This window comes from Anabrus simplex, chromosome 1 (genome assembly GCF_040414725.1).
Source record: "Anabrus simplex isolate iqAnaSimp1 chromosome 1, ASM4041472v1, whole genome shotgun sequence".
NCBI classification, from domain to species: domain Eukaryota; kingdom Metazoa; phylum Arthropoda; class Insecta; order Orthoptera; family Tettigoniidae; genus Anabrus; species Anabrus simplex.
Window position 1 is genome coordinate 947,858,006 of NC_090265.1, and position 144,179 is coordinate 948,002,184.

Consider the following 144,179-nt stretch of genomic DNA (forward strand, 5'->3'; position numbering starts at 1 on the left):
TCTACAGAGGGAGCTAGTGTGTTAGTTTTACGTCTCACTAACTACTTTGCTGGGCTGAGTGGCTCAGACGGTTGAGGCGCTGGCCTTCTGACCCCAACTTGGCAGGTTCGATCCTGGCTCAGTCCGGTAAAATTTGAAGGTGCTCAAATACGTCAGCCCCGTGTCGGTAGATTTACTAGCACGTAAAAGAACTTCTGTGGGGCTAAATTCCGGCACTTCGGCGTCTCCGAAAACCGTAAAAGAGTAGTTAGTGAGACGTAAAGCAAATATTATTATTATTATTATTATTATTATTATTATTATTATTATTATTATTATACTAACTACTTTTGCAGTTTTCGGAGACACCAAGATACCGGATTCTTTCCCCGCAGGATTTCATCTACTACGTGTAAATCTACTGACAATGAACGGGCGTATTTGTGTAAGATACCTCCAAATATCACCAGGTTTAGCCGGGATCGAAGCCACCACCTTGGGCTCGGAAAGTCAGCGTTCTACCATTTGAGCCACTCAAGTCAGATCGATGACCGGTGAGGTCTGGCGATAACCATGTTATCTACAGTACATGTTCATGAGGAGTGGTTGATCTTTTTTCCAGGCACAAACTGTGCCGCTGCATGGGAACAAAAGTTGGGTGGAATCAGGATATCCTTTTTCACAAGCTGGACGTAACAGACAAGAACGGAGAGAGTATGACTCTTGATGCAAACAGGTGGGGACAATGGCAGGAGGGTCCTCAAAATGAGGCGAAAAAGGCCATGTTTTAACTCGATCATGACGCAGTGTATATAGACCGTATTCGGCGGTGGGATCATGTGCGACGAGTTGAAGAGGATAGATTACCTAGGAGAATCAAGGACTCGGCGTTGCAGGGTAAAAGAACAAAAGACAGATCAAGGTGACGGTGGTTATATTCTGATTTTAATAACTTATAGGTGGAATGCGTGGAAATAAAAAGTGTTCCTTCTTTAATTACAAATAGAGAATTTTGGAGCCATTTAGTTAATTCAGGTTGAACTAGACTAAGAACTGTTCAGCTTTAGCAACCGTGCAGAAATAAGAGTAGAGGTGTTTCATTGTGGTCTTGTTCGCACCTGCCTGGTCTTACAATACAAGGCGTGCAAATAGTAACGAAGTGACACATGTCTCCTCAGAATATCCTCACTGACAGCTGAGATACAAACCGTCTCCAATGCGATGCGACGCAGACACTGTTTCCGTACCTCCGTCTGTCATAGAGAAACAGCAAGCGACACCTTAACAATTGAACGTACACCGTCACTAATCACAGATCTGCGCCATAGATATGGCGATCCTTCAACAATGCATCTGAACAGTGCGGCGTATATTATTATTATCATTATATTATTTATAACCAGCTATAAAATTTCCTTTTCGTCGCCGGACTCAAGGCTGTACAGCAGCATCTATTTGAGTAAAGGTTAGCGGTTTGATTCCGGTCGAGTCCGGTGGAATTTGAAGGTACTTACATACTCCAGCCTCGTGTCGGTAGATTTACCAGCACGTTAAAGAACTCCTGCGAGACAAAAATCCAACACCTCGACGTTTCCGGAAGCCAAAATAAGTAGTTAAATGGGACGTAAAATTAAAAAAAATATTATTTTCATTGTCTGGTTAGAAATATTACGTAGTCCTGGGTGTCAAGGAATCTCTAAGCAAGCATGTTCAGCTGAAGTTTACCTTTGGTACTCATTTTCTCCTTGCGAGTGCCTCACCAGCCAATGTTTCTAACTTTTGTCCCCACAATCATTCTCACCGCTTTCATGTCTGTTACTTCCATTTATGGACAAAATAACCGAGCGAGCTGGCACGCGGTTTGGGTCACATATCTGTGAGCTTGCATTCGGAAGATGGTGCGTTCGAACCCCACAATCGGCAGGCCTGAATACGGTTTTCGTGGTTTCATAATTTCACAGCCGGTAGCTTACTTAAGACCTGTTTTGGTGCGACATAAAGCAAATTGCAAAAAGAAAAATGAACAAGATATCCGGAGACCACCTACTTTTCGCTCCTGTACAACAGAGTCGGTCTGAAAGCAGATTGATGTAAGTATATTCAACCGAGAACTCACTTCATTTTTTTTAAAGAATGCTGCTGATCAACTGCAAGCTCACTGCATTAGCTTTGATATGCCTCGATTCACTTTTAATTATTCTACCGTCCTGGGATAATGCACGTGCTAAGTACTTGATGTGATCAACCTGCACCATTTTCACATTCCGTATCTGAAAGAATCTTTAACTAGCTCAAAGTTTTACAGTCCACTTCACACGATCACTCTTTACGTAATGCCAATAATATATATTAGCGAAGTAAGCTCCTAAGTCACGGAAACAGATACCAATGTTGGCACAAGGGATACGACGGGCACATCAAGGTTTGTGTAGGAATAGCACATCCATCATTCATGGCCTACTGACCCTTGCAACTACACACGTAACCAAATAAACGTGTGTATGTGTCCATCTCCCTCCCTCTCTCCTGTACAACAGACGTACACGATGTTTCTAACTAGCAACGTGTTAAATTCTGAGAGTAAAGAGACAGATACTGGTGTTAGCATATTTATTGAATATGTCTCACAATATAAGATCAAACTCCATGTCACTGGCTTCCAGTACATTAAAGAACTCCTTTGAGTGGAAATTCTGACAACCCGGCGTCTGTTAAAATCTACATCAATTAAATCAACTTGAAGGACAAGTACTGTAATGAAAGGATCACAACTATTGTAACATTTTAAATCCCCCACCTCAGTTACTGTATTGTCCGCTAAGACCGGAGAAACTTATTCACATCATGAACATCGATTGTTCGATTTCCCTGGTATTTGTCGAGAGTCTGAGAGGGGCTATCTAGTCGGCGTCAACTCAAATCCTAAGCTGTTCCTTTGATGTTATACCGGTAGTTAGCTGAAGAACTGAGGAAAATATCCTTCCGCGTATAAATACCTCTCCTTTTTCCCCTTCACCATCTCGGTCCTCGTGCTGAACCTGGCGGATAATGTAAGCGGTTTCCATAACATATATTAACATCAAAGAGACCGCTTAGGACTTGAGGTGACTCAGAGTACAGTCGAGGTGGTACAGCCCGTGCTCGGTTGACCCAGAAGGACGTAGATTCAATTCTGCGTCAAGAAGACGAAAAATTTAGAAATTAGATTTCCACTTCTGAAGGTTCACTCAGCATACACCAGAAATGAATACCAGGTTGATTCCTGGGGGCAAAGATGGCCGGGCATAGAGCTAACTACTCTGTCCAAGTAAGTGCCGTGGTTGTGGAACGAGGAAAAACCTTTACCTTCGACTTCAAGTGTCTTCATGGTAACTTCAGGATTTTTCCAGGGTTTAAACACGGTACAGTTCACATGAACACTTTAAGGTAGTTCTGACGATGGTAAACTATCGTAAGAGCCAATACGATAAAGAGTGCGGCGGATGGCATAAGCTTGAACTGTTGTATGACCATTTACCATTGTTTATCGCTGGTTTCTCCTTGCACATACGATAGTATCACATATCTTATGTTCATTCCTGAGAAACATACAACAGTGTACCCGTAAGAAGCCACGACCAAAACAAGTCACGTACGATGAAAACCTCAAAAAAGGCGTTTTTTGCATTTACTTCTTAAGTCCTAAGAGGATGGTTGCCCAGTTGTACTTCCTCTTAAAACAATAATCGCCATCACCACCACCACCACCACCACCACCACCACCACCATCTGAAGTCCTGATATATTCCTTCGACTTGCCTGGGACCGAGACTTTTAAAATGATTTTCCTTTCTTTCTTTCTTTCTTTCTTTCTTTCTTCTCTATTTCATGTAGTTCCCCGATTGTGACCACGTTCAGGCACTCCGCTGCATATAGGCACTATAGTTTTATCAGTGGCGGCTGGTGATCATTCTATTGGAGGTGCCAGCAAATTCAAAATTTGTACATAAATCTTGCAAAGTTGCAAGCATGGTATAAGTTACACGAAAACATATTATTTAACTGTTATCGAACGAAGTATCAATTGAAAAGAATTCATCAATTGAGAAACCAATAGAAATATTACTTTAATCCACATGCATTTTTTTCTTAAAATTCCAGTTTAAAGAAATTTATTGAATAAACTAACGATCTCTCTAGGAAAAAAATGAAGAAAAACATATGTAGGGCCTACTCACCAAAAGGGGTTGTTCCAAAACCTCGAACGACACCTTCAAATAACTTATAAGAACAGTACTGAATGAACAGTAATGAATCTATGCCTCACATAGACATTGCCAACATACGCGGGCGCACAAGCACTTGATCACAATGTCAGTAGGAGCTAAACTGAAATTTACAAAATGCCTTACCTTCATCTTCAAAGCTACTTTACACTCATATATACATTTGGAAGGCATAGCCGCTGCACCATATATGATTACTAGGGCCCGGATTTATATGCACTAAAAACCTGAAAATATGCATGCAAATATGCACTAAAAAGTTACAATATATGCACGGAAAATAAGGAAATATGCTCTTAAAAACATGCAATTTTATTCACTTACCTATTTACAGGTATCATTTAATGCAAAAAGAAGCATCACAATAGGTAACTAGTAGTCTTTCAATGTTTTCTGGAGACAAACTATGTCTGTTGTCCGTCAAAATGAGTTTATAGGCTGAAAATGATCGTTCTACATCAACTGACGTAATTGGACAGTACTTATACATGGGCACCAACGTTTCGGAGCATACATCTGGCAAGGATACCCTAGTTCCACTAAAGTATTGACTAATTAACTTAATCTTCTTCAGTCCTAGATTCGAATTCAACACCTTTTCTAACTTGCATTTAATCTTCTCTCCAATTTCGCCTGGAGCGTAATTCAACGAAGATGCAGCTTTTTCAACGAGATCAAGTGATTCATGGAGGGGAGTACCAGAAGATTCTAAGCTCTCAATGGCTTTTGGAAGTTTAGAAAAATGTGCATGAATGAAATTCACATCTTGATGAACAGTAGCGGTTTCAAACACACCTTTTGCATCACGGACACACGCAATATGTTCATCTTCAAGTTTTTTTAACCACTTCTTTCACTTAATTAAAATGTTCCTGATAAAATGATACTGCAGATAACCATGTCCCCCACCTAGTCAGGACAGGTTCAGGTGGCAAAAGAATTTCAGGTAGACAATCTTTGTAGAGGTGGACACGAGCTGGTGCTTTCAGAAACAGTTTCTTCCCACATCCAATTAAACTGTTAACAGCTGGAAACTGTGCGCGTATTTCTTCTGCAATGCGGTGTAATCCGTGCGCTAAACAGGTTACGTGTATGAGTTTTGGATAAAATACTTGGAGGGCCTTTGCTGCTTTCAACATATACGAAGCTGCATCTGTGAGCAGTACAAGCACTTTACAACAATTAGTCTCAATTTCAGATGGCCACAATAGTCGCAGAGAATCATTTACAAATCTTGCTATTGTGCTATGGTTGGTTTTCTCTAGTACTTTACAAGCAAGAAGATGTGGCTTACCGGGTTCGTCTGGATGTAATCTACCAACCACGAAATTTGCTACGTAACGGCCACACGAATCCGTTGTCTCATCCACCGATATCCAGACACAGTTCCTTCCGATATCAGAACGGATCAATTCCAGGGTAGATTCATATAGCGGAGGTAGGTAATTTTTCCTAAGAGTTGATTCATCTGGTATTTTTTGATTTACGCAATATTTCTCGAGAAATGATCGCAGAACTGGATTGTTTAATTTATTCCATGGAATGTTGCTGCATACGAAAGCCCTACAAAGATCATTTGAAAATGTATTAAGACTACAGGACTTGGGCTTTACCTGTGTAAGAAGTAGTTGTTGTGGTGTGCTGTTCTTCTCCTCCTTTGCTTTAATATGTGCAGTTGTTTTTGAATGTTGTTCAAGCTGAAATTTCTTTTCACATTTCACTTCCTTTGAGCAAACTTGACAGTACACGATGACACCATCTGTTGAATAGTCCCTATTACCCGACACCCACTGATTTAGTAAATCTCTTCTGCTGCTCTTTTCCTGAGGCATTTTTGAAAAACTAACACTTTTAGAAATGAGATGCAGGGCATTAAAATGGAACGTAACTAGTGAACTGAAGATACTTCTGTCCTGACCAAGGAATTCAGGGAAGTCCAGCCTGCCTACCCACACCTAAGCTATCCGTTGCCATTGTCAGTTGTGAAAGTAAAGTGCCGTTACACAGACAGTCGAAAATACCAACTAGCGAGGGATGCACATAAAATAGGCAACTAGCTAGTGATGTACAAAACAGATTTATTTTAGTAGTTCTTGTAATTATCCTTAAATTCAGACATTATATACCGGAATATGCTGTTACGTCTAGAATATGCACTAACCCTCAAAATATGTCAAAATACGCAATTGCATATGCGCATATGCATTTTTAAAAAATCCGGGCCCTAATGATTACATACAAAATTAATTTAACGCAACTATTCATTAACACCAGAAATGTTAGCAATTTTTTTATTTTGTGGTTACGTTGTGGTAGGTAAAGGTAACTGTGTCGCTAAATTATATTAATGAAACGGAGCTGAATTCATTGCAAAAAGAAAAAACAACAGAGTATTACATTATCAATTGAGAAAGATGTACTTCTGTCGCTAAAACGAGTTTAAAAAGTTGCTAGGTGTCTATTTTAAAACGAGAGAACGAAGAACATCGTGTTAAAAATATATCGTCGCTCCTATGCCAAAACCACAAATGTGACAATGATCTTCATATCCATTAATTCCCTTAAGACTGGTCACGCCTTCCAGCCACACCTTGATATGCAGCCCATCAGAACAATAATTTTCGTTGAGTTCATTTCCCTGCACTAACCTGCAAAGGAAAATGAACCTTACTGTACCGTACTGTTGGAATGTGTTTGCATGACATATTTACCCACTCCTAGATTATGATGTATTTAAGGTCCAATTTCCTTTACATGAAATGAACTCATGTTTTGATGGACTGTAAATCAATATTTGGCTGGGAGGCGTGACCACTCTTACGGGAAATAATGAATAGGAAGAGCGTTGTCACATTCGTGGTTTTGGCGTAGGAGGGACGATAATACTCGTCAGACACAGTGACAAAATCGCTATTTTGGTAAGGCTTGGCATATGCTGTACTGTGGTGTTTCTAGTGACTGAAATATACAACAATTTTGACAAGTCAAATGAAGACAGAATAAGATATGTATTCGTGTTATTGAAATTTAAATGTAATATAAACTGTTCCTGGGACGAATATAATCTCATATTCTATTGTTTGTGCCACTGCACGCCGGCACTACCTCACGAGCCGTACCTGAGTTTAATTATTGTGCCGTAATATCCAATATATTAATAATAATAATAATAATAATAATAATAATAATAATAATAATAATCATCATCATCATCATCATCATCATCATCATGTGGTCACCTTCTGTGCAGAAGGTTGCAGAATCAATTTCCAATAAAGTGCTTAAATAAGAGAACATTTCGACGTCTCTCAACTTACAAATAAAGAAGTCTTCATGGAAGTCATCATTAATCATTTTTATAAAAATACGTAAATATTTCCTTTCTTTTAGAAACGTCTTCCACTTTAAGCAGCAGCAGGCGTGTACGTCTAGTTAATTCTATCAGAGCGAACGGTGGAGCGATGCTGGTTTGAGAATCCAGGCGTCAAGTGCCATTGAAGGGAATACGCCAAGTGATCCCAGTGGCTGCCAGCGAGACGGATGTTCATTTATGCAAGTAACAGAGCGACATTGCGACAGTGCAAGACGACGGCGACCTACATTCTTTCTTGAAATGAATCTAAGGCACCGCTGCCACCAAAGACAAGTGACGATGTGTCTTCCAATTCTTGGCGGGTATTCTTGTTTACACGAGACAAGTTGCTATCCTACATAGACAAGGAAATGAAATAAAAATCGAAATATCTTAATAACGACCAAGTCGACACAATTTCAATAAGAATCATCCGCCGACAAGCCACAATAATGAGGAGGGGATAAGTGTAGTCATATCCTAGTTCATGAACCACTGGCAACGGTTGAGTGACCTAGTAAGTGGTCCTAAGAGTCAGGATACCAGCAGCTGTGGAATGGGAGTGGGCAACTCGGACATATTCTGAACCACGGCCCTCCTTCCGCTCAGGCGGCTAGAACAATACAACCCTCCGGTGGTTCCTAACCCGTAAGAGGAGAAATCCTCACTGTGAGTATGTGTAAGCAGGGTAGCATCTTGCTCAGAACATTTTTAGCAAGTCTCGGATCTATGGGAGTAACGGCGTCCCACTCCCGTTGACAGGGGAGGGAGTCTATGTAAACAACTTGACTAAAGAAATTGAATTCGATGTGAAGCAATCAGTATCAACGGGGCTTATGGAAGAAATAAAGTACAAATGGCTAAGTCTGGATGTGTTACGAGTTCATTATATGCCGATAAGGGGTGATAACGAGGAAGGGCAGAGTGGAGGGTAGGACTGTTCATCAGGAATACTGTTTTTTTTACAAGTTGTTTACGCCGCACCGACACAGATAGGTCTTATGGCGACGATGGGACAGGAAAGGGCTAGGAGTGTGAAGGAAGCGGCCGTGGCCTTAATTAAGGTACAGCCCCAGCATTTGCCTGGTGTGAAATTGGGAAACCACGGAAAACCATCTTCAGGGCTGCCGACAGTGGGGTTCGAACCCGCTAACTATCTCCCGGATGCAAGCTCATAGCTGCGCGCCCCTAACCCCATAGTTAACTCGCCCGGTATAACAGCGAAGTTCTGGCAACGTCGTTTCACAATAAGACACGAAAAGGATCCGGGTGATAATTAACGAAGTGTGTGTATTTGTTGACCGGCTTCCCACGCGGAAGACTGAGGTGCGAATCCCGGTCGATTCTGGATTGAGATTTTGATCTTAAATATCACGTGGTGTCAGGAAGGGTATTCGTCCTTAAACCCCGGCTAGAACCAAAATGAGCCTCATTGGCTCCAGCGACCCCAGAAATAACTGGGGTAAGCTGAAGTTAGTTGTTGTATTGTTGACATCAGAACACACAACGAAATACAGACAGGTACTCCGCCGCTACGTGACGGTCGCTTCACGTTATAGTTTGAGGATCGTGATCCAACCTGGTCATCCCTGCGCTAGAATGAGGCATGTCGAAGAACTCTAAACAGCCGATGAGCGAACGTCATTGCGCTCTTCATTTGTTTACCCCCCACCCCATCCTCCACTTTCTCCCTTTCGCCCCCTGCTCACTCCAGAGTGTACGTATACCTCTCGCTAACCCACGAAGAGATAAAAAGAAACAAGAAATGTGTTTTGTTCCGGAATTTTCACACGGCCCTTACGGCTGTATGACCCGCACCATGTACTTAAATCTCTCAGAAATGTTCATGTAACGTCATATTACAAATGTATATCGACGTGAAGGATAATCAAACGCAATTTAAATAAGTGGTACTAACTCTGAGGAAATACTTTTTCCACCTCTGTCTAGATTATGACTACTGGTGGTTGAACTGAGGGATATTTCAGTCTGTTATGTCAACAGGATTTCCTTCTGGCATGGTTTACTGTACTCACTGAGAGTTATTAAGGACTGTCAGTTATACTCGTCTGTTGAACTGATTGGTTGGCTTATCGACAGAAGGGGTGAAAACACTTCAAAAGCCACTGAATATATATTTCGTGTGCTTGTAATATGTTTGATTGATTGTCACGCGCCCTTTGAGTTCCACGTGACAATCATATCCTGCCCATCGGGGATTGAATACGACACCGCAGCCGCGACGCGAATGCCCTGCAATTCCATTAGAAACAGCCGGATGCGATGGACGGACCGGGGGAAATTGGATCGCTGTCGTCAAAGTCGACATGGTTGCTACACATAAGCTCTGTCAACTCCCACAATAAGTTTAAAACATTGGACGATTCAGTTCCGTATGACTAGCAAATCGTAACGAACGCTCTGTTATGAAGCTTCGTTTGGGACGCAGCTGTAAGAATGCGGGGATCGCCATAAAAGAGAAAACTGATTTTTTCAAGTTGAATTACGCACTTTCTTCATCTGAAGTAATTCTCTCTCAGAACAACAACCTTGCTTCTCTTTCTTGATACCGAGCTCGATAGCTGCAGTCGCTTAAGTGCGGCCAGTATTCAGTATTCGGGAGATAGTAGGTTCGAACTCCACTGTTGGCAGCCCTGATAATGGTTTTCCGTGGTTTCCAATTTTCATACCAGGCAAATGCCGCGCCGCTTCCTTGTCCCATCGTCGCCGTAAGACCTGTGTCGGTGCGACGTAAAGCAACTAGCAAAAAGAAAAGAAACTTTCTTGATAAGTTATTCTTGGACAACCGTTCCTATTCTAACGACTGAACTCCACTAGATATTTATTGAATTTCTGGAATCTAGAAAGTGTGCGTAGTTTTACTTTTATATTTTAATTTATACTCATAATTACGTTTTTTCTTTCATGTGCATGAGGAAGAACTAACTTCACCTCATTATGCTCAGAGTGTTTTAACACACTAAACAGATGCCGAAGTTTCTACATTCATATACAGATTTTCTTTAAAGAGTTGCAGTTGTTTCATACAAGAGGTATAAGTATTTGACACATATAAAGCGTTCAAAACCTGTAAAACGGTGGTGTGTACACTAGTAATAAATGACAGGTAGAGCTATGAAAAATGTGGTTAAGAGGTATGAAAATGTCTGCAATAATTATACTAAAGTGCTCATTATTCGTGTCCTCTCCTGGTCACATGTAATATTTCATGAAGTAATAATACGTTATATTGTTGAAAATTACATTTGTAATCTTTAAGTGTGTTTTGAACGAAATATTTCTGAATTTAAAGTAATTTTGGAAGAGCATGAGACATTGCTCTGACATACATGTTGACTGAACTGTGCAATCACCTGTTGTTAGAAGTAATGCTGACTGTGGGTTGGAGAAAATCTTTAAAATTGTTCTGTAATGTGTTAGTACTACACGAGTTTTTGTATTTAAGTATTTTTAAATTCCAACTGAATGCTCAGCAGGCGAGTGCCCACCAAGTTCGTTAATAAGACGGTCGCAAAATATTTTAGCTGAAATTAAATAATATCCTGGTTCCTTTCCCAGAAAAAGCAAAATATACATCTATTTGATTAGTGTTTCTTTAATAACACTTGTTTTATGGATGATCACGGAATGAACTCGTTATTTTATTCAGAATAACCTCAGTACATTACTGCAGCCTGAAATAATTTTCATCAAAACGGATGAGCTAAACATGGTAAGGTAACAGCCAGAGTAACGTGAGCAAACAAACCATCCGCTGAAGAAATAGAAGCCAAGAAGAATAAATTCACCTGAAGCATAAGTAGAACGCAAGTAGCTGTATGTTAATTGCAGCTCCGCTCATTAAGTCCAAGGTGAGACAAGCACATCTGCTTCCGAAATGTTTAGGTTAGCAAAGTTCAGTTTAACTCTTAATCATTACACGAGAATGAGAAGTTCCTAAAACTCAACTTTCTAACAAAAATAAACAAACATTAACCAGTAACTACGAAAACAGATGCAGAATCAAAATAGAAATCATTAATGGAGCAGATAACTGTTCTAATGGAGGAGTAGTAGTTCAGCTAGCACACAGTGGACCTATCAATAAAACGAAATATTGTATCCACAATTCACTGACGATTCCCATATTCGTTGAGTGTTTGATATTAATTAGTTTTCAAATTATGATTTATTTATTTAATGAATTATTTGGGTAGTAACGACGCGTACTCAATTTACAACCAGTTAACAAGGTATGCAATTTCATTTTCTAGGTGTAAATCCAAGCGAACAGATGCGTATATCGGTGTAACAAATAATACCACGTATTTACATATAAATGATTTCTAGATTAGAGCAGTGAAACACAATTCTGTTCCAAGTTTATGTATGTCCTATTCAGATTGGCGACTCAGTATTTTCAGCAATCAGTGTAGGATATTTGTTCACCAAAAGGGAGTTTCCAGTTGCGATCTAGGTATTCTGCAAGTATGAAATTCTCGCCACATAGTCCAGTATTTGACCGACTCAGCTTTGTTAGAGAGACGTCCGGTTGGAGTTAGGGTTTAGAATAGGCTCGTCTGACAGATGAGGTCTTCAAGATGAGAAGTCAATACAAACAGGAGTGATATTTTGGTGGTGAGCGATGCTTCAAGGAACAAGCCACCCCGAATATCTGCCCCTTGTAATGTCAAACGTAAAATGAACAAGAAGTGTTCTAATTCATAAAGGTACTGGGTTAAAAACAGAAAGAGGCGTCATAAAATGCAGGAACATGGGAGTCTCCCCAGGTCTTGCAAAACTTGTAAGATAAGACAATGTGTAAGTGTTGTTTCTGTTTATTTAACTATACGCCAAATTGCACTTCACAAATCTGAACACTTATGTGTCTATCTTAGAACCATATGAAGGGAAGGAAGGTTTATCAAAATTGTTTGCTGAAATCCGATACTCTCTTAAGATCTGTTACAGTGTCTTGACGAAGGTCAGTTCATTCCCGTTAAATGAAGTTCTTAATAACACAAGTTAGTTTAGTAGGAGAGAAAGAAAGAGAAGCGATCTGTTAGCGGCTGATATTAATTATTATTCTGAAGATGAGTATATTTTGGCGGAGGAATATCAAGCATAATTAATAAAAAATATGACGGTTCCGGAAGTTGATATGTTTCGAAATCAGGTTCTAAATGAAGTTTTCAAATTTACTCTAGTAAGTAAACATATTTGGTTTGCTGGTACATTCGCAGCAATTCAGCAAGTATTTTGCAGCTAGATCCTGAAGTTAAGGTGCCATGTCTCGTGCTTAATATATTATCTTTAGGCATGTCGACTTTCTTCCTTTGATCATAGACAATTCGGGTGGTACAATAGGAGTCAATGAGTAAGAATCTTGGGGCTGTAAAACGAGAGGCAGACGTGCCATAGAACCGCCATCATTCGATAAGCTGTGGAAAATGATTTATTTAGAAAATAGTAAATCCAAACAAACTATAAAAGACAACTTACAACAACAAAAAAAGGATCACCTTCTTCATATATATCAAAGCAAAAATATTTGTCCACAGTCCCTCAAACATCTTACAAACAAGGAGAATCTAGATACTCACTCAAGCAGAACAGAAAACGAGAGAATATTCCAACTGCATCTCTCTCGTCAAATGAAGGTACAAGGAAAAGGGAGGCCAATAGTAAGGGAATAAATTCCAAGACATGAATGAGCTGACAGCAATGGAAAGAAACATACACGTAAGTCGGGGCGCAAAGATCAAAATTGTTTCTATGCAGCAGACACAGACTTGCACCGAAAATGTCTTCGAAGAAATGGGCATAACTCCTTCAGTTTCAAAAGTTACTGCGGGAAACAGAATTCCACTAAATAATCTTACCTTTTGGGTCATTAAATTGGAAGTGCGCCATATAACAAAGATATGAGCATTAAGAACTTTAATCTAAAGTAATAAAATTTATCTCTACCGAAAAAATACATACCATATATTATCACTGAAAATTCATGAGGGAAAGTGAGGTTTCCTGCCCTAATGGCTGTATTCAACGAGAGAAATTTGCAACCATCGTTATCATCACAAATACATTCCGAATCGTAAAGAATGTCTAAAATCTCCCATGCCAGATGCAGTTTATAATTGGGGAATGTAGCATCAGTTAAAGAACAATATATTTTTTTGCTAGGGGCTTTACGTCGCACCGACACAGATAGGTCTTATGGCGACGAAAAGAACAATATTTTATTCCACTGAAAGATGTGTACTACGATGGTCTTTTGATTTTCACACATTCACTGTATCGGCGCCTTATTTCAAATACTAGGGTAGTTATTCAACTTGTTAATTAGTTCCATATATACCACACAGACCACATAACATTTCGAGCATTTTAAGTGTTCTGAGATCATAAATAACAACATCAAAGAAAAACTGATAACTCTAAAGAAGTAAAGTCTGAACCGAGGCTATCCGTTACGAATTCAAATATACAACGAAATGGTGGAAGCCCCAGCGAACGATACATCAGGAATGTCACTACCAACCAATCGCTACTCTTTTCTATGCAATGATGGGGCAGTACAATGTTAGTAGGTGAAAGTCCCGTGATTATCATGTAATAACGCATGATTTTAAAAAACATGGCATGAAATGATCAGCGGGATTTGAGAAAGTACTAACCCATAATTTTAGGACTACGAAAGTAGTGGGTGAAATATAAAGTACAGAATTGAGTGAGAAGTGTGGTGATTCTTGTTTTGTCTACGGAGTAATGGTGTTCGCGTACGGCTGAATTTCAACAAGAAAAACAACAACGCACTGTCATATCGCACAACGAAGTCTTTATGTTGATTTTTATTAGGGGGTTAGCAAATAAACCAGAAGTTTTGTCTCGTGAAGAACATGTTTCTTTCTTGTCCAATATTTGTTTGAGATATAGGCCTATCTGGTACTCAGGGAATGCAGCGAAGGGAAGGTGTGTGTGTGTGTGTGTGTGTGTGTGTGTGTGTGTGTGTGTCTGTGTGTGTGTGTGAGCGCGCAATTGATACTACTGAATATACAGACAGGCACTGTCATTAGAACCTCAAATCACCCAACCGCCCAAATTTTCACTCCAACTTGAACTTGCTCTCACTGAAATTATTATCATTATTATTATTATTATTATTATTATTATTATTATTATTATTATTATTACGTCCACGTAACTATTTATTCAGTGGGTTCTCGTACTGCTCGTCGCCTCGGGGAGAACAAGATGAGCTAGCTCGGGCTGACTGCAGTAAACCAAGTAACACGTTCGGTGCACGCAACTAATTTAGATAACCTACCACGTCTCTAGAGATGTGGGCAAGATAGACAACCACTAAAAATACAACTCGCAATGAATGATATGAGCTCCATGTACCTGGAGAGAAGCAAGGCCGTAGTAAAGCGCCATGTCGAAAACCGCAACCCGCAGTACAAGAGAACAGAATATCTAATTTAGAAAACTTTATCTACACGGAGAATGCATAAAATTAATACTAAACATATAGAACTCAGAATGGAAATTGCAGTATTAGGAAGAGATTGGATACGATTATGCAGTGATTATGTTTAAAAGGTCATGCCAGGCTGAGTGACTCAGACTGTTGAAGTGCTGGCCTCCTGAGCCCAAGTTGGCGGGTTCGATATTGATTCAGTCCGGTGGTATTTGAAGGTGGTCGAATGGAGCCATGTGTCGGCAGACTTACTGGCACGAAAAAGAACTCATGTGGGACAAAATTCTGGCAGCTTGTAGTCTCCGAAAAACATAAAAAATAGTTCGTTGGGATTATTATTATTATTATTATTATTATTATTATTATTATTATTATTACTATTATACACACACTATAACAAAAAACGACGCACCGGGAAAGCGTTGTCCGATTGTAAGGAAATTACGTATGCAAAGACATTCGGACCGAACATGCAAATTATTAAAGTTTCGTGTCCAATGAATGAATAGCTGGAGCTCCCGCGCATCCGAACTGCGCATGCATCAGGTGTATATAAGGCGCGATTCTGAAGCGTATGCTCAAAGTAGCTCTTGCCTTCGACTGCGCTATCTTAACGTCGGCTGTAAGAATGCCACGCCGAAGGATTCGTATTCATTACGAGCAGATGTCAGAGTTTGAAAGAGATCGCGCGATCGGATTAAATGAAGCTGGTTGGTCGAATCGAGCTGTCGCTGGACATTTGGGTCGAAGTGATGCGGCGATCAGACGATGCTAGCAAGCGTGGGTCAGCACCGGCAGGCATCAGCGACAGGACGGCAGTGGTCGACCGAGGGCCACAACAGCACGGGCAGACAGAGCGATTGTCAGAACAGCTGTCACAGCACCAGAGTCGTCGTTATCAACGATCCAGCGTGTGACCCGCTCACATGTGTCCACTATGACCATCAACAGACGCCTGAGCGAGAGGAATTTGCGCTCGCGCCGCCCGTTACGCCGCTTACCACTCACGGCTGTCCACCGTCAAACCAGATTACTTTGGTGCCGCGCTCGAGCAACGTGGAACTGCGCTGACTGGGGACGTATAGTCTTTAGTGACGAGTCCCGTTTCCAACGATGCCCTGACGACAACCAAAGACGTGTTTGGAGACGTCCAGGCCAGCGTGGGGATCCTGCCTTGATTATCGCAAGCCACACAGCCCCACAACAGAGGGCGATGGTCTGGAGTGCCATCTCCTTTGATAGCCGGACCCCTCTGGTAGTCATTCCTGGCACACTGACAGCACAGCGGTATGTTGATGACATTCTACGGCGGTTGTGTTACCGTTCCTTCAGCGACATCCATGCCTTACTTTCCAACAAGATAATGCCCGGCCACACACGGCACGTGTTGCTACGAACTGTCTTCAAGCTTGACCTATCCTTCCTTGGCCAGCTCGGTCGCCTGATCTCTCTCCCATAGAACACATTTGGGACGTCATGGGAAGGCGATTGCGATCATCCCGGAATGTCGCCGATTTAGCCCAACTGTTGGAGACCATTTGGCACGAAATTCCGCAGGACACCATCCGGGACCTTTATCGGTCTATGCCACGTCGAGTGACAGCTTGCATGCAGACCAGGGGTGGACTAACACCCTTATTGACGTCCTCACTTTGTAACGCTCTAACTCTGTAATAAATAATTCGATTGTTCTGAACTTTTGATCGCTTGTTTTTCTATGTCTGTTCCTCACATTCACCGATTTTTATCGCCATCGGACAATTCCTTCCTGGTGCGTCGGTTTTTTGTTATACAGTGTAATTATTATTCTTATTACAGTAAAACCCATTTTCGACGAAATCGCAAGAAAAGGGAAAAGTTTTCGCTAAATACAGTTTCCGATTAATGAAGGTGTATTAAAAACAGAGTATATTCTCCATTTATTAGCACTAGACACTTGAAAACACGTCAGGCAATATCAGAATATATTATATTGATCAGTACTCTGATCATTTTTCTTACCGGTAGAGTACACACTCGAATACAAGTCAAACAATATCAGAATATATCAAATTGGTAACCGGTGCAGTACTATGCATTCCCCAACAGTCAAATAGCGTTTTCTCAATTTAAGTGGTCTTATTACACCGTCTGACTTTCCGCTGCTCTTTCGAACTTCTGACGACACCTTGACAAATGATCAATCTGTACTTAATCGTTTCTCATTTTCTTCTTTTTCCTGTAGTGAGAAGTAATGAACCAAAGGTGGTGAATTCTATAGATGATAGCAGTGGCGGCTGGTGCAGAAAATCAGTTGTGTGCTGTAACCCATCCTCACTCCAAAAAATAATAATATTTAGAAACATACCGGTATGTGGTTTTCTAGAGGCTCTCCACTGAGTTTTGCACACTGAACAAACACGCAAACAACCCAACACATATACACATTCCTCATAAAGAAACTATAAAACTATATCATTAAACACACAATAACACTGCAATGGCAAAATATTCACGAACTCAAACACTTGGTGTGAGCGCGCAAAAAACAGAACTCCCCAATGTTACCAACATCATTGAAATAAAACCAGCAACGTCGTACTGAAAAATTACATGTTATGTTTTTATGGTGACATTATAAACTAGACATTTTTTATTAAAGAAAATCACAATATCATGTCCTTATTTTGACAGCATAAAAAGTACAATTTTTATAGTTCATCGATTTACAAATGTGGCTATGGAATAGGCAAGTTGGTAGTATTCTATCGTCTTTGGTGTTAAAAGACCTGGCGGGAACAGCTGTACAGTATTTTGTTTTCCCGTTTGCTTTCAGCGATCCCCTCTTAAATACTACCGCTGAGTCAAGAGTGTGCCAGCTGCCACGTTCTCATATCGGTCGTAATGCAAGTGTGACTAGTGCTAGTGCTGCCTCTCTGTGGTCGAACGAAGAATTGCTGTGAAGTGATGACTTGGCTGTTATTTCTACAGCCTATCGGAACACATTCTCTTTGTATCGGAAAAGTTCGGCACGCATGCGAAAAAGGCAGAGTTCCTGGTTTCTGGCTAAAAGCTTAGAAAGTCTCGCTGAGCTGTGATCGCACAGCACCCGGCGTGCAGCGCACGAGTAGTTACCTGGTTGTGAGGGGAGTTGAATAATTTCCTATTCTTTGGCTGACGTCTTTTTCAATGCACTGTATTTAATTGTAGATAATATTTAAAAAAAAACATATTTTTCGAATAGGCAATGTGCTGCAGCACTTCAGCACATAAGGTACGGCCGCCCCTGGATGATAGCTATTTGTAGAGTGCCGTACGGAAACAGCATAGTCCAAACCAAAGAGACTGGGAAAGAAGGAATGTACTGTACCTTATACAGTTCCTTTCTTTGCATCAGTTCATTCCGTTTAATGGTAGCCTATATTTTGTCTTCCATTTCTACGTTTGACAGTCTCTTCTTAATCCAAAGTTATTTGCATTATATTTTAGGCCCAAATCAAGGAACTGAAGGGATTTTCCGCAAAAGAAAGTTTTCGCTTAGTGGAGGGTCTGTTGAAAACAGGTTTTATTATTATTATTATTATTATTATTATTATTATTATTATTATTATTATTATTATTATTATTATTGTTATGCGTGTGTACCACTTCTCTCCCAAGACCACTCTTCACAGCCCCATTCCCTTCCTAACGAATCATCATGTTCAGAACCGTAGGAAACTCTTCTTTCGACATTCTTGTACACATTTTGAAATGCTCTTCATATTAAAATACCAAATGTAACAACAACAACAACCCACTTCCCACCATTCGAATTTTATTTAGAAACTTGAACAACTCAGTTCCCTCCAATAATGAAGCCCAGCTATCTCCCGTCACGACTTGCGCATTTTATTTGTGCAGGCCTACATTTGAAGTCAACATTGGGAGGCTGCCTCCCGTCACCGGCTTACACAATTCATTCTTGTGCGTATGAAATGAACATTGGGAGGTTAGTCATTCATCACATGAGACCAGTTTGTGCTATGTTTAACCTTGTTAAGGTTGTACGTGAGAAAAGAAATGATTTAATACCGTTATAAATTCATTTTTCAAAATATATTCTAGTCCCTAGCGCAGTTTCATTGAAAGGAAGTCGGAGATGAAGTGAGATGAATTCATATGACATGATTTTACGGCCGGATGCCTGTGCTGATATCAACCTCAGTTGAACTAATGAAGGTGAAGGAATCAGCTGTGACCTATGAATAGGAACTGTTCCGGCATTTTCCTGGCAGTGAAAATCGGAAACCATAAAAAAACGAGTCTCCCGAGTGAAGAGCTTGGCTCAACAGACGATGAAAAATGGTATTAAAATATGAAAATGTACCGGACAAACTTGCAAGTGTTTCATTAAAACTGAGAAGTGCTGAAATAATGGAAGAGAGAAATGTTGATCATAATCATATCTGCGCGATCTCTGTTTTAAATCGAGATATAATTCGAAACTCTGATAAACGCAAAGCCATTGAGGATATTTCAAAGCACCCATGGAAAATTATGCATAGTGAGTTAAGTCGTCCTAAAATATCATCAGTCATCACTGACAACTGATGTCAACTGCATTAGCAAAGGGATTTATGGAGCTCATAGGTCAATTCGGCCGCCCGTTCCAAAGAACATTCACGAAGCACACGGTGTTAAAACTGCAAATGAAGATCAGTGTTTGCTAGTCAATGAAGCTCAACAGAACATTGCGATTTTTAATTGTTCAAAAAATCGGATCGTATCGGATGCTCTTACCATTGTACCAGACCTGAAGTTCAGATCCTTTCCAACAGAACAAATATGGCCTAGGCACTATAGATCAATGGCAAGAGCATTCGACGCGAAATCGGAAAATTATGGGTTCGTATCCCACTGGTATCTGGTTGGTCATTTTTGTTCTGTACTGCCAGGCTCCATGGCTAAAAATTTAGCGTGTCGTGTTCGATTCCTGGCAGGGTCGGACATTTAACCATCATTCGTTAATTACGCTGGCACGGGGGCTGGGTGTATGTGCTGTCTTCATCATTTCAACCTCATCACGATGCTTAGGTCGCCTACGGGTGTCAAATCAAAAGACCTTCACCTGACAAGCCAAACATGTCCTCGGACACTCCCTGCACTAAAATCCATACGCCATTTTTGTTTGTTCTGTACTTAACATTTCTTCGATATGTAGATCTTCTGTACTATATACACTACCTAATAAGTTAAAAGTTTATTTCGAGAATGCAGTCGATTATTATTATTATTATTATTATTATTATTATTATTATTATTATTATAAAATAATAATCATCGTATGGCCTCAGCTACCGTGTGCAAACATTTCAATTTGACGCCATCTGGCTGTCTGCTCGTCAATTTCGACGTTCCGTTTTACTCTAGGCCCACTAGATGGCAGACCGCGTAAACCGAAACTCTCTTGGGCGTCTATGGCTGAGATTTAATTAATTTTGTTGGGTAAACACCAAATGTGTCACCAGAGATCTTTTACATGCCGACATCGTACGACATGGAGTGTCGAATGGACTTTTTTCAGCCCTTCAAAAATCCTACTACCTCTGCCGGGTTTGAACCCGCAATCTTGGGATCCGGAGGCCGACACTCTACCACTGATCCACAGAGGCAGCTTATTCTTCTTCTTCTTATTATTATTATTATTAGAAATAAGATAACCTAAGATTATTGTTGCTCTCTCGACATAGGCCAGGACAAGATAACGGTCATTCGTATAAATAAAGTAGTCTGTATCACTACTTGCAATCTCAGTTTCTTTACACCCTTTTGACCTGATGAAGGGGAACAATATAGGCTTGTTCTCTCTCACCATCAGACAAGTAACACAAAAGAAATGTGATCAAAATTCAATTTAGCCTCAAGTAGGTCTCTAATGAAGTATACAAAACATTTCGTCCGTAAAGACAGCCCAACGGATACTTCCATATGGGCGTTGGCAAGCCAATTAGTGCCACCAGTTAAATCAGGAAAACGCTGAAGAGTTGCCTAAAAGTTCATTTTCCGGGCGAGTTGGCCGTGCGGTTAGGGGCACGCGGCTGTGAGCTTGCATCCGGGAGATAGTGGGTTCAAATCCCACTGTCGGCAGCCCTGAATATGGTTTTCCATGGTTTTCCATTTTCACACCAGGCAAATGCTAGGGCTGTACCTTAATTAAGGCCACGGCCGATTCCTTCCAAATCCTAGGCCTTTCCTATCCCATCGTCGCCATAAGACCTGTCTGTGTCGGTGCGACGTAATGCCACTAGCAAAAAAAAATTATTTTAATATTTTTTTTCAATTTTCAAAATATCTCTCCACTTGGAGGCTGCCTAAGACAAAGAATACACTACAACTATTTCATTGAAAAATTAAAAGTAATTTATAAGTCTCAGTCTGGCGAATACAAGTGGTGTCTGAGTATCAAAAGAGTCGCGTCTTTTCTGCTCCTATATAAATCAAGACCATTTAAACACGCTATTGTAACAAACAGAACAGATACAACTCTATTCCTCCCGTAATATGTTTGAAATGAACTAATGCAGGAAAACAAGTGGTTTAAATCTAATTTAACGTTTTTATTTGACAGTGTTCGACACTTCTTTTCAAATTTCGTTGGTCAACTAAATAGCCATGTCAAGTGAACAAGCACGACATCCACCACCTTCACTTTCATAGCCTGCGTGGGTTCAGTTCTATATTATTACAGAGGATGGTTGCTTATTTGTACTTACTGTACTCTTAAAACAATAACCACCACCACGCAAATTAGTACGATCTTTCTAAAACTATATTTCACTAATAGCTCTTTATGCAATGAACAGTGGGTCAGAGACATAGAAGAACAGTACTTCTCCGTGCTAGCATGTAACTGTACATTATGTACACGTTTACATCATTCATTTCTATTACATTTGGCGCTTTACCATCCTCACTGAACAATACATCGCCCACAGCTGCTCCAGCTCAACATTTCATTTACGCCTGCTGACCTTCACAGCAACAGAGCTACTCTACAGGTACAGCGATCACAGTTTCACGGGAAAACGCAATTACATCTTTACTGTTCAGAAATATTATTATAAATAATCCTTATTAACACGAGAAATAATCTGAAGAGTACCAGAAAAATGATTTACTTTGCATTTATAACAATTTAAATAGAGACCAAGTCCCAGAAGGGAAAACGTTCTGCTAACTGATCTAAACCAAGTAGGGACCCGTATTCTCATTCCTTGAACAGATATAAACATACCCTGAGATATGAATAAAAACAGCTCATACACTGATGAGCAACTGAATTAGAAATAGCTAACGGTTTGGCAAAATGGCGCTGTGGTCGGCCCGGTAAATTTAATAATATAAGGCGTAGCACGTGTCTGCGCTTACGCCAGACCTCGTACTAGCCGTGTGAGTAACAGGTGATCACAGGATGGGCAAGACACGAGATCTTTGCGCATTTGATTGCGGCAAGATTATCGGTGCCAGACATTCGGGCCATTTTACCTCTGAAGTCGTGCAGTTCAATTAGAGCAACTTCAACCAGGTCGCAGGAAAATCGCCGGTTACCCTGAATGGTAGGGTTGTACAATGACACACAAACGATTACGACGCGAAAACTTATTAGTCATTTCAGTGCCTTTATAGACAGCCTTAAAAGCCGAAAGTACTTAAATTAGGAGTGTACGAGGAGTGACAGAGGGTCGAAGAAAGACTTTTTAATCGACCACGTGACGATGAAAATAACTCTGCTTTTCCCAGCACTTTCACATTCAATGGTTTCAATACTAGGTTCTCCTCCAGCAGGAAAGGGCATCGGAACGTCAAGGCACAACGTAAGGAAATACAACCCCTCTTATATTAGTACATTTCACGTATAATGGCAAAGTAACTGTTCCCATTCTCCTGAGTATTGTTTGCACTAGAAATCTCAAATAGGATGCCATGAAAAGTATCTTCATTATAGGACATTTGAAACTAAGCTAGGAATTAAAGAATCAGCGTGAACTAATTTTTCGAAGTATCGGGGTTATGTTTAAACTTATAATAATAATAATAATAATAATAATAATAATAATAATAATAATAATAATAATAATAATAATAATAATAATAATAATAATGCTATTTGCTTTACGTCCCACTAACTACTTTTACGGTTTTTAGAGACGCTCAGGTGCCGGAAATAAGTCCCGCAGGAGTTCTTTTAAGAGCCAGTAAATCTACTGACATGAGGCTGACGCCACAGGACTGAGCCAGGATTGAACCGCCAAGTTGGGGTCAAAAGGCCAGCGCCTCAACCCTCTGAGCCACTCAGCCCGGCGTGTTCAAACTTGAGGCAAATAAATATCTTCATCCTTAGGATTTAATGCGAAGACGTAAAAGGTATTGCAAAAAAAAAAAAAAAAGGCGACAAGCACTATGTCTATATTGCGATCAGTAGGTTACCAGCCTTTGAAAAAGAGGCAGACATACTAACCCCAAACCAAGGAGACATGGCGAATTCTGTTTTGGAAGAAAAAGCCGCTAAACAATGTTAATCAGCAGAAGTAGAGCAATATGGGTTCTAAAACAATGGGTGCTGAATCAGCATTTTCCCCAGAGGTCATTGACCCCTAGTAGTGTACCTATGCGGGTTGTGACCCTAGGTCACTGACCCCGAGTATAGCAGTAGTGCAATGTTGATTCGCGGATTTTGCATAAGATAGTAAGCCTAACCTCACAGTCGACATCTTGGACGGGCCTAACCGCACTTTCATAGCTAGATGCCCTTCCCGACGCCATCTTGGGTAGTAGGGCGATGGGGATTCTCACGACGCCATCTTGAGTAGCAGGGCAATGTGGATTCGCGTAAGAAAGCAAGCCTAACCTCATTGAGGGGCCTAACCTCACTTTACGGCCACATGCCGTTTCCGGCGCCATCTTGAGTAGTTGGGCAATGTGGATTCGCGTGAGAGAGCAAGCCTAACCTCATGGAGGAGCCTAACTTCACTTTACCGGCTAGATGTCCTTCCCGACACCATCTTGTATAGTAGGGCAATTGGGACTCGCGGATTTTGCCGACGCCATCTTGAGTAGTAGGGCAAATGGCGATTCTCATAAGAGAGTACACCTAATCTCATGGAGGAGCCTAACTACAATGGGCATAGATTTAAGATCAGACGCCATTTTGGAGGGTCCTAACTACACAGGGCACAGTTTTACGGTCAGATGATCTTCCCGTCGCCATTTTGATCAACCCACCAGAGGGGCACATATGGCCTAACCTAGTTTTATGGCCAGATGCTCTTCCCGACGTCATCTTAGAGGGGCCTAACTACACAGTCGCTATCTTGGGCCCAGTCTTACGGACAGATGCCCCTCCCAACGCCATCTTGGATGGGCCTAACCACACAGGGATTAGGGGCTCAGTTTTACGGTTATATATCCTTCTCAGCCCACCATTTTCGGAGGAGCCTAACTACACAATCGCCATTTTGCGCCCAGATTTACGGTCAGATGCCTCTCCCGTTCCGATTTTGGAGGGGTCGAACTACACAGTCGCCATCTGTGATTTTAGAAGAGGTCAGGTTAAGGCTTGATGTCTCCATCCGACAGGCTGCTTAGTTGTGCACCTGTGTTATCAAGTAGTCTGCTTAATGTGTCGTTAATATGTCTGAAGCCAATCACCTAAATTTTCGCATTTAAAGGCACGGGAACTTCTACAATAGTATTATACGACCTTCATATTTGTTGTTCCTGACTTATATTGGTTGAATAATAGGTTATGTCACTGTCTGTCACTGACGAAGCCATTTACGTGTCAGTCTAGAATATATTCAACGGACTACCTGGTTAAAAACGTCTATATTCTGTAGTTTGCAGTGTGTGTACAATTCGATGTCAGGAAACAAAAATCAAAGAGAACATAGGAGACGCCTCTGTAACGAAATGAAACACAAGGTACAGAACGAAATAGCGGTAGAGTTGGCTTCACTGAATTGAATATTCGAAGTGAGAATACAACTCAAATAAATAACAGATCATACTGTACAATGAATATGAAGTTCATTTTGTAACGGTGGCCGTCATTATTTTGATATGATTCAAGTTTTTGTTGTTTTTGCACCTCCAGACATAGCTCTACTTGTTGCTGTCGGAAAGATATCATCCAGGTATTTGAAATGGTATAGTTATATTGACCGACCGACCGACCGACCAACCAACCAACCAACCAACCAGAACTTATTCTGAAGGCATTAGCCTCTCACTCATACCTTTTCAAAACTGCAGATGACTGTTCTGTCAGCTGAGTGCTGGTTGTCTGGACTTTTTAAGAGCAGATGGCATACAGTAACAACTGGTTGGTTCTTTTCCATTTCAGCCACGTTTCACTAATTTTTGAAATGTTCAAAGAGGATAATGTCACAAGTTAACTTACATCACTTCCACCCAATTTTCACACACATTTCGAGCGGCACTGCTGAAGCGTCAAGTTGTTCAATCCACAAATCGACTAGCTTAATCACGAGAAAATGATCCTAAGTACACTGACTGACAGACAGAGCAAATGCAACACCAAGAAGGAGTGGTCAGAACTTTATGCCAATTGCAGGGTAGACTGACGTCACTGAGGTATGCTCATGATGTGAAATGCGCCGCTGTGCTGCGCACGTAGCGAACGATAAATGGGGCACGGCGTTGGCGAATGGCCCACTTCGTACCGTGATTTCTCAGCTGACAGTCATTGTAGAACGTGTTGTCGTGTGCCACAGGACACGTGTATAGCTAAGAATGCCAGGCCGCCGTCAACGGAGGCATTTCCAGCAGACAGACGACTTTACGAGGGGTATGGTGATCGGGCTGAGAAGGGCAGGTTAGTCGCTTCGTCAAATCGCAGCCGATACCCATAGGGATGTGTCCACGGTGCAGCGCCTGTGGCGAAGATGGTTGGCGCAGGGACATGTGGCACGTGCGAGGGGTCCAGGCGCAGCCCGAGTGACGTCAGCACGCGAGGATCGGCGCATCCGCCGCCAAGCGGTGGCAGCCCCGCACGCCACGTCAACCGCCATTCTTCAGCATGTGCAAGACACCCTGGCTGTTCCAATATCGACCAGAACAATTTCCCGTCGATTGGTTGAAGGAGGCCTGCACTCCCGGCGTCCGCTCAGAAGACTACCATTGACTCCACAGCATAGACGTGCACGCCTGGCATGGTGCCGGGCTAGAGCGACTTGGATGAGGGAATGGCGGAACGTCGTGTTCTCCGATGAGTCACGTTTCTGTTCTGTCAGTGATAGTCACCGCAGACGAGTGTGGCGTCGGCGTGGAGAAAGGTCAAATCCGGCAGTAACTGTGGAGCGCCCTACCGCTAGACAACGCGGCATCATGGTTTGGGGCGCTATTGCGTATGATTCCACGTCACCTCTAGTGCGTATGCAAGGCACGTTAAATGCCCACCGCTACGTGCAGCATGTGCTGCGGCCGGTGGCACTCCCGTACCTTCAGGGGCTGCCCAATGCTCTGTTTCAGCAGGATAATGCCCGCCCACACACTGCTCGCATCTCCCAACAGGCTCTACGAGGTGTACAGATGCTTCCGTGGCCAGCGTACTCTCCGGATCTCTCACCAATCGAACACGTGTGGGATCTCATTGGACGCCGTTTGCAAACTCTGCCCCAGCCTCGTACGGACGACCAACTGTGGCAAATGGTTGACAGAGAATGGAGAACCATCCCTCAGACATCATCCGCACTCTTATTGACTCTGTACCTCGACGTGTTTCTGCGTGCATCGCCGCTCGCGGTGGTCCTACATCCTACTGAGTCGATGCCGTGCGCATTGTGTAACCTGCATATCGGTTTGAAATAAACATCAATTATTCGTCCATGCCGTCTCTGTTTTTTCCCCAACTTTCATCCCTTTCGAACCACTCCTTCTTGGTGTTGCATTTGCTCTGTCAGTCAGTGTATATGAGAGATTTTGAGAGACTGCAAGAATATGTAACAAACGAGAAGAGTCAGAACAGTCAGTGACGGCTAGTGTCACATGTGGCTTAGAAGTAAACTTAATGAAAAACCCTTTATTATACTGTAATATCCCCTCAGTTTGCTTGGTTAGATAAACAGCAATTTAGCAAACAATTACCGACTTCATCGACATTCTTATTCTTATTATTATTAAATCCTCATACATTTATATTTGAAATATTTGTGTCAAAAATATCATTTTGAAATATTTGATTAAAACATACAAACGGTTAATGAATCAACACAAATTCTTGTCAAAATATTTCAAGCATTTCATATTTTAAACATGATGAAAGAAGTGTAAGAGGGTTATTTTGTGAACCTCTTTTCGAATATTACTGTTTTCCTAAAGTTTATTTCAAATCACTAATAACCTTAAGAAGATTCATATGCAAATAAAATAAGTATATAAAATAGAGCGAGTAGCGACAAAGTTTGAGTTGTGGTTTAATTTTCTGATTCTTCTCATCATTGTAATTTTGTCTCTATTTTAAGTACCGAAAAGGATGGGAAAGGTGCATAGAACAGAAGATTGCCATGAGATAGCACAACTTTTATTATTATTATTATTATTATTATTATTATTATTATTATTATTATTATTATTATTATTATTATTATTATTATTATTTAAAGAATGCACTGTGGTTAATAGAATACATAAATGATTCAGAGTGTAAGTTCTGACATTCAGTACGTACAACATCCGCAGGGCTGGGAGAGAGATGGAGCTCGAGATGAGAGACAGTTTCAACAATCTCTACTATTAACGTGGTAGACTTGACAAATCATATAAAATTCATTTCCTTGTTATGTCTTTCCAATAATTTTCTACTTTTCTTGCGACCCGTTTCTGCACCTGCCAGGCTGTTCGCTATCACAAAGAAAGAGGAGACGTCCGTAATGTCATTACGTCTAGCCTGTATTTACGAAGGACGGCGGTGTTAATGCAGCCGAGTTATTAATAACCACGCCAACAGAATGTAATCCCATTTAATTCATAACTGGGACTAAATCTGTTTCCTTGAAATATTAAGGACGTATTCTGTAATTTACTTAAAAGTGGCGAGGAGCCATTGTAAACAACCAGGGAAGACGCTCTTTCTTAAATAGCATTTTACATTAACAGAATTAAAAAGATTTCTGCTTGCTTCTTATGAAGTATCCCAATATTAAACCGTAAAAATCAACACAAATACTAGCATTAGTTTTGGATGTCGTCGTATTTTAAGATAATAAAAGTAAAAGTGCCGGAAATAATTTGGATAAATGTCGGTGTCACAGCGGGTATTGGAAAAACTCTTGAAAACGGCCAGTTCACTATGAAGTTAGATAATGGACGAAGGCCTAGTCGATACTGAAGTAGCAAGAACTGATGTCTGAAGAACAAGGATTGCTTTCTTCCCAGAGCCATACAAATTGACTTGGAAAAGCGTTCTGTGTAAGCACTATCTCGTGTTCCTCAGAGGGAAAGCGCTCATCTTCCAAACATCGGAGGATCGGAAAAAAGAGTCGTTCTGAGAAGGTATCTTCTTTCTTGTGCAGGACTTACATTCTCGACATAAGACCTAAACAATTATAATTGCGCGACTTACAAACGACACATTAGAGGGGTTACACGCACACTAAAGGCCTTGAAACGTTATTACAGAAGATGAATATCGTAAAAGTGAGATATTGAGCTTTTTCTAGTACTACTTTTAATGTAATGAAATTTATGTCTGATCACTCTTCGGACACTTTTAGCTCCACGCAGCCCAGAAGCATTCAGTTTGTCCCAAAACTATTGTTGGAGGTACAAAGAGGATTCGCAACACACGAGCTTCCGTAAGTTTAAATTGTTAATCCTCTCGAGGTACATTAAGTTCGTTTGTTCGGCTATGAAGGTAGGTAATTTACCAGAGCTAACAACACTGGATCGAAGCCCAAACTTGGGTTCAGAAGATCAAGGCTTCTACCGTCTGAGACACTCAGACCGGCTTTTAGCATCTATTTTTTTGCTAGTGGCTTTACGTCGCAGAGCCACAGATAGGTCTTATGGCGACGATGGAATAGGAAAGGCCTAGGAGTTGGAAGGAAGCGGTCTTGGCAAGTTATAACGCTCATAGACAACAACAACACATAATGTCGTAACAAACTATTACAACCTCAGAAAACAAAACACACAAAACAAACCAAAAGCAAACAACTTTGTAATTTTATGCGACTGCTTATACTGAGGTCGTAGACTAAGGCAATCCGGTTTTATGTGGAATTCGCAACACAACGTTGTAATTTTTCATTTAAAGAAAGACCACATGTACCGTTCAGGATTCGAACCACGGCTACTTTGAAGGGAAGCCAATCAAGTTGCCACTCGCCTATCACACTCAATACACAAAACCCTTCGTACACATAGCCTCTGATAAGTAAAATTTACATTAAATACTCATTTATAGGAAGAGGAATGAGGGATTGGAATAATGTACCTGGGGAGAAGTTCAATAAATTTCCAACTTCTCTGAAATAATGTAAGAAAAACTTGGGTAAACAAATGACACGGAATCTGATACCTGAGCGACTTCCCTAAATGCAAATCAGTTGTAACTGATCGATCGACTGATTGATTGATTGATTGATTGATCGATTGTGTTAACACTGTATATGATTTATTAAGAGTAAAAACAAAGCCACCTTCGCACAGTCCACGAAGGTCTATGGAGAAGTGCAAGGTCAACTCTTTCACTACACGTAACGTCGATCCGAAGTGGTAGAGAGAAGTGCAGCCTTTGCCCTCAGGGATTAACCTAGAACTCACTTCTGTTGCAGGGTTATTAAGCCCCAGAGCCATGCACATCTCCAGAAGAGGTCTCGTCTAAATGTTTCCGTACTTCATAACAGGATACCAAACCTACGGCGTTCCAGGCCTTTACCGCCTCGGTTAGGCAACCTCGCATCAAGTTTCTTAAATTATTGAGCTTAATTTGTTTCACATACGTCTGAGAGGCTAGAGTCTTTGTAAGTCTAACTCTACTTAAGTCACACAGAATATTTTCAAACCTGTAACTACAGTGAATAAAGAGAAATAAAATGCTTAGTTCTAGATTTTAAAAGGGAAAGAACCGATAGCTTTTCATTGTGGATGAAATAGTCTGTATACACCCGAATCACATCAGCAATGAGTAATAAGGGGAATGCAACACACTACAGATCTCGTGTAAGTCCAGAAAATTCTTGAATCTGAGAGTACGAGTTATATAGTTGTAAGACTGCTTTCGGGAGATGGTGAGTTTGAACCCCCACCATCAGCACTCCAGAAGGTGGTTTTCTATGGCTTCTTACTTTCACAACAGGATGTATGGTACTTTAATTAAAATATTACCTGTGATCGTGCGACGTTACGCAAAGATAAGTTCCTTAAATTCCACCTAGCTACTCTCGGTCGATTACTGACCAATGTTTACTACTGTGAAAATTAATGGTAAATATACCTCGATGGGACTGTTTAGAACTTAGCCAACGTGATTGTGAATCCTGGAAATGGCATGGATATTACGGAAATCGACAATAAGATGGGTTGGATGGGGAAATGAAAAACAGGTAGTCACTGCGTATTAGACATGTGTCATATAAGTACTATTCAGACGGTGAAATGGAAAACTACAGATGGCTGACAACCGCACTGGTCCCCGAATCCGTGCTTGTTGATCTCACTGCCCATATCCAAACTAAACCCAGGAGTAAATAGTAGCACTGCTGTCAACAAAGTATGATCGGTATTTAAATTTCTGTTTCCAATAATGAGGATGATACTCTATGATATGGAAATAGCGTGGTTTACAGAAGTGTAAGAAGGTGCTAGGGTGAATGGGCGGACAAGCAATTGACCAGAACATAAGTTAATGCACTACATTTTGAAATGTTATTTCTTTCCTTTTTTAACTTTAAAATTTGACAAATAGAAGATCTGAATAAACAATAAAATACAATAATGAGCTCGTCAGCTCCAATAATAATGACAAAGTCCAACAATCAGGTACAAAACTAGAGAGAATTATCAAGATGATAATATACGAAGGTATGAGCACTATAGCACTGAAATCGGTACCCTAGTATATTTGCTCCATTTACTTACATAGCCTAGGAGTCTGAGCTCCAAAATGAATACAGTCCAGCCTTTCAGAAGCATAAATTTCTTATAGCCCTCACAGTTATACCGGACAATATTCAAATGAGATATTTACAGTCACTTAGCACTGTTTTGGGCTTATCTTCTGCTCAACAGTTTTTCACTTTCTTTTACAGTAACATAAAAAGGGTTAATACGTACCCATACTAAACGGACTTAATGTAAAAGAAAAAGGTTGAACATGATTGGCCATGAACAAAAGGGTAGGAGGGAATACACCTGCACTCCTTCTAGAAGTTTTTAAAATCCTAAGTGGGCTTATGGCCCAATGACACAGAGCTAAGCCTATTCTACGCCGGGCTGACTAAATGAAAGAAATGAAGAGTGTTAAGAGTTTTAGAGGATTAGAAACATTAGTTACCCCACACCAAGTTGAAGGTAATCATTCTTTGTTCTCTTACATCACATGTTTCTCAGCAGGTGTTTGAATAGTCCTTAGAGTTGCCGAAAATCTACATTTAAACCATGAAATTAGAACTTTACATGAATAAAAGAAGTTAGAAACCTTCCCCTCAAGCTATCTGCCGGAGCTATCACATGTTAAGAAAATTCTGCCATTACCTTGAATTCTGGGCCTTCCGAACGCCAACATGTGGTCCCTGTCTGTTTAGTACACGCTGCACACAATCAACTGGAGCGATGAAGATGACGATACAGCCCTAAAGCGCCCAGCTTTTATGGTATTTCGAGGGGAAGTTTCCAGAACTCTTTGCAGATAGGCTGGATGACTGTACACACCCACCAATTTTAATTGGCTGGAGAAAATATTCACAAAATTTCTGATTGGCAGATTGATACAAGAGTTGGAGGGGGGCAGTAGTGTTGACAACCTTGACACAAGAACAAAGCAATCTTCAAAAACTAAAGTTATCCAACAGTAAAAATCAACTTTCTCTTCAGAATGAATTGTCCTTAATCCCGCCAGAGGGGGCACTTAGGACAATGGTAGAGACATCTAACAGTTGCAAACCCAAGTATCTTGCATTATATTAGTTCAAGTTCAATAACATACATGGCCTTATAGAAGGCGCGCAGTTTAAACAGAGGGAGATGATGTACCTGCGGTACACTCTACACAACTCACTCCATAATTCAAATCAGGTTAAGTTGGTTTTTGTTTGTATAATTTGCTTTACGTCGCACCAACACAGGCCATATGGAAACGATGGGGCAGGAAAGGGTTAGGAGTAGCAAGGAATCGACTGTGGCCTTGATTGAGGTGTAAAAGGTGCTGGTGTAAAAGTGGGAAAAAACGGAAAAAAATCTTCAGGGCTGCAGATAGTGGATTCGAACCCACTATCTCCCGACTGCAAGCTGACAGCTATGTGACCCAAACCGTGCAGCCACTCGCTCGGTAATCAGATTAAATGCTAAGAAGACCACGGAGTTTAGGGATTAAAATTTGTGACATTAAAAGCAATCAAAGTATTCACTTGACACCTATGAAAAAAGTGCCATATCACATAGAAAGTATGTAAAATTGATAAACACTAAACCAAAAATACTATCAAGAAATGGATTTTCAAATGATGTTAAAGCTTTGTTTGGCACTGCAATTGAAAACATGAAATAATTTAACAGTTAGTGTACTCACCATCATCAAGCACAGGATAGAAATACATTTGTACTCACCTGGAAAGAGAAAGAAATAAATCATTAATGAACTACCACGAAAAACAAATCTGAAGAGAAAAACAATACAACAATATGCTGCACGGAAATCCTCAGCGGGGATTAAGCTTGTAAAGCAGCACTTTGTTTCAGATCAACTGAACTACCATCTATGATATGTTACAGGATAGCATTAGTTGGGAATGCTTCTAGGATATTCCGATCATGTCCTACACGGTTTGGTGGTCGAATCCCACTATCGGCAGCCTTGAAAGAGGGTTTCCGTTGCTTTCTATTTTCACACTAGGCAAATACTGCGCAGTATCATCCTAACAGGTACGGTCGCTCTCTTCCCATTCCTAGCCCTTTTCTTACCCTATTGTCAACAAAAAGTCAGAGTTGATGCGATGTTCAAAATGCAATATTAAGATCTTAAAAACGTTTGATATGAGATAAGAGCATTGGTACACTGTGATTCAGAAAATGTTTTGAGTAAACACTGACATCGATCTCGGAATGTAAACAAACTGGAATTCAAGATCGGGTAACGCTGATACCCTCTCGAAACTCGGGTGCAGCCCTTTTCCCCACCCAAGTTGGCTCTTCGATTTCCACGCAGACTCCTCCGACAATTTTCAGCGTATATCAATGGTAGAACCATTACTTTCTCGTTCAGTCTCAACTCTCTTTCAGTTGATGACTTTGGAGCCCCAATGCTAATGAAAAACACAATGTCCTTTATTGTCCTTTACATGTATCGGACACCAGGAACGCTTCAGTTCTTCCTTTTAACGTAATAAATTCATTAACTAGCAAACGCAAAACTGTTCAGTTTACACGAGGTAGCAGGTTTACCAAAGAGGTGCTCCGACTATTATTCCACTTCTTCCTTTAACGCTCGACAGTACCAATGCGTATTAGAGTGCAATCAATCGCATTTTGTGGATGCTGCCAACAGCAAAGGCTGCCATTTAATTACATTTGGCTATCACACTCCTGTCTGTCGGGAAAACAGACACCTGACTGGCCGCTGACCCCAAATGTTATTAAAGTAATAATGATATCCACATGCGCCCCACGGGTACTCGGGATATTGTAACGTACTGTAATGAAGGAAAATTGCCAGATTTAATTGAAATGTGGAAGTTTTCACAAAATAAACAACTCCCTTTATTCCCTAGAGCATTGTCAACTATGATTTTTTTAAATGCTGTAATTATAATAAAAATAAATTTACATAATATAAAAGAGGAACTTATCATACTTGCCTGACGGGGAAGTCAGCCAATAGGGCATTCAAAATAGGCTGGGATGAAGTAACTCTGAAATGGAAATCAAGGTTCTAGTAACATGGGTAGGTAGAATATCTTTCTGCCCCCCCCCCCACCCCCACCCGACCGCTGCTCAGCCCGAAGGCCTGCAGATTACGAGGTGTCGTGTGGTCAGCACGACGAATCCTCTCGGCCGTTATTCTTATTCCACCAAGATGTTAGCTTTTTCCCATCTTTACAACAAATCTTCCTTGGCATTCCCTTCCTGTTTCCACTACAGCATCCTTGTATGCCACTCATTCTCTTTCTATATCTTGAACCTGCTTACTGTCCACTGTTCGGAACTTCTCAGTAATCATATCCATGTACTTCAGTCTAATTTCCTCGCCCTGGAGATTTTCTGCCCTTATTCGTTTGCAGACAGATTTCACTTTCTCTATCCTAGGTCTAAAGATAGTTTAATACGGATCAGATAGTGGCATGTATCATCGAAAAGTCCCCGAAAAACCCCTACATTCGTAAGTCCCCGAAAAACCCTACATTCCTAACAGATTTCCTGAAGCCTATTATGAAGCCTATTATAGCGGTGAATAGCCTTATGCTTAAAGAATGTATTCGTAACTGCGAAACCCATACTAACACAGAAGTCCAGCAAACGCTTCCCATTCCTATTAGCTTCCATATCTTCCCCACATTTACCAATCACCCTTTTGTATTCTTCAGTTCTATTTCCAACTCTCGCATTGAAATCGCCCATTAGCACTATCCTATCCTTTCTGTTCATCCTGTCTACGATGTCACTCAATGCTTCATAAAAATTGTCAACTTCATTCTCATCTGCACCCTCACAAGGTGAATACACACGAGACAGTTCTGGTCCTAATTCTTCCAACTGCCAAATCTACTCACATCATTCGTCAGTTACGTGCCTAACAGAAACTATGTTGCGTGCAATAGTATTCCTGATGAACAGTCCTACCTCATACTCTGCCCTTCCCTTTTTAACACTCAAGTATACTCATATCTCTTCCTCGTTATCTCCCCTTACCCGAATATCACTTACTCCTAGCACATCCATATGCATCCTCTTTGCCGACTCAGCCAGTTATACTTTCTTCCATAAGCCCCATTAATATTGATAGCTCCCCATCGAGTTCCATTTCGTACGCCAAGTTGTTTCCAATGAGTCCCTCACCTGGCAAATGAGAGTGGGACTCCGTTACTGCCGAGGCTTGCTTAAAATTTTCTGAGCTCGGTAAATGCGTGAAGCAGGATGCTACCCTACTTACACATAGTCCAAGTAAGGATCTCTCCTCTAACGGGTTTGGGACCACCGGTGGATTGTATATTCCTAGCCGCCTGAGCACAAGGAGGGCCATGACTCAGAATATGTTCGAGATGCCCACTCCCATTCCGTATCAACTGGTATCCTGACTCTCAGGGCCACTTACTAGGCCACTCAGCCGTTGCCCATAATTCACGAACTAGGACGTGACTATAATAACCCACACCATGAACCATTAATAATAATAATAATAATAATAATAATAATAATAATAATAATAATAATAATAATATCACTAAGAATAACACCAGAGATTTCTTCCAAATCTTTAAGGAAGAGCTCAAAGGATACCACCTTCCAAGTACAAACTAAAAAAAAAACGAACAAGGAAAAATTGCACTGAACAATCAAGGAAATTACAATATACTAGACAGATACTTTGAGAAACTCCTGAATTTTCCACCGACAACAAAGAAACTAGAACTTCTGGCTCCTCCTATGAACCGAGAAGATGATATGCCACTAACAAAAGAAAAAATAAAAGAAGCCCTAAAATGTCTCAAGAACAACAAAGCCAGTGGAGTAGACTCAATATCAGCAGAAATGTTGAAATGGGCTGAACCGGAAATCGTGGACGATCTGCAACATATTTTCCAGCAAATATGGGAGAGAAAAAACCTACGAGACGAATGGAAAACAGCGCTGATCCACCCACTCCAGCCACTTACAAAATCCTCTCCAAGATATTTCTGAACAGAATTGAAGGAATCCTAGATAAGCAACTTCGAGAATACCAGAATGGGTTCCGGAAAGGCCGCTCCAGTGCTGAGAAAATCCTTAATTTGAAATCAGTAAGTCGCCACAGAGTGATGAACGGCCAAAATATAGTGGTTACTTTAATTGACTTAAAAAAAAAAAAAACCTTTGACTCGGTGGACAGAGACACCCTAGATAAGATCATCAGATAATTTGGGGTCAAAACCAAACTGGCAAACATTATCAAAGAAAACTGCTTGTTGTTTAAATGGGCCTATCATCTAAGGTCATTGGCCCTGTCAAAGGAAACTTAACAGGCACAACTTTCAAGGTGAAATTCATGGGAGAATTGTCTCAGTCATTTGAAATTAAGACAGGTGATGGATTCTCAGCACTATTATTCAAGTGTGTCCTGGAGAAGATTGTGAGAATTTGGAAATCCGAAGTTGAAAATCAAGGGATAACCACGATCTGAAAGGATTCAAAGTCAACTGCTTGGCTTTCGCTGATGATTTTGCGATACTTTCCAAAAACCGAGAGGAAGTGACCATACAGGTTAACCTCCTAGAAAAGATCGCTAGCAAGACGGGACTTAGGATCTCAAAAGAGAAGACCAAGTTCACGATGAACGACAAACATGGACCACAATTCCTTGAAAGAGATACTGGACGGATTCAGAGAGTTAAAAAGTTCAAGTAGCTTGGTGAAATCATACAAGAGAACTGACTAGAGAAGGCTGCTGTAGACGATCGTATCTCAAAAATGGAGAGAGCTTATACATTGACTAATAATCTACAACAAGAAATGCATCTCATAGAATAACGAAAAAAGGTATTTGAATACTATAGTAACAGCAGAAATGTCTGTATACCAGCGAATGCCTCTCGATGAATTACAAACTGGAGAAGCAGGAGATCCTAGAAAGAAGAATACTACAGAAAATCTTGGGCCCAATCCATACTCTCATAGGCTGAAAACTTCGGAACAACAACGAAGTTTGCAAAAATGGATGCAGAAGAAAGAGCATAGATGGAGTACTGGAGTAAGAGGACATTTCAGACAAAGAAAAAATGAAATTGTAGCGTAATCCTCAGGAAAATGATTTCCCAGAACGGTATTCCGGTCTAACTAAACCGCTGTTCCGGTACCTGGTTCTATATATGGCACATGAAACAACTTTACATCGCACCGACACATATAGGACTTAAGGCGACGATGGGATAGGCCTAGGAGTGGGAAGGAAGCGGCCGTGGCCTAAAGGTACAGCTGGTGTGACAATGAGAAACGACGGAAAACCATCTTCAGGGCTGGGGTTGGAACCTACTATCTCCCGGATGCAAGCTCACAGCTACGCGACCTACCCGCATGGCCAATTCGCCCGGTAATTATATAATATATAATATACAAGAAGACTTGAGCTTTTCGTTCGGTTTCAAATAGGCATTACATACTCCTGTCAAGCGTCCATAGTATTTACGCTGTAATATAAAGGCGCTTCAAACAATAAGATAACAAGAGCTTGCACGAAGGATATCGGCGTATATAAGGATGCACAGTAGCAGGGTACTAACAAGGAAAAGAACAACAGTTGACCAAGGGAGGCCGGATAGGAAACACAAAAACGAGAAGCCTGACACAGGTGGAAGCAATGCCACACTCAGTTCTGGGACCCGTGATCGCCAACCCACGCTCCCCTTTTAGTCGCCTTTTACGAGAGAAAGTGGATACCGTGGGTGTATTCTACCGCCCCCACCCATAAGGGGCCATGACCTAAGAGAAGCGTCCTGTTGCGTAAGTTTAGTTAAAATTAATTAAACAATTGTGTCCGGTAAACATAGACTGTTCGTCAGAGATACCGACATGACCTGGAGTGGTAAATGGACTGCTTCAGCAGGCACCTTACGCATTTCCAGACACCTACCAAGAAGCAAGTGAGATCTTGACGACTTTTTTTTTTTTTTTTTTTTGCTATTAACATATCAGCGCAGTCACCTTCAATTTCAGTTGAATGCTATGAACTGGTAACGTATTATTTTCAGTGACGAATGACGTTGTTCAACTCTGGAAGCAAGTGACCAAAGTGCTAAAGTCTGAAGAATCGCAGGTGAGTGCTACAAGCTCTGGCTCACCTTACACCAGCGTACGTTCCATACCACTGACTTGATGGCCTGTGAATTTACCACATATGGTCGTCGTTTGTCACTAGCGGCAATGCGAGGATAGTACGACGAAAAAATCCTGGGGCATCAAGTGCTGCCTTTTCTGGCTGCATGTCCACGAGTAACACTTGTCCACGCACAGGTCGGTTAGGTCAATTTTCAGCATTGCTTTTGCTCCCTTCGACACCCGATCTGTCACCCACGTAACATCCGTATGAGTAATGGGATATAAGCTACCACCATGTCGATAATTCGGTGCATAGTTTATATACTAAAGTCCGAAATAAAAATGTATAACCCTACATAGTTTTCCATCACATGGAACTAAATGTTTAAATATACATGTATTTACAAAGTGTCATATGAAACGTTAAAACAATATATGAACCAAATTTTTTAAAAACTTTCAAAATTTCTTCTACTTCACTTTTATTAATGCAAATTATTTCAAGAAGCACTATAAAAAGTTATATAATATTGTATCATTACACAAGTCCATGTGGACTACTATGAATTACTGCAATGTACGAGTTTCTCAAAAACTACAATACATTACACGTGGTATTTCACTAACAGTTTAATCCTTATAGTTAATAATTATGTGCTTCTCAAGCAGTCCCTTGAGAAGTGACAAATAAAAATCCACAGCCTGTTTCCAGTAATTTGACCGGGTCAGGAATGGAATGAATGAGGGTCCCATTTAGCGGCAAGGGTAGGAATTGTGCCGGCTGCCGAAGCCTGTCGCACTCGTCTGGGGCAATGATTAATGATTGACAGATGAAATGAAATTATTTTGAAGAGAGTTGCTGGAATGAAAGATAAAATGGAAAACCGGAGTATCCGGAGAAAACCCTGTCCCGCCTCCGCTTTGTCTAGCACAAATCTCACATAGAGTGACCAGGATTGGAACCACGGAACCCAGCGGGGAGAGGCCGGCGCGCTGCCGCCTGAGCCACTGAGTCTCACCCTTGAGAAGTATTCAAGTGAATTTCTCTCATTTTCTAGTCTGTAACTGGAAAACACGAAATATGGAATAATTAGCATCATAAGTTCCGTTCGAGCTTAAGAATTCAGATGTAAACAAGCCACAGTGAACAGCCAAAACCCATTTTCTAAAATAAAAAACGTTAAAGCATGCCTTTATCAGCGAGAGTTTCATTAAGCAAATTGTTTTCGGTCCCACTCCTCGGTGATAAATCACCTTTCCTCCAATAAATAGAGGGGAAAAATTACCTTTCCTTGCCTTATATTGAGGCAGTCATGCTTCATCAACTCCTCTAAGCAACTGAATCAGTCTTTCACCGAGAAGAATGAGGGAAAAACGTAGAAAATTTCACAGACCTTACAGGATTATATTTTGAACGAGAAAATGAATTATATCTGCGTTCTATTTTCACTTCTAAACTGTTTAAAAATGGTGAAAATGTGTCATATTAATAAGTAACAGTAATTAATAATTGCAATCGCCTCCGTGGCTCAGACGGCAGCGCGTCGGCCTCTCACCACTGGATACCGTGGTTCAAATCCCGGTCACTCCATGTGAAATTTGTGCTGGACAAAGCGGAGCTGGGTACTCCGGTTTTCCCTGTCATCTTTCATTCCAGCAACACTCCCCATTCTCATTTCATAGCATCTATCAGTCATTAAATCACTTTGTGAGTGGCGACCCCATCGTACTAATAGCCTATATATGATTCATTCGTTACATCCCTGACCTGGTCAGTGACTGGCAAACAGGTTGTACGTTTTCATTTTTTATTTTCAATAATTGCAATAGGATTAAAATAATCATCTATGAATAAAATACAATATTTAATCGCCTCAAGCTTGGGAGTAAATTGTAATCTGATTCAAAATATATGAATAAATACTGGATAAATTACTAAAATGAATTAAATTAATAAAAATAATTAATCAAAATGTCCATAGTATGGGCGCCAAAGTTCGCCAGAATGGATCCCTCGAATTTTGATAGAGCATGATAATTCTTTCTCTCCCAGGGCGTGTATATATAGCTGCGTACTGGTACATCTGCTTCAGACCTTACCTAAGCTTCTGAAACAGACTAAATAGGTAGGAACTGCACGTAGGTTCATCAATAACTCCACGTATTCTCAAAAAAGACAATATTCTGAATAACAACCGTGCATGAGTACCTCGTCAACACACCAAAATATACATAAAACACACTCACAAAATATCGCTGTAAGACTCCATATTTACAACAACAACAACTACAGAAACAGTGGGAAAACAACAGCGAAGACCAAGCTACCATTTGCAGTTAGTCCGTTGAACAATGCACATATATGTTGTAACTTATTTGATGATAATAATAAATAAAATCATGAATAAAAATATATAAATAAAATTACTCAAAAACTTAATAAAATTAATAAGCATAATTAACCGAAATGTCCGTAGTATGGGCGCCAGAGTTCACCAGAATGGATCCCTCGAATTTAGATAAGAGCATGATAAACTGTATATCCCAGGGCGTGTACATAATGCTGCGTACTGGTACATCTGCTGCAGGCCTTACCTAACCTCCTGAAAACGACTAATTAGGTAGGAACTGCACCTAGGTTCATCAATAACACTGATTCTAAAATAGCTAACTATATTCTTAACAAATTCCGTGTATGAGCACCTCATCAACATACAACATTATACATATAATACACACATCAAATATTGCTGGAAGACTCCATATTTACAACAACAATAATAATGAAAATCGTGGGAAAACGAAAGCGAGAACTAAGTTACCATTTGTAGATAGTCCGATGAACAATGTACATGTATGAAGATAAATACCCTTCACTGTCTCTATATTAATTCGACTTACCGATTCTCATAATCGGCAGTTATCACATCACACAGATACTGTACCTTGTACTACTGTGTTCACATATTTTAACACTTGTTGTAAAGATATATACACACGCCTGTCGATCCTCAACATATAAATTTATGGAAAGTCTGAGATAGCTTTCACCAACATATAATGCTAGGCCGCCACAAGTGCTACCGTACTTAATGCGCAAGCACTCTCCACAATCAGCCACTTTCCACGAACATAACAAGACTACGCTCCACGAACGTTTGAAGTCCCGTCCATTGCTGCCGTGTCACTCCAGTACCGTGTATCAGCACTACTTCCTTCCCGTACAGTGCGTCAGTTGTAGTTCTCTTAGGCAGTGTCTCTGGTTGTCTTTATCTTCCTTCTCGTTCCTTTACAATCACCTCTACAATCACCCTTACAATGTCTCTTTACAATGTCCCTGGTTGCCGCCGTATCATCAACCTTTATAGACATCAACATCCCCCTCCTCTCAGATGATATGTCTGGATTGGTGCTTGCCAGCCAATCATGGGTGGTCCTCTTCTCAAGCCCAAGCCCTGAACTACTTCTTCCTCCCAAGACAATAACAAACTCTGGGGTATATTCCATGAATCACCAAACTTTCCTAATACAACAAAAAGCTCATCTCATCAGGCTGGGTTATATACATGACTCATGAATTTCCCGACACAAGTACATCACAACAAACACTGGGGCAGCCATATGACTCATTCATATTACCAGAGTTATTAAAGCAATGTTTTCCCACTCATGCAAAACAAATTACTCATACCTACATATGTGGATATCTTCCAGCTTATAAATATAAATGACAAAACATACAAATGAAATACCGATAATAATAATAATAATAATAATAAATCGAATACTGACAATAATATCTCTACCTTCTACATATAATTCTGGGGTGTGACATATGTACTATCACATAACGCCCCCTTGGTGAATCGATATCACATATTATGATTCACCATAAAACAGAACTTCATACATAACCTTATAATGACATAACTGAACACATAATTTACTGTAATAATGATATATACATTGCGTCTACTGCATTGTATTCGCACACACGAAATACAATTTGTCCAAACAATAATAATAATAATAATAATAATAATAATAATAATAATAATAATAATAATCTGGCTATATACACACAACTCTGATTGTTTCATATAGCATTGATCACAATCCCTTCTTGCTACTGTACACATACATTAAAATTGATAATATATACATCCAAGGTGCAGATCCTATCTCTTATATCTGCGAAGGCTATAGATATGAAATGTCCCAAGAACCTTATTTTCAGCGGCTAGGAGCCTATAAGCACACTTGCCTATTCTACTGTCCACATTATACGGACCCTGATATTAATGAAAAAAATATACATAAACTTAACATTGGCATCGATAAGCGAGGAATGCGTACCGTAATAAAACTAACTACTTCTAGAATACACTCTATCTCACACACAAAGATTCGTACCATCCAGTCACACAAGAATCATACAAACTTTCATTCGGAACATAGAAATCCCAATTTCTGAAATGCGCGGGAATCTCACTACGTTTACTCTTCCATAAAACCATAATTAATGCAAGCAAACAAATCACATACTTTTTCACACATTCCACATCGATATCACACAGCACGTCATTCAAATCATTCACACAAGTCTCAGACTTAAATAAAACATTACGCACTCGCTTGTCAAACATACGCACTTCATTCTCACTCACGCTCACTCGATTACTGAAATTCTTACCATAATACACCTTGAAATTGCTGTCATTACTACTTAATGACCCAACAATTAATCCATCTTCACCACATTCCATATCAGCTCCCACTTGCACCACTTTCATGCCAACAACACTGCTACTTTCGACTCTCTTATCAGAAGTTTCATTAATCTTAAAGTCACAATTTTCACACATAATGGACCTAACTTTACTCTCCTCACGTACACTTAAATCAACAAAAACATCCTCATGATGTATACTCCGTAAACACTCTTCACTCACAAAACAACCTTCATCAACTTTACAAAAAATTTCATTTTCAATTTCAGAAACTTCTGTAAGATTATCGATCGCAACATCGCTATTACCATCACCACTAGTACAAAGTAAGTCATCCGACACATCTTTCTTACCTTCATCACGCCCCCTATTCACAAAATCTTCCTGATCACAAAACACATGGTCATACAATAATTCCTCTTTCACGTCTACCTCGTAACTTACCTGTTTCATCGTGAGAATCGGAATCTCGGTATCGGACTGCCTATCTGACCCAACTAAGAAGTCCGATTCCGGTTTAAATCACTTGACGTGGACTGTTCACTGTTATCATGTCTCTGCACTTGATCTGGAGGTCTTTGATCCGTGCGCCCCCTACTTTCTGATTCCCCTTGATTAGGTCTTCTGCCAAAATATTCCCGGTGATTAACTCCCTGATTAGAGTGTCTGTTTCCCCTTCCGGAATTACCACCCTGATTCCCTTGCCTAGAATGACTGAAATTCTGATTATTCCTATCTACCCCTAGCTGATTACCTTGTCTCCCATTATCCCCGTAAGTCCTACCTTCACTTTGCCTAGTCCTCCCCTGCCCTTCCGAAGCATCAAACCTCTCTAACAGCTGCTCTAATTCCTTGATCGTAACAATATTCTGCATACATGCAGCTAATCCGACCTTCTCTGGAAAATGCCTCAACATCTGGCGGACTGTATCTCTCTCCGATGCTAGACCTTCAATATTCTGGCTGATCAGAACATGCGCCAAGAAATATTCCGTCATAGACACACCTTCCTGAGGTCTATATTTGCCAAATAGCACGCGATCTCTTTCCCTTCCCTGAATAGCATCACTCCAAAATTTAGAACTAAATTTCTCCCTAAATTCCTCCAAACTCGAAATACCCTGTCTATAAACTTGAAACCAGGATCTCGCTTCTCCAACAAATGCAATATCCAACATCTCATCAACCATACTCCATTCGATCAAACCATCGTCAAGATTCTTGGAAAACCGTTTTTCCACCGTTTTCAAGAATTCCATCGGATTAAACTGCCGACCATTAAACTTGGGTAATTCAGAGTCCTTCGTACAAGATACGTACCTATTACATATGCTGCTACCTACTTGGATTTGACTGATCTCCTGCCTTAACTTTACATGACATGCTTTAATTCCTTCTTCAACTACCATTCTGGCATTTCCTTCTACTGACTTGAGGTCATCTTTTACCGACTTAAGGTCTTTCTCCAATTTCTCATCCTTCTCATCTATACGCTTCGCTAAAACGTTCTGATTGGATTTAATTCTATCTATTTCTTCGACTTTATCTTCCACTATTTTTATTCTCTTATCACATTCCTTGCTGTTTTCAACAAATTCTTTCCTAACTACATTAAATCGGCATTCAATTTTCTCAGTCAATTCCAAGCATTGAGCTTCTACCTTATTATTGACTTCCTGAATTTCCCTGCTTTGATGGTCAAACTTCTGGTTCAATTCATCTATTCTACCATTCACAGCACTACTTAAACTATCAATTTTACTAGACAATTCAACACTCACTAAATTTAACTCCTTACTTTGATTCTTAATCTTACTGGACAATTCCGTACTAACTGAAGTTAATTCACTATCAATACTGTATATTTCATTACTTAAAAAACTCAATTCACTCTTCAACTCTTTACTCTGACTATCGATCTTGCTAGACAATTCACCATTATTATTATCGATTTTACTGGACAATTCAATATTATTATTATCGATTTTACTAGTAACAGCATTTAATTCAACACTCACTGAATTTAATTCCTTACTCTGACTATCAATTTTACTAGACAATTCAACCTTCAACTCTTCATTCTTACTGTTTAATTCACCCTTCAATTCATTAAGTAGCGATTTAAGCATAACGAGCATTGAAGCCTCGCCTTGATCCCCTACATTCTGAGTTTGAGACGGGTTACTCGGTTCCTCACCCATCGTTACCGATTGATCTTTCCTACTATCAGCCATTTCGCTTTTCTCACTTAAATTAGATAAACTCAATGTGGTGGAATTCTTTTGACTTCTCTTATCCTGATTCATAGTACTAGCAACATTAACAACCTCCCTATTTCTCAGTCTTATAATACTCGACTCGCTACAACATTTCTTCATACTCCAACATACATATCACGCACATATAAAACACTTCACTGACATAGTTCGCAGAATTCCAACCACACCTGACAAGTGCACCTACGCTTATAAGCCTAACAGATGTACCAACCATTCAGCCACACGTTGGAAAGCCAATTGTAACTTATTTGATGATAATAATAAATAAAATCATGAATAAAAATATATAAATAAAATTACTCAAAAACTTAATAAAATTAATAAACATAATTAACCGAAATGTCCGTAGTATGGGCGCCAGAGTTCACCAGAATGGATCCCTCGAATTTAGATAAGAGCATGATAAACTGTATATCTCAGGGCGTGTACATAATGCTGCGTACTGGTACATCTGCTGCAGGCCTTACCTAACCTCCTGAAAACGACTAATTAGGTAGGAACTGCACCTAGGTTCATCAATAACACTGATTCTAAAATAGCTAACTATATTCTTAACAAATTCCGTGCATGATCACCTCATCAGCATACAACATTATACATATAATATACACATAAAATATTGCTGGAAGACTCCATATTTACAACAACAATAATAATGAAAATCGTGGGAAAACGAAAGCGAGAACTAGGTTACCATTTGTAGATAGTCCGATGAACAATGTACATGTATGAAGATAAATACCCTTCACTGTCTCTATATTAATTCGACTTACCGATTCTCATAATCGGCAGTTATCACATCACACAGATACTGTACCTTGTACTACTGTGTTCACATATTTTAACACTTGTTGTAAAGATATATACACACGCCTGTCGATCCTCAACATATAAATTTATGGAAAGTCTGAGATAGCTTTCACCAACATATAATGCTAGGCCGCCACAAGTGCTACCGTACTTAATGCGCAAGCACTCTCCACAATCAGTCACTTTCCACGAACATAACAAGACTACGCTCCACGAACGTTTGAAGTCCCGTCCATTGCTGCCGTGTCACTCCAGTACCGTGTATCAGCACTACTTCCTTCCCGTACAGTGCGTCAGTTGTAGTTCTCTTAGGCAGTGTCTCTGGTTGTCTTTATCTTCCTTCTCGTTCCTTTACAATCACCTCTACAATCACCCTTACAATGTCCCTGGTTGCCGCCGTATCATCAACCTTTATAGACATCAACATCCCCCTCCTCTCAGATGATACGTCTGGATTGGTGCTTGCCAGCCAATCATGGGTGGTCCTCTTCTCAAGCCCAAGCCCTGAACTACTTCTTCCTCCCAAGACAATAACAAACTCTGGGGTATATTCCATGAATCACCAAACTTTCCTAATACAACAACAAGCTCATCTCATCAGGCTGGGTTATATACATGACTCATGAATTTCCCGACACAAGTACATCACAACAAACACTGGGTAGCCATATGACTCATTCAAATTACCAGAGTTATTAAAGCAATGTTTTCCAACTCATGCAAAACAAATTACTCATACCTACATATGTGGATATCTTCCAGCTTATAAATATAAATGACAAAACATACAAATGAAATACCGATAATAATAATAATAATAATAATAATAATAATAATAATAAATCGAATACTGACAATAATATCTCTACCTTCTACATATAATTCTGGGGTGTGATATATGTACTATCACAATGTAGATAAGTACCCTCCACTATGTCTGTATGAACATGACTTGCTGATTCTCATAACTGGCACTTGTTATATCACACAGATACTGTAACTTTATAATACTGTGTTCACTGACTAACACTTGGTTTAAAAATACATTCACTTGAGCAACACACGCTTGTCGCTCTAAAACGTACATTCTGGAAAGTCTGATATATAGCACCCCACAGCTTTCATCAACATATGATACAATACCCAGTGCCTAAATACTCCACAGATGTAGGTCAGTCACGTTCCACAAAGATACTAAGACCAACGTTTCAGCAAAGTCCCGTTCGCCGTATGATCACATGCCTACATAGACCTCAGCCTGCCCCTTCCCTCACATGATTACGTCACTTGATCCTGGCCATCCAACCACGAGTAGATCCTCTTGTCAAGACCACGCCCTGAACCACTTCTGGATTCCATGAAATTCACATGATCAACAGACTCTGGGGTGTTTCACATGATTCAACGGAAGTTTCCGGCTACAACAACAAGTCCACCTCGTCAGACTCTGGGATGCCCGCATGACTCATATTCGTACATTTCCCGAGTTAAGAATAGCCCTGTTTTCCCATCCTTTTGTACACAACAAATTATTCATACCACATACGGAGACCTTCCAGTTTGAAATATCTATATATATAAAATAAGAGTTTTGTCTGTACATTGCTCAAAATTTAAAAAGGATGGTATTTCTGTATCAGTCATGTCTATAGTAACAAGGAAATGCATTTTTTAATTTTCCGTAATTTCTGTCTGTCTGTCTGTCTGTCTGTCTGTCTGTCTGTCTGTACACGCTGAAGAGAATTTAATGAAAATCGGTATGTAAAGTCCGGGAATAAGTCGCTACAATCTAGGCCATAAATAATCTTTTTCACTCTGAGAGAAATGGTAGTTTAATTCTCAAAGATTTATGTTATTAGTGGTCCTGTCTTAACGAAAACCGGTATGTAAAGTTCTAAAATAAGTCGCTACAATATAAACTATAAATAATCTTATTCACCCTGAAAGAAATGGTAGTTTAGTGGTGGGCCTAACATTTTATTCGCAAATATTTATGTTATTAGTGGTCCTATGTTAATTAAAATAGGTATGCAAAGTTGGCAAATAAGTCGCTACAATCTACGCCATCTTATTAACGCTGAGCGAAATGGTAGTTTAGGGGAAGGGCCAAAATTCAATTCTCGAATAAATGTGTTATTTGTGGTCTTATTGACAATTACTATATAAATAAAGTTACATACTATTAAATTTCCGATCATTTATGTCTTATACATTTTGACAGTAGCGGCTACGATAACGGAGATATTCATGAATATGGATTTTTGTTGCTAAGATCATATCAGCGCCGTCACTAGACAATGGGTAAACAGAATTGAAAATCGGTATATAAAGTCAGGGAATAATGAACTACAGTCTTCGCTATAATTAATTTTATAAGACGGCCTTATATTACGGAGTCGAAAGAAAACTGAATGTGAAGGCCTACAATACAGAAAGTTAATAACATTGATCAACAATAACATTACATTGACCACTGATTGTTGTGATTTGCTTTGTGTCTCTGTTACCGATAGATGGGATTACTGCTGTATACCGATGTTTTTTTAAAAATTTGCTATACGTCGCGCCGACAGATAGGACTCATGGAGACGATGGGATACGAAAGGGCTAGGAGTGGGAAGGAAGCAGCCCCTACGTTAATTACGTTACAGCCCCAGCGTTTTCATGGTGTGAAAATTGGAGGCCAAGGAAAACCATCTTCAGGGCTGTCGACAATGGAGCGAACCCACTACCTCCCGGATCCAAGCTCACAGCTATACGCCCCTAACCGCACAGTGAACTCACCCGGTCGTACCGAGTATAACAGCTTGCCTGAAAATTGGCGGGAAGTAGCTGGAGAGTTAGATAAAGTTCTGATACTACTGATACGTTACACACTGGTTCATCATAGCATTCGAGCTATTCAATTCCTACTCTGAGCCACTGATTGGAATGAGCAGTGTGCATATTTAACGGAATAACGGCTGTCTGAGGTCTGGTCATTGCAGCACTGGAACTTTGGACTGTTAGATCGGCATCGTAGTACTGTTCGTTAAAAGTGAGAAAATGTGCGGTTTATTAATTTGATCGAGTATTTTATATAACATTGCTTTTAATCACTACATTCCTTCTGACGACTTCAGGTAGGAAAAGCACAAAGACAGTCTTTCTGAGAATCCCATAGCGAAGCACGGGTACATCAGCTAGTTAGGAATAAATATACAAATAAAATAATAATAATAATAATAATAATAATATAATATAATATCGAACACTGACAATAACATCTCTCACTTCTAAATACAGTGCGACGGTGTGATATAGTGAACCCATGACCTTTGTGCCCTAAGAACATTATGAGTAATGTAACAATTAAACTAAAAGTTGGATTCTTGATAGCATGGATTTGACACGTGACGAGGGGGTGATTACCTTCGGTCCCACGCTCTGGGGTACGTGACGTCAACCACACGTGTCGACGGCGGAAGAATCTCAAGTAATTTTTATGAACTATTTCGAAGCGCGTGTACACGGCGTGACCACGCCAAGTCAAAAAAATATAGTGCCTATCAAAGGAGGTCAATCATCTCACAAATCGAACCCGTAAAATTTTTAAATGTCCATGAACACTACCGCCAGAATTGTAGCAAGCATGTAGTCACTTTCAAAACTCTTGAAATTACAGTTTAGGTAAGTCAGAAAATTTATAGAAATTTTTCTTGGCGGCAAAAGGGGAGATCCGAAGAGAGGGGGTAACTGCTATAAATATGAAGGGACGCCATGACGAAGTTTCCTTCTCCGGCATTTGTGATACAAAGCGGACGAAATTGTTGAGTTGCTCCGCGAAATCAAATCAACGAAAGTAGACTGAGTTCGACTGCAGATTTTAGCCAGTGTGGCTAAGTCTTGACTCCGTGGGGAGATAGTTTTCTTGAGAGAAATAAGTGTATCAGATAGGACGGTCAAAGTACCGAAATATTCTAATGTGATTGAGTAATTCGTGTGCGGGAATAATTGAAATCCATCGTGTGCGCCCAGCAAACAAGTGAAGGGTATTTTCTTTTTTTTTATGCTTTATTCCAGGAAACCTGAAGAAACATAATGAGATGTACAGCCATGAATGTAAAGATGGCTAAATAAATGCCAGGGTCACAGGTGAGCCCTAAGACGAATACTGGCGTGGACATGAGGTAGGTGGCTTTCCATCTTACTACCTCTTATATCTTGTCTCGTGATTTCTTGTATTTGAATGGGGATTTACGACGCAGTGGTCACCCCTACTAAGTTTTGTAAATGTGAGGGTACGACTAAAAGAGTCATTTGTTTTGGATAAAATTTTGAAGTCTTGCGAGTGCCATATAATGTTGTAAAAAATTATTGAATAGGATTCCGAAGTGATATCACGTCCAATGTAGATCGTCATCCGTGTGAGTGTACTGCCTGTATTTTGTGATGTCAATGTAAGATGTTCATTCGATGTAAAATTCTTCTGTCTCCAACCTGACGTTAATAATAATAATCCATGGTTACTCATTTTCAATCGAGTGGAAGCGCGCTGTCGGATAAGAACCTAGGGTGATGAATTTGGTCACGGAGAGAAACGTTTTTATTTAATGCCCATTTTAAACTGTGTCTGACTGACAATAAAAGATCTAGTAGAATGTTTCAGTCATTTCTCGTAAAAATCAAGTTATTAAATACGATATCATTTATGCAAAGTTATTCATGAGTAATGCATTGTGCGATATTATACGTCGGTATTTCTAGTGAGGATTTATTTCCAGTTCTTTGTCGATGATAATTGTGGAGCTGGGAAACAGAGGTTAGTTTTGTGAATCAGGTTGGACCTGTCATTGAAGCCGGGATACAGAGCCCGAGGAGTGTTTTATATGAGTTGAGATGAGATGTGCGAATCAGGTTAGAGTCCTGTCATTGAAGCCGGGATATGATAACCCGAGGAATATTTTATAATGTTGAGAATGGAAAGAAATTCATAGAAATCCATAGCAGTATAATTGGCAACGCGTATAATTAGTGTGGGCATCTTGAAGCATATCTGTGCATTTTGTTGGTTAGAATATCGTATTTGTTTAATCATGTCGGCAGAGTTTAAAGGGAGCAATTTGAGAAGTCAGTCAACTGTGAATAAACCAGGTGGTTCTTGTAACTGCCAAGCGAGCGAGGGGGGTGAGACACCTCCGCTATCTAACGGGACAGTGGAGTTGAGATTGTACTGTAATTCTCGGCCAGGGACATGTTAAATGCTGGATTTAGTTGAAATTTCATAGCCGGTATTGATCTAAGTATTGCGAAATACTGTAATTGGGGACGGAATGAACATTTGAAACCATGAACTTTGAGTATAAGGAACAGAGTAACCCAATTTCAGGATTGTCCAAAATATAGAGCGATGGTCGTGATGATCGATTTGTCTGCGAGGGGTGTGCAAAATTCAGTGATGACGAGATATGACATCGTAATTATATGGCGAGTTGTTTGGTTTGTACGTAGATTATTAGGATATCCAAGTGTTAATAACGGTTAGGACTAGATTAGATTTTGAGCATAATATCACGAGATGAGATATATAGCTGGACCTGAATGATGTAACAAATTCTTTTCCAGCCAGATAAACATCGCAATATTGAATTTACATCACAGCTGCGTAGAAAGTTGTGAAGAAACCAGAGTCCGCGGAGATAAAATTTACTGTTCTTTAACATTTCGATAAATCATTTAAATTTATTAAATTATTAAATTCAGTGAAACCGCATTTTGAAATAACTTTAATCAAGCGAATAACTTGGAGATGCATTCTGGAAATTTTAGTTTGTTTTTCTGGGGAATATTAACATGTAAAGTAACGATTAAGGGGACATATCCGAAGGAAATGGATTTTACTGCCACAAAGTTTGTGAGCATTGTTGTTGTTGTAATTATTGAACTTTGATTGATTGAGCAGTGAATGTGCTGGGGATAGTAAAGTGGAAACTTTGGTCATCAACCGATGTAACTTAATTGTGTTTAGCCTTCAGCCTAGAAACTTGGATGGTCAGGGGGTCATCAACCTCAGTGACTTAGATTAGGGCCATATGCCATTGTAGCATCATTTCCTTGCGGTCATCATCCACAATGACTTTAAAGTAACTTAGAAGATTAGATGTCGGTCCATGACATAGACGCAGGTCACATCGATTCAATTAAGGGTCCATGCCGTAGAACCACTGTGTGGCACACACCGATTGGACGGCCTTAATTATACTCAGAGTCCAGAGTTCGTGTTACGAGGGCTGGACCATAACGAATCACTATGATGGTACATGTGGTCTCACATGGAAGCCGAATTTAAGGATTTCCAGACTTTCCTTTCTTAAATGATTAATAATTGAGACAATGGTTTCTAGTAAGAATGCCCATCAGGCGATTGCGTTAAAGTCTCACACCAGTGTTCTGACATTTATGTAAAAATGATTGTGGTGTCCAGTGGACACAATTGACTATGACATCGTTGACATAGTAAATTACTTCATTTCCCTGAATAAATAGGAATCTTATAAATAGACCTTTCATTCCAGTAGATAGATTAGAATTAATGAACCCTACCTTTACCTCAGCAAGTGACGAAGAACCCGAAACGACCCAAGAGACAGATCTCATGAACTTTGCTGATAGGTAAGGAAGGTAGGTATCCCTCAATAAGGACCTAAAGGGTTCAATAGGTACTATCACTAATGTACTAAAATGAAGAATAGCCTGCCTAGTTCGAAAGAAAGACTTTATAGGTGAGCAAGCAATGGAAGAATGCACAAAGGATCCTCATTCAGGAGCGAGATTCATAAAACGGCTCATAAAAGAACAGTATATTGAACAGTAGTAGCGGCAGATGCTGTTGATGAATCACTTCGCCTTCTAATTTGCAGAAGCCTGCAGGGAACAAGATCATTTAAATGAAGTTCGGTAATAAGTTATTTTTATAAATAAGCATTTGATTTAGTACTAATTAGTATTTTCTGAAAACCTAGTTGTATCTGATAAAACAGTGAGAATGGCAAGGATGTTGGGTTGATGACGTGGTTGTTAATACTTCCATAATTCCAACGTCAATCAATGAAACAATGAACGTAAAAAGTTTACAGTTGCACTGAAACAACAGCCTCGACTTGGCCTGCTAGTTCTCTCACGGTATCCGCATAGCTATATAGGAAGAGAAATAGAGTAGATGATATTTAAGTCTCCAATCTTATTGCATAGGCATACCACAGGGATAACAAGGTCCTCAGTAACATAAGAAATATGTCATTCTAGCAACTAATATTGAATGAACCAAACTTAATGACACAATCGGTTAGTCGTTGTCCTGTTACCAGGGAGATGAGTTCGATCCCAGCTGAGGATGTTTAAATGTCACAACTCCGCGTCATTTGTTTCCGGCACGTTATAGAACTTCCGATGAACAAATTCCAACAACTCAGCGTCCCGTAAAATCTACAGCAATTGAAGGGACGTTGTATTATTATTATTATTATTATTATTATTATTATTATTATTATTATTATTATTATAGGAAAGGAGTGACAATCTGATAAAGAGGATTTCCAATGCAAAGTACCATATATGTATATTTTACAATTTATTTTAAGTCGCACCGACACAAGATACGTCTTATGGCGACGATGGGATAGGAAAGGCCTAGGAGTGGGAAGCAAGCTGCCGTGTCCTTAATTTACAGCCTTAGCATTTACCTGGTGTGAAAATGGGAAACCACGGAAAACTATCTTCAGGGCTGCCGACAGTGGGGCTCGAACCCACTATCTCCCGGATGCAAGCTCACAGCTGCCCGTACCAACTATAAGGACGTTTCAAATTACCATTCAATATCTGGAAAGTCTGGGTAGCAAAGGAAGAAAATATGAGATTATATATGGATCTGAACGTGCTTCCGTGGTCGAAAGACTAGTGGCTTGCTTTTTCAAGCAGAGATAACTCAGGAACGCTGACCATCGTCTTCCAAGTGAACGGTTAAATGATTTCGAGTCCGCACACAATACGATCATGAACGACAGAGACGAAAGGGAGAGGTCTCTTGAAAGAATCAATGAACTTAAATAACGACTCCAGACCTTCCTACGATTTCATTAAATCTTCCTGATACCAACATTTGCTGAAAAAATGATTTTTTTCCCTTTCCTCGAGCACTTGTTGCGGTTAAGAAAGGAAGTCGCAGGGGCGTGGGTTCTGTTATTTATATCATAATCACTATTGTCCTGGAGTACAATACATTTAAACTGAAACACACTTGTAATACTCAAATGTATGACAGAAAATCCACAAGAGATACCTTAGCTGACCTAAGGCAAAAGGTATCGTACGATAACAGAATTAAAGGGATAGTATTGTACTTGGTGCCATTCCAATTTTCACACTATTTACCATACGATAAAATGAACGTACATATTTTTAAATTTATTTTTTAAATTCCCCTGTTGTACAGCCATCCCCTAAGAGGATAATTTCGCATATACCGTAAATTTTGATTTACTATGACAATGAATTACGTACAACATCTTAACAAATATCGTTCAAAAGCGAAACAGGAATACCAACACTAAGGAAGAAAACTTTTGTGATAGATCCTCGCGCACCGAAGAGCAATTCAATCACCTCCCAGCAACTGGCGGGTATGTGACATTTTTCTTCAAAGTACTTAAAACATGATTCGAAGTGCCACTTATTTTCAGAATCAAATTCTTTGGCCTGTAAACTGTTACTCTCAAAATAGTTGGACCAATAACAACGCCGATGTTTCTCCTGTCAATCGCGACAATGTCTGCACGTTTACTGCATCCATCAAGACTTCAAATCTGCCACTTTTTTGAGAAATTCTGCAATACTACTCCTGACCCTATGGTGCCTGTTATTTCTGAATAGTTTCCCTTTTGCGCAGAAACCAAGAATATGAGGGAGGGTTTCTAACTCGCTGCAGTGACGGCAATGGTTTCCTTGGTTTCTACCGGAAACGCTTCGGATTGCTATCACATCACAGTTCATTTTATAAGCAAATACAGCATATCTCTATACTATTAGTAAAATGAGGTTTTTAATTTGTTACGGATAGGCTCGAAAACTACTGGACCGACTGAACTGAAATTTGGTACGGATAGAGCTTGAAATTCCGAAACACGCAAGGGATACTTTGATTTTGATATATTCCACCGCTCCGTTCTATTCAGGAATATTACAATGGTATGTCCAAAATTTGGGCAATTTTTGCCCTACATCACATAAAATAACGAGTGAACTGTTGGCCCTATGGTAAAATGAAGTGCACCGTGGGTCATTGAAATTATATTTTCTACAAAAAATGTTGTATGCCTTTTCTTCGTAACTCTGTTTTCGAGAAAATTCAGATTTTTGCATGTTTGGCTGTGGAGACAACGAAATAACTAATAATAAATAATAATAATAATGTTATTTGTTTTACGTCCCACTAACTACTCTCTTACGGTTTTCGGAGACGCAGAGGTGCCGGAATTTAGTCCCGCAGAAGTTCTTTTACGTGCCAGTAAATCTACCGACACGAGGCTGACATATTTGAGCACCTTCAAATACCACCGGACTGAGCCAGGATCGAACCTGCCAAGTTGGGGTCAGAAGGCCAGCGCCTCAACCGTCTGAGTCACTCAGCCCGGCACGAAATAACTACTAAACTAAAGGGTAAACGGTTGGGCCTGTCGAGAAATGAAGTACACCGTGTTGCCTTGAAATTGAATTTTATTTCTTTGTAACCGACAGCTTTCGAGAAAATTAACCTTTCTTGTGTTTTGGGCTGTGGATGCCTTGACTAATGAGTAGGCTACTCATTGCGCGCGTAAACAGGGGTCATCATTCGCGTAAAGTCATACAAGGCCAGCTGAAGAATGAGTGCGCCATTCTGCAGGAGGAGCCTGGCACAAGTAAGTGGTACGAAAGCTGGACTCAGCGTGGGGCACGCCTGCACACCCGACCTGGCAAGAAATACGTTAACTGCCATTGGTATAAGAAGCAGTTTCAGTTCTTAGTAATACTGGCTGGTACACAGTGCTATACACTCGAAGAAATTTTCAGAGTAGTACTCCTAGAAGTACATTGCTGGGATTCTAGTCTGTTACAACTGGATATTACTGTTCCATTCACACACATTGTCCTTTTTGTTTTTAATAAATTATCAATTTCAGCTTGTCTTCAGGTATTTTTTTTCATGTATCTCTTTTGTCAAATATTAATTCAAATGAACTCACAGTGTTCTTTATATTCTTCAAAATTCAATTTCCTGGGTATAATAGTGATTTTTAATTTCACTTTATTATGCAATTGTAAAATAGCGTTTTAATTAATTAAAATGATTAAACCTTTATTACAATTGAACTTTGCTTACTATTACTGACATTGGTACCTCTGTTGTATTTGCAGAATTTTACGAAAATTAGCCTATTATTAAAGTGCAGCCCGCGATCGTGCCTAAGGTTGCCAATGTGGCCTTCGAACCCTTACAAGTTGGAAATCCCCGCTTTAAGGGCTACGGTTGTATTCTTGAGAGTTCTAAGCATGCGTATCCATATTTGAGAATGGACTGTAGAATATGTCTTCATTATCATTAATTCACAACTCATATTTTAGTTATTTCTATTATTATACTTTTTACAGTCCCCCGTTTTTATTTGTCAAATATTTTCTAATAATTTATTATGAGACGCGGTGTGAAAACCACGGGCCCCGCGCTGAGTCCAGCTTTCGTACCACTTACTTGTGCCAGACTCCTCCTGCAATCCTGTCTATGCAGCCTCCTTTCGCCATCTCTTGTAACCTGTATATTTATGTACGGTACCCGACGTGAAGGTCGTAAATATCGTCTAAAAGAGCGTGTTGTAAGAAGCACATGCAGGGTGTCTCATATAACCTAAGACCGTCGAAGCGGCTTATTACTCTCCGATCTGTAAATTGCAGTGTGGGAGGCGCACGCATAGTTCTTGACGTTGCAAGCAGCCTGCACGCCCGATCTGGCAAGCATCAGTCGCCAGTCTGAACTCATCTGTTACCATGGTGAGACAGTTATCACTGCAACGCCGTATTTTCATGTGTCCATGCTCTGGTTTCATCTTAATGGTCGTGTGAACAGTCATTACTCTCGCTATTGGTGTGCAGAAAATCCTAATGAAGTCCCTCGTTATGGTAGGAAGATTGGTGTATTGTGTGCTGTTAGCGCAAGACGAATAATTGGGCCAATTGTTTTTCGAGACGACAGAAAATGCAGAGAGGTACTAAGATGGCATTTTGACGCAGTTCTTCCATCAATTAACAGAAGAAGAAAATCGTGTGGTTGGTTTCAACAAGATTCAGCCCTGCTCATACAGTAGAAGATTCTCTTCTTATAATCTCAGGTGTGTTTGCAAACAGAGTGATCAGTGCTGGTCTATTTTCCCCTCGTTCTCAGATCTAACAGGGTGTGATTTTTACTTGCGGGGTAAATTGAAAGAAAAAGTGCATCAAACAAACCCGCACACAATGGAGGAACTGAAAGAAAATATTATGAATGAAATCAGAAACAGTACAGTGGCGGAACTCACTCGTGTCAGCCAGAATGCGGTTACCAGATACAATGTCTGTATAACCCAGGAAGGACGACAATTCCAGCATCTTTCATAAGGTAAGATTTCATATAAGATTGTATACACGCTTAAAACAGGGCGGCCGTGAGCTACGTTAAATTCGGCTGAGGCAGCTGCCGTAGTGCAGAGTACAAACACCGTGCGTTCGGTCTTAGTTTAATATGGGGGACCCTGTATACTTGAGGGTCACCTTATTTTAACCACTTTAATCCTTGCTTATAAATCCTTACTTTAGCTACTTACGTACATATACATTTTATACAAATGGTATATTTGTAATAACTTTAGAAATATTACGGTCTTCAGATCTACAAGAAGTGAATGAATATTGGCTTTTATTTCAAAAGTTCAAGATATTGTGATCTTCATGAACATACTTTTCGCAAAGTCTGTTCTATAAGCTGTGTGGTTGAGATAATTGTAATGCAGTTTGCATTTATAAGTGAACAGGTGTTGGTTTGGGGCGACCGTCTTACCCATGTAAGACTCTACATTATTCACTTGGAATGCAAATGGGGAATTATGGAAAATAATTTCTAGGATGGCCGAGAGGGAATTCAAAACCCATTTTCCATCGAATAATACCGTTTCAAACTGTTATTTCTAAGGGTCACAAATTCATCAAATACCACCACGCAGCATTAGGCTCATCATGTGCAATGGCTCGGACATCTGTTTCAGAATGTATACGCATCCTTTTCCATACCATTACTAAATATTAACATATCTCTTCTCAAACAAGATAAATATATCACTGCCCTCTTCTATTATTTCAAACAACTCCGAAACGCTAATTGTCAACCATATTATTAGTTATCTCCAAGATTTTCAACCAGTACCGTAATTCTTCTTGTCTAGCAACAATCTCCCTCTCTCTATCCATCTACCCGAGATTATTTTCCTGTTTGTATACTTCTTACGTTACGAACGCTAGTGATAACCGAGCACGTTAGCCCATTTCTTGTTTTATTTTTCATTGGATACTCTTCAGGGAAATATAATCGTTATCATTGTGATAACATATGATCCATTTGTTTCTGGGAAATGATATGTAATGTTTAGTTTTATTAAAACAACTACGTTGTTATCAACGATGAAGGGTTTGAGAATGACTAGAGATCTTCTCCCGAGAAATATTTTAATTCCGAGGCAATTTTCTAATTCCCACACGAATTACATGTCTACTCACGTGTTCAAACATACAATGCACAGACTCAAACTCAGTGGTGAAAGAACGTGGTTTACTCTACTCCAAACGGAATAACGGGCTCTCACTAACATGTCTGAATAACACTGACACACACAACTTATATGGTGGATAGAGAGTTACGACCACAACTGCTTTCACCTTTAACTTCAAACTTCCACATAACTTTTCCTATTATGTCACGAATGAACGATAGAACTGCTCTTCTCGCTCAGAATTCCTATGACATCAATCAAGTCTGCTCTGGATGCCAAGATTGCGCCATAATACCCACCATTCTTAACCCATTAATGTGCCTTAAAAATCCTACCGTCTCACCATAACTTATTATATAAATTCCAATATGTTACAAGCGAGATTTACAGTAGACTGCTTTCAGAAAATGATCCTCACACAAAAGCTTCTTCCCTCATGGAGACAGCAAGTACTAAATTGTTAATTTAATCACATTGCGACTTCTAAGATTTGTTCTTTTATACATAAACTATTTTATTTCTCAGCACGCAGAAATGATAAAAATCAACAATAGAGATTGATTTCCATGAAGACCTCCCACATTTCACGAGGAAAATATTTGTGTAAGATTCGGTGGATAACGGCAGTACGTCTCCTGCTTTCTTTCTGAATTTTGTAAGAACCTAGGGACATCGGCGTCGTATGCCTCGATTAATTAAGTTCGAAAAAGTGTGTGTTTGTAATTACATAAGGTAAAGACGACATACTGTCTACCGTCATCTTCTTTGGTATTATCCCTCCACATTTCTATCCTGTGGGAACTTGGATTACCTAATGCCAATAGTATTTACTCTTGCTGAACACAACAACCCGTATACATTCACATACATTGTAGCAAACGTCTCCGAAAATTGTAAAGCCAATAACATTACTATTGTAGAAAACTTCGGTTCTTTCATCCGTTTGATATTTCTTCCGTAAGTTCCGATACTGACGCTAAGTTTTCGTAACAAACCGACATAAGTTAGCTTAGGGAAGCGCAAGTATCCCTCAACAAAATGAATTAGTGTGTGCGAAGAATACGTGAAAGCTGTGAATCGGCAAGACGTTAGTGGGAAATACAGTACAGTGTAACGAATACAAAACCTGGTTTTAATGTAGCTGTGCAGAGTGAAAATATGACAATATTAAATTCCTCTGTGCACCAGACAACAAGCAGCGTTAAAAAAAGGTTCAAAATCCAAACGAATCAGGTTGAATCCTGAAACATTTTACCAGGAAAATATTATTCAAGGAACAGAGTAGTCAAAGGCCTGACTTTCGTCATTCTTTCTACGATTTAATTTGGGATGTTCAATTTACTCCTCGGCGAGAGGAATGTTTGTTTCCCCTTGGACACACAAATTGATGTTAATTGTTTTCGGATTCGGTCCAGTGCCTTGGCAGAATGGCCAGCGTAGTGGCCGTCGGTTCATAAAGTCCTGAGATCGATTCCCGGGCGGGAAGGAGATTTTAACCACGTTTGATAAATTCCTCCAGTTTGGGGCATGGTGTTGGTCACTGTCTCAATACATCATCTTCAGTTACCTACAACTTATCACACTACTAGCCACCACAGAAACGCGCAAGAGTGAATCCATCCCTTCACTCAGGGTTGGTATAGAGAAGGGCATCCGTCCGTGAAACTAGGCTTTTATTCACATTAGTGCCAACCCAAGATAACAGGGAGAAAAGGCAAACAAAGAAGGACTCGTTGCTTAACTAGCTCATGAAGATGGCTGGTTTTCTTCTATGTTTCCTCCTCCTCCTTCTTCTTCTTCTTCAAAGTGCCATGTCCGTAAGCCGACGTTGATTTGAAGAGAGCTGTGGAGGAGAGCCCGAACCACTGACGTAGGTTTCCCAGTCACGAGATCCTTCTGCTCGGGCCGCGCCTTCCATCTCCATTTCAAGGATGAGATGGAACAGACCATAATTCTCAGGGTGTCACATCACATGACCGAAGTAGAAGAGTTTCTAAATGATATATTATTATTTTCCATATACGTGTTGCATCTATCATAGAAACTGCCCTGCTAATGAATTAGTTCTGGTCTGAATACTTGTAGTTTGGACAGGAAAATAAGCGACTGAGGTAACTTATATATGAATGCAAACATTTCATCAATTACCTTCAGGTGGAACAGGAATCTCAGAAAGTTGTATCAAGGATGAGTACCAGTCAATAGTTAATAGTTATCGTTTGGACAGATCTGAGTGATATCGTTGGTTAGTTACTAATCTCCCGTACCAAGGTTTTTTTTTTTACTAATCCCCGACACAGTCAGTTGACTTCCATTGTGGTAAACTGAAAAAGATAGGATACGCAGATTTACTGGCACGTCAAAGGACCCTTTCAAGAAGAAAGTTCTGGTCTTTTAAGACCATCAGCAGTTAACACATGACATCATGAAAAATAAACTCTCTCCCGAACTGTTTCTATGCCAGAGGAAGTGAAATTCCAAATTATTACTCTTCATCCTTTCAGGTAGTGGTAATAGAGAGATATATAGAAACTCCCTGGCGCCACAACTTCACCGTTAGAGACACGAACTATCGTAGATGGCTTTCATAAAGTTAGAGACGACGTACTAAATTAGTAGAAGCGATTCCCAGTGAAAGAAGCACCATATCCATTATCAACAACGTGATAGCACTCGAGGGGCCAATTCGCAATTGTCAAGGGTCTCAGTAATTGGAGCACGACCGTATCAACAACCTTAAATGGTTTTAGATGAATAAAGAATTTCCACCGCATTCGCAAGCCGTAATTCACAACTCTACAGCTCAAAGCCAATTCGAACGAACAAGCTATTAGATCATTTCACAGAAAACAAGAATCAAACGCTTTATGGCACCAATTCCATTCGTCCAAGTAGTTCATACAGTTGTTACAACGACGACAAATATTCTACAGCATTTTATAGAGGTAGATCTCGGATTGGGATCGGATTTTATTGTATGAAGATAAAATACGGCTTGTAAACACATTCAATGTATCGTGAGAGAAACGCTCGCAGTACAGCATCTACTCACTACCTTAGCCGAGGAGTTCTACGACTGAAGTCGAAAAGTAGCACCTTTAGGAGAACCAAGCTCTGAGTGTTTTGTTTTTTAATATCTGTAGATATCGCGATCTTATCCACGAGATCTCCAACTTTACATGGAAGCCGAACTATAAGGACTAGACTTTTCATTTCAAATATATTATTATTATTATTATTATTATTATTATTATTATTATTATTATCTATTTCCTAACATAAAGATAGTTGTAAGAGCCTCCGTGGCTCAGGCGGGAGCGCGCCGGCCTCTCACCGCTGGGTTCCGTGGTTCAAATTCCGGTCACCCCAGGTGAGATTTTTGCTGGACAAAGCGGAGGCGGGGCAGGTTTTTCTCCGGGTACTCCGGTTTTCCCTGTCATATTTCTTCCAGCAACACTCTCCAATATCATTTCATTTCATCTGTCAGTCATTAATCATTGCCCCAGAGGAGTGCGATAGGCTTCGGCAGCCGGCACAATTCCTACCTTCGCCGCTAGATGGGGGCTCTATTCATTCCATTCCTGACCCGGTCGAATGACTGGAAACAGGCTGTAGATTTTCATAAGAGATAGTTGTCTGAAGTTCCCAGCCGTTAACAATCATCTTACTGAGGCACATTGGGTTAAACAGATGTAAAATTCAGCGAAGAATTCATGTTGTCCTTGAAGTTAAGCACAGTAAGATATGACCAACTCCGACAGTGAACCACAGGAGGATTTCAATTTAGCTTTCGATGTTTCTTTAAATTATTTTCCGTAGTTTGTAACTTGTGCCTTTATTACAGAACACTCCCTTTCCCTAGTTTTAGGTCACCAGACACTAAGGAGAGATTAGTTTATTGTAACCCAAATTTTTCTTATATGCTTTTTAAATAATCTTTTTGTAATAATCTTTGTGTAATTTTTGTTTTGCTTATGGTTTAACGTCGCACTAACACAGCGCAGGTTTTCGGCGACGCATGAATGAGAAAGGAATAGTATTGGAAGGTCGTGACCGTGGTCTCAATTAAGGTACAGACTCAGAATTTGCCTGGTGTGAAAATGAGAAAGTACAGAAAACCATCTTCAGCGCTGCCTAGAGGTGGCTTAGAACCCACCATCTCCCGAATGCAAGCTCAGTTACGCAATCCTAACCGCACAGCCAACTCACTCGGTTTTATAATAATTAAAATTAATTATAATTTAGTTTATTTTTCATAATTATATCGAAGTATTGATTGTATATCAATTTAAACGTTATCAGAGTTTATTGTTCAAGTCCTAGATATTAACAGTGTTATATATTCTATCCCTTCGAGTCAAGCCGTTAGATTATCAGCAAAGACGCCAACCACGACGTTGCTCTCACAGCACTACAGGGATCAATCAGGATTTTGAGACATCGGCATCCATCCTCGTGGGCCGATGACCTCGATGTTAGGCCCCTTTAAACAACAAGCGTCATCCATCCTCGTCTTAAGACACTGTAGTGCTGATTTTTGTATTTCACCTTCATTCATAACTGCTGTAGGCTGCTAATATGTAAACTTGCTGTAGTGTTAAGGATCCTTGTGGTCACCTGTAATTTCAGACAGATTAAGAAATTTTTACTGTAAATACCGGGCGAGTTGGCCGTGCGCGTAGAGGCGCGCGGCTGTGAGCTTGCATCCGGGAGATAGTAGGTTCGAATCCCACTATCGGCAGCCCTGAAAATGGTTTTCCGTGGTTTCCCATTTTCACACCAGGCAAATGCTGGGGCTGTACCTTAATTAAGGCCACGGCCGCTTCCTTCCAACTCCTAGGTCTTTCCCATCCCATCGTCGCCATAAGACCTATCTGTGTCGGTGCGACGTAAAGCCCCTAGCAAAAAAAAAAAAAAAAAATTACTGTAAATTTCATTTTATTTTGCCATATATTTTTAATTATACAAAACATTGTGTTTCCCGATGCGCTGTACTGTTTGTTTAATAGTTTAACCATTGTATTTCTTTCTTTCTTTCTTTCTTTCTTTCTTTCTTTCTGTTTTAACTTAGGATTCACTATCACTATATCAGGTCGCAGCCACTGGATCTCCAATTCTGCACCTAAATCATAGATATATACGTAGAACAGTAGTTGCAAGACGTGTGTCACACATGTTGATGCACAAGCTGATGATCACGGTGTCGATTACCTTTACTTGTGAAAAAATATACTTAATAATGAAATCTAGAAAAACACCCGTTTAGTAGTACGGCTAAATGGACTTCATCTAGTCCCGTTACATTGTCAGTTTAAAAATAAATAATGTTCTTGAAACCATGATAGATACTTGAACAATTCAGGTGTCTAACGCTATCTACCTGAACGTGATTCTGACAGCAAATATCTCAGCACTTTACTGGATCACGTCGCAAGCGTTTTTAAGAGACTAGAAGAAGCCATAACATCAGTGGTTGGATTTCCAATCCATAGCGTGACGAGCTTTACATAAGAGCCAAGTTTTTTTTCCTGCTTCTCTCAGCGGTAATACAATTAATCTAAGCCGTGCGAATGCATGTGAGCGCTGGTAGGTTACCAACCAGACTCGAGAGGATAATATATCACAGGAAAATAAAATAAAAGGAGGGCCAGGGAGGCATAGAAATGTGATAAATACTATTTTGTGGAAGTAACTAATCACTGACCGGGGGTAGGCGCTCCCAAGCGGCAGTGACGGACTTTGACGTTCTACTCCCATTGGTTAATCTCCCTGAATAGTCACACTTTCTTGTTCTTTCAAAACATTAAACATCGGAGGGATAAGACGAGAGCGATGAACAGATTGCAGTCTGTACCGAAAATTAACGCAATATTAATCTAGGAAATCTGACAATACATATACGGTTCTAGTTCAAAACAGAATAAGGGCTAGAACTAACCCAGAACTAGAATCAAAAAGATAAAATACCAACGTAAAGCCACCTCTACACTGGTAATGAAGCTCCCTCGGAGAAATGGAAGGTAAAAGCTTTGACTGCCCGTAACGTCGGCACGAATTTAGATAGTGATTAGCCCTACGCCCGACTGCCTTTGTCCCCTGGAATTAACCTTGTACTCAGTTTTGGTGAAGACTGAATGAAATTCATGCCTCTCCAGAGGTTTCTGGATTTTCCACTTCCTGACACGGATTCGAACCGACGTCCTTCCAGGGGAATGAAGCATGCCATTACCCCCTCGGCTAGGCAGCTCCTCGATAACTAAAGCATTGAAGCCATTTTAAAAGAGACACGCGAATTTGCTCGGATTTTTAAAAAAATGCATGATTCAGTATTAGTGTTGGAAATAAAACCGCTTAGCGAAGACGGAAATTAGGGGCGGTGTTGATTGAGCGCCTGCTTCCCAAGTTTGTGTGTTTTGGGCGGGGCGGGTAGTTAGGCACTCGGCTGTTTGCTTATCACAGCAAGACAACAAGAAATGCTTCTTGCGAGCTTCCTATTGTTTATGGCGTTCAACTTCCGTAGCGCGGTTTATTTTCACAAAACTAGGCATTAACGTTGCTGCTGAAGTACGGTATAGTATGAGTTGTATCCAAAATAGACCAGGTACCGGGATGAAAAAAGACATTCCTCAGGTTGAGCAAATGTTGGTACTCCGATTTTGAGACTTGTGAAACGATTAAAAACCGGATACTGTAAACGATACATTTACTACAGAAACGTAACCCATTCGTTAATACTGAATGCTTTTGAAATATTTTTAATGAATCTCAGATTGGGTATACCTGAATGGAAGAGAGGGATCTTTTTTTTTCTTTTCTATTTTTCTTTTTCGCTATTTGCTTTACGTCGCACCGACACAGATAGGTCTTATGGCGACGATGGGATAGGACAGGTCTAGGAATGGGAAAGAATCGGCCGTGGCCTTCAGTAAGGTACAGCCCCAGCATTTGCCTGGTGTGAAAATGGGAAACCACGGAAAACCATCTTAAGGGCTGCCGACAGTGGGGTTCGAACCCACTATCTCCCGGATGCAAGCTCACAGCTGCGCGCCCTTAACCGCACGGCCAACTCACCCGGTCTCTTTTCTTTTTTAACCAGTGCGAACAGGTATCTCATTGCCCAGAAAACGAGACCATAGGTCGTTAGGTCCATTACCTTAGAGTAAGTTATGCTTCAAACCCTACCGCTGCCTGCTCTGCTACTGGCCATGTGCTCGCTGTCGTGACTCCTATGGTCGCACGTAGAGTCATTTTCACAGCCTGTTTCAGAAGTTCCGTAATACTTTCACACCCATGTATTTTCTTCGAAAAGAAGTTCTTCCCACACCTGCCGCCACTGCAGTCATTCTAATATGCCTTCAAAGATAACTGTCCTGATATTTGTTATAAGTATTTCAAATACACGTATATCTAGTAGGCCTATAAATTAAGTTGCTTTATGTCGCACCGACACAGACAGGTCTTTTGGCGACGATGGGACAGGAAAGGGCTAAGGGCTAAGAGTGCGAAGGAAGCGGCCGTGGCCTTAATTAAGGTACAGCCTCAGCATTTGCCTCGTGTGAAAATGGGGTATCACCGAAAACCATCCTCAGGGCTGCCGAAAGTGGGGTTCGAACACACTATCTCCCGAATACTGGATACTGGCCGCACTTCAGCGACTGCAGCTATCGAGCTCGGTATTTAGTCAACAATCTGAATATTGACTGAATCCTAGCAAAGAACACCAATCTTAGTCGCTTAGTCGTTGTGCTTTTTGTCATTCAGATAACAGGTTCGACCCCACCTGAGGTTGGTAGCATTTGAGGGTGCTATGGGACAACTCCACGTCGTTCACTTCTGGACATTAAAGAACTCGTGCGGGACAAAATTCTGATAAGCCGGAATGTCTTAAAATTAAGAGCAATCAAAGGGAAGTTAAACAAATGACATAATTATTACCCTTGGACGAGTACTCCGACAGTAGTTGCGAAGTCGATTCTCGAAAATGACAGTAGTTAAACAAGAGTGCCTCATTACCCTGGTTTCTCACACAATCCTTATTTATCTTTTCCGGATATACAGAGGAAGTGCCTATGCTTCTTATTAGAAGGCCTCAAGAATTTCTGGTTCGTACAAAAAATGTTACCCTGTTCTGAGAGTTGTTATAGGATCCATTTTCCCCGTGAGATTATTGTCTAATATCAGTGAACCCTATCAGCAACCCAAAATAATAGGCTACAGCTGAGAAAGTCATCACAATGACCATCACGTATCTGCTGGCCATTCGGTTCTCATCAGGCCCAAGGCCCATAACGGGTTGCAAGCTTATCTTAGTTTCATGTAACTTACTTTAATTCTAGGTTAGTGGGTGATGGATGGTAACATCACTAAAGTGGCTGCGGTTCGAATCTCGTCCAACATAAGTGAGAATTTTGAAATGAAAAGACAAGCACCTGTGGTTCAGATTTCACATAGAACTGTAGACGTATAGTCTATGTAGCAAAGGCAGGCTTGCAGCGAAGTTCTGATGTTTTAATTGATCATCCTACCAATTCCATTGCAGCCAATACCTTCGATACAACTTGTTATATTTAAAACTTCAGTGAAAAATTAAATTTTTAAAGAAACTAAAATTTATTTATTTAGCGTATGGCTTTACAGATACAATACAATACATGTATACATATTTACTGATTTAGGGTAAGAAGAGGAACTATATCTATAATCCATTGTCTCTGGTAACACATGAGCAAAATCAGCGATGCTACTATTGTACTTTCTTTTGGAAACTATGATAATATGCTAGATGATCTGCTTAGAGCAATACAATCGCAGTTAGGTGTAGACATTATTTTCCATCTGCATTGGAAATCTGCGCAGTTACCATGGCCCGATCGTATCCTATTGAGAGTAGACCATATTTTCCGAGGAAACTCAAATCTTTTTTTTTTTTTGCTAGTTGCTTTACGTCGCACCGACACAGGTAGGTCTTACGGCGACGATGGGACGGGAAAGGGCTAGGAGTGGGAAGGAAGCGGCCGTGGCCTTAATTAAGGTACAGCCCCGGCATTTGCCTGGTGTGAAAATAGGAAACCACGGAAAACCATTTTCAGGGCTGCCGACAGTGGGATTCGAACCTACTATCTTCCGAATACTGGATACTGGCCGCACTTAAGCGACTGCAGCTATCGAGCTCGGTGAAACTCAAATCTAGGCGGCAGCGGCGAGCCTATGTGTGGCAGAGTTGACTCAGACCTAGTATCTCGTCTTCCCTGCCATTCTTTAGTCCTAATGAAGTTGGTACTCTCCCATTAAATTTCAGTTCTTATTGATGATTTTCAAGCCAGTAGACGATTCAGATGGACGTCAGTGATGTTGCCATGTATCGGTAATTGTGGATTATTAATTATTTTCCTGAACTCCCTGAGGAGAGCGTTTTTGCGTCGAAGATCTGGAGGGGAGATATGGTTGCGGATAGGTAGGCAATATGTGGGTGTAGACCATGTTGTGCTGGTGATGAGACACATCGTGGTGTTAAGCTGCGTATCTATGAGATTGGTGGGAGGGCTCTTCAATCAAACAGGAGCACAGTACTCGCAGCTGAAAATACAAGCTATGCATCGAAGTAAATTTGCCGTTGAACACCAAGTTGTGCCACGCAATTTTTGGATGATATTATTAGGGTTTCTTACTTTGGATTGGATGTTACGAAGACGTTGTCTACAGGAGAATGTTCTATCTAATGTGACTCTTATATAGGGAATCTATTATGTCTCCATTTGATTTCCACTGTACACCGGCAGTTTTTATTAGCCATCTTGCTGCTTAGATGGAAGCAACAAACTTCTGTTCGTTGGCATTAAGTCTCCACAGCTTAACCCGCCTTTAGTCGCTCACGGAGATTTCCTCCGGGGCGATTGCATTTTGCACGGTACTGAACTTCTTAGTTGAACTGTTGGTCTCCCCACCCCTATACCTTTCACCTTGTTCATTTGGACTCGTCCTGTCAGCATTTCGGCGCGATCGTGCATCCTGTGAGCGAGTGTGGGATCATTGTTGTGACAAGTGACATCACCTGTACGTTTCCTCCGTGTGCAAATAAGCAAAAAACCTTACATTTTAGTGCATATTATTTATTTTTTAGGTCAATGACTTTGTTGTTCTGTTCTTCTAAACGTATTTTAGAAAAATATTATTTCATATTTCATATGATGTGATCGTCGTAGGCAATATCATAAGACCATTCGTCACAGTTAAGGTCTACAGTACCCTGATTTTAGATCAAACAAACTGTGTAACAATAACCTACTAATACTTAAAAGGGTTTCTTTTAATTATACCGAAGAATACTGCAAACGAACATGCCAAAACAACATCTCAAAGGACGAAAATTACACGCATTTTTAGCCCCGGAGGTTACCTCCGTGTGCGACTAGTAACGTAATAATTTTCGCGCGACTAAATAAGGGTTAAAGTACTGTACCAACACTTTAAGGTCGTTCCATTAAGGTCATCTCGGATTTCTCGAATGCTGTATCTCTAGTAGCAAGCGCCCGATCATCGACATAACCAAATATCTGAGATATATAAGTTGAATAACATTGGAGCAAGAACGGAACCCTAAGGATGTTCATTATTTTGTAATTTTTGATGCTAACAGTATTCCCCATAAGTACTTCGAAAAGTCTTGGACTTAGCATGTTATTCAAGAGCCGGGCAGTCGTCTTACATGGTATCACTTTCAGAAGGTTGAGAGTAGGCCATCCTTCCAGACTGTGTCATAGGCTGCTGTCAGATCAATAAAACGATGTCTTAAGCTTCCTCTGACAGCCTGTTTCTATGGAAGTTTTAAGATACATTGCTTGACCTGTAGTGCTTCTGTTCGTTCTGAATCCTGCCTGCTCCACCGGGATTTTCTTAAGTAACTCTGGGCCAATTCTACTGGCAAGGAGCTTTTCGAATTATGTATGTATGTATGTATTACATTAATCATAGCAATAGGGTGATAGCTCTCTAGTTTATCGCTTGCTTTGCCTGTCTTCAAGATGGGTATGATATTTGTTTGTTTGAATAACTTTGGCAATTGCCATCTATGTAGCATGTTCGTGAAGAAGTTGGGCAACCATAGCTCTATTCCCATAATGTTTGATAAGATTCCGAGTGAATACCATACAAACGTGATGCTTTTCCCGGACTGATATCAGCGATTGCAGTAGTTACCTCATTCTCAGTAAAATGATCTGGAGTGCTCCAATATATTTGGGACATTTAACTTTCAGAATTTTCAGACATTTAATGCGTTTTGTGAATACTTTATCCCTGCTACTTTCGGATGTCATAACTACGTGAGAGGCAATTTTGTTGTGAATTTCTGAACTCATTAGTGTAATGGGCTTACCATCTCCCGACTTTCTGAGAAGGGACCAAGCTTCTGGACTGGATTTTGTAAAGTCAAGAGATTCTATTTTCGAAATACACTTTTGTCATTTAGCAGTATCTGAACTATGTAAACGTTGATCGGCAATTTCGTGATCAAGCAATGTATTGTTAATAAATATTATGATTCCTCATTCCATCCAGGGATAAACTCTCTACGGAATCCCCAACGGATTTATCGCTTGCTTTGCCTGTCTTCAAGATGGGTATGATATTTGTTTGTTTGAATAACTTTGGCAATTGCCAGCGGGAGCGGCAGAATGACTATTACCATTAAGTTTGTTGTTAGTTCAACTGAGAAACTAGCTGATATCAGAGGAAGCGCTGCCACTCAAAAATTCCGAACAATTTCGAGACGTGGTGAATTCGAAATCCCACAGTCGTCGGCAGCCCTGGAGATAATGTTCCATGATTTCCAATGACGAGAATGTACCTTAAATAACCACGACTACCCAGCCCAAACCATTTCCCATCTCACCGTCACCGAAAAATTGTGTGTGTTGGAGCAATGTTAAACCACCAGCAAAATACAAAGCTCAAGTAACTCGGCTCAGAATATCATCAGTCATGCTAACCACGCGGCACTCCAGTTTCTGCATAGCATATGACTGAGCAACTGTCACCTTCACAAGCAAAGATTTGTTTTGCGAGATTTGTTTTTGCTTTTAGAAGACTATGGTGACGGCCGGCTGGGCGGCACAGTTAGGCGCTCGACCCCTTGAGTTCAAGGTTGCGTAATCGAATCCTAGCAGAGTCAGATAACATTCATAGTAAGAATGGTGAGATATTAAAGATAGGTTTCAGTAGATTCATTGGTTTTCTAAAGAGATATTTCGTCGTGACGATAAATCATGCGATGTCCCAACCACGGCAGAAAGCAGGAAAACAACCTATGTCGGCCACATTTTCCGAAATATCATATACAAACCGATAAAAAAGATCACAGAAGGGAAGATAGAACGGAGACATAATATATATAGGGGGAGAAAATCCGACAGTGGTTCAACATCCGTGACGCGGGAACCTTGATATGTGAAGCACGGTAGAATAAGGTTGGTACTCCATGATATTCGCTAAATGTATGTGAGATAAGGCACAAGAAGAAGAACATACCGAATGCAGTTGGAAGGACACTGAACAGATAAATAAACAAACTTCATAGTACTAGAGTCCTGATGGACCTCGGTCTACCAAACAACAACTGTTCAGCCCGAAGGCCTGCAGATTATGAGGTGACGTGTGGTCAGCACGACGAATCCTCCCAGTCGTCATCCTTGGCTTTCTAGTCCGTTATTATCACTTTCAAGTAGCTCCTAAATTGTTCTCATTTAGGCCGATTAGTCCTCGAACTAGCTCTCAGATCCAGGTAAACGTCCCTGATCAGGCTGGAAATCAAATCCGAGACCACCGGGTAAGAGGATGGCTTGTTGCACGTAGACCGTGCGACCGGCGTTAAACAAATCAATGCGACATGGTTGGGGAGACAAACCATTAGAACTGTTTAGTGAAAATGATGGATTTGCTAGCGAAGTTCGCTTTAGTCATTTTGTGACTGTCACAGTGGTGCGTTTAATCAACATTTCATAACAAAAAAAACCATTTTGAGATAGTTGACAGTTGTAGATTTTATAGTTCTCAATCACATTTTTGTGGAAAAATGTGAATGACTATCCTAAGGCATCTATGATGATATACATGATTTTATTCTCTGCAGTCATCACTGTTCCCAGTTAACGTCGAATACACCACCAGAGACGATGTCGAACTTAATCGATTTTACCGAGAAATCAAGAAATGTACCGTAAAGAATCTAATGAAAAAGACGAGCGTCTATCCAAAGGGGTAGGGCGCAAGAAGCTAGCTTTCTAACCACCCGTATTTGTTACATGTTTGAGTGGCTTGCTGTGGGCCAGAGTTATTAGCCATTGAGAGAATTTTAAAATCTGTTAGCCAAGACTTGCGAAAGTGCAAGCAGTGCGGGCGGCCAGCCTTATCTAAATGCACCTCCAACAGTTTACTCTCAGAATGTACGTTAATAGCTGCTTTGTCTCTGCTCCACGGTAGAAATATGAGTGGGTTCTTGCTACAGTTGCTGACGTACTTCTGTAAGCATTGTACTGCTCTTATCTCTAGCACGAGCACGAACAAGGAATACACATTAACCCCTCATAATTAAATTCGTGCTGAGCGATCTCTGAGAAACCTTATGAGATTCATTTAGTTAGTTCTACCAGAGATATGTTATGGTGTCATCATCTTAATATCAAAATATTTTTAAAACTTCGATCGAACTTAACCCATTCTCACACGATATCAAAATATGAGGACACAAAATAGCCTGCCATGGAAATATTGTGAGATATTTATATTTACGAACAGTTTGTGTTAAACGAATATGTGACCCGTTGAGCGGAAAGAGACCTTAAGCCAGATTTTTCATTTTTGAGATGTTTATGATTCTAAAATTGGCAAAAGATAGCGAGCTTTTTTTTAAAAAAAAGTTCATGCTTCTAGGTGCAATGCTTCAGATTATATTATATTATATTATATTATATTATATTATATTATATTATATTATATTATATTATATTATATTATATTATATTATATTATATTATATTATATTATATTATATTATATTATATTATATTATATATTGCTATTAAGAAAGCTGTATTTTAAGAAATACGCAATTACAGCTTTGCTGCGTAACTCAGTTTTTGTTAAAGAACCCATAGGCAGCGCAAGAAGTCGAAATATAGAAATGCAGTTCTTAAACCCCAGACACATTTGTTCAGTTCTGCTGTAAAATTTCCATTGCCGACCTTGGGTCCCTTTCCGCGCAACGAATCACATACAGCGTTTTAGAAACATTAAATAGGTCACACTTCACAATATGGTATTTATTTTTGAGACCTTTGAAAAAATCAACTGGAAGAAATGGACTTCACGTGGCATTGAGAATTATATCTTATTGGTCATTTGGGTAAAGTTTATTTTTAACGAGAGACAATTCTCGTTTTGAATGTTCGTAATTTAAGCATAAGCAGAATTTCCGGCAAATATATTCACAAAAGTTTAGTAAATATAAGCACTCTTATATCGACTGACTTTTTCCGGCTGCCTTGCTCACTGATCAGCATAGCGGCCTTGGGTTCAGAGTTTGATACCGGCCTGACAGGGGATTTCAGCCGTGTCCAGTGAATTCCACATATGCCTACCTCTTCTTTACGTATTACACACCACATTACTAGTCACCACAGACACACGTAATAGTTGAATATATAGCTCCACATAGGGTTGGCGTCAGGAAGAGCATTCGGCCGTAAAAATGGGCCATATCCACATATTCGACACAAATTTCATCCAGGGTGGGGGAAATGCAGCAGAGAAAGAGAATATACCAACGTTCGATCCTGAAAAATACTAATGTTATTTGCCATATGTCCCACTACTTTTTACGGTTTGCGGAGACGCCGAGGTGTCGGAATGTTGTTCTGCATGAGTTCTATTACGTGTAATGCGGCCTCAGAGGATGAGTAGTTAGCTAGGTACACCACATAAGCCGGCCAGTTTCATTCCATTCATTGGTTGACTTTATGCGACAGTGACTGAACACACTTTGAGGTGCATTTATTTACTGCAAATGTTCTGTACGTCGCTTGGTTTGTTTATGAACGTGCGAATTTAAAATGTCATACATGTTTAGAACAATTCTTGGACTGCCTATCTTCTTCCTCTGCCGCTTTTCCCTTACCTTTGGGGTCACGGGTGTGAACTGTGTACCACATGTGGATTTTGCCCTGATTTACGGCCAGATGTCCTTCCTGACGCCAACCCTATATGGAGGGATGTAATTGCTATTCCGTGTTTCTGTGGTGGTTGGTAGTGTAGTGTGCTGTCTTAATATGAAAAGGAACGTGTGGCGACAAAAACAAACACCCAGTCCCCGGGCCAGAAAAATTAACCAGACATGATTAAAATCTCCGACCCGGCCGGAAATCGAACCCGGGACCCTCTGAACCGAAGGCCTCAAAGCTGACCATTCAGCCAATGACTCGGACCTACTGATCATTAGATCACTACGATTATTCTCCATCAAAATCACAGAAGGGAACATAATTCTTACGAACGAAGACAAACCAAATGGATTATCAAATTAGTCGATACATACCAAGCAATCTAGTGTGCATTCTGACAATGTAATTAGCACTTCTTCCTTAGTCTAAATTCATATCTACGGAACAAGACTGAAGATTTAAAGAAAATCTTACGAATAAGGAGAAACATGGAGGACGCCGCAACTCATACGCACATATCAAAGTACTACTAAAATATAGTAATGTCGCTTAAATGGCATGGATGTGGGGTGAGTGAAGAATTATTTTATAACGTAGAAAAGCAAGCAAGCTTGTAGTTTTACCAGAATATTGATAACGCGGTAGACATAGGACCTCTAATGTACGTACAGAAGGTCGTTCAGGATCTCTGGTGATGAGTTTGAAGGCCGTTGGCGGCGCTGTTATCAACTTGGGTCCGTCAAAACGGGGAATGACGAATGTGATGATTCACGTCAGTACTGAGAACTTGTTAGTAGAGTTTCGCAACATTAGCTGCAACGATGCCGAAACGAATTGACCCTTACTGGAAGGGCTACATAGCAGCTCTTTCCGATACTAAATATAGCTATTCTGCAATCCAAGGAATGAGAAGCGTGATTTCTTGGTATCAAAGAACAGGATCAGGAGGGAAAATACAGGCAAATCCGCGACCAGCCACCAGCTGTACACCAGAAGTGGTGAGGAAAGTGAAGCCCTCGTCTCAGGTGGTAACCCTGCACCCCAAAGGACTATCGCATCTAGGTTGGAGATGTCTGTTTCAACAGTTAACAGCATAATCAACAAGGACGTGCAATTAGAAAAGCGGCTTAAGCGCCGAGTTCACAAGCTGTTGCCTCGTCACATGCGGAACGTCGCACTAACGCAAGAAAGCTGTATGAGGGCTATTTGCCAGGGGGCGGATGAAAATATGTTGTGACATTACACGAAGAATATGTGTACCTTAGTGACTATAACAAACCCCGCTCGATTTACTTCCGCCCTGAAGACAAAAAGCACTATCAAACATTGTATAAAGAATGCCAGGAAAGTTTTCCAAGGGGTTTCTTGATCATCGCTGGCTACTGCTACAGTGGCAAGTTAACCATTCGCCATGTCGCTAATAATTATTAGGTGAACTCTACATACTATCAGCAAGAGGTCTTAACACCTATTTACAACACAGATATACCAGCACTGTATGGGAGGGTGAAAATTCAGGTTTGGGTACATCAGGATAAAGCATCCAGCCACACCTCTCGTTCGACTCGTCTGTTCTTAGAAAGAATGGAGATGGAAACTGGAATCCATCAAATTCCTTTTACGGACATTCCGGTGAAGGCACCCGTTGGAGTCCTAAAAGGGCCTTAGGAAACAGACGTCCACGCACTATCAGTGGCCTCTGGAAAGCCTGTCAGAAGGAGTGGGATTATATATGCTAGCTCTGCGAAAAAGTCTGCTGCAAAGCAAATTACGTTGTCGGGCTATAGCTAGGGAGCATGATCGTTGGTGGAGACATGGCTTTTCTTAAGCTAATTACCTTCAAACATCGCCCCTAGAGATCCCGAACGACCTTCTGTAGAATCTGCACCACAAGGGCATGACATTTTATTTCTAAAATCCCACATGCATTGGCTGGCATTTAAACTGCTGCTACGTTGACGAGAAGCCAGTGACGATACCATTCTGCTATCCCACCTCCCATAAAGCAAAAATTATAAACATTTCCATATAACCGAGAGAGTTTGGCACGAGACGTTCAATTTAGTTCCCCGATTTTCCGAAACATGCCAGTGGAAGCGCCAATAAAGGTATGTTTAATATAGATAAAGGGACAGTGCCGTCGATAAATCGAGACGATCAAGATCAACCAAGGTTAAAGTGGCCCATGGGTAGGAATTCCCCATGAATTCTAAAATTTTTCAGAAGATGTACTGGTGTAGAAAATCTGCAGTAGGTTCTTACGATTGTTGTTCTCTCCAATGAATGAAAATAGACCTAAAACTGTAGTTTGGTAAAAACCAGCCAAACTAATTTCTATGAAGAAAGGCATGTTCTTAAAAAAGAAATGTTTGCTATACTGACGAAGGATTTCATCAGATTTGCAGTAATTACGATGATGGACGTCCAAATTATAGGTGTGCTAGTTTTCACTCCCGTAAACCAACATGCTTTAGACAGAATCAGAACCCAAGCTGATATGATGCAGTATAACAAGAAGCTGTCAGCTTTAAGAGCAAGAGCCCGGTAGTGGGCGATGTCCCGGAGCTCCTCTCAGGTGACAGGCAGGCGGGTTTTGTTCTACGGTCCGGGCAGCATTGTCCTCGCATCAATTGAGTGCGCGATCAGCCGAGATGATGGCACCTGCTCCAGTTGGCGCAGGCCGCTGGGAACCAAGAATACAATCTTGCTGAGAATGCTTCACGTGCTCTGTAACGACCAACCTAATTTTCTTAATGCACCTGCAATTTAACCTGGAGCTTCCTACTTTGTATAATTTTCTGGAAATAATTGAGATACGATGTCAAATCGGCCAGATTTTCCGATACTCCAAACATCCATCTTTCTACCACAAGTTATAACTTTAGAGGTAACTGCAAGAACTACAAATTATACAAGGTTTCATCTAAACGTGCTCTCATTGCAGTTCTCAGAATTAAAAGTGCTGGAAAATAAAAATGTAGATACGCAATCATTGTATTCTCACGTCATATGTTAAAGAAGTTTCTTGAATTATCTCTTGTATTCCGTCCCATATGTGGGGCATTATGTTCTTTATCCAAATATGCGAGCTTCTTAGTGTTATTAATGCTATGACTTTCACGTCATTTCAACTGGTATCGGACTAATGAGATAGACGTTAGGCCTTTTAAAGAGACAATCATCATCAACTGTTGTCAGTCTTCAGAGACGCAACATTTCGGAATTATGCTCAGTTTTGAGTTTATACATATACTGCCACAGGACTCTTGTATAAGCACTTTCACATTATAGTCGACTGAGAAAGATTCCATTCAGCAACCCAGAGAGCAGGAAGTCAGTGCCTAACTAGCTGAACTCAGCCGAGCATGTATCAGCGAACATACAGTTACTCCCATAAATATTCGGTCAGTCTGATTTTTCACACACTTTTATTGGGTAGTTATTCTTACACTATAATGATAACGTTCAATACAATGAAACATGTAGAAAAACATAGAAACACGTTCTACAAACATCGTGATGTCATTCAAAATCTTCTGACAGTCATTAGTACGCCCTCTGTCGTACATTAAATAAAAGCAATAAATCCAGTGCCACCTCAAAAATATTCGGCCACTATACTAAAAGCAACATAAACTCGCATAATTCACAACAATGTTACATATTCAGTACTTTGTATGTCCACCTTGATGTTTTAGGACCTATTCCAGTCGATTCAGCATACTGGCGATAACTTTCTTGATATAATCAAGGCTTAATGGCGCCCATTCTTGTAGCAGTCTCCTCTTCAAGTCTCTAATGGAACTTGGCCGCCGCAATTGCAGAGCTGCCTTCATTCGACTCCATACCTTCTCGATGGAGTTCAGGTCGGGTGATTGTGGTGGAGTTTCAAGACCTTCGGGCAGTTGTACAACAGCCACTCCCTGACAAGTTACGACTTGTGCTTGAGGTCGATATCTTGATAGAACTTGAAAGTACACTGTATACCAAGTTGTTCCGCAAATTGTCGCAAGTTGTTTTTGAGGATAGCCAAATACCCCCTTTTTTGTCAAGGTATCTTCAATGAAACTCAGTGCACCAACCCCGTTCGATGCTACACATCCCTACACGATTACTCTTCCACCACAATTTTTTACCGTTGCTTGTAAATTGCTTGTTCTCAGTTCCTCGTGACGTTTCCGCCACACAAATTGCTTTCCATGAGACCCGAAGACGCTGAACTTTGACTCATCAACAAATAACACATCCTCCCACCAAGCACTGGGTTTGCGTACGAAGGTTTTTGCGAAATCTAGCCGCTTGTTTTTATTTACTGCACTAATGTATGGTTTCCTCCTAGCTCTTCTCCGAAAGAACTCATTCCTTCGCAGTGCTCCTCGCATGGTATCAGTACCCACTTTCTTTCCACACACCTCTAAAACAGCTGCTGCCAGTTTCGGAGCACTAATTTTCGGATTTCGTTTTCCATTCTGAAGCACAACCGCTCCTCTCGTTGTGTCAGCCTTCTTGGTCTGCCTGTCTGGGGAATTGAATCAATTCTGTCTTCATTTTTGCATCGTCTTATTATCTCTCCAATTGTTGTTCTGGTTATGTTAAGCATCTGCGATATCTTTCTATGCGATTTACCTCGAACACGATGGAATATCACGAGCTGGCGTTCTTCAAAAGTGGTATTGTGTTGTCTTTTCACCCCATTTGATACCATTCCGCAACACTGCAGCAAATGATTTCGGCACGACGTGTCTCGCGGTACCGCACTCCTGAACTGAACGTTTTGCAACGCTATCTGCCCTGTCTCCGTCAATGAACACAACGGCAATCCCGGTCTTTTCAGGTGACCGAATATATTTGAGGCGTGTCACTTCACCCATGTCCACTATGGCCTTTCTTTTACGGCATACTGTACATCAACGTTCCGTGATTCCTCTTCGGCCTAAGCAACCAAATGTAGTTTCATAACTTGGACACATTTGGTTTCACATTCGGCTCATGGCTGCGTTATTGTCATCACTTTTTCGCGGATTTTATCAGTGGCTGAATATTTATGGGAGTGACTGTAAGTATCTGTCGTCGCGGGCATATTTATAATAAGATGTGCGATAATCAGTGTACTTTGTCTACGTGCATGGCACCTTTTTCAGCTGATCCAAGGGATTTCTGGGGCCGCTGGAGCCACACTGGCTCTTTTTTTGGCTGCAAGTTTAAGTCAATGAGATTTCTTAAAGTAGAAATTCCAGTGCGGATTAGATCGGGATTAGAATCTAGGCTGTGAGGGAGGAACACCAGCCTCTAAGCCTGAACTGATATCCAGGTCTTTTCTGCAAGCAGCTGGACTTTCGTCTTCCTAGAAATAACAGTCAGACTTCCAAGTCTCGAACGAAGAATCAGATACATATCCTTCCGATTCAAACAAGCACGTCTCTACGACCTGGACTACGCAGCTCATCTTCTATGTTTAGGAGAGCTATTCATAATTATTTCAATGAACATTCTTCTAAAGAATCTGATCTGACAACAACGATGGTCTTCAGAAAAATATTTTCATCTGCATGACTACTTTCGAAGACTGATTATAATAATTAACTTCCTAGCCCGCCTAGTGGCAATGATCGTTAAAGCGTGAAGTCTGTATGGTCTTTTGTTTTTGCTAGTGACTTTACGTCGCACCGATACAGATAGGTCTTATGGCGACAATGGGGTAGGACAAGCGTACGAGTTGGAAGGAAGCGGGCATGCCCTTAATTAAGGTACGGCCCCAGCATTTGTCTGGTGCAAAAATGGGAAACCACGGAAAACCATCTTCAGGGCTGCCGACACAGTGGGATTCGAACCCACTATCTCCCGCATGCAAGCTCGCAGCCGCGCGCCCCTGACCGCACGGCCAACTCGCCCGGTTCTGCATGGTCTGACACCATGGTTGGCCGGTTTGAGCCCCGTTCGTCGAAAAATGTCACAATCAGAATGTTGACCGGCAGGGTAGGAGAGGTGGTTTTATACACTTTCTAATCACTAAATTGGATGCCAAAAGCCCAAATTCAATTCCAAATCTTTCCGCAGTGTTAATATAGAGTGAAGTCATACGACGCAGTTGACGTCGTGCTATTCGACAGGAGTAGGCTATGTACAGGCACCGGGTTTCACCCTCTCTCTTCCTGCTATCATATATCACATCATTTATTTCATCTCATTAACTCCTCTGATAAGGTTGACATCAGCAAGGCCATCCGTTCGAAAAAACCGGGACAAGGCTTAGACATACACAATTTTTAATTTCCTAATTAGTATAGTGATTTGGTAATCTAATGTCATTTATATCCTTAAAGTACATTTCGAGCGAAAAGCGTAGCGTCATTTGTCACGTTCCTAGTTATTACAATATATTTACGGAGCGCTATGAACATCTGTGCAACTGCTTCAGTACAATTCAGCGAATGACATGTTAAAGTTTTCCCCAACTGATGCTCCATTAGGCAGTAGCGGTCCGCAGGGTGAAGCTAATGAAAAGCCATTTCACCTACCTATAAATATTACATTTTGCTCCACATAATGTTTCATCTTTTGATTCCAATGCCTAGATATCTGTGTGGAATTATGTTCCAACTTGGCATATTTCTTTCTGCAAAATTTGTTCAGTCGGAGTCACTAGGCTGGCGATGATACTAAAAGAGTGTGTAAACAGATCTACTATTGTACTGCCTTTGGCCTTGAGGCTGAAGTTCTAAAGCTGCGACAGATAGGTGCATGTTTACAATTCGTTGTCATGACAAGCAAGTAGAGTTTATGCTCGCCTAGCGAGTTTCAGGTTGAAGTACATCTCTATTTCCAGATTCTTCCGGGAGAATCACAAGTACATTGTAACATCCTTCGGCAGTCTGATTCACTGACGTGGCTAAGAGGAAAGTAGCAGTTAAAATTTAAGCTATTCCTTGCATATCTTCACCTCACGAACGATTCTGAGACAACTCGCCGTGAAAAGGAGACTGCTGACCCTTGTAAGTCAACAATTTTGAAATACTTCGGACATATTGCTAGGAGATTAGATACAATGGAAAAACTGGCCTTTGAGGGAAAGTTTGATGGCCGAAGACTCGGCGGATGTGTACAGCGATGGTGGGCAGATCAACTGAAGAGCCTGGCGAGTAAAAGCCTGCAAGATACAATCTGTCATGCTCAGGATAGGGAATCCTGGAAGAGAACTGTCAAGATGCTTATGAATCACCATGATGTCACCACACCCTTACGTAGGATCAGAACATCTGTATGTTAAAATTATCTGTTGTGCAGTGAACTTCAAAGAAAAACAGTTTTATGTGTAATTATAGTATTGTATAAGGAACAATTTAATACTAATGTAGTGACGTGGACGTGGAATGAATCCCCAAAATGATACAGTAAGTAGTGTTTACACCGAGCTCGATAGCTGCATTCGCGTAATTGCGGCCAGTGTCCAGTATTCGGGAGATAGTGGGTTCGAACCCTACTGTCGGCAGCCCTGGAGATGGTTTTCCGTGGTTTCCCATTTTCACTCCAGGCAAATGCTGGGGCTGTACCTTAATTATTTTTTTGCTATTTGTTTTACGTCGCATCGACTCAGATAGGTCTTATGGCGACGATGGGATAGGAAAGGCCTAGGAATAGGAAGGAAGCGGCCGTGGCCTTAATTAAGGTACAGTCCCAGCATTTGCCTGGTGTGAAAATGGGAAACCACGGAAAACCATCTTCAGGGCTGCCGACAGTGGGGTTCGAACCTACTATCTCCCGAATACTGGATACTGGCTGCACTTAAGCGACTGCAACTATCGAGCTCGGTGCAGTGGTTATTATCTGAAAAGGTAGACGGAACAACACTCTCGTAATCAATACAGTAATCGAAGCAAGAATTACATTCTTCCAGGAGTGTGCCAAGAAGACAACAGCGTCCATTAAGAAGGCGCCTAGGGAGACTTCCTTCTCCTAAAACAAAGAGTTTAAGACGATCTTCTTCTATAATTTACATGAGTTTCTGTAAGTACGTTTGACAAGGTAAAATGGAACACATTTTGGCAGTTCTAGCAGTAAAGGTTCTCTGAATCACCGAGGTGAGCTGCAGAAGAAATGAATTTTTAAATCTATTCCCAGTCGGGATAATTCTTTTGTCTTGCAGAGGCACTTCATCTCCGAGATCGGAACGCGTGAGTCAGTCTCAATTACTGTACTCGGGCACATTAGCTCCGCGAGTCCATTTCGCGAGCTAATAGAAATTTAATTCTTTGTGTAATAAATCGTTGTTTCTACCTAAACTTGTTTATGTAATGCATTTGAAGCTTGGCGCCGTAATAAAATACCGTGTTTATAATCTCTGTCGCTTGCAATTCTTTTCGCTTTGTTTCCTTAATGTATTTTACAACCTGAAGTTTCTTAGTGTAGGTTAGAGTACAGTGTGCTTAACAACTCGATTCTTGTATTAAAGTTGGTTCGAATTTACAAACTACAATTCTTCAATAACGTACGTACCACTCATTTAGGGGAAAACTTCGCACAAGCTTTACTGTGCTATTTATTTTAAATCCGTAATCACGTAGTTCATCAGTTCCACAGACTTCTTTGTGTAAGAGAAATATACAGTATCATATAACTTGAACTGAACTTCAAAATGATTGCCGTGTAAATGTAATACGCTTCCATAGTAGGTAGGGCCTACTCAGTCTTTAGAAGGGATTTATTTAACACTTTCTTTATACAGTATACGGACTGGGATGAAAAATATGGCATTTACGTCAAAGAGAGCTAACACTCTACTTCGGAATTTACGGATCATGATGTCCAGTACTCGGGGAATCACTCAGAGCTTCAATATCTGTTGAACACAGTAAACGAGTTGGACTTACGCTGAACGAAGCAAAAACCATGTTAGTGACAAACAACCTAGAGGAATCGACAAAAAAGACCGAAAAAGAAATTGAATACGTTGAAGAATGGGTTTATTTCGGGCAGACGATGCTCTTTCAGAGCAGACTGAATAAAGAGATCGGAAGATCTGCGATTGCCTGGGAAAAAACAAAACGGGTCACTCACCTTCATTCTCAAGGATGATTAAGCGCTTAACATCGACATGAAAGTAATGGATACTTCTATTCTACCTCTAAATGGACCGCAGCTAAAAAACAGGTCAACCCATTTCTAGTCTGTCACCGAAGTACAGAGAGAAGCTTCTGTGAGGAATCGTCTTCGTAACAGTCATGTCATGGAATATAAAAAAGTACGAAAAGAGGTATGATCCAAGATGTGGAACTGGGTTGCGCATTATAGGAAGATGTGGTCCCCATAAACGGACATATGAAGTGCTATCCGAGAAACAGATAGCGGAGTATAGGTCGTCCGATATAGTGAGGCAAACTGAGAGGCAATTTTTGATGAGAGCTGCCCAATATTCCACATAAAGATATAAATAATCTCTACTAAACTGAAATGATGTTCACGTGGCAACTGAACTGGATATTGATGTTGTCCATTACGGAGAGATTGCAGCCGAGATTATCACAACCAAAGGTACAATTAAACAACATAGCTGTTCGTTCGGTTTATAACTGTATTACAAACATCTACTACACTCTGAATACTATAGGGTTTGTCAACATGGAAAGTTTCTTCTTCTTCTTCTTTTTCTTCTTCCACTCATGTGTGGTCGACTTTCTTGGCAAGTCTTTTCCATTTTCTTATATCCCAAATGTCTGCCTGTTAGGCGCTTTACCCTCAGATCCTCACGCAGGGGCGTCCCTCCATCTTTTTTCTTTGTCTTCCATCTCTAGGGCAAGTATTCTCTTGCCCACTTAGACATTATACCTGAGCATGACGTGAACATATCAGAGCAGGCGCCTATCTTGAATTCTTTTGGTTATTTCGATCACTTCAACACTGCCCCTTATGTAACTGTTATTAATTCGGTCTAATCGGTAGACACCACACATCAACGTAGTATTTTCATTCTCCAGTTTTTGAGCCTGTGACTTCACACTTGGCCATATCTCTGTTTCACAAATCAATGCAGGTCTCACTGCAGATTTAAAGGTTTTCGCCTTCATTTTTACATTTATTCTTCTGTCACAGAGGACTCCAGACGAATTCCGGTTGGCCGAGCCAGCCTATATTCTGCGAAAGATCTCCAAATCCAAATTACGATATCGTGGACCCCAACATGGAAAGGTAAAAGGAACATTTTAGGGCAAAACCGCTTTACAAAAAAATTAGGTAAGGTAAGGGTATATTCTGCCCGAAGGCAGGTCCGAACCTCCGCAGAGGTGAGCCTGAGCCAGAGTTTACGTACGGGGTGGCCAGTTCCTTTCCGCTCCTCCATTCCCTTACCCCCACCAACAGCGCGTGGCAACCCATCCAAATCTTGACCACGCCCAATATTGTTTAACTTCGGAGATCTCATGGGATCCGGTGTTTCAACACGGCTACGGCCGTTAAAAAAAACAGCTAACTGATCGGACAAGCTGGAAGTGGTTTTCAACATTTCGGTCAGGAAATACTTTTTTTTTTTATCTCGTACCGGCAGACTTATGAGTACTAGCGCAGAAGGTCTCAGCAGTTACCTGAAAATAACCCAGGATAACAATGAATTAGCACAAGAGCTAAATAATATGTGAGGAACTATCTGAAGAGGCTTGAATACGCTCTTCGCTGCAATGTGTGCGTACTACACGAACCGAGTAAACAGAATTTTGTTTTGTGCGTGTCTAACTGCGATTCTTTATCGTGACGCAATTGACACGATTCCTTCCTGAAACTACTGGTGACTGGTGACCAGAAGTAGATTGCGCATGATAACATTGCGAAAACTAAATCAAGAATCAAGAAAAGGTCAAACACCACTAACAGACGCTTGCGATTATCATAAAACCGACTGAACAGCTGACAATGTTGTACCCTTGGTTATGGCGATCTCGTTCTCTGCCAAAGCTGCATAGCGCATCTTCATCAGGCAAATATTCGTAGTTGCGCGGAATTAACTTATTTCCCCATCAAGTAGCTTTCTTTCAAGTCACCTGTTGGCGCTGCTTAGCTTATGAAAGCGTTTGATTTTAAAGCTAACCCTCCTTGCACCTCCAGTGGTAACTTCGATGCCATGAGGCATAAAAAAGCACCTAAACTTCGCGTTAGTATTCGAATACTGGGTCCAGTGTTTTAAAATTCACGTATGTTTATCTCATTCATTTATTTTCACTGTCTACGTAATGTTTTAGCGTCGTTCATTATGACGAACTAAGCTGCGTGTCCGCCTCCGTAGTGTAAGGTTAGTGTTATTAGCTGCCGTCCTCCGGGGCCCGGGTTCGATTCCCGGTACTGCCAGAAATTTAAGAATGGCAGGAGGACTGGTATGTGGTTAAAATGGTACATGCAGTTCAACAACACTGGAGATGTGCCTGGAAAGAGCTGCATCACCTCGGGATGAGGACACGAGTTTACTAAGGTGCGTGATACATCGGCTAATTTGTATTATCCTCGTACAATATACAGCCCTATTCTTGCGTTTGGGGTTTTTAAAAGTGAACATAGGACAATAATTACTAGACACTCGTCGTCTTATACAAATACAAATACGGCCGATTTTTTTTTTTTTTTTTTTTTTTTTGGCTACGGGCTTTACGTCGTACCGCACAGATAGGTCTTATGGCGACGATGGGATAAGAAAGGCCTAGGAGTTGGAAGGAAGCGGCCGTAGCCTTAATTAAGGTACAGCCCCAGCATTTGCCTGGTGTGAAAATGGGAAACCGCGGAAAACCATCTTCAGGGCTGCCTATAGTGGGATTCGAACCTACTATCTCCCGGATGCAAGCTCACAGCCGCGCGCCTCTACGCGCCCGGCCAACTCGCCCGGTACGGCCGATTTTAAAACCAGCTATAGAATCCTGTATAGAACGGAATTCCACCACTCCGAATTATCTTCCATTGGCAGATTAAGAGACTTAAATTATTATTATTATTATTATTATTATTATTATTATTATTATTATTATTATTATTATTATTATTATTTCTGATTCCTTGGATTAATGGTCATTATTGTGGCCTTCGATTCACAAGGTCACGGTATCGATTCCCTGCTGGACTGCGGATTTTAGCCATGGTTATTTAATTCCTCTGGTTTGGGGACTGCATGTTTGCAAGCAAGCAAGCTTGTAGGTTTACGTGGCTGTTTGTATCGTGATAAAAGCCATATTAACTTCAGTTTTATGTGAAATCCGAGCCAAAGGGGCCTAACTTGTCATTTCAAAAATCCACAAGCATATTCTGAGGATTCGAACCTCGGCCACCTTGGTGGGGTGTTTATGTTTTGCCTTCATCTATATCTCTTCATTTACACACAGCATACCTCAGTATCAACCACAACAGGATCACGCAATAGTGATTTTTTCTAGTGGTTTAACTTCGCACTAATACCTACATCGAACGTTTTCGGCGACGTAAGAGTGGAAAAGGGAAGGTAGTGGCCGTGGCCTTAATTAAGGTTCATCCCCAGCCTGGTGTGAAAATAGGAAACCACGGAAAACCATATTATCGACTGCCGACGATGGGATTCGAACCCATCTTCTCCCGAATGCAAGCTCACAGTTACGTGACCCTAACCGCGCGCCCAACTCACTCGATACGCAACAGTGAATACATCCTTCCACATACGGTTGGCATCAAGAAGGACATCCAATTTTAAAAATGAGATTAAATCCAAATGTTTTGCCGACCCCAAGTAGGCTAACAGGGAGTTGTGAATTAAGGAAGCATACATTGCTAAGAACGAAGGAAAGAAATAAAGAAAATTATTATTATTATTATTATTATTATTATTATTATTATTATTATTATTATTATTATTATTATTATTATTATTATTATTATTATTATTATTATTATTATTATTATTATTATTTAGACAGGATCTTTCGTACAATATAAATATCTCCATTTCATGAAGACAACCTACCGAGTTTGGTCATACACTTGGATATTGATGACGACGGTAGATTTAGAGGCGTCCTATATTCTCATCCTTGATTACGGTGTTGAGGGATAAAATGACGTGCAAACTACGAAACATTTTCTGTTATGTAAAGAGAAGGGGTATTCAAGCGTGGTGCATTATTAAGTCAGTTCAACATTAAGTTAAAACAGCAAACGTTGGGAAACACTACGGTGCAAGCAAGCATTGCATATTTGGCACATTAGTAGGCAAAAGCCCTACTCATAAATTGAAGAGATTTGCAACAGCGCATCGTGTTACTACGAAGAATGAAGATCTCCTTGGTTAATAACACAAGAGATAAAGATGGTAAGGCTTCACACCTCGAGTGTCACCTTCAGTGATAATGTTTCACACTCAGTTTATGGCTCAAACAAGAAAAAAAACTCGTTATCCTAGGAACATTAAAAATATATATAAATAACCTATTCGTTAGGAGAAGTAAGAAAGCCTCCCAAGTAACGTTTTACAGCCCGTTAGGCTCACTAACGGAGCATAACGATTGCCAGCATCGTGGTCGTTTGTGGAAGATAAAGCTCCTTCAAGAACCATTTCATTGGCCTCGTTAAGGAAACTGAAACACCCCATCATCGTCATTCTGTGAGACGCACTAAGTGAAATGTCATATGCCTCTGAGGAAACATGAAGATATGTCCAAACGTACGGAAAGTTAACGTCATGGCGTCATAAAATAATCTAAACCTGACTTTTTTAACAATTTTGCTTTACGTTGCACCGACACAGATAGGTCTTATGGTAAAGATGGAATAGGAAAGGGCTTAAAGTTGGAAGTGGCCGTGGCCCTCTTTAAGGGACAGCCCCAGCACTTGCTTGGTGTGAAAATGGGAAACCGCGGAAAGCCATCTTCAGGGCTGCCAAACACAATAATTATCACTGGGATTCGGACGTTTACGACCTAAATAAGTACAAAATATGCAAGCAAATATGCCCTGAAAACTAGCTAAATATGACCTAAAATATGGTAAAATATGGCTTAAACATTTTAAGGATAGGTTGCAAGTATTAGAATATTACTATCATTAAACGTGTCAAACAGTGATATACGATAACACAGCAGACACATGTAATCATACAGACTGTCAGAGCGACAGTAAGCAAATTAAAACTTTATACTCCATTCAGTATCACAGCCCTGAGGCGCAGATCTCTCTTCTCCCCCCCCCCCCCCCCCCACTAAAAATGAATCCAAAAATGTAGTAGCATGCTTTTTGGTATCTGTCGGCGTACGTTCATACAGAAACAACTCCTCGGAATCATGTCTTCTAACACTGCTACATCCTTTTTCGGGAAAAGAAAGAAAAATACATCTACTACATTATTTTGAATTCCTGTGTTTAAAATTCGACGCAGATGACATGCACCTTTTTAAAAACGGCGCTCAACTTAAAAATGCTCGAAATATAATCAAATATGACCTTATATCACTAACATGAGCAAAATATGAGCAAAGCAATAAAAATGGCCGAAATATGCTTTTATATGCAGCATAAAATATTGCTTTAAAACGGGGTCACGGAACCATCATTCTACACTTGTTTTTCAGATTTCGAGTAAAAGGACATCAGGAAAGAAATATGATTTTTCCTTAACTTCCGAACGGTAATTATCACCCATGATAAGGGTACATTTATAGTAGATTTCATTTTACTTAGCGTTGACGAGGAATTAGTAATGCTGAAATATGTTCCCCTGAAATGTTAAGAGTACAGTAACTAAAAAATTACACAATATTTATTTCTTTTTCATAAGTCTGTACAGAGTTATCCCCCACAGTCAAAAGACACTATGCTTGAATTGAATAAATGAATGGCTGCGTGAATGAAAAAATTAATTAAATTACACAATGCCTTCCTTGTTTTTATGAAGCAATTCCTGTTACAAAATTGTTATTTTTCCTTAGCTATTTGTTTTACGTCGCACCAACACAGACGGCTGTTGTGCGATAGGATATGGTTAGAACTGAGAAGGAAGCGACCGTGGCACCACCTCGGTATTTGTCTGGTTTGAAAATAGGAAAACAAGCGAAACCATCTTCAGATCTGCCGACAGTGGATTTCAAGCCCGCCATTTCCCGAATACACGCTCACAGTTATACGAGTCGAACCGCGTAGCTCGGTACAAAATTATTAAAAACAATGAATATAAAAATCGGGAACGTATGTACTAAAATCACTGCGGTAATCTGTTATGATGTACTTTATATTATTCACGGAAACAGATTGATTGGGACCGGGCGAGTTGCCCGTGCGGTTAGGGCCGCGCAGCTGAGAGTTTGCATCCGGGAGACAGTGGGTTCGAACCCCAATGTTGGCAGCCCGGAAGACGGTTTTCCGTGGTTTCCCATTTTCACATCAGGCAAATGTTGATGCTGTACCCTAATTAAGGCCAAGGCCGCTTTCTTCCCACCCCTAGACCTTTCTAATCCCATCGTCATCATAAGACCTACCTATGTCGGTGCGACGTAAAGCCATTTGTAAAAAAATACCAAAAAAGATTGATTGGACGAAGTCTTGATGCTTGTTAGATATTACTGGGAAATCAGTTTTACATATGTCGGGCAAGAGTCGTATATAAAGGGTATAGTAACATTTAGGGAGCCAATATTGCACCTTAGGACTGTCTCTTGGTCTGCAGTACCCAGATAAGTCAGATATCTTGAAATCAGCTGTAAGTCCAGAAGCGATAGTCCATAACAGACCGGAATTCATTAGGTCAGTTCCGTGTTCTGGACTGCAATTAATACATAATATATTCCAATCATACCAAGAGCAATTTGCATCAGTAAGCAAACAGGTTCGCTCCAATCTCCAGACGCCAGTGGCCTGCCTGGGAGATTACACACTGCATCCAGGCGTATGTAGCTAATTTTGCGGACATCTTCGTTGAGGACGGAATTCGAACTATTATGGTGGCTCCGCCTGAGGGGACACATTACTGTGGAATTTCTATTGTACCAGCTATGACGAGCATAGAGGGAGGCATGCGACAGAGCCGGAACTCGAGTGTCTCTTAATAGCCGCTTACGTAATCAATGATGTTAATGTCAGGGAGGTAAGTGAGTTACCGGCTGTGAATGCTGTCATCAACCATTAGGAGGGACTTAACGCTCCACCTGAGATCGGGGCTTAATAACGGCTGGAATGTTGTGATCCTTGCAAATCATAACATGGTCAATGATACTCGATCAAGAACATGCCCTTTCCCACGAACTCTTTAAGACATTGAACGTATTCAATATGTACGGCAACTAAATCATTTTCTCCTTTTATCATTTCACACATGACACAAACTGCATTACAAATCCTCGAAGTCCAGCATTCGGTCTCTTTTTTATTTTTTTTATTTCAGTGTTTGTAACCTTATTTTCTCTGAAGTCTTCTGCTAACAATATTGTATGAAATACGGATACATATTTCAGTCTCCAAAAATTTACTCACCTCAACCTCTGAACTACGAACCAGTAGAACATATCCATACCAAGTTCAATTCAAATATTTGTTCTTTTCATTCAACTCTTCCACATCCGTTCTTTCAGTATTCTTTATAGGCCAGAGTAATAAAATAATGTGATTATACTGAAGGAACTAACTTATTCTGATATATTAAATAATTTTTTTTCTTTTTTTTTTTTTTTTTTTTTTTTTTTGCAAGTTGCTTTACGTCGCGCCGACACAGATAGGTCTTATGGCGACGATGGGACAGGGAAGGGCTAGGAGTGGGAAGGAAGCGGCCGTGGCCTTAATTAAGGTACAGCCCGAGCATTTGCCTCGTGTGAATATGGGAAACCACGGAAAACCATCTTCAGGGCTGCCGACAGTGGGGTTCGAACCTACTATAATAAAAACTGGTTCCCAATTCTAGTATCTATTTTCACGGATTTTCGAAGGCACCGAGGTGACTGAATTTTGTCCTTTATGAGTTATTTTCTGTGCTAGTAAATCGACACGAAGATGGCGTATTCGAGGACTTTCAAACAGCACTGGATTGACCCGGAATGGAACCTACCAGTTCGGACTCAGAAAACCAGTAGTCTACTGTCTGAGCCTACTCCACCTGTACGTATTATATTAAAACCGATTACTTGTTTTATTATGTCTACTAATGTCATACTAGCTTGAGCTTCGAGGTACTCTCCATTTGTTTTGCAAATAAATCACCATTTCCCTTAAGTGAATCGTTCCACATGTATTCAATTGACATGTTCCTATGTTTGACGTGTAGCATGGCAATTACGTACATAGGACCTAACACAGCCTTCATTGCGAGCGAGTCACTCAACTTTACCAGCAAAAATTTTAATTAAACAGCAATCAAAGAACTTAACACCTTGGTCTACCAAGACGACTATTGTTCAATCAGGTAACCTTACATGTACGATTGCACGAAGTCAACGAGACAATTTCCTGGGCTGTATTGCTTGACTTCCTTGACAGGGTGACGGTCCTCTCTTATCAGCTACCTCCTCAGTTGACTTCACGAGGCTGAAATTCCATGTCAGTCCTAAGTACAGATTATTATTATTATTATTATTATTATTATTATTATTATTATTATTATTATTATTATTATTATTTAGAAGTACAAAGAAGAAACAAGCAGAAGCTGGTTCTGTAGCAGCGAACGTTTTCCAATCGCCTCTCCGCCTGCTGGAAACTTCAAACAAAGATGTCGCGACAGTGTTTTCCACAGAGCAAGTGTGTATTGTGTGTAGGCTGGCTAATATTTACCATAGCAGTAGCTGTTCCAATTTAGCTCTCGACGAGGATGTGTGTGTATGCTGTCTCAAAGCTGTCACGGGGACTCCCATTCATCATCTTGGCCCAGTCGGGACTCCCGACTGGCTCCCAGGCTCAAAAACTCAATTTGCTCGGGTGAGGGGTGCACGGGAGGACTGGCCGGCGTGGGAGAACTAGCACCTCAAGAGGTAGTGACGACCGGCATTCTGTATGCTGAGTATTCTGAACCTCTTACATGGCGGAATTTCCCGTTTAGAAATAAAATCTGCAGTGACAGGTTCACTTAACACAAATTTGCTGTTTTCTTTTTCCAACCAACAAGTTGCGATTCACTGCTCAATGTCTCTTCCAGTTAAAACTCGCACATCATTTTTGCTGAGTGAGCTTCTTATAGGCCTAGGACGCAAATCATTCAGCATAATTTCAAGGGAGGTTTCGACATGAGCTCATTGACAATTCCTTTGTGACTGCTAAATACATACAAAAGGTTAGTGGTATCACTTTATTGACTCTGACATCTCCGTATATACCCCCCCAGTACACCACCACACACATTCTCTCTCTCTCTCTCTCTCTCTCTCTCTGTGTGTGTGTGTGTGTAATCCCACACTCTCTTTACACCTTCCAACGGAATACCGTACTCAAAATTATGATCATTTAACAATCCAAGTACAGATTTAGAGAGGAAATTATTTGGTAGTTTATGTTATTATGGAACTGCACTAGCGTGCGTAACATTCGTTTATCTCACCAGCCACGCAGCTTATTTGATTAAGCACTCCCCCATCGTGCTCAGTGCTGTGGGATCAAATCCTAGTGCAGTCTATTGGCTTTTAAGAATGCCTAAACACGAGAGAATTATGGCTGCGAATTTATCGTCGCATTCAAGATCATATTTTCTGGACAACACTCCGACACTCCAGCATATCACAAGATATTTTACAGTTGAAGGCGTGTTAACAAGACGTAATGCTATCATTCTTCATTATTATTAGAATTTAGCTCGGGTCTAGGAACAGTATATTAATGTAACACTCCTGGAGAAGTCTGGGAATCTATCATGATTAGCTCTGAAATACGAGTGTCAGATTCAAACTACGCAACTTTCCAATCTATCAGTTTTTATCTTCGTTATAGTGCTGGATATTTGACTAAAGAGTACCGGTACCGAGGTCTCAGAGGGAAAGAAAATAATGCCCAAGAGAGTGAAAACCAGACGAGATGACAATAAAAAGTATCTCATGTTCATATCGTCGCTGCCGAGGAAAAGCCTCCTATGCGAAATATTTTAGCTTAGAACTTTGGCCGGTAAGGTTCTGTCACCTAAGGTGCAATATTGTGTGCATACAGTCAAGGCATTCTCGCTCTTTATAATGTATGTGCTGCGGGTCAGTATATCTACAAAAATATTATCACATAGGAGATTTTGTACCGGCAACGACGATATACTGCTTTATACTCCTATGATTACGAAACCTCCATATTGTATACCCTGATGGAATAACGAAGCTGCTCCAACGACCCGAAGGAAGTAAACTAAAATTCCTATACATTCGAATGGCATTTAAAAGCATAATAAAGATGATTTTTTTTCAGTGCTAGGTGTTGGATGTCTGCTATAGGATGCAGGAGTGTTTCAATTTTGCCCGTAATAAGGGTACTTTGTAAATGAAAAGGGAATAAATAAAACATGCCCACCCAATTGAAAGTGTAAATGGAAGTTCAGCCAAACTTATTTAGTACACAAAACGAAAATTAGCGGCCAACGCTCCGTAGAAATGGAGATTATAACAACCGATATTAAGAATTGTAAATTATTCGCACCAGCGCTTCAGCCAATCGGTTCGGAACGTGGTATGCGGTGATGGTCTTTTGCGCCAGCTCTCGATCACTGCTGGTGCTGACTCAAGGAGCTAACACTATGCGCCTCTATACAATGATCAGAATTCGTAGATGTTGGCCAAACTCACTAACGTATTCCGTACTCTAGAAGAGCTGGCTAAACAGTTCATAGACATGCTTAAATAAATAAATAAATAAATAAATAATGTGTTTATGAAATTAAAACATCTTGTTTGCAACGGTTATCTCCAATTCGAAACTCATTAGTGCGTCATGAAGTGTTGTGTTACCGGTGTTGATTTTGAAAGATGAACACGAAAGGCTTCGTCAATAACCCGAATGCGGGCTCTTTAAATTTGGATGTATCGCAGAATATTTTAAATCCTTTGTGTGGATCACATCACCAACGAGGAGGCACTCACTCCATGGTGCCGGGATATCACGTGAAGTCGTAACCCTCGCAAAATGCATGAAAGTAGCATACTTCGATCACATCTTCCGAAATGACAAATATAGCCTGATAGTCTACAACAACTCAACATAGAAGGCCATAAAAAAGGTAAACTTACACGTGAGCGGAGAAGATCCTGGATGATGAACCTTCGGCAGCCCAGATGCGGGAAATTAAAAAACAGGAAAAATTACTCCATGATGGTCACCAGTCTTGTGAGAGGAGACACGCCGGAATAATAACAATAATAATAATAATAATAATAATAATAATAATAATAATAATAATAATAATAATAATAATAATAATAATAATTCATCTAACACAGACCTTTTTGAAAAATGTTCACGTTCTTTGATGATGATGCTTGTTGTTTAAAGGGGCTAACATCTAGGTCATCGGCCCCTAATGGTACGAAATGAGATGAAATGTAATGACAAATTAAAAGTCCAAAATCTTCCACTGACCAGAATTCACAACGTGAGGACGAAGAATGAATGGATGGATATGAATGTAAAATAATCAGTGGATCCGACCCGCAATGTCCCACATTCCCAGAAACTAACGTTAAACAACAGTTTTACTGACCAAGGGACTGCTTCTAAAGCACAATACTGAATCGGTGATGTTTGTAGTCCAAAATCCAAAGCATCGGCCCCTCATAATAGTACTTACCGCTAGTAAAGTAGAACCATGGTATATATCATGTTGCGGTACTAATCAAAAGTAGCGTAGACTCGTGGTATTCCACATATTATGGTACTGCTCAAAGGTAATGAAATTCGCACATGTAATACAGACCTATGGTGTTTCGCACATTGAGGCGCTATTTACAGGCAACGCAAACCCATGGTGTTCACCACATACTACGTGTACTAACCACAGGGAGTCGCACTATACCGTGGCGTTCCTCATATAGGCCTAGTAGGTACTAATAATAGGCAAGCCAGAACCATGGTGTCGCTCATATACTGGTAATAATCACAGGTACTATAAAAGGCGGCAACGCACTCTGTTGCTACTAATCACAAACCTATTTTGTACCTAACATACAGTAGTGGTACTACGCGCAAGTAAAAGCGACCCATGGTGTTCACCGCGTGGTGGTACTAATCGTAAGTAGTTTCATGGTTCTAACACAATCATCCCTTGGTCGCCCCTTTTAGTCGCCTCTTACGACAGGCAGGGGATACCGTGGGTGTATTCGTCTGCGTCCCCCAACCACAGGGGGTCACATGTTTTCATTTACTTTCGAAGTTCAGTGAATTTACTCAAGAATTAAGAAACTACTGTATGCTGTCCTGCGCCTCTGGAGGTCTTTAACATGCCAATAACAATGGCATGGTGAATTCTGATTTTTGTCCACCTTTCAGGATCTACTTCCTCGGCCGGGATTGAACCCATAAGCTTGGGATTATGAGTGGGGCACAGTATCACTGATCAACCGGTGATTTCAGGGTACCACAAATACAGGAGCAATTAAGTTGTTTGCAAACAGGCTTTTCTAGCGACAATGAGCATTCTTTAGGCCAGATCTTAACGGCATAAGGGCAGCAGTGGACAATTACTTATTAAATAAAGAATCGTGTGCAGAAATTCGATAAGAGTCTTATCGCGCCCAACTCTCAACACCACGCACACGCTCCCAAACGGAGCGCTCAATAAAATCCTCATCACGCCGAGATTGCGGCCGGTGGTAACAGCTTTCTTTTATGGGACTGCTTATTTTCCTGCAGTTTACGGAAGTGCACACGATTCGCCAGCGAAGCAGGTGAGGACTTTCTTAAGAATGGCTCTATTAACTCGAAAGAGATGACAATGGTAACTGCTGTGTTTTATGGGCAACCACAGATCTACCTTCTAATAGTGTTATATTGTAATATATTCTCATAAAAACATATCTACTGTACAAACGAGTAGAGTAATGCAATGGCATGCTCAGATGAAAATTTAACATTGCTGTTCCTGCTGTAGATGTAGATTCACATAAGGAGTGTCATGATTATGCGCGTGTCGTTCCTGTGCACATACTGGTATGAATTTTTGCAACTGATTGGGGCTAGAATTAAGAAGGTAGCGGCCGTGGTCTAACATGAACTGTCCTAGCATTCAACTGGCATCAACTGATATCTCAAGTGGATTTCCATTGCCCTCTGCTATGCTTATAACGCAGTAGATTGCGATGGGATTTCCGACAGTGTGTCCGAGGCTGACTCGTTGTTGGACTCCCAAAACATCCAGTCCTGGAGCCAGAGGAATTAACAAATGAAGGTTAAAATCATCGACCCGGCCGGTATTCGAACTCAGGCCCCTTGTCCAGAGACCAGCATGTTAACAATTTAGCCAGTGACAGTGCCCTGTGACGACGGCAGTAAATTCGTAATAATAATAATAATAATAATAATAATAATAATAATAATAATAATAATAATGCTATTTGCTTTACGTCCCACTAACTACTTTTACGGTCTTCGGAGACGCCGAGGTGCCAGAATTTAGTCCCGCAGGAGTTCTTTTACGTGCCAGTAAATCTACCGACACGAGGCCGTCGTATTTGAACACCTTCAAATACCACCGGACTCAGCCAGGATCGAGCCTGCCAAGTTGGGGTTAGAAGGCCAGCGCCTTAACCGTCCGAGTCACTCAGCCCGGCGCAGTAAATTCGATACATCACTTTACAATATTCTTGCCAGAATTCTATGCCTTGTGTTCAACGATGAAATCTGTCTACTATCTTCCTACATATCTCTACCCAGACGTAATGAAAATATGGTTGAAGGATGATATTTTAAACACTGTCGGGAACGATGATAAGTGTGGCTTTCATGACGGTAGTAAAAACGAATTTGCGGTGAATGAATCTGTGGAAAATGATCAGTTTCCGCGAAAGACGCAAGAAATAATTATTGTTAAGGTTCTCCTTCCATGATTATACAGTAATATTGTAGATATTTTAAACATATTTTTCAACGACTTAGGACATTACAGCTATTGCTAAAATATCCAGAACTATCCGGGATGGACATGCATAAAGATGAATAAAAGGTACTGAAAAGGTTAAACAAATGGCGGTAACCTATTTCCTGCCATTATTTTTTAAACCTAACAATTTCTCGTCAATAATTTTTTGTTTCTGCAAACTAGACCCATTTTTAGACATTAAAGCAAAAGGAAAGAATAATGTTCTCTTATAAAGGGAATGAACTGGTAGACATGTACCCCTCCATTAGTGCGACTCTTTATTGTAGAGAATACATCTCGCTGAGCACTTCACACGTATCAACCAAGTCTTCATGGCTTTCGTATTGACAATGGTAAACATAGTCACAGAAGCTTCGCAACAATAGGTGACAACAGGTGGTGACAATTGCAATAACAATGAGGCGGCTTCAGTCCGTACACAGGCCGGTTTTTCCTGTACCATTCTCTATCTTCCGAAAATGTGGGAACGCGGTTAAGTCCTGTATACAGAGTGGTCGAAAACAACGTGAATCGGGTATATGAGCGTTAGAGTGGTGGTCATACTGATAAATAATTTGAAAAAACATAGGTATCTCGCGCCGTTGTCATGTTATCAGCTGTTTTTAATTTCGTGTGGCTATTTCTAGCCGAGTGCAGCCCTTGCAAGGCAGACCCTCCGATGAGGGCGGGTGGCATCTGCCATATGTAGGTAACTGCGTGTTATTGTGGTGGAGGATAGTATTATGTGTGGTGTGTGAGTTGCAGGGATGTTGGGGACAGCACAAATATCCAGCCTTCGGGCCATCGGAATTAACCAATGGAGGTTAAAATTCCCGACCCGACCGGGAATCGAACCCTGTGAGGCGGTGTTGCTAAATTTGAACGTGGCTTAAGATTGGTTGGAGAGCACCAATCGAAGAAAAACCAACTTCTCCCAGGGAACTGGAAAACGGACCTCCGAAATGACAGGATCGCGCCATAGCAAGTGTCCTAAGGGGACATCGGCTGCAACCCCGGTGTGTTCGTGTTTGACGCCGAATTTTTGGCATGGCTCTCAAGCCGGTCTTAACTCACGTGCAGATTTAGCAACATCGCCTCGGAAAGCCCATATGAATTCGCCCGCGAAACGATCTGATTGGCTGACATCAGAAACTAATCAAATACAGACGATACAGGAGAATGGACTAGAAAAAGCTGCAGTGGAAGATCGAATCTTAAAAATGGAAAGAGCATACGGCTTGACGAAAAAAAAAAATTACAATAAGAAGTGCGTATCCTGCAATTCCAAATTGAAACATTACAACACCGTGGTCGAAACAGAATGCCTGTGTGCCAGTGAATTTCTGCCCATGAACTACAAGCTGGAGAAGCTAGAGGTCCTGGAAATAAGAATCCTCAGAAAAATTATGGGAGCTGTCCAAACTGAAAGCGGATGGAAACTTCGGAGTAACAAAGAAGTTTACCAGAAATTGGTAATAATCTCGGAGACCATGAAGAAAAGGAGGCTGGCGTTTCTTGGGCATCTGTACAGAATGAACGCAAACAGACATACCAAACAGATATTTGTTTACTTCTGGAGAAAAACAACCACTACAGTCTGGATTAAGGAAACGAAGAAGGATATGGAAAGGTTAAGCATCTTGGAAGACCAGCTGTTAGAAAGGAATACGTTTAGGAACACACTCAAGAATTTGGAAGGTGTTCAAGCCGTAGAAAGAATTAAGAAGACCGGAAGAGCCTGGGCAGATGAACAACGGAAGCAGGCCAGCGAAAGCATGAAGGAGTATTGGACGCACAGAAAACTCCGCACGAACAGAAAGAAAGGAAGTTGCAGCGTGATCCTTAGTGATCCATTCGCTTGTAAAAAAATACCAACGGCACGAGTATCGAATTATTTGTTTTTCAAATTATTTATTAGTATGACCAATCCTCTAACACACATATATCCGGTTCACGTTGTTTCCGACCACCCTGTGTATGTTTGAAAACATGTCATATTCTACTTAATGCCACCGACAGATGGCGTCTGTGTGCGCTTTGGTAGCTAGTTAACAACGCATAAAAATATTAGCGTGCTACCGCCCTTGCTCCAATACGGACATAAGTGAAGCTGAACAGTGGTTATACGAGAACATTGCAGAAATGCACGTCACTGTCATGCGGAGCTAAGACAAGCGTTGGCAGGTAGCGTTCTGCCACATCAAACTGCGGCCTTTAAATGCAGATTAGTGTTGGTTACTGAGTGTATGATTCGAAGCAGTGTATCGATTCATTCAAGTGTCCGAGTGAATCGATTCACAGGAACGGCGGGCTCAAGGCACAAGATTCAGCTGACTCACAGCAGACAGTGCGCACTCACGGATCAGTGAGACACGATACACACACGGCTCACTAGCGGGACACTAGACATTGGCGGGGAGCCGAATTTCCACTGCATATTGAGCCATGACACACTGAAAAAATCGTTCGCTATAGCGGACTCTCGCGCTCAGCTCATTTGATGAAAATAATACCCACTGCATAATAGACGGATTTATTTGCAGTGTTAAAACGGTAGTAAAAACATAATTCCAAAGTACCTAGCTTGTAAGTAGGCAGGCTATTAGGTTATTCTATTTACCATATTGGTTTAATCAATCACTATTTTTGTAACTAGTTGACATTCGAAAATGAATTAAACTCAGCTCTCTAGCCTACCCGCCTGGTGAGTGGCTCAGACGGTTGAGGCCTGGCCTTCTGACCCCAACTTGGCAGGTTCAATCCTGGCTCAGTCTGGTGGTATTTGAAGGTATTCAAATACGTCAGCCTCGTGTCGGTAGATTTACTGGCACGTAGAAGAACTCCTGCGGTACCTCGGCATCTCCGAAAACCCTAAAAGTAGTTAGTGGGAAGTAAAGCCAATAACATTATTATCTAGCTTATCATATAACTATGAGTCATGCTCATGACCACTCGAAATCGTCTGTTTAATATTGGAGAGAACCGTTCGGTATTCTCTCAGTTCGTATGTCGCATCATTGCACAATACTTCATTAATCGAATCACGAGATCACCGGTGTACGTGGAAAGTGTATAAGTGAGCCGACCGATTCATTAGCTTAAATAAAATAGATGTGTAATCAGGAAACCAGTGGACTACTGCACATCTCGGGTGGCCTCTACAAAATATGACGATTTAAAAAATCATTTGCGATAGAAAAAAACATTTTCAAAGACGACCGAGCTAGTTGGCCGTGCGTTTAGGGTCGCGTAGCTATGAGCTTGCATTCGGAGGATCGTGGGTTCGAATCCTAACGTCATCAGCCATTAAGATGGTCTTCCGTGGTTTCCCATTTTCACACCAGGCAAATTCTGGTACTGTACCTTAATTAAGGCCACGGCCACTTCCTTTCCACTTTTAGCTTTTCCTATCTCATCGTCACCATAAGACCTATCTGTGTCGGTGCGACGTAAAGCAGCTTATATGATTTATATGTAGTAATGTAGGCTACTGTCCGCCTCTGTGGTGTAGTGGTTAGCGTGATTAGCTGCCACCCCCGGAGGTCCGGGTTCGATTCCCGGCTCTGCCACGAAATCTGAAAAGTGGTACGAGGGCTGGAACCGGGTCCACTCAGCCTCGGGAGGTCAACTGAGTAGAGGTGGGTTCGATTCCCACCTCAGCCATCCTCGAAGTGGTTTTCCGTGGTTTCCCACTTCTCCTCCAGGCAAATGCCGGGATGGTACCTAACTTAAGGCCACGGCCGCTTCCTTCCCTCTTCCTTGTCCATCCCTTCCAATCTTCCGCATCCCCCGCAAGGCCCCTGTTCAGCATAGCAGGTGAGGCCGCCTGGGCGAGGTACTGGTCATTCTCCCCAGTTGTATCCCCCGACCAAGAGTCTGAAGCTCCAGGACATTGCCCTTGAGGCGGTAGAGGTGGTATCCCTAGCTGAGTCCGAGGGAAAAACCGAACCTGGAGGGTAAACAGATGATGATGATGATGATGATGATGATGATGATGAATGTAGGCTACTTATTGTGGACACAGGAAATTTTTATATCTAATTCTGTAGAGTTGTGACTTTCAAAGAACTGGGGAAAACCATAAGATAGTGTAAAACATTTTAGTTATATAAATTATTATTATTATTATTATTATTATTAATACTTTTGATTCGTTATGTCCAACTAAGGAGCGCGTGTGAACTTATTTAGCACAACGTTTCTTCTTGTTTCCCAAAATCTCTTCATTCTTTCGCGTGCTTCTTTTTGCGTTTTTCCTGTAGCTTGTCTTTTAGGTTGATCAGCAAATTTGTGTTTGTTTATGAGATTTCTGGGTTTTTCCCTGTCTTGCATGATTTCTTTTATACCAATTTCCTGAAGATCTTCGTTTATTTCTGTAAGCCAGTTGTTACCTTTTAAGGATACTGCGAGATTTAGTATTTTCTTTGTTAGCCTAATTTTATCCATCCTGACCAGCTGACCATGGAATTTTAATTTTCTTTTTCTAATGGTGTCTGTAATTTTTTCTGTTACTTGATAGATTTCATGTGATTTCCTTTTCATCCAAATGCCATTTTTGCATTTACGTCCTAGAATTTTCCTGAGAATTTTCCTATCTTGTTTTTCGATGTTTTTTATTTGTGATCTGCCACCAGCTATCAGAGTTTCTGAAGCATAAAGGGCTTCTGGTTTGACAACTGTGTTGTAGTGTCCTAATTTTGCGTTTTGGGATATACATTTTTTGTTGTATCTGCTCCAGAAAATTTTGTATACTTTTTGTAATTTGTAATTCTTTCTTTGTTTGCTTATTGATTTATCCTGTTTGGTTGTATAATTTCGCCTAGGTATTTGAATTTATCTACTTGGGATATTTTCCCATATCTACTGATTAGAGGATGGTTGTTAAATCTTGATTTTGTACCTTCCATATACTTTGTCTTTTCATTAGAAATTTGCAGACCTGTTTTTGCCGCTATTTTTTATTTTTATTATTATTATTATTATTATTATTATTATTATTATTATTATTATTATTATTATTATTATTATTATTATTATTATTATTATTAACTACCAAAGTTTTGTGTTGTAATACGCGTGTATAGTATTGCAGAAGTACCTACTTTTTCCTGCATTTCAACTTTTAACTTATTTATTTTGTATTATGTACTTACCATGAATATAATGAAATTTCCAAGTTCTTTGAAATAATTAAAAAAATACTAGGCAAATAATTGATAGGGAATCTCCCCCTCCCCCTCTAAATGCAGATCATTGATGATTGTGTGTACAAATATTTTTCATCCATCTCTATATACTTAATTAATGGAGTTGTCACTGCCGGAGGAAGGCTTTGTAACATAAAAACTTGGTGCGAAGAAGTGGCTGCAGAAGGATCGAGAATCTAAAAGCTAGATGACGCATAGGAAAGTAGTTCATAGAATGCAGGCCAGATGGCAGCAACAAGCACTGAATGTTGTTGCTGCTGTCTTATCAGTACACACTACACAGGTGCAATAGGATCGATGACTCTAAGGAGCCGTGAATAGTAATTCAGTAAGGTGAACGGAATCAAATGAATCGATTCAGTAAAATGAATGGAATATCCCATGACTAATGCAGATGCGTAGAAACCGTTGAACTGTCGTAAAGTGAACTTTCCGAGCCAGCTCACGCAGAGGTGCCAGTGGCCGTTATCGAAAAGTTCTTAACAGAAGACAGGCGGTGAACTGTGCAGAAATTACCTACACGCAGGGTATTTCTTAAATGAAATTATATACTGCAAGACTTGCAGATGTGCAAGATGTGTATGCATTGTACCGGGGGTACACCTTCTCCGTCCAGTTAAACTGCACGCCTTCTATGAGGCCATCTATGTAATTGAACTTGAACTACTGTTATGCAAGATACTTGGATTTTTAACCGCTAGATGTCTCTATCATCGGTTTTGTTGCTCCCCCTAGCTAGTCCAACCCTAATTTATTAAAAAATTTGTATTGTGACAGGCGGCAAACCTTAAGTTTGTGAAGATTGTTTTGTTCTTATGTCAAGGTTGTCAACACTTCTCTGCCCTCTCCAACTCCTGGACCTATCAACCAATCAGGAATTTTGGGAATATATTCTCTAGCCAATCAAAATTGGCTGTGTGTACAGGCAACCAGCCTATCTGTAAAGAGTTCTGGAAACTTCCCCGCGAAATGCTATAAAAGGTGGGCTGTGCTGTCATCTTCATCGCTCCGGTTGATTGTGTGCGGCGTATACTAAGGAGGCAGGGGCTGCAGGTTGGCGTTCGGAAGGCTCAGCAACTCAAGGTAATGGCAGAATTTTCTTAACATGTGATAGTTCCGGCAGATACGTGGTGAGGAAGTTTTCAAACTTCTTTTATTCATGTAAAGTTCTAATTTCATGGTTTAAATGTAGATTTTCGGCAAGTCTGAGGACTCTGTTCAAATCCGTTCTGGGAAACATATGATGTAAGGGAACAAAGAGTGATTTTCCTCTGTTGATTCCCATTGAAGATGGTATGGGGTGACCAGAATTTTTAATCCTCTAAAATTCTTAAACTCTTCTGGTATTTATTTAGTCACCCCAACGTAAATAGGCTTAGCCTATTACGTCATTAGCCCACTTAGGGTTTTAAGCGTTTTCTAGAAGGAGTGTAGGTTTTTCGCCTATCAATTTGCGTTTGGCCGATCATTAACAACTTTTTTCTTTTTACATTATGGCCATTTACCTGTTTATGTTTCTGTAACAGAAAGTGAAATAACTATTGAGCAGAAGTGACAGTAAATACATTATTTGAAGTTTGTCACGCATAATCTTGTGCGTTGTAAGAAACTTGTGCATCTGAGAGGCTGGACTATATTAACTTTTGGAGCTCAGACTCCTAGGCTATGTTAACTAGTGGAGCAAACATGCTCTTTTCAATAGTGTACCAGTTCTGAGCTATAATGCTCATTCCTTGTATGTTATCGTGTTAATGATTCTCTCGAGTTCTGTACTTGTTTTTGGACTTTAAGTCACTGTTGTTGGAGCTGACGAGCTCAATTATTATATTGTTGATTATTCAGATTTTGTACCTTAAGAAAGAAAGGAAGGAAATAAAATTTCAAAATTTAGTGCTTCACCTTATACTCTAGTCATTTCCTTGTCCGTCCATTCACCCCGGCACCAACTTACACCTCTATGTTCAACGATATTTTCGTAACATGCATAATAAAACAATGGTTTCTATTTAGTTATCTTTCAATCGCATAATTTTATTAGCTCATATAGCCGGATCAAATTCGGAGCTTGTACTGAGAAGCACACTGCAGTGGCCTTCAAGTGCAAGTAGTGGATTTACATTGCTGCTGTTTTATCGAGAGATATTACACACTTGCCATGACTTGTGTAAGACCCTCGTCGAACGATAGCAGTTACCTGAACAGTTAGCTAAGGGCTGTGGGAGGCAGGAAAATATAGACACTTAACTTCGAATATTTTGATATTGTAATGACCGAGAGATACAAAGAAAAATCACTGGAGGTGTGACAGAAAATACAAAAGAGACGGGCCGGCTCACGGTCACAACCAAGTCCAACTTGTTGCAAGTCCCGAAATACGAGGGGAAGTCTCCTAAACGAATGGGCAATTAATGATGACCAGTTTTAAACATGCCTGTGAATCCGAAGATATACTGCTGACACATTAACATTCGCATGCAAAAGGGAGACTTGTCATCCAGAAGTTTAATAAGGTGGCCTTCAAGCACGCCACAGCGATTTGTGTATAAGATGCACTCCTATTTCTTCGCATCCATTCAAGGTTAGGGTTATTAATCAAGAGTAATCTAGCCTAGTATGGTAATCTCCGAAGAACGATAACACTTAAGATTATTCATGCAGTCAATATGTCTCCCTATTGCCAAGGTACGTGTATTTTAATATACCTTAGTTCCGCGGTTTAAAGGCTTTTCAAAAATGATAAGAGACATAAAGTACGGAGTGGAGCGATCTCATGATTTATAAGAACGCTTTTATGTTACCTTTTATTAGTTAGCAAGGCTGTTGCAACGTTGTTAGCAAAGTTTAAGAGCAGATTCTTCCTGCGATAGTGTCATGTGTGGTATTGTGCGTATGAAACGGCAACTTTTAAGATAAGGTAATGATTATATAGAATTATAAAATGGCTTGGTGAAAGACTGGGAAATTATCTGACAAATGCAAACGTTTCCATATAATTGCTTCTTTCACAAAAAAAAAAAAATCCTTAAAAATTAGCTTCATTTGACTCACTTACATACATTTATCACTGTACTGGTAGAAACACTGAACAGCTGAAAGAAGAATTGAGGGTGTTTTAAATTCGGTGTTCTCGCCAGATAATCACAAAGGGTTCTTGATATGATTCTTTACCTAATGGTCGTCAGAGTTTCGGGAAGGATCAAGTATTTTTTCTTTCAGATTCTGGCTTACCATATTCAGTTTCCTAAGAGTATTATAATTCGTACAACCGTTTCCTTGTTCCTGTTCAAACGAGCATTGATTTTTTTGATTGTCCATACTTTGAGTTTATTTTACCAGAGTGAGGATCTCGGATGACTTCCCAGTATGACGAAGTACCTCCTCGTTAGTGACACCATCTACCCATGTGATCTTCAACACTGCATTCAAAATACATCTTAGCTGAAAAATTATAGATAGCAAAATATGCCTTAAAACAAGAAAGATTGCATATCTCATAAAATAACAATGTGTTGTTTTATAACGAGAGATGGTATAATAAGTTACAGTAATAACTATTATTGTCATCGTTTTACAATTAAAATCGCTAGGATACAACTAGAAGTGCAAATATCCTTAGTTACAATAGCTGTTGATTTAGATGTTTTCCTTCATCATCATCATCATCATCATCATCATAATTATCATCACGAATTTTCAATACAACTACCACAAACCTTGAATTCGCACTTTCTTTCCTTCGATTTTAAATATATGAGTTTATTTGCATTAATATACTGAATTTTCAACTTTCAAAAATGACAATTTACAACAGTCGGAGCATCGCAGAAGAAACTGATGCGGCAGTTAAAACACAATATACCGGTACATTCAACTGCAGTTTCCAATGTTACTAATATAATGACACAACTTCCGTGACCCACCGTCATGAGTTCCTCCGGGTATCAAGACTGTTGCCATCTCCAGATCACAAGAAGGAAAATGAAAAAAATGAAATGTTCTGATTTCCCAAAATAATGAGAGTAGTAAAATGGATCATACAAAAAAAAATCACCCAAGATCTGGGACACCATAATAATGCCGAGGTTGGCCATGAGGCATCAAAAAGAAAAGTCGGGCAAATGACTAGACCAGACTGAGCCTACCAAGAACATCTTGCCAAGTGTATATTCATACAGTTTATGATTAAAATGCCATCATGCATAGTAACAACAAAAGTGACATTGAAAAGAAATGTCAGATCTTCACTGCCTCTTAGAATCGGGACATATAACACACAGTCATACCATGTCGCATGCCACATTTTCGAAATGAAAAGTCACATCTGTGTGGTGTTGATTCGATGGAAAACGGTATGTCTGCGAATTATAATATAAATATCGACATACACATAAAACTTCTATCTCTCCCTCAGGATCCCTGTTACTTCGTACCTTGAAAAAAAAAAAACCATCCCGACCGCATGCTCGCAATTTACGATGCGTGATGCAGGGTCCACGGGGTATCACCTGAGGCCGACATGAAATTCCAACGATCTGCGCCAAACTCCTCTTATATTCAACCTTCCTTAGACAAGCCTTGGCGGTTTATGGTTGTTTTTCCTTAAGCCCTTCAAAATATTTCCCTTCCTATAGCCGATACATTTATTCTTTATCACATTACTTTATCACATTGTTTTGCTCCTTGAAAGAATAATCACCACCACCACGCAAACCTTCAAGCTTGTTCGTATTCCTTGGTCAAGACTGTACAGGATACCGAGTAGCCTACGTCAGAGACAGTCTTATAATGACAGCTAAAATAACTTTCTTCACTTGTTCTGGAGTACTCACGAGTCGCAGACCGCTCTCTTTCTATCCCCGTATTATCTTGGAGTAGAGCTCCATTAAGAGAGGGCTTTATTCCACGGGTCGAAGACAAACAACACGTCTTTTAAACTTCCCAAGTCTCGCCTCCACAGGGCGCTCAAAGACTAACATCACCCAACCCACGGAACATGATCACTTCCTACCAAATTTTTTGGAACTCACTTTTCAATTTCCAGTTCATTTCATCATCCGATGTGACTGAAATAGGCTGTTAGCTGAGTTTTGCCAGTGAGGACTCCAGATGATTACCCGGTACGGATTGGTGTCCTTCATTGGGCACACGATCTAACCATGGGATAGATCCACATTTCAAAGGCCTCCAGTTGGTTCAATGGCGAAGCGTTTGTGTCCAGCCAACGACAATGAAAAGCAACCCGTAACACTTCACAACACGCCAATGAGTTTCGAATTGGAAGTCTTGGCTGCACACAACACAAGATGTTAACTTCAGAAACATACATTTTTCAAAGTTGTTTCTCATTCTGATTTCTATTTCCAGATACCACTCTCGCGATAACCAACGTCATATGTACCGGAACTAGAAATGGTGTTACCGACCGGAGTGACAACAGCATTGCGTATTTTCTGTTTATTAATAGCAATGAATTACGTTTTCTGATATTAAGACCAAACTCCTTGCTTGATCTGATGATAGTATTTTTGAAAAGAACTTCTCAATTATCAACTAACATTAGTGCCATCTGCACTCTTACTGGTGTTTTTACACGCTTCCCGTTAATTCTGCAAGACCGACTTGTGAAGATATGCGTTAGATGCTCACACTCTTCTCTTCATTGATATAGTTGTTATCAGGAAGAACTATTATGGCAAATAATGCATGCTGAACCAATGAAAATTGAAGTTTGCTGTGATTCAAAGACGGAACATCACGATAATCATCCTATTCTTTGCGTATCTATAGCAATAACTGGTTATTACAAACCCCTTGGTAGCCCGCCTGGTGGCCATGATCGTTAAAGCGTCGAATCTGTATGATCCGACATCGTGGTTAGCCGGTTCGGGTCCCGCTGGTAGAAAACTTTCACCATCACTAGACTGCGTGCCAAAAGCCTGGATTCAATTCATAACCGCTCTGCAGTGCTCATATTGAGTGAGGGCACATGACGCTGTTGATGGTGATTCGTCCGCCGGATGGCGACGTTAAGATTTGAGCAGACTATTCGACAGGAGTAGGTTATGTGTCAGCACCGGGTTTCACCCTCTCTCTTTATATTATTATATATATTTAGCTAAGTTGTCCATCTCAAATATCTTCTGATGCGTTGAAAATATATACATTCCGTTTTGAAATTCTTTAATTGTGTGAAAGGACGCACGAAATATTGTCCGTTTCGTCTCCATCACATACGTAGTTACCGAGAAACCCGAAGCAATTTCGTTTTCGCCCAATAAAACAAAAAAGAAATTGTGTGTCAAGTTCAGTGATGTGCTTACTTTGCAAATCCGACGAGTACTTTTGCAGATATTAAAGGATTTCGTTTGTGTAGGGCATTAAACACAAACGATGCGCCACTCGCTCTGATGTCTACTGGATTAAATCAGTATATTCCCATTTTAAAACACAGAGTTGCTACCGGTTTCTCGGTAATTGCGTACGTGATTGAAACGAATTGGACAGTGTGTTATGAGCCCCTTAATTTAAGAATTTGAAATCAGAATGTCTGTATCTTCAACGGATCAGAAGATAATTTGAGGTGGACAACTTAGCTGAACAACCCTTTATATCTTGTCATACGTTTCATCTCGTTAACTCCTCTTGACACACACACACACACACACACACACACACACACACACACACACACACACACACACACGTACGTGTTTATAGACTATATACTCACCGCCAAACAAAAAATGCGCCAAGGTATTGTCGGAATCGCATGAAACTTGGATGAGTGATTGTAACGTTAGCAGGGCCTCTCAGGGTACATGCACTGTGCACGGTGCAAAAGACGACTTCGCTTGGTTGACAAGAGTGCAGACCCCCACTCCTCGATTTGGAGCAATAGCGCTGTCTCTCTCTTTCCCCACGCCTGTCTCGCTCGCTCCCCTTGTCTCCCTCTTCCTCACATGCTACGTAGCGCTCCAAATCCGAGCCGAATTGAGCCGAGTTGAGCCGAGCTTAGCCGAGTAGCCCAGAGACGAAGCGTTGGTCCGAGCCGTGCCGAGCGGGAGCGATGTACAGTGCACGGAGCTCTTGCGCCTCGATTTGCACGCGTGAGATTTTGGGCGTTTGAGAGGCCCTGCGTTAATGTAATAATGTAATTACAATAAAAGCAAAGGGCAGCTTAACCTATTGCAGAAAACCGAACATTTAAGAGAGACTCTGGTACCTTATGGGTCCGCCTCTATTTCGGATAGAAGATGTGATACGATCGGGCATATTGACACACAGGTTTCGTATAGTATCTGTCCATATTTGCTGCAACTGGTCCTCGAGATCATGTACACTTGGGGGCTATTAAAGTTGGCGCCACAGGTGGCTCAAGAACATGTTCGATGGGCAATATAAATGGCGATCAGGCAGACCGCGGAAGTGAGGTAATATTGTGGAGGTATTCCTGTGATATCTTTACCGAGCGGAGCGGCCGCGCGCATTAACGCGCTACAACTATGGAGCCAATCTCTATATTCCGGAGACGACTGAATTCGAACCCCACTGTTGGCTCTCCCGAGAATGGTTTTCTGTAGTTTACCAACTTTCACTTCCGGGCAAGTGACAGGACAGTCCCTATACATAGGCCACAGCCGAATCCTTCCATCTCTTTAGTCACTTTCATTCACCTTCATTCATTTAATCTTCATTAGCTCCTCAACCGAAATTGGTGTCAGGAAGGGCATCCGGCCGTACAGACGTGCCATATAATTTCATCTCACCTCATCCCCGACCAATATCAGGAAACGGGACTAAGAGGTAGGATACATTCCTGTGATACCATTGTTGTGTATGGCCGAGCTTTATCCTGCTGGAAAATGCCTCTTGCAATCCTTGCCATGAAGGACAATACATGCCGCCTCAGGATATCCTGTACATATCGCTGAGCTCCAATGTTCCTCGTATCACTACTAGGGGTGATCGACTGTCGTATGGTCTTTGCAGGATTGGGGAACTCGCTACGAGGTCTTCAGACACGAACACGGCCGTCGTCAGTGCACAAAGAGAACATAGATCAGTCACTAAGGGCAACCCGATTGTAGTTCTTTGGAATCCAGATATGTCGTTCACGACACAACTGTAAACAGAGACGACGAATGGTGGGTGCCAATGGCAGGACACGCACTCGGTGCCTTGGGACTAAATTTCCTTCAGGTAATCCCCTGGGAATTGTTCGGGTAGACACAGGGACCTATAATAGTAGTGCTGCATGCAACTGAATGGCGGACACAGTAACAGTTGGATCTGCTCGTTCTTATCGGAGGATCAGACGGTCGTATCTCCTGGTGGTCAGTTTAGGGCATCCTGAGCTCCGCTGCCGTTTGTGCGTGCCTTCAATCATCCGCTGGTCCCAGCGCGCCCGAACACTGTGGTAAAAACGACCGAGGTGTCGGGCGATTCGTTGATATGACCATCGAGTCTCGCGCATTCCAATAACTTGCCCCTTCTCAAACTCGGATACTACGCGAAATCTATTCGATTGCATCGCAGAGACATGTCGACAGGTCGACGCGCAGCGCTTCCCGTGCCTTTTAATAGGCCACAGAAGGCAGCACATTCACAGCCTATGGTGTGAAACTGAAAACGTCACTTACCAGGTGTATTTATAAGTCTTTTCCGGTTTCACTAAGAGATGGCACCAGCGAACAGTCCGCAGCGTATGGATTTTTGCATATACGTCAGTTTGTTCGTCTGGCATTTACCTACCAGCACACGCAAGTGGAGTCCACCAAACACTAGCGTCTGTGTTGTATCGTTCCGTGATCATGTCGAAGTTTGTGAGTGAAAAAGAACATTTGCGGCACGCATAGCTTTTCTTATTTAATCAAAAGAAAACGGCTGCGGAAAGTCATCGTTCGCTGGTAGATAACATATGGTGAACACGCTCCATCGATTAGAACATGTGAGACATGGTTTCGACAATTTAAACGTGGTGATTTCAATGTGAAAGACAGTGCGCGCTCTGGTAGACCACAAAAGTGCGAAGACTCTTGAAGCCCGGTGAAATCGTTAATGCACAACGCTATCGCCAACAAATGATTCATTTAAATCACGCCTTGATCGAAAGACGACCGGAATGGGCCAGAAGACATGGCAAAGTGATTTTCTTACACGACAATGCGCTGTCTCACACGGCAAAACTAGTGAAAGACACGTTGAAATCGCTTGAATGGGACATCCTTCCGCACAAGCCGTACTGTCCCGACTTGGTGCCATCTATCACCTCTTAGCATCAATGGGGCACGCGCTCGCAGAGCAGCACTTCAGCAATTTCGAAGAGGTTGAAAAATGGCTCGAAGAAAAGTGTGCCGCGAAAGACAAACAGTTTTTCTGGCATGATATTCATAACATACCTAAAATATGGGCAAAGTGTGTAGAAACCGATGTCCAATATTTATAATAAGCACAAAATGAATTTTCCTTGAAAATTACGTGTTTTCTTTACCACAAAAATCGCCCAAAACTTATGCATACAGCTGGCATACTAGAACAAAATACAACTCCTTCTTGGTGCGCGAATTTTATTTTATTTTATTTTATTTTATTTTATTTTATTTTAGTTTAGTTTAGTTTAGTTTATTTTAATTTATTTTATTTTAGGAGTATGTCCATTTGTAACAATGTGGAATTGATTGGAAAAAAAGTGACAGTTTGACTTAAAGTAGAGAAATGCAAAATCACTATTTCAAAGATATCGGGTGGAGAGAATAGAAACAAATGTCTGATAATTCCAATGTTTTGTGGTTAGTTTCAGTGTTTAATCTCAAAGGAAAAAAATGCATTACCAAAAGTATTACATGATAGGGCAGTGGAAATATTTTAATGAAAAACAATGCAGATATAGAGTTAAAAGTGAAGGCGTGAAGATCGAAAGATCCCTAGTGCTCACAAAGCTACAGAGGGAGCCAGAAGTAAACAAGAGATGTATTATAGTAGTAATAATAACAATAACAATAACAACAACAACAATAATAATAATAATAATAATAATAATAATAATAATAGATTAATTATATGCGACTACACATTTAGAGTTAGAATTACGCATCACAAAAGTTAGAATTAGTTAAAGGTGCATTTTTCAATAAATCTGAAAGCACTTACAATGTGGAAGAGAAACATGAGATATAATCAGTATGAACCTAGTAGACACGAAGGAGGAGATTATAAGATCAGGAAATGCACTCAAGATCCTCAGATTATAACATTTATTTACAATACGGTTTACGTCGCACCGACACAGACAGGTCTTATGGCGACGATGGGACAGGAAGGACCAGGAGTGGGAAGGAAGCGGCCGTGGCCTTAATTAAGGTACATCCCCAGAATTTGCCTGGTGTGAAAATGGGAAACCACGGGAAACAATCTTCAGGGCTGCCGACAGTGGGGTTCGAACCCACTATCTCCCGGATGCAATCTCAGAGCTGCGCGCCACTAACCGCACGGCCAACTCGCCCGGTCCTTAGATTATAAAGCCAGATGGAAGAGGAGAGGCAAAATGAGGCCCTACGGGATGTTGATGGTGATTATAGAGTTGCTTTTCATCCTTCGTTACACATCTCATCCTTCACTACACTAAGCCTTTCAAATCCCCAGAAATGTTCATGTTACGGTCAGTGCCCGAGGCTGAGCTCGGACCTTCAGCGTAGAGTCGAGCTTGTCCCTGGCAGCGATCTCATTACAAGATATTCCTCGCGGCATCAACAGCCGACGACCCTTCATTCAAGCTATGATGGCACTGAAAACCAAGGCTTCAATAAGCATTAAAAAATAAAATTCATCACTAAAAACCATATAATAATAATAATAATAATAATAATAATAATAATAATAATGAAAATGAAAACCTACAACCTGTTTTCCAGTCAGTGACCGGGTCAGGGATGGAATGAATGAAGCCCCCATCTTCCGGCGACGACATGAATTGTGCCGGCTGCCGAAGCCTGTCACACTCCTCTGGGGCAATGATTAATGACTGCTAGATGAAATGAAAAGATATTGGAGAGTGTTGCTGGAATGAAAGATGACAGGAAAATCCGGAGTACCCGGAGAAAAACCTGTCCCGCCTCCGCTTTGTCCAGCACAAATTTCACATGGAGTGACCGGGATTTGAACCACGGAACCCAGCGGCGAGAGGCCGACGCGCTGCCGCCAGAGCCACGGAGGATTACAATATATTATTATTAATAATAATAATAATAATAATAATAATAATAATAATAATAATAATAATAATAATAATAATAACACAATCGGTAGTAGTATTGTTCAGCGTAACAGCCTTCGGCTCAGAGGGTTCTGGGTTCGATTCTCTATCGGGTCGGTGATTTTAAGGCGTCTGGTCAATGTCTTTAGTTTGAGGGGTTTCTGTTTTGTTCTGGTCTGGTCTGTTTGTCTTAATACACGCCTCTTCATATAAACACAACACACTATTCTACCAACTACCATAGAGACACGCTATAGTGAATATATGCTTCTACAGTGGGTTGGTGTCAGGAAGGGCATTAACTGCAAAATTGGGCCAAATCCACACGAAGTAAGCGAGAGAAAAGGCCAGGTAGGATTATTATTATTATTATTATTATTATTATTATTATTATTATCATTATCATATGGGTCTATAACAATTTTCAATCAATCAATCAATCAATCAATTACTACTGATCTGCGTTTAGGTCAGTCGCCCTAGTGACCGATTCCCTATCTGTTGCTTCCTAGCCTTTTCTTAAACGATTGCTAAGAAATTGGAAATTTATTTAACATCTCCCTTGGTAAGTTATTCCAATCCCTAACTTTCCTTCCTATAAACGAATATTTTCCGCAATTTGTCCTCTTGAATTCCAGCGTTATCTTCATATTGTGATCTTTCCTACTTTTAAAGACACCACTCAATCTTATTCGTCTACTGATGTCCTCCCATGCCATCTCTCCACTGAAAGCTCGGAACATACCACTTAATCGAGCAGCTCGTCTCCTTTCTCCTACGTCTTCCCAGCCCAAACTTTGCAACATTTTTGTAACGCTACTCCTTTGTTGGATATCACACAGAACAAATCGACCTGCTTTTCTTTGGAATTTTGTTTTTCAGTTCTTGAATCAAGTAAGCCTAGTGAGGGTCCCATACACTGGAACCATACTCTAGTTGGAGTCTTACTAGAGACTTATATGCCCTCTCCTTTACATCCTTACTACAACCCCTAAGCACCCCCATAACCATGTGCAGAAATCTGTATCCTTTATATACATTCATATTTATGTGATTATCCCAATGGTGATATTTCCTTTTGAATTGTCATGTACGACAACACACGTCCCCTATAGAAATTGTTTTACTTGTACGGCTTTAATAAAAGAAATAACTCTTACGTGTGTCGCGGTCTGCTTGATACTGAAATTGCTGAGGCGCATTAACAGTTAGCGTACATTTTACATTTTTCTGCGTTCTACTAGATAACTGTCTATTAGCCGTCGTAGTTCGAAAATTTGGTGAACTTGGATACTGAATATCAAAGTGGGCTAGAAATTGGTTTGATCCGACAAATCGGTCCTTACATGTGGGATTGGACTTCAGAGTAGCTCCTAACCATGTAGCCCAGCAGGATAGACACACCCAGACGTGGTGGCTGCTCGTCGTCAGGTGTGGGAGGGCTGAACGTCAAGATAACACATAATAGTGTTGAAGCTAAATGCATCGGAGGTTGTTTCTCAGCGACGTATCTTCTCTTTGTTCAGGGGTGTAGTGAGTACCTGCGACAAAGTCGTCCAGTTCTTGCGAACGTTTGCTGCCTGGACTGCATTTTAAAAACTGTTGCTAGCTGTATGCCAGATCTGTGTTGACCAGTGTCTACGAATTCGATATTTGGATTTCTTGCCATGTAATTCGCCCTCTATCACCAGGAGTTCGAAATTACTACGTAGCCAAAATAATATAAGTTCCTCTTATTGATAATAATGTCGTGTATTCACTTCTGAATTCCCAATTACTTATGATGGATCCATTGTACATTTCTCATTTCATGGGACACGCAACAGTCCGCGATAACAACATATTTCTATGAAATACAGAATATAGAGCTTCGGAGGGTCAGGACGAAGTTCAGATATCCACCTATTGCTTCTGGCCAGAAACTAAATGAGAACCACTTTAATCCATTAAATGAATGAAAAGGGGAGTGGACTACCAACACCGACCATCTGCTTTGACCTCTGATCAGCAGAATAACATAACTTCCCAGTCTATAAAACACATAGCATTCGCGTGCAGACTGTTTGCATCCAAACTTTCAAAAATGTCCTCCAAGAAAAGGTTAAATAAAGTTGGTGATAAGTAGCAGCCCTATCTGGCTCGTCTCCCTAGTCCGATTTCTTCTATCATTTCTCCTCCTATTCTCACTCTTGCTGTTTGTAATACAATTTCTTGATCAGTCTTCTCTCGCTCCATTGAAGTCCGTGCTTTTTAAGTTTTTTCATGAATTTATTTCACTTTATCCTGCCAAACTCCTTATTCTGGACCGAATATATTACTATAAAATACATGTGTGGGTTCTCAATGGTCTAACAACACCTTGTCCCATTTCGACTGGGGCTGATAATCCACTAAAATAATTATCGCCACGACCCATTTGGACTGGTCACTGCTGTACCTAAGAAGCAAGCAAGCAAGCTTCCTTGTAGTTTACACGACTACTGATACCGCGATAATAGTCACGGGGCCTTTAGTTTCACGTAGAATCTGAACCACAGAGATGTGCTTTTTTATATCTCACATGCATTGGTCGGGATTCGAGCCACGGCCGCCTTGGTGAGAAGACTGACAATACCACTCAGCTATAAAGATTTACACGCCTTTCTCATTCTACTGTCACCAGTCAAGTTGTGTTGGTGGCCACTAAATTGCACGAGATCTGATAAACAGCAGAGTAAAAAAACATCACATTAAAACATGCTTAGCAAGATAAACAAATTAACATCCAAACCAGGTCAGTGGGTAGTCGGAATATTAAATATACAATTCTTGTAAAATAGCACTTGGAATCTGAAGTTAAAGAGGTTCGACCCTCGGCCAACGCAACCTTTGTTGACCATCCCAAGTGAGAGGTTCTTTAGAAAATTTCTAGTAGTGCTTTTATTTTTCAGATACAAAGGCACATACATTCTGGACCGAATAAATTATATATATAAATAATCATGATACTTAAGTACTTATAAACTTTATAGACTTGCATAAGGAGTTTGACAGGATGAGGTGAAATAAGTTCATGAAAAAACTTAAAAAGCACGGACTTCAATGGAGCGAGAGAAGACTTATCAAGGAACTGTATTACAACCAAATAGCAAGAGTGAGAATAGGAGGAGAAATAAAGAAATCGGACTAGGGAGAGGAGTCAGACAGGGCTGCTACTTATCACCAACTTTATTTAACCTCTTTATGGAGGAAATCATTTTTGAAAGTTTGGATGGAAGCAGTCTGCACTCGAATGCTATGCTTTTTATAGACTGGGAAGGAGCACTACAGTCACACTGGGGGGTGAGGACTTTGCCTAATCTGACCAAGGACTCTGCACAGATTTTGGTATTGTAGCGTATCTTATTTAGAGCGGACAACGTCCTCCTTGGGAGATGAAATCCTGGAACTGGGCTGATTTTGCTGAGCAGAGGCCAAAGCACATGGTCGGTGTTGGTAGTCCACTCCCCTTTCCATTCAATGAATGGATTAAAGTGGTTCTCATTTAGTTCCTGGGATCGATGACCTTAGATGTTAGGCCCCTTTAACCAACAAGCATCATCATCATCATTTCGTTCCTGGGCATAAACAACAGGTGGGTGTCTGAACTTCGTCCTGCCCCTCTGAAGCTCTATACCGCGCAAAAACATGGATGCCGAGGAATGAAGAACAGAAAAGAGTAGAGGCATTCGAGATGTGGATTTGGAGGAGAATAGAAGCAGTGAGCTGGGAAGATAGAATAACGAACGTGGAAGTGCTGAAGAGAGTGGGAGAAGAGAGAAGCATGCTAGCTGTGATTCGAAAGAGAAGGCAAAATTGTATAGGACCTAATCTTCGAAATGATTCCTTATTACGAGTGGCGATGGAAGGAACGGTAAAAAGAAAACGCGGAAGGGGAAAGAGGAAATGCCAGCTATCAGACAACATTAGAAAAGTAAAAGAAAGGTATGCAGAGGTAAAGACAAGAACACAAGACAGAGAAAGATGGATATCACAGTCATGACTAGGCCTGCCGAAAGGCAGAACAACCTATGATGATGATGATGATGAGTCTGATAACCACTATCTTTCTGTCTCTGAAGAAAAAACTTAGCAAACACATCTTATCATCAAAATAACCAACTGAATCCATGTTGCATTCTTGATATTATCGACAGAGGGAGGTCTACGAACAACAGAAGTATTTATTTTCTCCACAAATCGTTTACTTCCTTAACTTTATTTGTGAAGGTTCTTATTTAGGTACCTTATTTCTCCAGAGACCTGCGACCACGGCAAGCTAGAAAAATCTATGTCCTCAGTGAATGGTTGTACGCTAGAGCTCGACTGGGAACTCCGAACGCTCCTTGCATAAATGTAGATACCTACCAAAGGGAAAGAGGTTCGTGATCATGACCTAAAAATACGTGTTGATTATGATTTTGATTGTTGTTTTAGGGGGCCATACATCGATGTCATCAACTTATGACCACGAACTATCGAAATTCGTAGTATTTATTTTTAAATACAAAAAAAGTTTGTCCGAACCTTTTTCTCTCAAGTAAGTCATGTTCTGCTAAAAGTACGCACAAGCAGTCGCCGTTTTACGCAACTAAAACTTACGGTCGTTAGTAGAGTCCTACAAAGAACCGCAAGGGCAAGTGTTTCGCATTCAAGAATTTCACATGCATTGATTAGGATTAAAATAACGGATCTTGGATAGCACCAGAAGGGCAACTGTTTTCTCCCTACAAGACGTCTTCCTCCTTTGACTTTTCCCAACAGATAATGTGCAGTACTTACGATCATATTTAATGTATCTGAACTAGTCTAGAGTTTTAAGATGCCAGTGCCCTTGCGTGGACAGAACCGCGATTAACTCTATTCAAGTCCTAATATTTGTGTAATGATAATCATCTTCGAACAATTTAAGTCCACACTTCTTTTTTTTTTTTTTTTTTCTTTGCGATGCCACAATATACCAATTTTACTTCATGGAAATTTCTTACAACGTGTAGTTTAAAATAGTACAATAAAAAGAAGGAAACAAATACAAATTTAAAAATAAAGGAAACATACTCTCGTTTACCTTAAACTATGAATAGGTGGAAATAATTTGAGTTGTGTTTCATGGATTTTTCAAATATGAGGACCATATGCCATATTGATTTCCCGAATCGATGTCATAAACCGAAGTTATACGAAGATTTTTAATATGCCTGTTGAGGCCAGTAACTCTTTCTTACATAAATATAAAGTAAAAGGGGTTATGAAAATCGAATGGCCTGTTTTCTTGCCTCAGCGAAGTCCAAACCTTGAATTGAACAAATGGAACATTTATTTCAAAGTAGTTCTATTGCACCGAGCATTCCCTAACGATTTATCCATGCCAATACTTTCGTTGATCTTATTTCTAACCAAGTTACATTTTCTGTAAAATGTTTGGATGCATGGCTGAGTGGTCAGTGTCTTAGGCTTCGATCCTTGGGTTCAATTCCCGGTCGCGTAGACGGCTTTTAATCGTGAACGATAAATTCCCTGAGTGTGCTGTCTATAACATTCCTGTCACACACCACACACAACACTACTCTCCACCATAGTAAAACGCAATTTTCCATATTGGCAGGCGCCGCCCATGCTCGTCGGAGGGTCTGCTTCACAAGGGCTGCATATGGCCAGTAACCAAACGAACTTATTATTATTATTATTATTATTATTATTATTATTATTTCAGATGTTTGCTTTAGACGAGGTAGCTTCGCAGCAAGGTTTCTGCGGAAATTACTAATTGCTGATGAATATTAGGAAGTTTAATGGCGAAGAAAAACGTTGATTTAAGAGGTTTAAATTATTAGACTTTCAGCTTCAAGTTATGATCGCAATAAGTTTAGTCCTGTCTGTGTGGAATGTTTAAATTAAAACGTGGCTCGATTCATCTTAGACTACGAGTTCCTGAATGTATGGAAATGAGAAGAACAGGAAAGCAGGAAGGTTTCCTCTGTGGCTTGTGAACATAATTACATTGTGGTCTTCGCTTTCTGTTGGTCCACTTGCCTCATTTCCAGGATCTACGTGCATGTGTTTTGTTCCCACGAGACATACCGTCGGCTGACTGGAAAGCTCAGTGATCCACATTAACGAATCCGACATAAACGACTGGGGCGCACATCCTACCTAGAAATGCCATGCGAAAAAATTATCTCTCGTTGTATGCTACGTGCAGTCGCATTAAACACATGTTCACTGGGTAAGAAATAGATATATTCTCTTTGGCGTAATATCTCTGTTCAGCAACTTTAAGTAATTTAAGACGAAAACATGTACTCATCTTAACCCTACAACACTAGATCAGAGGTATCTAACCACAAAAAGAGAATGCATGTATGGTATACAACCTCTTTATTTCGACTACGTTCAGTAAATACCGCGATGAGAAGTTTTGCAACGGATACTGAAACAGAAAAGAGAGAAAAAAGGCCCAAGGACACTGTGTGTTCTGTATGACATGGCATGTCACGAAACATATTCTGTCTTTAGGAGCTTTTTTTTTCTATTGGCTTTACGTCGCACCGACACAGATGGGTCTTATGGCGACGGGAAGGAAGCGGCCGTGGCCTTAATTAAGGTACATCCCCAGCATTTGCCTGGTGTGAAAATGGGAAACCACGGAAAACCATCTTCAGGGCTGCCGACAGTGGGGCTCGAACCCACAACCTCCCGAATACTGGATACTGGCCGCACTTAAGCGACTGCAGCTATCGAGCTCGGTTCTTTAGGGGCTAAGCATATAGGTATCCTCTCGAGTCGACCGCTATTTCCTGCCAAAACCAGTGCGATGTAATAAAATATAAATCACCAGAAGATAAAAACAAATTAATCATTCCTCTTTTATACGGCGTTGTAAAGTGTTTTTGGGTGTACAACTGTGGAACAACTGCAATGCTATCAGTGAACTGCTAATTTCACACGGTAACTACAGTATAATTATGAAGGTATAATACGATATCCTTGTATAAAATGCATTGAGAAAGTTAGGAAAATGACGATATACTGTATTATACGAGGAAAAGTCAAAAACAAAGTTCCCTTGTTTTAATGTTCAGAAACAGAGGGACGGAGCTCGCTCCTAGTTATGTATCCGATAACTTTTAGTCGCATATCAGACTGCGCATAGGTGCATAAATCAATAAATCATAATCTTGGCATAACAACTGTTGTAAAACAGTTAATGAACGCGTGGTCACGATAGAAAATCCGTATAGCGACTCCCCTGCGGGGAAAAAACACGGAATCTGGGAACATTCACAGGAGGAGTATGTCTGTAAATGGAGAGCAAGTAATGTCTGTCCAACAGGCGCTGAAGTGGTTCGGTTAATTTGGAGAGGATCGAACGAATGTGAAAGACGAAGTGCGGAGTGGTTGTCCGTCAACATCAGACACGATCATTAGAGCCACTGATGACATGGTACGGGAGAACAGAATGTAGCATTGCATCAGTTAGAAGTGTTCAATGAACAGGACATCACCTTCTACCGTCAAGGATATCACAAATGCTTCAGTAACTTCAGTGATTATGTCGAAAAATAAAGGAATGCTGCTGAAGTAAGGCAGTTTTCTTTCCCTTGACCTGTCTACCTGTTCACCAAAAAACTTCACTTGTCCTCGCAGAATAACTAAGCTATAAAATAGTTCAAATATGTCCTACAAGAACAACATTACGATAATTTGAACGTCCACTGGTTCCATTAAATTTTTTCTCTCTCAAATCACACCGAAATCTAATGTCGATATCAAATGGGAAGCGTTTTGGTCTAGAGAGGCTACTCACAATTGTCCAATCGTCCGACTCGTTGGCTGAACGGTCAGCGTACTGGCCTTCGGTTCAGAGGGTCTCGGGTTCGATTTCCGGCCGGGTCGGGGATTTTAACCTTAATTGGTTAATTCCAATGGCACGGGGGCTGGGTGTATGTGTTGTCTTCATCATCATTTCATCCTCATCACGACGCGCAGGTCGCCTACGGGTGTCAACTAGAAAGACCTGCACCTGGTGAGGCGAACCCGTCCTGGGATATCCCGGCACTAAAAGCCATACGACATTTCATTTCATTGTCCAATCGAACTGCTGCTAAGTTGACGTGTTATCCCACCCACTCAATGCGTTTAGCTTCGCGGAAAATTTCATTGCGTTAAATATATCTTGAGCCAGGCCAAATTAGTTTTACTTCATAAAAACGACCGCAACGGAAATAGTTTCCCATTTGATGCAGACTCTAGATCTCTTCTAGTCTGAGAGGTTGGCTGCCGTGACTATTAGAGCACAACGATAAAGCATTCGGCCTTTATTTCCTTTCCCAAATGTGCGTGTGGTTTAATGTTCAAATCTCCCAATACGTCTACTTTCTATTCACCACATGTTGTTCAATTGCTGGCAATACTTCAATCACAATAGGTCTTTATTATCAGTTTTATTCTTCACGCTTTCACTTACTGAAATGTATTGATGATGGTAGTGACAGAGGTTATAGCTTTTAAAAGTAAAAATTATGAGATTATCAGCCCCCTTTATTGAAGTCTACAAACATAACTTTCTAAAGTATAAATATCAATAATAGAGTGCAACGAATAAGGAAAACAAAACCTTTCCTCAACTAGCATTTTAACGTCGCATTAACACTTGCAGGTTTTCGGCAACGATGTGGGAAGTGATTATATCCACCATCGTCCAAATGCAAGCTTACAGCTATACCATACGAATCGTGTTTGCGTAGCCATCTCCCAAAGCAAAATAATAACTAATATACCAAGTATCGAAAAACATTTTCTATGTTTTAAATCTAAATCCGCACGCAGGATCAAAGAACAAAAACCGAAAATTTTCACAATTGGATTTGTAACAGCTGCAGCATATAACTTATTCGGCTAGTAAATACCGCTCTAAATAAACTATGCTATGCTTCCAGATGCAAGCAATTAGTAAAATTATTATCAAGATAATTGTACTTAGAATATTCCAACGATTCATGCGCTAGTGGTTTTATACGGTACATCTGAAGCCACAATGTGTCAGTCCTCTTTAACATACCATTTTCATATTAATATCCCTCATTTTATTAAAAACGTTCGCTTGCAATGTACATACATTTTCATTTAAAATACCGTTGTATGACTTAAACAAACCACAGAATATGACATCCATGCAATATTAATGAAGTATTCTCAGCGCGGAGTAATGAACCAGCCAGTCATACAGCACTGCAAATAACGAGACACCATCGTTCACGCAATGAAGTGAAGCAGCACGGGAGCAGGGAAGCCACATACATAAGCATCCCACGATTAGAGATAGAAAGAAAAGTATCCCACTGAATAAAAAATTATTATTATTATTATTATTATTATTATTATTATTATTATTATTATTATTATTATTATTGCCTTTATCCCAATTTGTTAGGGTTGGAAATTGATAGTATATGACCCAGTTTAACGGCTGGGTGACCTTCCTGACGTCAAGCCTATATGGAGGGATGTATTCTCAACTGCGTGCTCCTGTAGTTGTTAATAGTGTGGTGTACTGTATGTAAATTAATAGAAGTCTATGAAGATGAACAAACACAATCACCCAGCCCCCGAGTCAGAGGAATTAACCAAACGCAGTTAAAATACTCGGCCCAGGAGGTAATCGAAACCGGGGCCCTCTGAACCGAAGATCCGCGTGCCGACCATTCAACTAAAGAGCCGGACTTCAATAGCGCTCTCTGTAGTCGACAAAAACTTTATCCGGACTTGTTCAGTTATTTCTCCGGTGTCTCCATATACATTTATGTACTACCGATATCATTTTCAATATTAAGGAATCTCTACTTTTCAGAATTTCGTTAACGAAATAGGCCTACACAAGATCACATATTAGTAATGACACATTTTTCCTACTATTCTTAACAATAACTGTATATATATTCCCTTCTTACGGAACTCGCGTATTGGTTCATGCTGGTGGTAATTATTGTTTTACGTCGCACCGACACAGATAGGTCTTATGACGACGATGGGATAGGAAAGGGCTAGGAGTGGGAAGGAAGAAATTAATAATAATAATAATAATAATAATAATAATAATAATAATAATAATAATAATAATGCTATTTGCTTTACGTCCCACTAACTACTTTTACGGTCTTCGGAGACGCCGAGGTGCCGGAATTTAGTCCAGCAGGAGTTCCTTTACGTGCCAGTAAATCTACCGACACGGGGCTGTAGTATTTGAGCACCTTCAAATACCACCAGACTGAGCCAGGATCGAACCTGCCAAGTTGGGGTTAGAAGGCCAGCGCTTAACCGTCTGAGCCACTCAGCCCGGCTGGAAGAAATTAAGGAACAGTCTCAGCATTTGCCTGGTGTGAAAATGGGAAACCACGAAAAAACCATCTTCAGGGCAGCCAACAGTGGGGTTCGAATCCACTACCTCCCGAATGCAAGCTCACAGTTGCGCGACCCTAACCACACGGCCAACTTGATCGGTAATAATAATAATAATAATAATAATAATAATAATAATAATAATACCCCATGAAAAGGGTAGAAGTTGTTCATGGAAGAAACAATACTGCATCGAATATCGAAGCAAGCATTCTCCGAGCAAGTAAGGAGAAAAATGACAAAGAAAATATTGAGATCGTTGTGTAGAATAATTTACGAATTCCAGCAAAGCAAAGCTATTATTATCAAGGCCTTTGGAGTAGCAAAAGATAAAGGTTTCCACCAAACATAACCTCAACAAAAGTGAGATAGAGTTGTTGGCTCTAATGCCCATTCACAACGAAAATTAAACGTTAACATAATAACATAAAAATTAAACGCATAAAATTACTGAAATGTAGGCAGTGACAACGACACAAGGGTAAATAGGCCTATTAGTCCACACTGTGGACAATCCGTCCGACACCGAAGTTTCCATTGAACATAATTCCGATGAAGCACAGACATGAGAACTGACCCATTCCTCGCTGCAAGCTTTCCATGGACCATGCAAGGTGCAGGGACGGCGATGTTCGATGCGTCTTTTAACAGTCCAAATGCGCAGACAACCTTTCAACAGGCAACACGGCCTTTCACAGGAATGTCTTGAAACGGATATACACAAATTGTTAATTCCTGTTCCATTTCCTGATAAAAATGCAGAGATGTTCAAGCAGTTTGATTTGAGGCCTTGTCCATATGGATCCGCACCCGGTTTGGATCCGCTCCATACAACTGTAGGATGACAGTCCGATAGACAGGCGTCACAATGGATTCCTGGAAGTAACTTGCATTCTCTTTCACCTTTTTAATCTAGCGTATCATCAACTTTACCGTATAATTGAATCACGTGACAATCATAAACACAAAGGGGAAACTGTCCCGGCAGTTGCTGAGCCCTGGCATCGAGTCTCGGTATGTAATCGCCCGAATCTGACCACTACCAGCGAGATGGAAGTATGTTTCATAAAATGCGACGAATGTCTTCCATTTTGGCCCCGCTAGATTTGTTTCACTATGCGTGAGTACAAAAGACGAGCATGGAGAACGACCACAATATGCCCTTCCCAGTAACGGTTGATTTCTGACGCTATTTCACGACACTCACAAACGACACTCGCACGCCTACAATGTCAGACACAACATTGCTCACAACGGGGTGGAACACTTGCACGGAGTGACACTTGCATGTAGCCTTTCACTCTATCAGTACTTGGGGAATTAGAGGTAAGTTGGTGACATTTGCACGGAGTGACACTTGCACACAGCCTCGATTTTCACATCCTCCGCTATTAATAGACACACAATACTTCTCATAATCTCGACTGAAGAGCTTGCCTACCTCCTCGGTGTAAATTGTCCAATTTATATTGTTTCACTCGCACGGTTTTTTTCTTTCCATTTACTACACTTTCCTCACTTCATTTGCCGCTTCATCCGGAATGCAAACATGACTTGCCTCGCCTAAAACTACAGTACATTACATGTTTCTGTTATTCTTCCTTTACGTTTACTTTTCTTGAAATCTAAGCACCGCCAATAAGTCAATTGAACTTCATTGATAGAGTCCACAATGTAGTGATGTCCGTTGTAAATAAAAAACAAAAAAGCTTCCCCTTGGTGGTTTTGGTGAACTCTATAGCTGCAGAACAATTATCACCAGTTGAACACGAAACACTACCGTAGTTGTCACCAGGTATCAATGTACTCTAAAGGCTTCTATCTATCTATCTATCTATCTATCTATCTATCTATCTATCTATCCTTCTTTCTTTTTAACGGGTGGACCTTTCCCTCCCCTGTTTCAGCATTCGAACCCCCTTGGGCTTATGTGCAAGTGTCATTCAGAACTACTCATGCTTAGTAATTTCCTGACATGTCCGGCGTTCCGTGCAAATGTCAACACTTCCCATCTCCGTGCAAGTTTCACATCTTCGCTCACAACAGCAAACCCGTAGTTCCAACCGGTTACTCACCAAGTGGCAGGAGGGTTACGCAATCGGTCGGATGTAAACTGTTTCTGAGAGAAAAATAATACTGTTTATAATTAAGGTAGGAGGCTTACACAGGGCGGAGGGGAGGACCAGCTGCGAAAAGTTTGGGAACCACTGTGCTATCCTTACGGTTTGTAAGTAGTTAGCTAGCCCGTCAGCGACGGTTAGAACAGGTAGGATATACAAGAAGAATCTCATCAAATAACCAATTGTTAATTGAACCGCAGAGCATCACAGAGATATTCAAGACGATATGTTATACTGCTCTTGATCTTGAAGAGTAACTGGAAGGATACAAAGAAAATGCACTAATGAACTTCTTTATCGCAAAGCAAATACTACAAAGACTCAGTCACTTTTACACACGCAAGGAAAAACCACTGATAGTTGAGAAAAAAAGGGGCAGCTAAAGAGGATACATATGGTATTTCCAAAAGATATTCTAAAAGATCAAAGTGATACGTACAATAAAGAAGAACAAAGCCACAGGATTCTATCACACTGGGCTGTTACCGACTCTTACAAGGAAGCCCATTAGAACATGAAAAGAACATCCACAAAGGACGTGATTGTCAACTCACTGGTTAGTCAAAAATATAATAATTGTTTAACATTTACAGACTGTATTTCTCAATTAAGTTTTGGAGTATCATGTGAGAAGCACAGCAAAAAAATCACAATTTTATAAGTTCAAGCTAACTTTCAAAATGCAGGAAATAAACCTATTGCAGATCGAATTCCCGACGCGGATTAGTTGAAATATACGTCATTACTACAAGATGAAACATGATATTTAATAATGTGGTTTTTACATCACAAAAAATATTTTTGCTGTTTTCGGAGGCGATATGTGACGTCAATTTTGCACAGCAGGAGTTTCTTTGCCTGCCAGTATTCTACCGTCACGATGCTGACGTTTAAGTATTTACAAGTAGCCCTGGACTGATCTCGGATCGAACCTGTCAGTTTGGGCTCAGAAAGCTAGAACTCTACTGTCTAAGTCACTCAGGCCAGCTTCGTGGCTTCAGACGAAGCCGACAGAATAGGAAATTTATCAGCAAATCCCTAGTCGCTATAGAGAAAGAAAACTAGAGAAAAAATACTTTGTTAGTTTTTACTTTCTTCTGTACATCAGACATATTCAATATTACGGCCACTAGGCTACTGTTTTTCCAAAAGCTGTCTTCGATGGCGAAATGCGTTACACGAAGAGACGATTACAGTCGGGAGGAAAAATGAAGTGAATTTAAACGAGAGGGGGCCAGGGTATAGGTTGGATGAGGTCGCCCAATAGAGCGAGAGTGATCGATGAGCACGCAACCTTAAGTTTTAATTACAACCTAATGCGAACAACATCGTGTAATATTCCAGCATCCAGAGTGCTGGTATCAGTATAGCACAGCATCCTGTCTAACATCGAAAGCGATCAACATATTTATCATTAAAAAAGCCATCCACCCGCTTCCATCTAGTTATCTACCTAAATAAATAAATAAATAAATAAATAAATAAATAAATAAATAAATAAATAAATAAATAAATGTATTAATTAATTTATTAAAAACACCGAGCGAGTGGCTGCGTGGTTTGAGTCACGAAACTGTCAACTTGCATTTAGGAAAAAGTGGGTTCGAAACCCATTGTCGGCAGATGGTTTTCTGCTGTATCCCATCTTCGCATCACGCAAATACAAATACTAGGGCTGTACCTTAATTAAGGCTACAGTCACTTCCTTCCCGCTCCAATCCTTTTCCCATCCCATCGTCGCCATAAAATGTATCTGTGCCGGTGCGAAATAAAACAAATTGAAAAAATATAACAGCTTTATCTGTAATTTAGTCAGACTGTTTAAAAATTGGTATGTTTATCTCAGTCATGTCAAGAATAAGAATAAAATGGAATTTTTTATTTCCATTAAATCTGTCTATATATAAGTAAGCGCATCACGACAAAACGGGTGAACATATTTGATTGAAAATCGGTATTTACGGCCAGTGGTGAAGGCACTACAGTACAATCTAGGCTATAAAATGTTTAACGCTGGGTGAAATATCTCCGTACTGGTTCTAGCGATAAACGCTATATTACAAAAGCTGTAGAAAATAGTATTTCCGATTTTATGCGTTGTATAAACTGACTTCACGACGAATAATAAAGGAAATATTTAGATTTTATTTTTTAATTCTTTTCCGCTCTGGTTCGATATCCATTCAGCCTACGTGATTACTATTGAGAAGACCGAGCTCGATAGCTAAAGTCGCTTAAGTGCGGCCAAGTATCCAGTATTCGGAAGATAGTGGGTTCGAACCCCACTGTCGGCAGCCCTGAAGATGGTTTTCCGTGGTTTCCCATTTTCACACCAGGCAAATGCTGGGGCTGTACCTTAATTGAGGCCACGGCCGCTTCTTTCCCAGTCCTAGCGCTTTCCTCGACCCATCGTCGCGACATAAAGCCAATAGCAAAAGAAACAATTGAGAAGCTATCTGACGGTGCGATAGCGGCCCCGGTCTAGAAAGCAAGGAATAACGGCCGAGAGGATTCGTCGCGCTGACCACACGACACCTCATAATCGGCAGGCCTTTTGACTGAGCAGCGGTCGCTTGGTAGGCCATGGACGTTCGGGGCCGTTGCGCAATGGGGTTTGGTTTGGTTTTTAGTAGGAAAGTTACCAGTTCCGGTACTTGAATGTATTATCTATCCCAAAGCGGGCCGTGATGGAACGTGTGCATGACGTGCCATCTACTGGAGTTACTTTGCAAAGTGAAACAGTTTCCGTCTGGTGAGTACACTTCCGTCAGACACTGCTAGTCCTAGCTGTAACACGTGGGACGAGAGTGGATGAACTGCAAACTCCACTGAAGAAATGTTATTTATGGCCGTCGATTGAAAGACACTTTCTCACAATCAATACGCGTGTGTAACTTCGTGGTCAGGAAGAATGGGAATTCAATGATATACTACTGAAAATTGGAAATGGAACATTACAGGGCTTTAGTGATAATACAGTACTACCAACCATTCTTGCGTCATTGTCTAAAATCGTCTCAGCATAACTTAACTGAAGACACTCACGGTATCTATGGTGCTTTCGGCTCCAAAATGTGAACAGGTCGCAGATATAAGAGGGAAAAACATGGCGCGAGTTCCAGGCGAACAAATTGTATACACGTCAGTTAACTCGATTGAGAACAACGACGATGCAGCTCGTCACCCGGTAGAGTTACTCAATTATTTTATTTCTGCACCTGGCCAATCAGTACATTAAATTACGTAAACACAGGAGTGCCGATGATGTTCTTGAGGAGCTTAAATGCGCCGAAATTGTCCAACGGTATTAACCTATGAGTAAGGACGTTACACAGCAATATCATTGAGGCCGATATTTTACTAGTTACTAGAAGGGTGAAACTATTTCTGTGCAAACGAGGACTTCTTAATCATTTTCTTATAAAAGCGTCAGGTGGTGAGACCCAAAACACTGTTTATGCCGAGGCTTTACGATAGTAAGATATCACGGCCAGTAACTAAACTAATAGCTTGAAGCTACTCAGTAGCATCCGCAACGTATTTCACACCTACACAACTCTCACTTTTAGGTTCATACTTGACTTAAAAAGGATCCTGTCCTTTTACAGACAAAATGCCATATTCATACTTTTACTTCAGCCGCCAATCAGATGGGTCGGACCACCTACATCATGGCCGATTTGATTTAGACAGGAAGGTCTACGATCGCTAATCAGCAAGCACCGATATAAGAGCAACCACTCAACTTAGAGAAACCTTCCCCCCCCCCCCCAGGACGTCCACACAAATGGTATCTTCATCACATAATCTGTCTAATAAGGGAGATTGTGTGCAAAGTATTTTAATTAGTTCATTTATTTTCATTGTTGTAACTTTTATCGAAATTTCAGAATATAGTTTTGAGAAAGAGAGAATGAAATTCATTTCCGTTTTAACGAATGTTTACTGTATAGAAAAATTATTACTACTGTTCGTAGAGTGTTCATAATCTAATATGATAGAATAGAAAATGTGACAGGGGTTTCAGGTTCGAGTTCTGAGCACGGTCACATTTTCATTTCCTTTGCCTTAACTTACTGTAGTTGTAGCTCCTTGAAAGAGGTTCGGAAATAACGCAGTGGACAGATAATGCTGTTTGTGGTGATTACTATTATAAGAGGAAGTAAAAATGTAGAACCATCCTCCCCTAACACTAATCAGACGGGAAGTGGAAGAAGTCCAACACTTCGAAGAATGAAGGTATCGGCAAAAGAAAAGAATGACCACGTACCGTATGAAAATGAAGGACACTCTAGACCTCTGCAAACCTAATACCGTCGGGGTCGGAAAAGAACAGGAGTTGACATAATGTAGTCAGATAGCAAAGATGAAACCGAAGAGACTGGCTCAAGTAAGTTGAAGTAACGCCACACTCAGTTACAGGAGTCATAACCGCCAACTCATGCTACAAGCTGAAAGTCCCTGGTTCTCCATACAGTCGCCTCGTACGACAGGCAGGAGATAGTGTCTGCATATTCCACCACCTCCTTCTCTTCCCTCTGTCACACACACATTCACAGAGAGAGAGAAAGGTGTGTGTCTTTTTTTATAGTGGTAACGTCACACTAACACGTCGAAGATTTTTGGGCTACGACTGGAAAAGTATCGACCTGGCCTTAATTAAATAAGGTACTGTTGCCTGGTGTGAAAGTGGGAAACCACGAAAATCCAGACTGCCGAATGCAAGCTCACAAATAAGCGACTCTAACCGAACGGCCAACTCGCTCGGTGTCAAATTAATCTAGGTCTGGGAGCATGTCGGGCAAGTTACACCGACAATCCTCTGGAGATGACATAAGAAACGACGGAAAATCGCTTCTTGACCGAATTATTATTATTATTATTATTATTATTATTATTATTATTATTATTATTGGTGTTGTTCAAATGACCTGAACGTAGAGGTCATTCAATTTATATTTATTCAGAATCGTTCCCATCAGGTTGAGTGCACCTCTTAAAATCTCGCATTATAAATCAATTCCCTAGGACAGTGATAGGAGTTAACCTGTGACAAACTGGAGGGAAACTATCATCCCAACTCCTAAACTACATCTGCGGCCAACAAATTTTATTACTAACAATTTAAACACTAGTTCATGGTTACTTCGTTCATGTATTACATTCATACTGCCCGGATCCATGGCTAAATGGTTAGCGTGCTGGCCTTTGGTCACAGGTGTCCCGGGTTCGATTCCCGGCAGGGTCGTGAATTTTAACCATAATTGGTTAATTCCGCAAGCACGGGGGCTGGGTGTATGTGTCGTCTTCATCATCATTTCATTCTCATCACGACGCGCAGGTCGCCTACGGGTGTCAATTCAAAAGACCTGCACCTGGCGAGCCGAACTTGTCCTCGGATACACCCGGCACTAAAAGCCATACGATATTTCATTTTTCATTCATACTTTATTAATATAATCGGTAGAGCTTTTGTCGAAATCATTTCTGAAGTATATTCATTGCAGATCCTATTTATATTCATCAATGTTTAAATAATCAATTCCTGAATACCGTACGTTGTTATAAACTGAATTTCAGTCGCAAGCTTATTTTATTAACGTTCTAACTACAAAATAAAAAAATAAAAAAAGTGTCTTACAAATAGCAATGCATTGTCTACACAAAAAGCTTTCAGGGAGTTTATTCAGTAATATTTCTACTCTACATATTTAAAAATCAATCTATGAAAAGCAGAATCGATGAGAGTTAAAAATGGAAAGCATGTACAGTATTCTAAAAATGGTACTTTATTTGTTAAGAAGGAAGCAATACTTTTCTGTGTCGACTCAGTTAAATGAAAGTTAAAAGCTTTTCAGTCTGTTGAACACACAAGTTAAATATAAATATTATACTACAACATACCTGTAAAAAACACATTAGTATACAAGGGATTGGACCCACGCCAATGGCAGAGCAGCGGTTATTCAAAACCTCGCAGTAAATGGTGGAACAGAGACAAAAGAGGACTTCATTGCCATAAATTCCAGATTTTAAATTCCTAAGTATTATAGAGAAATAAACATGAATATTATTTCTAAATATTTGAGTGTGACTTGACAGAATCTGATCATGATCTTTCACGAACGAAACATTTCCTCTTTGTTTAATAGTGTGTATTGTACGCGCACTTTTTAGTGATATATTTTTGTACTAGGTTGAGGAGTAAGGAGGGAGCTCTGCCGGTTCCGGTAATACTGCCAACTTAATGGAAATGAAATCTGAATTGAATCGATAATATGATCGATCGATATGAATTTTCAAAACTTTTATTATCTTACGCCAACAACTGTGTTACACACACAATATATAATATTATATAACATTTCTCGATGCGAAACTTGTTCCTAGCATCCTAGCATGAATTCTATAGTTTGGCTTTGCTGTGTAAACAACAACAGTACAAGTATTATCTGCGTACCTTTTCTGGATAGATTTACACCAGGGGCGTATTCTCCTTGAATGCAAGGCATTCACTGCATGCGTTATGATAACACAAAGAACTGTCTGATGTACGATTTTAGGTTGTTTTAAGTCAAATATTAACGATTTCATCTCTCAGACGTTCAAAAGGTCCGCGCAACTGTACTAGTTCCGTTGCTTGACTACGTGTGGTGCTGGTGTAGTCTCGCCGTCTACTCCTAAGAGACAGCATGGCGGAGTTTAGGATGCAAGGCATTCAATCTTAAAATTGCATTCGGTGGCAGACGTAGTTCTGAAACCCTCCGAACGATGTCGCTGCAATTGAAACTTGGTCAGAATTTGTCACCCCATACCCGTGCTACCCTCTGCCATCTGTTAGCAACTTGGAGAAAGTCGACATGTTTACAGCGAACGGGACCCACAGATTATCCCCCAACGAGAACCCAACGTGACGAAACTGACCAATGCCACTGAGGTGACTTTCCTCCAGTGCTTCAGTTGTGGCTAACTAGTGAGTTAATTCATTGTGTGTTTTGCTGATTAGCGAGTTCATTCTGTGTGTGCTGTTCCTGTGCTATTCGTCGTTTTCGGTCTTCTATTATATTTTGTGCTTATTATGGTATTAACGATGGATGAGTCTGAAACGGATATAATTGTAAATCAGTTTACTGGCCGTTCGTTTGATGAAAAGATTCAAATAGTTCAAGCCGGGAGACCTCTACCTTCCCTCGTATATTTCTTCTTTACCGGGCGAGTTGGCCGTGCGTGTAGAGGCGCGCGGCTGTGAGCTTGCATCCGGGAGATAGTAGGTTCGAATCCCACTATAGGCAGCCCTGAAGATGGTTTTCCGTGGTTTCCCATTTTCACACCAGGCAAATGCTGGGGCTGTACCTTAATTAAGGCCACGGCCGCTTCCTTCCAACTCCTAGGCCTTTCCTATCCCATCGTCGCCATAAAACCTATCTGTGTCGGTGCGACGTAAAGCCCGTAGCAAAAAAAATCTTCTTCTTCTCCTTCTTAATCTGCTTACCCTCCAGGGTTGGCTTTTCCCTCGGCTTTTCGGACTCAGCGAGGGATCCCACCTGTATCGCCTCAAGGGCAGTGGGGAGGATGACCAGTACCTCGCCCAAGCGGCCTCACCTGCTATGCTGAACAGGGGCCTTGCGGGGGATGGGAATATTGGAAGGGATAGACAAGGAAGAGGGAAGGGAGCGGCCGTGGCCTGAAGTTAGGTACCATTTGCCTGGAGAAGTGGGAAACCACGGAAAACCACTTCCAGAATGGCTGAGGTGGGAATCGAATCCACCTCTACTCAGTTGACCTCCCGAGGCTGAGTGAACCCCGTTCCAGCCCTCGTACCACTTTTCAAATTTCGTGGCAGAGCCGGGAATCGAACCCGGACCTCCGGGGGTGGCAGCTAATCACACTAACCACTACACCACAGAGGCGGACTCTCGTAAATTTAAAAATAGAAAGCAAGAATTGTATACGCACGTTCAATCCAGGAACTTACAGTAAAACTGTTTGGCTCGAGTTCACTTACATGTAATTAGGGTGAGTAGAATTGAAATTTACTTTATACATTGTGTTAACTGCATGGTTACTAGTTGCATGCCTCAGTGGAGATTCCAGGATACGCCACTGATTTACACCCTAGTGCTGAATTGGTCGACCTCGGCAATCTTCGAGATTCGTACTGGCAACCTTTGAAACACAAACTATGAATCGCTTATGCATCGCTGTGCGACATCTGGCGTACACTTTACGTACTAGTACAGCAAAGCCAAACTATAGAATTCACTCTAAAATAAGATTCGCATCGAGAAATGTTATATAATATTATATAATGTGTGTGTGACACAGTTGTTGGTTTAAGATAACAAAGATTAGCAAAATTCATATCGATCGATCATATTATCGATTCAATTCAGATTTCATTTCCATTCAGTTGGCAGTACTTCCGGAACCGGAATTGCTCCCTCTTTACTCCTCAAACCCGTACACAAATCTATCGATAAAAAGTGCTGGGATTCATCCTACGACTTGGGTTACGAGGACCGACTCTCTACAACAAATACACAGAGGGAGCTAGTACGCAGAACAACGAAGATTTGGCAAGAATGAAGTAAGAGCCGATATCACTTTAAACACAACAGCCGATGCAGGAAAATAATCCTTAAACCGACAGCAAATGTGGTTATATCTACACACTTCAAAGTGTCCTACTAATCGAGATCAATATTCAAGAGAGTCAACCTAAAAACATTTGCAAGGTTCTGTTAAGCATTGTCGAAAGGCAATATCCTGCACCTGGCGTCGTGCCGAGTAATGTCTCGTCTCTGAAAGTCCCGAGAGAGTCCTCGCATTGGCAGGAACACTTGTTTCTTATCCCAGGCATTAACATTTTATACCTACAGTTCATTCTCTCTGCCACATTGCCGGTTCAGTAAAGGTCACGTAGAGCACCGATTAAAATATATTGGCACCATTAAAAGTCACCGCTAAACGACAAAGTTCGATCGTAAAATAATTTTTATGTCATCGGTGTACAAGCTGACCTACCTTCATAGCCAAGTATTAATACGTATTTTATGGGAAAGAAATTGTAAATCAAATTTAATTGTTATTTTTGTCCATTACCCTACGAGAAATTTTTCTTATACACTTAAAACAATATCACTATTAAACTGCCTTATTTTCAATCCAGACGTATTTAAACTAGTCCTATATCCGAAGAAACAAATAAGAGTACTAAAGAGACTCCTGAACGAAAGTGATAACCGAGTGGCACAGTCACTGGCTTCTCACCAAAGAAGCTGCGGTTCGAATCGCGGCTAATGCAAGTGAAGTTGTAGACATGAAAAGTAACACCCCTGTGGTTCGGATTCTACGTAAAATATGAAGTCCTGTGACTTTGGTCACAATATGAACAGTCTCGTAAAACTACAAGCTTGCTAGCTTTCTTAAAGACTCTAAACATAGTTTACCGGCGAATTTTAACATAAATACGAGGGTTAATGGTTAAAGATGCTTGCAACTCTTAATACGAATTAAGTGATGACCTCAGATGATAGTGCAACAATGAAAGAGATTCACATACTTGAATTCCCTATTAATGAAATGTACGATGTAACGCAGGTTAATAAATACAAATATTCGCATATGCTATTATTCAGCTTCCCGATATTATCCTCATATCCTACAGGAATATAAGTTTAATCAATTACACTCCGACTAGTAGTGACTTTCACGATACGATATGAGCTTTCACAATAAATATCTCCTCGCACATCGTGGAAAATGCTACCGATATACGAATTAAGAGATAATTGTAAGATTTATCAGCAAGCAGGATTTCTTCATTGTATGCAACCCACTAGCTTCAGTAATAATTGGGGAGAAATAGGAAGTTTCTCCCTTAGGGTTCAACGTTAGTGACGCTGATTAAATATAGGGGGAAATATCAGTGGACAAGAGATTTGAGTCCGCATGAATAACTGAACGAAAAATTTGACACATTGAAGACTAGGTGAAAATCGATGGGTATAGATGATATGCTTCCTTGTTAATCATTTGTAATTACGAAAACCTCCCCTCCTGGCCGATGAAACAATAGGTGTGATAAATTTATTATATTCTGCATTAGTGTATTCGGTCGAAGACTTCTCCATCAACTGTATTTGGGGACAACGCAAGATGATAGTGCACTTGATGTGTTTCTTCTATTGGCCATCATCATCAATCACCGGTGCTACCAGTGCATAAGTTTCCACGTCCATTTTACTCTACCTGTTGGCAGAGTAAGCCGGATCTCTGTTCAACGATCTATGGCTAACTTTTAAGACAAAAACCATCAAAGCAAGTACAGAACTAAGAAAATATAATCGAAGTGAATGAAAGCAAAAAGAGCTTACCTTTTGTTTCCTTGACTAGTTGGCTGGAATTACGTGAGAATTTGAACGTGCTCATCTCCTCGTGCGTAATTGATTTAAGACTCAGCGCGGACTGTGTATTATATTTTCAGGAAAAAATTCCATCGTACGTTCTTGAAAGGTTGCAATTAACGAGTTTAACGGGAGAAGAGGGTATTATCCATATTCCGAAAAAGAGGATAAAGGACGTATTTATAGGGGAGTCTAGAGGCGATCAGGCACCCTCCGATATTTCATCAGTCTTTTGGAAACTTTAATGTAGGTCTATTTGATATTTTGCCTAAATTTCGCGAATTCTGAATATTTATCTCATAGTAGAATATACAAATTATAAATTACTATTTTAACTCTGCTGATTTATAATAATATAATCATTATTATTATTATTATTATTATTATTATTATTATTATTATTATTATTAAAGTTGCAAGCTGAAGTAACTATCTGGGCAACCTCTACTAGAAATGGCGTTGTCTGTAGAATCAAATAATATATAAATCATACAACAGGACATGAGATAGATAGCGTACCTTTTCGTTTGTTATTCCGATGATAATACGCAAATAAGAAATTTACTATACGATTAACAAAGTCTTATTTAAATCCTTTGCCGCAACTATATTATAATAATAATAATAATAATAATAATAATAATAATAATAATAATAATAATAATAATAATAATAATAATAATAATAATAATAATAACAATAATAATAATAATAACAATAATAATAATAATAAAATCAGCAGAGCTCAAACAGTAATTCATTATTTATATGTTCTACTTTGAGATAAATATTAAGAATTCCCGAAATTTTGGCAAAATGTAAACTCTCGGTAAATGATGCTGGGCCTTCCCCGAAATACATTTCTAAATATGTGCCTGGTCAGAGGGGAGAGGTGAAGGATCGCGGGAGCGCACTCAATTATTATTATTATTATTATTAGTATTATTATTATTATTATTATTATTATTATTATTATTATTATTATTATTATTATTATTATTATTATTATTATTATTATTATTATTATTATTACTCATTTTGCCCTCTAAAGGGCACGTAGAATCATTAGTTAGTATGGGTCCTCGGGTTCTTATCTTCCCAAAATTTCCACATCCTCTAACTATGAGTCTGTCGTCGTTCTTGTATCTATACATCTTTTAGTTTCAAATTTCTTGTTGTCCCGTCGGTTCCTTCGGTGCGAAATGATGTGGGATGATTTTTCTGTCTATATGTAGCCCATGTAGTTGTTAGTGGATCAATACTGACTTCTGCGAGATCGTTTCGGGAGTCTACTAGCCAGCGTACTTTTGGCTTGTCAGGTTCCATTGATGACGAAGATTTTCTTGGACAATCGCGCATCTTCAATTAGTGCTATATATCCATAGAATTCCATACGTCTTTTTCGTGCGACTGAAGTGAATCGTTCGATCGGTGAATAGTGTTTTCCTCCTCAGTATCTGCCGTTCCATTCTCTCGATGTCCTCTTAGTGGGTGGTTAATAATGATGATTCAGTTGTGTAGAATGCTTCTGGGAGAACGGTTGTGTGGTAGTGACGGAGAGTAGCATTGGTAGAGAGTGATTTATTATTTTGTATATTTCCGGGTGATTGTGAAGGCTTTGCATCATTTTTTTGCGCGGGTTTTGTTGGCTGCTCTTCCGTTGCAGTTACCCAAGTATTTGAAGTCAACTTGTATGATGATGCCGTGTATTGTCGACAGTGATCCCAGGTTTATCATCATCATCATCATCATCAGAGTCCTAAAGTTCGAAGAATTTTATTTTTTAAATTCTGAATTTCACGCGATAGTAAGAGAAACTGTGGAGAACCCTTTAAGCGACAATGCAACTAATGCACTCGAATCCACCAGTCACCTGAGTCCACGAGTAGTCGTCACATAGGTCTGCGCTTGGAGATATTTACCGAATCTAATAATTTGTTGAAAATGGACAGATGGAACAAATAAATTAACGAGTTCTGCACAATGAGAACATATTTTAATAAACCAGATAATTTCTATAAACGGTCAGAAACTAAAATGAACAGAAGTTAAATGAGTCAAGTAGTCGGATAAGGTTAAACTTGCACTCAGAGAGAATTAAAACGATTGAACGAATCGACAATATGAAATAATTAAACACATAATGGATTAACTTCATGCAGTTTATTCAATCATTTTGTCGCACCGACACAGATAAGTCTTATGGCGACGATGGATGGGAAAAGGCTAGGGATGGAAGGTAGGAAGGAAGGCGTAATAATAATAATAATAATAATAATAATAATAATAATAATAATAATAATAATAATAATAATAATAATAATAAAACTTTTACGGTTTTCGGAGACGCCGAGGTGCCAGAATTTAGTCTCGCAGGAATTCTTTTTACGTGCCAGTAAATCTACCGACACGAGGCTGGCATATTTGAGCACCTTCAAATACTACCGGACTGAGCCAGGATCGAATCTGCCAAGTTGGAATCGAAGGCCAGTGCCTCAACCGTCTGAGCCACGCCCAGCGGGAAGGAAGTGACCGTGGCCTTAATTAAGGTAGAACCCCAGCATTTTCCTGGTGTGAACATGGGAAACCACAGAAAACCACCTTCAGGGCTGACTTTGGTGGGATTTCAACCTGCCGTCTCCCGAATGCAAGCTCACAACTACGCGACCCTAAAATGATAAAATGAATTATTTTTCTTCTTTTAAAGATATACAGTGCCAAGTGAGATTGGCTGTTTGACAGAAGTATGGGAAGGGATATCCATCCGAGGACTCCTAGATATGTACCTTTTTACCAACCGAGTACTTGGTTTACTTCATGCAGTCCATACCACTTTTCAAAGGCCTGGTAGTTTGTCTTATTTATTTACATTTCAGGAAAAGCGGTGTTGTCAAATTATGGGAGAAAAGGCGGTCGGATATAGAGCTAACCATTCTATCGCACGATTATGGATAGTGAAAGCCCTTACTTTCCACTTCTCTTGGGTCCTTCGTGATCTGTGTGGAAATGATTTAGAAATTCATAATACTTTTCCAATGAATAAATCCTATCATTACACTTCGGACACATTTCGTAATTCCTTATTCTTCCATCCGTCCTCTGTATTTTATGGGAAGACTAGCTGAAGTACCCGTGCTTCGCTACGGGATTCTCAGAAAGACTGACTTTGTGGTTTTCCTAACTGAAATCAACATAGGTCATTAGAAAAACGTGAGTATGAATGTAGCGATTAAAAGCAATGCTATCATATAAAATACTTGATCAAATGTAAAGCCGCACGTTTTATCATTTTTACCGAACAGTGCTGCGGTTAGATTGCGATGCCAATCTAATAGTCCAAAGTTCCAGAACTGGAATGACCAGGCCGCAGATTGCCATGAACACTCATCTGTCATTATTCCGCTAAATATGCACACTGTTCATTCCAATCAGTACCTCAGAGTAGGGATTGAATTGCCCGAATGCTATGATGATCCAGTGTGTTACGTAGCAGTAGTATCAGAAAATTTATAAACCAGGGGAATGGCGTGCTGAAGAAGAAAGTTATCTAACTCACCAGCCACTTCCTATCAATATTCAGGCAGGCTGTTACACTCTGTCCGACTGGGCGAGTTGACCGTGTGGTTAGCGGTGCGCAGCTGTGAGCTTGCATCCGAGAGATAGTGGATTCGAACCCCATTGTCGGCAGCGCTGAAGATAGTATTCCGTGCTTTCCCACTTTCACACCAGTCAAATGTTGGGCCTGTACCTTAATTAAGGCCTAAGTCACTCCTAGCCCCTTCCTATCCCATCGTCGCCATAAAACCTGTCTATGTTGGTGCGACGGAAATCAAATAAAAATTACTCTGTACGCAGCAGTAATCCTATCTACCGGAGATGAGGGGCAACAGAAGACACAAAGTACATCACGACAAACAATGGTCAATGTAATGTTATTGTTGATCAGTGTTATGAGCTTTCTATATTGTAGGCCTACACATTTAGTTTTCTTTCGACTCTGTAATTTGTAAAATATTTTATACGTAAACTGTAGTTTCTTATTCTCCGACTTTACATACCGATTTTCATTTCTTGTTACTCGGCGCTGATATGGACTTAGTAACAAAAATTCAAATTCATGAATATCTTGGTGATCATAGCCAGTACGGTAACAATGTATAAGACATGAATAATAGGAAATTTAATACTATATAACCTTAGTTATCTAGCATTCATCGACTACACTTATAATAAGAAATATTTGAGAATTACAGTTTAGGCCTTCCCCTAAACTACCATTTCACTCAGCGTGAGTAAAATGATTTATAGCCTAGATTGTAGCAGCTCATCCCCCGACTTCACATACCGATTTTCATTAGAACACTAATAACATGTATAGTTGAGAATTCAATTTTAGGCCTTCCCCTAAACTACCATTTCACTCAGCGTGAGTAAAATGATTTATAGCCTAGATTGTAGAGGCTCATCCCCCGACTTCACATACCGATTTTCATTAAATTCTCTTCAACCGTTTTCTCGTGATGCGTGTACATACATACATACATACATACAGACAGACAGACAGACAGAAATTACGGAAACGTAAAAATTGCATTTTCTTGTTACTATGGACATGACCGATACAGAAATACCATTATTTTCAAATTCTGAGCAATGTACAGACAAAACTCTTATTTTATATATATAGATGAAGCTACTGTAAAGAGAAACTTACGAAACTATTGCAGTTCACAGTCTGTGGAAATTGCTCGTGTTTTTTCCTTACTGTTGCTCTCCTGGCTGATACTTCCGTTTGTCTTACCGTAATATTTGAGTTTATTCCAGTCCTTACCTCTTCAAATCGTTCGAATAGCTGAATATTAATTCACTAATAACGGTAAAAAGCTAATATCTCATTATTTACAATGCTGGCGTCATTTTAATTTAAAGCCCCTTACGGTCTGGCCTTAATGCTCAGTAGGTTTCGTTTCAAGACGCCGTGTTCTTTCTATGCTGCATCGTATACGAGGAAAACAGCCACCCTTCATTAAATATTTTCGATGAAGAATGCGGTGTGCTGATGAAATGGCATGCCTATTTTCACAAAAGATTCACACACACACACACACAAAAAAAAAAAGAAGTAGAAAAATCTCATTAATATATAACACACAACCTGAGAGATGCATAATTTACAGGCTTGCCTCCGGCGAGGTACAACATGTGATCTATTGTATCGACTCGTCTCCATTTTCCTGCATATTAAATGAAGCCCATCACAGATTGTGTTACTTGCCGACTGAGCTAGACCACAGATTGGAGTTTTTATGCAAGGCACTGGGATCCCTCCACGAAAGAAGTCACGGTATCTGTCCAGAACGCCGAGATCCAACACCAAGAGTGGCTTGAAAGCAAATACTGCATGTCTCAGTTTAAAAAAGGCATAGGTGTCTAATGACCTACCAATAAAACTCACTAACAGAAGTGAAACTATTACGCATATTCTCCAACATATGAAAAATTATAACAGTCAACTGATACATAAGGTGGCTTTATCAATCTTTTAACCACAATATATTTCTCATCTCTTTGATATTAATATAAGGAATTTTTAGAACATGTGAACCAATGTGCAACTAATTGTAAACGGATAATTCGCTGGATCTCCTTTATACATCAAATCTGACCGTAGAATGGTAATGCATAGTCACTCAATTTAAAATTAATAATAATAATAATAATAATAATAATAATATTTTACGCCCCACTAACTACTTTTTGGCAGTGACGGAATTTTGTCCCGCAGGAGTTATTTTACGTGCCAGTAAAGCTATCGACACGAGGCTGACGTATTTGATCACCTTCAAATACCGAAATACCTCCGGACTGATCCAGGATCAACCCTGCCAGGTTGGGGTAAGAAGGCCAGGGCCTAAAGCGACTGAGCCACTCAGTCCGGTTAGAAAAAAGGACGAGAGCATGGTATTCTGTAAGTTGCTTTCAGGTACACTTTTCTCAACAATTGCACCCATAAATATAATGTTTGTTGTGCGCACACACAGGGTTTTTATCTAGATGGAAGTTGAATTATATTGTGATAATAATGAAAATTGAGTCTGATAAAATATTAAACGCAAGGAACATACAATACCACGCGCTCGTTCTTTATTTCTTTTCGGGCGACTATACATTATAACTACAGTGATACAATCATGAATGAAAGAGGAAGTGTGATCACTTCGCTCAGTATGCTTTTATTGAAACAGCCGTGGACGACACCCTGCCACTGTGTGGCTTGCCTATCGCATCTCGATTTACTTTTATCCCTGTTTGTTTGCTACTATTCAATAGGTACTATGGTGTTTTTCCACTGCGTTAATGTTGTTTTTTTTTTTTGTTTTTTTTTTGTGCTATTTGCTTTACGTCGTACCGACACCGAGAGATCTTATGGCGACGACGGGATAGGAAAGGCCTTTGAATGGGAAGGAAGTGGCCGTAGCTTTAATTAAGGTACAGCCCCAGCATTTGCCTAGTGTGAAAATGGGAAACCACGAAAAACTATCTTCAGGGCTTCCGACAGTGGGGTTCGAACCCACTATCTCCCGGATGCAAGCTCACAGCTGGGCGACCCTAACCGCAGGGCCAACTCGCCCGGTCCGTTAATGTTTATTAGGGTGGTTACTCGAATGATATTACAGTGTTCTTGACAAATGATATCGTCTGATTGAATAATTACCTGGAACGGACCATCGTAAAATAAAATTTAAAAATTCAACCTTCAGGCCGTGGGAATAATTCCCAAACTGATCTTGCATTATATAAAATGCCAATTTTTCTTTACAACGCAGGAACTCAGAAAATTAGTAATAATAATAATAATAATAATAATAATAATAATAATAATAATAATAATAATAATAATAATATACAATGCTCCGCATCATTCAGCAACCAGCCGACTTCCGCTCCCCGACCGTAGCATGGCAGCAGTTAATTACTTCTGAAAATTGTACCGGAACGAGTGTGAGACTGCTGTCTTTGTACTGTTGTGTACGCGTATACTGTATTGCTTGTGTATTAAGTAATCGATTGAAAAATACTGTATTCGGTTGAACAGCGAATTTATAGAAGATGCGTTCGGAGATTTGCTCGTAAATATCCTGACTAGCATTTCTGCAAAACCTTGCGTTTCGAAGTTGATGAAAAAGTGGCGTACAACAAGTTCAGTTTGTGATGTATAGAGGAAGCGGGTGTGGTTAGAAGCAAGTCCTAGAAATCACAAAGCGACCAGACTACTGAAATTTCGACCATATAAAGCATGATTTGTGCGGGAGGTTCATCAGATAGATTTCGCGGCAAGAACAAGGTTCTGTAATTGGTTTCGTGCAAGGGTTTATAATGAAAATTTGGATCCACAGTTAATGTTTACGTCTGACGAGGCATGATTCCATCTTTCTGGACATGTAAATCTCAAAATGTGTTATTGTGGAGTACTGACTACAGGAAGAGCATATTGCATCCCATCAAAGTATGGATATGGTGTGCATTAAGCATATATTTTTCGATGACCGCGTGGATTCAGATGTGTCTAATGTGAGAATAATTTTGAGTCCACTTCTTAATGAACTTACACAGGAAGAAAAGGGTTATGGATATTAGTTTCAATAGGAC